We start from the raw sequence: 144,179 nt of genomic DNA on the forward strand, positions 1-144,179 counted from the left end.
TATTTTACATTTGGTAGTGTATATATGTCAGTGCTACTCTCTCACTTCGTCCCAGCTTACCCTTCCCCCTCCCCGTGTCCTCAAGTCCATTCTCTACGTCTGCATCTTTATTCCCGCCCTGCCACTAGGTTCATCAGTACCGCTTTTTTAGATTCCATACATATGCGTTAGCATACGGTATTTGTTCTTCTCTTTCTGACTTACTTCATTCTGTCTTATTCCCTTTAGAAAGAAGGAAAGGGAGCCACAGAGAGGCAGTTGAATCCCCACAACTGTGCTATGAGGCACAAAGATCCTCATTTTATAGAGGGGAACTGAGGTTCTGCAGAGTTAGGAAGTCTGCCCGGGGATCCCCACTGGGGACTGTGGGGTGGGTGAGAGGTCTGAGGGGCTCAAGGCCTGAGCCTCCACCCCCAACCCTCGCTGCGGCTCTGCCCTACCTGTCCCTCAAGTGCGGCTCTTTTCCAGCCCTGCTTCTGCATTTCTCACCCAACAGGCCCTTTCCAGGGAGCTCCTCCCTCCCCAAACAAGCACCAGGGGCTGACATCTTCTAAGCTGTGCTCGGAACAGTGCTGGGTGAAAATAAATTCCATATGCAGCAATGAGCTAAACAAACAAAAAACCAACATAGAATATTTGCAGAAAATATAGGAGAATATTTTTGTCATCATTCGGAGTGTGAGCCGTCCTCACCGAGTCACAAAACCCAGATGCTACCAAGGAAAAGACTGACATACTTGACTACAGAAAACCAAAAATTGTTCAGATTGACGAAGGCACAATAGAGTGAAGTGCAGACCAGAAAAAACTTTTTCTTCATATCTGACAAAGAATTAATATTCAAAATATACCATGAGAAAAAGTCAAAGTGCCCAACTTAAAAAATGGGCAAAAGGGACCTCCCTGGCGGTCCAGTGGTTAGGACTCTGTGCTTTCACTGCCGAGGGCCCAGGTTCCATCCCTGGTCGGGGAACTAAGATCCCACAGGCTGCACGGTGCGACCAAAAAACAAACAAACAAACAAACAAAAAAACAAAATGGGCAAAGGATCTGGCTAAGACAATTCGCAGAAGACAGCTGTGACTAGCAGTCAACCTATAAAAATGGACTTGGCCACTTCCCTCATGGTCAGAGAAGGGCAAACTAAAACAAAGACACTTCATTAAAAACAGATGGACAATTTTTTAAAAATTGCTGCTATCAAGTGGTGTTGATTGAGGATTAGGAGAAAAGACATTTTCAGCCCAGGCTGGTCTTTGTCATTGCCTGTGTGTATTCACAAAGCGCTTTGTATTTTTGAGGACGTGAAGCTTTCCCACCAACCGTCAGGACCCATGCTGTTCCATACGGGAGCCACTCACCACCTGTGGCTATTGAGCCCTTGAGGTGTGGCTAGTCTCAACCGAAGCGTGCTGTAAGCGCAAAACACATACCGATATTAACGACCTAGTACGAAAAAGATAATGTAAAACAGCTCATTAGATATAGGGCGCTCCTGACAGCAGCCCTCCTGGCCTGACTCTTGACGAGTCAGATGGACAGATTTCTGGGACTTGGAAGGAGGCCACCTCACTGGTCAGCGGCCTCAGAGGGAGGGCTGCCAAGCAGAGCTGGATGAGGGTGAGGTCCAGGAAGCGAGGGCCCTGGCAGCCCAACTCCCACCCAAACCCCCAAGGCCATGTGGGTCCCATTTACCTGAGCCCATAGGGACAATGGGGCTTGAACCTCAGGAGAGCTAGAATGTTCTGAGCCAGTGAGAGGAGGGAGAGCAGGTCCAGTGGGCCTAGAACGTGTTGTGGTGCGGAGTCACCATGGCCAGATTCCTGCTCCCCCCTTTCACGGTGGCTGCCCCCTCATAAATAGGTGCTTCTCCTTCCAGTGACAAACTTTGAGTGAATCAAACCTTTGGGGCTACCCACTGCCAGTGCTGAGATGGCCATATTCCTCATTTCATGACTTAGAAATAGTACTCAACTCTGAGCAGAGACAAGCCTCCCCACACCCCACCCCTCCCGCCCTGCAATAAAAACCGCAGCTCAGACACATCACCTCAGGTGTTTTGTTTTCCCTCTCACATACAAGTCCAGAGGATGGTGTTTCAGGGCTGACGTGGGGCTCCACAGTGATCAGAGACAGGGGCTTCTTCTGTCTTTCTGCTCCACCCTTGTTAGGAGCAAGGATGAAAGCCTTGTTTGACTTTCATCCTCAAGTTTGCTTCTGCTCCAAAATGATTGTTGGAGCACCAGCCATCATGTCTATATTCCAGGCAGGGAGAAGAAGAAGAGGGAAGATGCACAAAAATGTGCATCCCAGCTTTCTGTTCTCCTCAGCTATCATACCCAGTAATCTCTGCTTATATTTCATTGACCAGAATTTAGTCACTCAGGTGCAGGTGAGGCTGGGAAATGTAGTTTTCTAGCTGGACACATTGCCACTTTGAACTAAACAAGAGTTCTGTTTCTAAGGAAGAACAGGAGAATGAATACCGGTAGACAACTAGAAATTTCTGCCTCACTTAGCATGGCAGTCAAGGCCTTGAATGAACTTCCAGAACTTTCTTCTCCTGCACTGCAGGCCTGGCTCATGGTTGGGAGGACACGGAAAGTCGGTCATTCAGTTCTGTTAGGCTCGTCCGCCTGACTTGGATAATCAACACGTGACCAAGCCCGAACATTCTGCCTTCCCGCTCAGCTTTTCTGCCGCTTCCAAGGTAGCATCTGGAACCCCACCTGAAGGGCAGAGCTGCTAAGGGCTCCTATTCTGTTCCCCAACGAGTAGGGCAGTTTCCGTTCAGCTAGCCTGGAGTTGCCCGCTGAGAAGACACTGCTGCTGTAGGGCCATGGGCTGGAGCCTACTGCGTGTTTGCACGCGTGCACACCCCACGCACGCATTCCCCCAACTCTCTGTCTTCACAATCACTTACATTTCTCCTAGCTTTCTCTCCCTTGCTTCTACACGTACACCCCAAGGAAAGAAACCTCTTCTAGTGTTAGTATCTTTCCACCTGGAGCAGGTTACAGGGCTCCCACATGTGAGCAGATCTTTGAAAGACTTGAGTGCAGTGGAGGGGTGATGGTGACGGCAGCCTATGGTCCAGAGTCCCTCAGGTCCCCCATGGCAGGCTGCGGGTGCCTTTGTGATTCATCCTTTCAGCTGGGCAACCTCACAAATCAAATATCGGGTCTAATTGTTAAAGCTGTTTTCATGACAGTGGTTTTCCATTCAACCCCCCAGAGCTAACAACATGTAATCAGTTTTCCTTAACAAATGACCTCCTTTAACTTCATTAGTTCATAATTAATTTGCTAGCATGTAGCAAGATAATTAACACTCCTGATTAGAGACAGGCAAAAGAAGGAACCTCTTTTTTTCATGGCCAAGGCAAATATTGATTAAAATCCGAGCTGTTTTCTAATTTTCCTTCCAATTTAATTCATTGAAGGTGGTGGTTGGTGATTTGTGAGTTTTGTTTAAAAAATTAAAATGGAGGTGAGATGAATGAGTCTTGCTACAGAGCACTTTATTACCAACTCATGTTTTGGATACTTTTGCTGTCTTTTCCTCGGATATAGAAACGTGAAACCAGAGAATCAAGGGGCAGTTGAATATGTTTAACAGAGGCTTTAAGTAACTGGAGAGACTTTCAGCTCATTAGGAGGGGAACTGAGGGGTGGGCTGGGGTGAGGAGAATGGAGAAATCCTCCCAGAACGTAATACTAACCATCCTGATGGTGAGCATCGTCTTTTGAGTGGTCTGGTCCATCTACTTTACAAAGCCCTTTCACTCCCTTATCTCACTTGGTTCCCACACAGCTCTGGGATGGGGATGGTGGGGAGGGACCCACCGTGGGAGCCTCAGCATCTCTGATGTGTAAACAGCCCAGAGATGTGAGGAGAGTTGAGGAAGTGGAGCCAAACCGGGAACTGCGCCCTCTGCAGGCTGGACCCTGCGTCTTCCTACCCTTTGTGAAGACCAACGCAAATGGCTGATTCCGGGCTTTTTGTGTCTCTCAGCTTCACCTGCGCATTATCAGTGAGGTAAGCCAGGTGCCAGGCCACGAGATTTAAGGTGCCCTCACTCTCGGGCCCCTGCGCTCTGTGCCCTCGCTACCTCGCTTGTTCCACTCCAGCCCAGGCCCTGCATCCAGGCCCTGTGCTACTTCTTCATGTTTCATGCACTATTTAATCCTCACGACCTGGTGAAATGGGTGTTTTGGGTATCTCCATTTTTACTGACGAGGATAACGGGGCTTAGAGAGGGAGTAACTTGTCCAAAGTCATGAGGCTGGAAAGGCGGAACTTGTTTGGAGTCCTGGCTGGCAGGCTCCAGGGCCTTTGCTCTTGAGGCAGAATCCCAGATTTCCCAGGAGGAGAAATGCTTGGACCTGGGCATCATCTACCCACAGGCTGCTTGCTTGGCCTGCCCTGGCTGGGGGTTCCTCGGAGAGGGGCCGGGGAAGGGAGAGAAAGCCCAGTGCAGGTGGGTCTTGGGAACGTGGCTGGGATGTGTGTGTGTGGAGTGGGGAGGGCGAGTGACCACAGGAAGGAAGTGAGGAATCTTGCTCAGTCCCCTCAGGTGGGCAGACCGTGCTGATGAAAACAGGGCTGCTCTCACCTTGGCCTCTTGCAGCCTCCCAATCTTAAACACAAAATTCCCTCAGGGCATTGGGCTCCTCTCCCAGGTCTCTGGAGATGGAGCCTTTCCCGGGGGATGGAGGATGGAGTGGGCATGCTCACAGGGGCTGGGGTTTGGGGCTCAGGCTGTGGCCCTCCGATGGGTGCGCAGCTTTCTGGGAGTCCTTCCAGGGCATCCCCTCACCCCCAGCCCAAGGAGCATAGCAAATGCTTGGGGGAAGGAAAGCTAGGGGCAGGAGGTAGGCAGTGCAGGGGTAACAAGACCCCCCCTCCAGGGCCATGAACAGCACTCTGAGGGGACCCCCCCAGACCTCTGTCCACAAGGGGGTGAGAACCAGAATAGTGGCTGATCCAAAAGACTGTGATCTATAATTTATCCCCAACTCCTTCCAGAAGAGACTGGCGGCTGCCTGCCAGGGGATTTGTAATGGAGGATTTTGCTTTGATGAAGCTAAGGGGATTTCAGGTGGTCCCTCGGGTTAGGTGCTACTGAATTAAGACCATCTGTGAAGCGGATTCCTATGTATTGACTTCTCTGTGCTCACGGCACTGCTGCAGTCAGGATGATTATCTCTGTGTGACAGATGGGGAAACTGAGGCTCAGGGGGTGAAGTAACTTGCCCAAGGTCCCATACCTAGGGAAGGCAGGATTACAATTCAGGTCCATTTAACTTGGGCAACATCGAGGACTCTTCCCTGGAAGCAGATGGTGATACAATTTAAAATCTGACTGAAATCTCTTTGCTGCCTACAGCCATTTGAGGCATGACCCAGGTTACCTAGATGGCTCTAGCCACCCACTGAGCACTGGCCTGTATTTCCCTGGGACCATTTCCACCCAAAACATGGGTGTTGGCTAGTCCTGAATGGATTGTCTTTTGTTATGCAGAATAGGAGGGAAGGGGGTGAGATTTGGCAATCTGTATACTTTGTACACACAGGCCCAGTCATAAGGAGATCCACTACCCACCTCTCCAATCAGAGTCAACTTGTAGATGGCGAGGTTCTTATGGACATGGTCCTGAAGTCAGATTGACTGGTTCCAGTGATGGCTCTGCCATCGGGAGATGTGTCAGCTTGGGCTGCCATTACAAAATACCACAGTCTGAGTGGCTTAAACAACAGAAATGTATTCTCTCACGATTCTGGAGGCTGGATGTCCAAGATCAAGCGTTAGCAGGATTAGTTTCTTCTGAGGCCCCTCTACTTGGCTTGCAGATGGCCGCCTTCTCCGTGTCCTCACGTGGTCTTTTCTGTGTGTGAATGCCTCCTGTCCCTTCCTCTTCTTATAAGGAAACCTATCCTATTGGATTAGGGCTCCACCCATATGACCTCATGCAACCTTGTTTACCCCTATAAAGGTCCTATCTCCAAATACAGTCACATTGGGGGTAGGGCTTCAACATATGAATTTTGGAGGGATACAATTCCGTCCATAATAGGTGAACATAGGCGTGTGCCTCCCTAAGCCTCAGTTTCCTCATCTGTTACATGAGGTTAATAAAAGTAACTATTGCATAGAGTTTTTGAGGGAATTCAATGAGGTATTACATGAGGACAGTGATGGCATACAGCAAGTGCTCAGTGTGCTAGGTACCATCACCATCACTTTTATCATCCCCATCACCACTGCATCATCTCCATCAGTCTAGACATCTGCTGGTTTCAGACCTCTGGGTCCTGCTTGTCATTTGTGGTTCAAGGTTGCAGTTAGTGAGGATCAGAGCTGCAAGGATCTTGACCTTTAACACCAAAGGCTGATTTTACAAATGAGGAAACTGAGGCCGAGCTAGTGGTCATCTGGAATCAGAATGCTGGTAACCCGTCCCCTGGCCTGGTGATCTTGAACCATTTCAGTGTCTAGGAGGGGCCAGGAGAAGGCTCCCTTCCCTGTTGGGACCACCCATGGAGTATTTGGACAATTCAGTTAGTTTTATCCCCTTAATATTTTATGGACTGTTTCCCTCATGTCTTAATGGAGTGCCTGTCACATAGTGAATGAATAAAAGCCATTCATTACCAAATCCCTACACATGGGTCCTCAGCCCAGCCCCTCTCCATAAACCCAGAGTCCCAGCTCCTGGTGTGATGACATCACACCCTTCCAAGGGCAGCCTAACATTTCCTTGCTTCATCCCATCTAGACATATGTGTCTCCCTGGGAATTTGGATGGCAGTATTAATAAGCCACCAGGCTTCAGTCAGAAGGGCATGGTGACTCACTTGTTTTGACAGTATAATATCTCTAGTTAAAAATAATGCAGAAGCTAAAAAACAAAAATCCCAACAAGCCCTGGCAGTTCGGTTGGTTTCCAACCGAATGTCCACTCCCACCATCTTCCTTCCAGCAGAATCCCAGCTGTGCTCAGGATGGGGTGCAGCGTGCTCAGTGGGGGTCAGCCTGGAGCCCGGCTCTCGCCTGTTCGCCAACGATTGCTTTGGGACTGGACATGTGACCCAGTTCTGGCCAATGGGACTTAAGGGAAATCTCCTGAGGACTTGATTTGGTTGAGAAGCCTCCGCCCCCCAACTTCGGGTCTTGGGACGCAGTTGTTTGGGGAAATGACGCCTGCAGCAGCTGCCTTGCAACCAGGCAGGTGAGGCCGACAACACAGACTCTCAGAGGATGTGACCTGGAGCCCAGACGTTATAGAGCTGTGAACCCACCCTGGAACCTCCTACCTCCAGGTTTCTCATTACATACTGTTTAGGCCTGGTTCACTCAGGTGCTACCTGCAGCCAAAGCCAGGCCAGCTGAAGCTGGGCTGGTGGTGCCGCCCTTGGCCAGGCGCGGGTGAGGGAAAGCGTGTGTTCCCACTCAGGGATGGAGGTGGTTGTGACGACACTGGATGCAGCTCTCAGTCTTGATACCTTACCTGGTGACTGTGGTCAGGTGATCCTCCCACTTCCTGGCTCCCCGCCCCCCTCCCCCACCTTTGTGCGCTGCACCACCAGGCACCGCCCTGAGGAATGAAGTGGGGTCGTTCTGAGCTCAGCCTTGCTTGTGCTCCCTCCTCATCGGCCTCAGGTCAGCTGCACTCTGCCTTCCCAGGGCTCTTTCTCCACCGGCATCTCCACAGCTCATCCTATTTCTGGACCTCAATTTTATATGCAGATCCAATAAGCAGCTGCTGAAGACTACACATGTTCCAGGTCATAGACGCCCTATGCTGGGCCCCTCCTCCTCCAGTGAGTGTCTGATTTATGGGCACCTGAGCTGGGCACGGCGATCACTGCATTTCACAGATGGGAAGCTGTGGCTGAGTGGCTGGCTCCCAGGTCCTGCGGCCAGGGCTCTGACCCAGGCTGTCTGGTGCCACCCCCAGGCCTCTTTCTGCTAGTTTTTCCCTGTAAGATGGGGTGGAGTGGGCAATATAATCTAGGAGGCCAGGGTCCGAGCATGAGGCTAAGTAGATTCAGATGCGGCTGGGCTTGGGCACTGGAGCTACCAGAAGTGTGTTTGTCTGATGGACTAAGGAGTTTGCTGGGAGAGAAGTCACCTAAGGGAGAGGGAATCAGGAAGACAGTCTTAGCCCGTCACCGAACGTGGCACAGGGGAGGGGGGGCATCACGACCACAGCAGCCTGGGCACAGCTGGGGGCCTTGGCAGTCCCTGAGGTAGGGCAGCATTGCTGGTAAGGACCAGGAGGTGTCAGGACGGTCACGCTGCAGCTCGGGGGCCCTGTGGGACTAAGTGGGGCCCTGGGTGGGGAGAGAGGCCACAGCATGGCACAGGTGGCAGGCCAGGGCTGGGGAGGGAAGAGACCGACACACACACAGTCTGTCCCCAGCTAAGGTAGCCATGCACAGGGGCTGTGGAGCTTGGCTAGCCCCAGACCTTCATGGCTCTGCCTTGGAGGAAAGCTGTAGGTGGCCTCTCGTGCTGGATCCCTTGCCCAGGATCCCTTGTCCAGGGGTTGGCAAGTCTGGCCCACGGCCTGGTTTTGTATGGCTTGTGAACTAAGAATCGTTTTTACATTTTTAAGTGGTTACATTTTAAATATTTATGCAAGTACCTACACAGTATACTCAAATTTTGCCTCTTGGGTCATAAAGCCTGAACTATTTACTACCTAGGCCTTTACAAAGTTTGTTGGCCCCTGGGGTGGTCGGTCTTTAGAGTCCAACCTTGGGGGCCACAGGTTGCTGGTGGAGACACCTGGCCTTGCCTGCGTCTTGGCCCTGGGGGTGCGGGATGCCGGACCTCCTTGGCCTCAGGCTCAGTGTACGCACATGCCCTCCACGTTTTCTTAAGGCCCCCCCCAAGCACAGAGGGGTAGGTCTGGGAGAGGGTACCAAGCCCCAAGAGCAAGCCCATGGCTCCAGCCTTCCCACCAAAGTCTTCCCAGAGCCATCGGTGCTTCTGGAGGCTGCCCTTGCTGGGGGCAGGTGTGTTCCCGCCAACGGAGCAGCATCTTGCTGATAAAACCCGATGAGCTGCAGTTAACAACACGGCCCTGCCATGTGGCTTCCTCCCAGGGCTGCCCATCTGTTGGCCCTGGGGGACCACTCTCGGTGCAGCTGAATCCCCCCACCCCGCATCACCATCGAATCAGGAGAGAGCCCAGGTCCCCGGGGCCAGGCCCAGCACACAGGCCAGGAAATCTCTGTGCTTAGCCTGTGCCAGCTCCTGGCCACCCTCCAGGCTCTCAATGACACCTCCAGATGGTGGCTAACGGAGGGTGAAAACCTCCTGGGAAGGTCTGGGCACAGAGCAGTAGAGGGAGGCCAGCCAAAGGCACCCTGACCATGGCCGTGGGGAGGGCTCCAGGTGTGGCCTGCCTTTGCTCGGGCCAACGTGCTTTTATTCCTGACCCCTTACCAGCCGTCCTTCTTCTCCTCTCCTTGTCACTAAACCCAGGGACCTGCCAGCTGGGCACTTATCCCCTGCACAGGACAAGCAAAGGCAAGGTGTGGGTAGACGTGTGCAGTCCATAGGCCCGGGCCAGGGTATTCCGGGAGGGAACTGCTCATTGGCCTCGTACCTGCAGATATCCTAGCAGCCCAGCCTTCCTTTTTTCCAGGAGTGAAAGAGTGGGGCCATCACACATCCGGGAACTCTTCAGCTCATCCTGAGCCACAGACTGGGCTGTTCAGGTGAAATGGTTTGACCTAACCTGTCAGGGCTGTGATTGACGTTCACTTCATCCTCTGATGGCGTCAAGCATCGTGCTAGAGAGGCCAGTTCACAAACACATCCAGTGCCCCCTGGGCCAGTGTCTTCTTCCTCCAGACCCACCCCCCAGTCCCTTTGGGCTGGAGGACCAGATAGGTCAGGCCAGATGAGAGAACAGGGCTGGATGAGGGCAGATCCAGCTCCACAGGATGGAAAAAATATCATCATAAAAAAAATCCAAGCCAACGCTAGGATGCCTGTCTTCCTAGGGGGAGCGAGGGGCATCCTTCCCAGTTGCTTGAGGAAGCGGATGTGCATCTGTATCACGTGGGACAGGAGAAAGGCAGAGGTCGCCTGGACGGTGTACTGCTCCGAGGACATGCTGTGGTGGACACACAAAGGGTTTCTGGGGCTGTTCGGAGCTGGAGAAAGCTGGGCTCCTCTGCACTGTAAAGTGGGGGGGGATTTTTTTGCAGTTGCAGGGGAGCCAGCCATGAGAGGAGCCTGAGCAGCCTGGAGGGCGCTGCCAGCTGTCCAAAGGGCTGTCCTTTGTTCTGATTGCGTTTTGTAATTCTCAAGGCGAGCATCAAAACCTCTCCCACTGGGGCTGGGGAAGTTCTCTGGGAGAAGGTGCTTTTTGAGGACAGATGACAAGAAGGGCAGCAGGACTGGAGCAGTGTGGAGGGGGGGCCGGTGGTGGCAGAAGTTTAAGTGGTAGCAGTGAGCAGATCAAACAGAGCCTTGAATCCATGGATGTGGCTTTTTCCCCCAAGTGAGAGGGGAAGCCCTTGGTGAGTTTTGAGCAGAGGAGGGCACAATTTGACTTCAGATCAAGGGCTGGCCCTCACTGCCTCGTGGAGAACAGGCAGTGAGTGAGGGGCAAACAAGGAAACCGGCCAAGAGGCTACGGTCGCAGTAGGGAGGGTAGGATGGGTTGGGCGTGAGGTGTGAGAGAGAGAGGGGTCTGGAACCAAGATTTGGCCTGACTCACTGGAAGAATGGACTTGGCCATTATGAGATGGGGGGAACCATAGAGAAGGGAGCCTGGGGTGGGGGCCCCTTACCTTCTCAGGACTCCATCCCTCCCTGTGGGTACTCTTTGGGGCCGTACTCAGCTGAACTCCCGCCGCTGAGGCTCTGGAAGCCTCCCTGGAGCTCTGCAAGCTCCTGGAAGGTAGGGCTGTGTCTATGTTTATCTTTGGAGTAACTGCTCGTGGAATGGGTGCATGAATGAAGGGATTCAGGAGAGTCCCATCATTCAGGTAGAAGTGATGCTTGGCTCAGCTAAGTATGAGGTGATAGCATTTTCTGGGCTTCCTGACTTCTGCTGGTGGGAGTGGGATGTGGAAAGTGAATTCTCACAGAGGGGCTGGTCTGACCAGATTCTATGCTGCCTTTTCTTTTCTCTTCACTCTATCGTCACTTGATCCAAATCTCCTGGAGGAAGAAAACAGGGAGATATGGGCTGCCACTGCGAAGGGGAAAGAGGGAGCTCTGGGCTTCTCCCCAGCCCCTGGGTTCACTCTGTGAGCAGCCTGCCCCACACAATGAGGAGAAAGAGATCTGAGTCATCCCTGGAGAGCAGATTCCCATCTGATCAGGCTCCGAGTCTCCACGGTGCCCGTTGCCATGGCAAACAGCCATTTACTGAGAGTCAAGCAGATCATTCCAGAACCCGTGCCCCACTGGTTACCCTGTGACCGAGCACAGTGAATAGGCTACGCTTTGAAGATGCCAAGTCCCTAACCCGCCTCTGAGCTCAGCGTGTGACCTCCTCTTTGATAGGCACTGCTCACGCTTCTGCTTTGTACCTGGAAAAAGCTTTCTCTCCACCTGCTGTTCTGGGGGAAGGAAGTGTGATGTTCAGATGCTCACAGCCCTTCGGCCTTAGAAAAGAGCATTACTCTCTGTGCTGATGAGGCTGAATCCCCGGATCTGAGTTGTCACTGAAGGCCAATCCTGAGCTGGTTTTCCTTCTGGGCCTTGCATGTCCCCACATCAAACACTCAAGGGCAACTCACTGGTCAATGACTAAGGTTGGATTATTGTTTTGTTGGGTCAACCAGAATGTCTCCCTTTTTTGGGCTCCTTGGTGGATAGAATGGGGTATATTATACCAAGGGTTCGGCACAGGGCCCCGCCCCAGGGAGGGGCAAGATGCATGCTTGTCCCTGTTTATTATCCTTATTCCCTTCCTCGCCTCCCCCTCCATCCCCTACACTCTCCTCTGCCCTTTCTTTCCCCGCAAAGTACTCCAGAAACTTGAAAGAGAGCCTAGAGGGCTTCCTGGAGGTGGTGTTCCTATAACCAAAGCTGGTTGTATGTATTTTCCAATAAAATAACGGCCCCTATTTCTAGAGTGTCTCCTGTACGCCATGCATGGGCTATATGCTTCTCACTTGATTCTTATTGCAACCCTTTAAGGTTTTATCATCCTTATTTTTCAGATGAGGAAATTCGGATGAGACTCAGAGAAATTAAGTAACTTACCCAAGATCACATAGGTTATTTGGACCTGGGAAGTCTTATTCCAGAGCTTGGGCATTTACCCCACATGCAGTCCTTTTTTGTTGTCATATTTGTGTTGGCATTTGCTTTGGGCCTCTTCCCAGCTCCCCTTCACACCCCTCTTCCTGGTTCCCCTGAGTAGCGGTGCCTGCCCTCCTCAGGGACATGGGGCACTTCACGCCTCTGCTCCCTTTTGGCTCCTCTCTGCCCTCAGTAAGGCAGTGGCCACTTGACCAGCCACTGGACCACACCTTCCACTCCACTGAATGAATATGGAAAGAGAAGGGAAAGAAAGGAAACAAGCCCAAGTGTGAGACCGACTGGGGCCGCAGCCATGTGGTCGACAGGCTCACGAGAAGGGAGAAGGCCCCAGGACCAAGGGGAATGGGGCAGGTGTGGTCCTGGCAAGGCCAGCTGTCCAGGGTCCAATGGCAAGCTCTGGGCAGTCTGGGAAGCAAGCACCAGCCTCTAGGGAAGGGCTGGAAAAACTCAAGCAGAGTGTTAGGTCCCCACCTCAGCAGACTAAGGGGAATTCGAGCTGGGCTTGAGGTCTGTAGGGCAACAGAGTGCTGGGTAGGGAAATTGAGTTAGGAATCTTGTCCTCCGTGCTGGGTCAACTCTTGGGTCCCCATGCAGGCTTCTGACTCCCAGGGTGACCTGGCTATACAAGCCTTAGGCCCATGGGCAATAGAATTTTACCCCAGCCCCAGGGGCTGGCATTACTCAGGCTGCCAAGACACTTGCTGCCCGTCAGAATGGTCTCAGACCTGGGTAGTGCTGAATCTGCATGGGCATTTCAGCTTGGGGAGCAGGGAGGAAAAATTGGGTGAGAAGAGATGAAGACGGCACCTCTCGGCACCCTATCTCTCCCACCACAGGATCCTGGCTACACAGAGCTCCCCCTCCCCAACATATTATCCAGAGCTCCCAGGCCCCCAAAACCTACTATTCAAGAACACGTAGGGATGGTGTCACCTAGGGCTTTGGAGGGAAGAACCTGATAACTTGATTGTAGGACTTCATACTAAAGTGTCAAGGACTACTTGTTTTTTTAAAAAAGGGTCTAAGAACCTCAAAGAAGCCCCTCCTTGGTATGATGTGGGGCTGGGGGTGTTGATGAAGCTGGGGGATGCTATACACACCCTGATCACTTCGTGGGCACTTGTCCCGTAGTTCTGGCCTATTATGAATTTACACATTGTGACGTGGCTCTCCCAGACTGAGAGGCCGGCTACAGAAAAAGCCACAGGGAGAGATGAGGGAGGCCACGCCTCAGGGGCTCTTTGCTGTCTGGCTCCCATGGGTGATGTTCATTATCCCTAAACCCACAGCGCTGGAAGTCAGCCACGCCGGCCTCTGCCTGCAGCCGTGGACGCCTGTCTCTGCTCCACCAGCTTCTTTCCACCTGATGACCGCTGCCACCTGCACAGGAAGATGGATGGCTGCTGTCATCCAGGCAGGTGTGTGATGCAGAGGCACAGACCAGGAGTGACAAGGGGCAAAGGTGGCCAATGCAGACAGGCTGGAGCTGGTATGGGGCTCTTGGGAGGACGGATGCCCCAGCCCAGCCCAGCCCTCTCCTGGAATGCAGTTGCCACTCTAACCTCCTTGCCTTTTCCTCTTCACCTCGTTTCTGGAAGCCTCTTCCCTTGGGACCAGCAGGCTGGTGGTACATGGGCACCATGGGCTGTCCTGCAGCTGCCCTGCTCCCCCACTCCCTGCCCCCCGTGGGTGGCTCCACAGTCTCTGGTGACCCGTGTGCTGGCTCTGCCTGCTGTCTTTAGCCTGATGCTATCATTATGATTTCCACCCTCGTTGTTACCGGGGAGAAAGAGGAGGAGAAGGAAGTGCAGGACGAGCAGAAGGGGGGGGGGGGGTCATTGAATCCCAGGGGACACTCCCTCCCATTGAGCTGTGCAACTAGTGACCAACCACTTCAATTTTCCTGGGACCAAGGAGGTTCCCAGGAAGTGGGGCTTTGAGTTTTAAAACTGAGAAAGTCCCTGGCAAGCTGGGACGAGTTGGTCAGCCTGTGTGGAAAGCCGGGGCTGGGTGGGGCTGGAAGCAGCGGCTTGCTGCTCTGGAAGAACACAGCCTGTCTCTCCTGCTCCCCTGCGCCTCTCCAGGAATGCAGCTTTGTGGTCGCCTGGCCGTGTGAATCTGGCTGTGGCTCCTGGGGGATGAAGTCTTCATTTGCCTCTGCACTCAGAGTCCCTCTGGTGAAGGTCCCAAGAACTGGTGTGCTTGGAACCTCGGCAATGCCCTGAGAATGAGATGGCCCCATGTCACTGGCACCATCCCATCCCTTGGATGGGGGACCGGAGCCTGTCCCCGAGAGCTTAAGGTCCAAACCAGAGAAGCAGAGGCATTGTCAAGTCCAAGGGTGGGGTAGGAAGTGAAGAGGTCAAGGACTTCTAAAAGCCTGAGACAAAGCCAGGTCAGGAGTTGAGAAGATCCAGAAGGAAGACTGCTGAGTTGACCATGTGGACCATGAGAGGGTGGGCTTTGTTATGGGACAAGAATGGCCAGGCAGACAGCCCTGACCAGCCATCACAAGTCACGCCTTCACATGGTGGGACTTACGGAAGGCTCACAGTCTAATAGACAATGGAGAATGTCGACTGTGTGCCAGCCCTGTGCTTGACAATGCGTGGCATGCAGAAGTGAATTTCACGAACGCAAGCTTCATGAAGCAGAGACTCTGCTCATCTTTTACATTCCTAACTTTCCGAGCACCAAATAGTATTAGCTAACACTTATTTAGTACTTAATATGTGTTAGGCATTGTTCTAAGACATTTTAAAAACAGCTTTAGTGAGATATAATTCACATACCATACAATTCACCAATTTAAAGTAAACAATTCAGTGGCTTTTAGTATATTCACAGAGTTGTGCAACCATTACCACAATCAGTTTTAGAACATTTTCATCACCCCAAAAGGAAACCCTGCACCCACTAGCAGTCACTCCTCATTCTCCCCTCCCCCTGCCCAGGCAACTACTAATCTACTTTCTGTCTCTCTAGATTTCCCTGTTCTGGACATTTCATACAAATGGAATCATATAATACATGATCCTTCATGACTGGCTTCTTTCACTTAGCATAATGTTCTCAAGGCTTATCCTTATTGTATTTGTACTTCATTCCTTTTTATTTCAGGATAATCTTCTATTGTATAGATGTACCACATTTTATTTACCCATTCTTCAGACGGACATTTGGGTTGTTTCTACTTTTTGTCTGTTACGAACATCTGTGTACGAGTTTTGTGTGGATATATGTTCGCATTCCTTGTTCTCAGAAACTTATATATATACCATATGATCCTTAAAACCCCATGAGGTAGGTAATATTACTATCCCTAAGGCTCAGAGAAGTTAATTAACTTGCCCAAGGTCACGCAGCTTGTAAGTGATGGAGCTGAGGCAGGAACTAGGCAGTCTGACCCCAGAGTCTGTGCCCAGAGCCACTCTGCTCTATTACCTGGAAGAATGCCTGGCACATCCAATAAGTATTTATGGAACAAGTGGCTGAATTAGACAGGGGCCCTGCTCTCCAGAGACTCATAATGTAGTTGCCTTCTTGCAGACAGCTTCTCTCTAATTAATCTCTGCAATACTCTCGGGGTTGGAAACAGGAAGAGGAGGTGGTTGGCTGGAATCAGCTGTTAAAAAGCTGAATGTAGTTGACGCCGATTGCATAAAGGGACCCTTTCAGCCGCGCTGAGGCTGCAGGTTCCTAAGAGAGAGAAGAGCCAGCATAAGGGCTGAAATTTTTGAGAAGTTACAGAAAACGTCTGCTTCAGAGTGGCAAACAGGAAATCTGCTTTTTTGGTTGTTTTTTCAAGTGAGTGATGTTGAAGTTCATTTGTGTGCCTGGTAACATCTCTGCCTGAGGTCCTGGACTGCCTGTTCCATGTTACCTGTCACCGGATGACCAGGAGAGCTTATTCTGGGGTGGGCGGCTGAGCCGAATATTCTAGAGCAGCAACTGGTAGGGAAGTGCAGAGGTTCAAAGCCAGAGAGGCGGAAATCCTCATCCTACTCCAGGTGAGCAGGGAGACAAAGACCCCAGCAGACCATGTTCCCCAGAGCCCAGTCCTGCTGCCCTGCTGCATCCCCTGCAAAGCCAGCACTCCCTTTGTACCAGCACCCACTCCATAGGCACTCCGATGTTTCTGGGAGGTGACACTGACTTTTACGAATCAGGCAGTCATCAACATGAATCTTAAAAAAATTTTTTTGTTCATTGAAGTACAGTTGATTTACAATGTTGTGTTAGTTTCAGGGGTACAGCAAAGTGATTGAGTTTTATATATATATATATATATATATATATATATATATATATATATATACACACATACATATATACATAAAATATTTATTCTCTTTCAGATTCTTTTCCATTATAGTTTATTACAAGGCATTGAATATCGTTCCCTGTGCTGTACAATAGGTCCTTGTTGGTTATCTATTTTATATAGAGTAGTGTGTATCTGTTAATCCCAAACTCCTAATTTATCCTCCACCCCCCCCACCCCCCTGCCACTTTCCCCTTTGGTAACCATAAGTTTGTTTTCTATGACTATGAGTCTATTTCTGTTTTGTAAATAAGTTCATTTATCAACGTGAGTCTTAAACACAGCTCTGACCCTTTTACCCTGGACTCAAAAAGCTTCACTGTCCAGAGAATTAAGTACAAATCTCTACGCCTCACCCTCAGCACTCTCAGGGCCAGCCCCCGTCTCCACTGTCAGCTCTGACCTCTTGGCTCTCCTGCCCACCTCTCCCTCCACCCACCCCCTCCACCGTAGCATTCTGGGTCCCAGCCTCTCCTCTCTCCCTGCACAACCCCACTTTTCTTTTGCTTCCCAATCTTTGCTCAAGTTGTTTGTCTTGTCTGGAATGGCGCCTCTGGACTGTTCAATTCCCCAGATCAATTCCCGCCTCCTCCAGGAAGCTTTCCCAGTCCCTCTGGCCATAGAGAATCTCTCCCTTCCTCGGGGACCATGTTACTCCCACCTCTTTTCTTTTAAAAAATAAATAAATTTATTGATTTATTTATTTTTGGCTGCGTTGAGTCTTCGTTGCTGCGCACGGACTTTCTCTAGTTGCAGTGAGTGGGGCTACTCTTCGTTGTGGTGCGTGGGCTTCTCATTGCGGTGGCTTCTCTTATAGCGGAGCCCGGGCTCTAGGCACGTGAGCTTCAGTAGTTGTGGCACGCAGGCTCAGTAGTTGTGGCTCACGGGCTCTAGAGTGCAGGCTCAGTAGTTGTGGCTCACGGGCTCTAGAGTGCAGGCTCAGTAGTTGTGGTGCACAGGCTTAGTGGCTCCGCGGCATGTGGGATCTTCCCGGACCAGGTCTCGAACCCGTGTCCCCTGCATTAGCGGTGGATTCTTAACCACTGCACCTCTAGGGAAGCCTACTCCCACCTCTTTTAGCACTTCCCCCTGGTCTACAGTTGTGAGAATTATTTATGTTTATCTTGTTCCTGGGGAGAAGAGACAAAATTGCACTTTGTGTCTGCTCTTTCCCCAGGCCTGGCATAGTGTCAGCACATAGTAGGTGTTCAGTTTCTGGACTGTTCAGCCTCTAGCAAAGAGTTTGTCTTCATGTGGCCTGAGTCCACAGACAACCAGGTGTCCTAATGCCCTTTGTGTCTCATTCTGGCACAAGAACATATGCCCCCATGGGGAAGGTGGTTTACTATAGACTCAATGGTAAAGGAAAAGAACATCATGAATGAAAATGCTATAAATATTTGATTGGAATTTTAAAATATTTTTTAACCTCTCAGAATCAGGGCCACTTCTAGCCAACATGGTGTCTTGTGCGAATCAGAAAAAAGGACTCCTTTTTTTCCTGGATAAATACAACCCTGCACCAGGGCACATAGTTGGATTTCAGTCCTCACTTACCCCCTTGGCCAGGTGCCCTTGCACAGTGCACAACCTACCCAACCTTACAGTGCCATTTGGGATGAAACAACTACTTATAATGTGTAAGTCTTTTGCTCCACTTGTATACAGTTACTTTCATACATATTTTTATATTTATGAAAGCAGAGGACTGCCTATATACAGTATTTCCTGTTCATTTACTCTTTAAATTAGACAAGTTGTCCCATATTCAAGACATACCTAGGAGAGTTGAGAAAGCTGGGCCATGAAACTATGAAAATTGCCTGAAGGGTGGTGCTCTGCTTCTAAGACCAGAGTTCGTGTTCCCTTCCTTCAGCAATTCTCCTGCCCCTTTAGCGCAGGAGCCACCCTTCATCTTGTTTCCTAGTTATCTGTATCATTTCTTCTTCCTTCTACTAGATTGTCAACTCTCCAAAGACAAGCGCCAGCAAACAGCACAGAGACCTGAGGGAGTTTGCTGGCTGTGCTTTGATAGAAAATGAGAAGAATTGATATATTTTCTTCAGGTACTTACGTCTCTGGACTCTCGTAGCCTTTTGGGCATAAGCAACCCTTGGCATACCGATTTGCTTCCATTTCTTCTTCCTCACAGCAGCTGATGGGAAAACCTTTGCTGACACCAACAGAGCTTGTGGATGATGGAAGATTGGTAACTGTCAGATCTTCCTTAGGATTGAGTCATGCCTTCCCAAAAGGATTGCATTCAGGGACTGGTAGATTCCAGCACTTTCTGTGAACAGGGGCTCTGTATGTTTTCTGTAGTTGGTTCCTTCCCAGTTGTGCAGAGGAGCTCTGGGCTGAGCCAAAGGAGAGAAAAGTTCAGCTGTGGGAAAAAAGAAGTGGAACCCACCATGCCAGGCAGCCTTCTAGATCTTGCTGGGCTAGGAACATCCCCTCTCAGACCTCATCTTCCTCTTCTCTAAAGCAAGCAGGAACTCAATGTCATGTACAGCCATGCTCGTCAAAGTGTGGTTCTGGGACCAGCAGCATCTGCAATGCTTGTAAGAAATGCACACAAATCTCAGGCACCGCCCCAGAACTGCTGCATCAGAGCCTGTGTTTTGACAGGATCCCCAGGTGATTCGCTGTACATCGAAGGTTGAGAAGAGCTATTCTGAAGCCCCTTCTGGCTATAAAGCTTTACGATTCTGTAGGAAGGTATCCAGTAACAACAGCCAAAACATATTGAGCCTTTACTCTGTGCCAGGGCCTCTCCCGTGAGCTCTGCTCATTCCCGGCACAAGCCAGAGGCAGGGGCAATCAGGATACGTATCTTACAAGGAGAGGAAGCTAAGACGTGGCTCAGAAAAGCTGGGCTCCTTGGCTGAGGTCACCTAGCTAATTGGGGACAGAAGTGAATCCACAATCAGCTGGGCCTGACTTCACGCCTTGTGCAGCATTGTCTCAAGGGTCCAGGCAAAGCTTCAGAGAGGAATTGATGTTCGAATTTTGCATTGCCAGATGCTGAGGAGTTTGCCAGGCAGTGAGTGGGAGAGAGATATTCCAGGGGAGAAAAAGAGCGAGGGCAGTGGCCCCAGGGCAGGAGGAAGTACGGCAAGTCCAGAGAGTGGCCTGAAGTTTTGTTCTAATAAAATGAATGATAATTTGGCATGAGCTGGTTTCTGCTGAGCACAGCATGGGAAGAGGGGGAGATAATCAAGTTACCCAAATTATCAGCAAGTTTAAATAAAATCTAATGACATTTTAATGTGTTTTCTGAAGGTGCCGTCTACTGCAGTGAGATGTACCATGCTGAGCAGATGTATCACGTGCTCGTTGTGCTAGAGAAAGAGCATGCTTGTGGATTGAATTTGCTCTTTATAATTTAGCTACCACTACTTTAAAAGGGTCAATTTCACCCCTGGGAGTCTCTCTTAGGAAGGAGGAACCATCACCAAAGAACCTTATGCTTGTTGAAATTCTTCCTGCACTTACCTGTCAGCCCAAGCTTCTGAAGTTGTCCTCAGGGGGTCCTCACATCAGTGGGCAAAGCAGCACAGACTCATGTGGTGAGGTCAGAAGTCCTTTTATAACATACTGTAGCCATGGTGACACCCCTTAAAGTCAAATTTCGGAGGCATCTATTGGAGCAAACATTTTGTAAGCTTATCTTTAAAGATTTTGTGAGAGGCCTTGCCCCAGTGATGAATCACTTGATAAAAACATACGAAAGAAAAGAAAACCAACACATCCCTCTCTTTAACTTGGATTTTCCTTTTCTGGGGAAGCATCTGAATCAGGAAGGTTTGAGTTGTAAGGGACAGAAACTGTAAGGAAACGAGGCCTAAATAACAAGTAGCCCAGAGTTAGAGCAGTGCCAAAGACTCACTATGGGATGGCTACTCAGTAACATCTGGGACACAGGCTTTTCCCAATCTGTCCTCTTCAAAATGTTGGTTTGTCCTGTTGTCAGCTCCCCTCATGGTCCCAAGATGGCGGCAGCAGTTCTAAGAGTCTTGTGGCATAAAAAAAGAAGGCATCATCTCATGAGTTTCTTATAAAGAGGAGAGAAGCCATTTCAGAAAGCCCCTAGCAGCCTCTTCACATTTCACTGGCCATAACTGTGTTATATGCTCTCTCCTAAACCAATCGCCAGCAAACTATAGTTGGCTTAGACGAATGGAGATTTGCCCCTTGAGGTTGAAGAGGATACCTTCTCTGAGCACTTGTCTGGGCTGGGCATAGGGTGAACTCCTGAAAATAAAATCAAGGCTCTACCAGCGGGAAAGAATGGCAAGGGACATGGATCTGGGTAGACAACCATTAGAATTTGCCATTAATAATCATATATTCATGGTAATGAAAAATTTCTTGAAATTCTGAGATCAAAGGGTGGGACAGTCAACTGTTGGTACAAAAGTGCTGCATAACAAACAATCACAAAATTTCAGAGGAGCTGAAAAATAATTAACTCATTGGTCTGTGGATCAGCTGGTGGTTGTCTAATCTAGACTGTTTGGCTGGGGCGGCTCAGCTCCACCTGACTCTCATCCTCTTCCTGTGACCAGCATGTTCTTCTTATGGAGGTGGCAGAGGGGCAGGAGCCCAAGCCCCAGAGACCAAGCCTGTTTCAAACCTCTGCTTGCATGGTATCTGCTAATATCCCATTGGCCAAAACAGGTCACATGACCAAATTCAACATCACGAGGCTCCACCCATTTAGTGGGAGGTGCTGCAGAGTCAAAGGGCTGAGGGCCTGGATGCAGGGAAGGGTGACAAATTGATGCAGTCTACCACAAGGGGAAACAAAATGTTGTCAAAAAGAAAATTAAGGGCAACTTTAACAATACTCTTGTTTTTAAACTGCACTTTAAAGATACAAAGCCTTTCTTTAGAATATAAAAGAACTTGGGGATGTTCAGGTGAATATAAACATTAAAAATATGTGTGTGTGTGTATAGGTTGCAAAGGGTCTCAAAAAGCAGATTTTTCTAGCTCTGAATAACCCACTATGTGTGGTTATATTAACACCACATATCAGGGTATCAGTTTCCGCAGAGCTAACTGTTCCCATTGCCCCCTCTCCCTCTTCTACAAAGCAATACCTGTGGTCTGTACTGTGGAAATAAATGAAGACAACACTTAAATGAGAATAAACAAGCTGTTTATTTAGAGCAGAAACTCAAAGGCAAGTTGGGGAGAGGAAAGCTTTTCAAAGGCTGCAGGTTTGCCCTGGTTGGAGGTTGTCCTGAGGAAGCTGGAAGCAGGTAACTAGAAATAGGGCATTTTACGTGATTGGTCCTGAATTGGAAGCAGGGACAAAAAATTGGGAAGCTGGGAGGCGTTGACCGAGTCCTGACCTTTCTGGCCAGATTGCTGCAGAGGCTGTGATTTGTATTACCCCGCAGGTTGCTGCAGAGGTTGTGGTCTGAGTTCTAGGTCACCTATGATCTGAACTTTGTCCATTTGTGTGTTCGGTCTCTCAGGACCCATCTGAGAAAGCCCCAACTTCTCAGCATGGGGTAAAGACCCCTTCACTCTCCAAACAACACTTCTGGTCCCCACTCCTGACATCAGTGGTGCCAACAATCCACCCACCCGTTTCTCTCCCAGACACACACAGCTCCCACCTCAGCAACCCGGCCTCAGCGGGACCTCCGCTGCACGCTCCCAGAGCCGACATGTCCTCCTCAGGTCATGCCTTCCGTTGCTTTACACCTGTCCATGGAGTCAGCTCAAGAGCCCCCGCCCCTGTGCCTTCTCTCGAGCTTTTCTTCCACCTCAACTGGCTCTTCCCCATACAGAATTGCTGCTGCTTCTGTGTCCCCCAAATCATTTGCATAAATATTTATTAGAACAGGGATGGATCTCATTGATGCAGAAGACACCTGTTACTGTTTGTCTCCTCCCCTAGGCTGTGAATACCTTGAAGGCAAGCATTATGCTTTATTTTTGCCTACTATAGGAGAGTAGGCTTTTTGGAAGGAAGGAAGGGAGGAAAGAAGGAAGGGAGGGAGGGAAGGGAGAGAGGGAAGGTCACAGGTAGGGTTGACAGATAAAATGCAAGATACTCAGTTGAATTTAAATTTCAGATAAACAATTTTTTAAAACATAAGTATGTTCCAAATATTGCATATTAAGTAGATTTTTAAATAAGCATGAGAAACAAGTATACTAAAAATACTAAAAAACTACTCATTGTCTATCCAAAATACAAATTCAGCTGGGTATCTTGCATTCTTATTTGCTAAATATAGCAACCTTGATCATAGGGCAAACACCTAGTTGAACTTGAAAGCGGTTAGACTCTGAGGCCAAGACGCAATGTCCCTAGTCCACTCTTCCCTTCCCTGTTGGCCAGAGCTCTGCCCTGGGGCTGGCCAGGCTTCGTTGCTGTTGTGCCCAATAAAACCCCAATGATAAAACCCCAATAGCTGTCTCCTTCCTTGGAAATCAGAAACCAGGCTGGTAGTTTCTGAGAGAATGCTTTGAAGAGTCCTAGAGGAGAAGAAATGCATGGAAATGGTAGTGGAAAGACAGGAGGAAGGAGGAAGGAGCCTTAATGGCCCTTAAAGGGCAAGAAATTGCATTTCTAAGCCTCAGGCATTTCCTTCACTTGGGAAGACATGAGTTAATTATGAACGACAGGCAGGAAGGGCTTCTTTGCCAGGGGAAGCGTTCTGTAGAGAAGAACTGTGTTCAGAGAAGCTCTGCAGGTCCATGAGGGAGGGAGAGACAGAAGCTGGTCCACACTGTGCCCCGACTCCCCTTCTGGGCCCCACTGCATCCATTAAAATTGTGGGAAGGATGTGTGCATTGGGTTGAATGGTGACCCTCAAAACCTGCAAATGGGAGCTTATTTGGAAATGGGGGCTTTGCAGATGTAATTAAGGGTTGTGAGATGAGGAGATCATCCTGAATTATCTGGGTAGGCCCTATATCCAATGACGAATGTCCTGGTAAAGGGCGCACAGAGGAGAAGACAAACACACGGGGGAAAAGTCAATGTGAAGACATTGAGGGGTGATGCAAGCCAAGGAATGCTGACAACACTGGAAGCCGGAGTCTAGGAAGGATTCTCCCTGGAGGCACCAGAGGGAGCAGGGCCCTGCCCACTCCTTGGTTTCAGATCCCCAGCCTCCAGAATTGTGAGAGAATAAATTTCTGTTCTTTTAAGCCACCAAGTTTGGGCATAAGGCATCATTTTAAATCTTAGTATCGGACTTCCCTGGTGGCGCAGTGGTTAAGAATCTGCCTGCCAATGCAGGGGACACGGGTCCGAGCCCTGGTCCGGGAAGATCCCACATGCCGCGGAGCAACTAAACCCTTGCGCCTCAACTACTGACCCTATGCTCTACAGCCCGTGCTCCGCAACAAGAGAAGCCACCGCAATGGGAAACCCGTGCACCATAACGAAGAGTAGTCCCTGCTCATCGCAACTAGAGAAAGCCCGCACGCAGCAATGAAGACCCAATGCAGCCAAAAATAAATAAATAAATTTAAATCTTAGTATCATGTGTGAAACCTCATATTCGTCTTTACAAAACAAATCATTGGTCTCCTAGTGGGGTGATCAACACAATCGGGTTGTGGGGAAAAAGTGAAACTTTGGGGCAAAAAAAAAAAAAACCACAATTATACTTTCCTAATCTTTTGAAGTTCAGATCAGCACTAGTAGCTTCCTTCAGTGGGAATGTCAAAGGGTCCAATGTCACCCATGGCACAGGTAGGCCTTTCAAGGGCTCCACAGTGAGGGGCTGATGGAAGTAACCTCACATATGCATTACCTCCCAGGGGAATTTGAGGTATTGTGCTAGACATGTGCTTGGGTAAGTGGATTTACAAATTATGCAATCTAGCTTTAGCTAAACTAATCCCTCTAAAATGGAAAAATGGTTTTAATAGATTATTGTAGAGAGACTGAGGATTGAAGACAATACTAATAGTACAAGACCTGGTAAAAACCAAAAACATTAGCTGATGTGGTAGTATGAACTCTGTATTAGCACATCACGAGGTAAAAATGCGATCAGACAAGAAGTCAGTCCCCTTGCCCCCCAATTTAAAATTATCAAGAAGGTTACTTGAAAGATGGATTTACAGGCAGTGTCGTTAATGATGAAACTCACCCTTAGTGTATATTGTGCCTTGGAATATTAGTAATTAATAGTATAGAGTCATCAAAATTAACACTTAAAATATTACTTTTTACCTTTAACTCATCTGCTTAAATTTTCTATTTAATAGAGTATGTATAGAATGTATACGTAAATATGCATATATTAGAGATGCAAAATTTTAAAAAATTAGGGACTGCTATGGACTAAATTGCCCTAGCCCCCATCATGACTGGATTTGGAATTAGGGCTTTTAGAAGGTAATCAAGGTTAAATGAGGTCATGAGGATGGAGTCCTAATCTAATAGATTGGTGGCCTTATAGGAAGAGGAGGAGAGAGCTCTCTCTCTCTCCATGCACACACACACAGAGGAAAGGCCATGTGAGCTCACATCGAGCAGGTGGTCATCTGCAAGCCAGGACAAGAGATCTCAGCAGAACCCAATCGTGATGGCACCCTGATCTCAGACTTCCAGTCTCCAGAAGTGTGAGAAGAAAATTTGTGTCCTTTAAGCCCCTCACCCCACCCCCGAGTCTGTGGTATTCTGTTATGGCAGCTGGAGCTGACTAATACAGGGATAAGTGATCATAAGCATTTGGGGATCACTGCAGTACATAATACGTGGTTGCCATGTATTCCTTCTCTGATTCTTTATCATCAAATTCTTTTTCCTCTGGAAAGTGGAAATGGCTCACAGTAGTTGACTGTAGCTATGACAGCCCCCATTTGTTCGTGCTTCCCTCATTCCGTGCCCTTGGGCGGTCCCCTCCCATACAGACCCTGGCCTTGGCCTTGTGACTTGCTTTGGCCAATGGAACAATAGCTAATGTGTCACAGGCAGAGGCTGGGAAAGTGCTGGTGAGTTGGAGCTTGCCTCCTCTCTTACTGTGGGGCCTTCTGGCACCTAGTGAACGAGCCCACCAATAGCTTCCTGGAGGCTCTGAGACCACGGGGAGAACAGCTGCACACGTCCCAGCTGAGGCCCAGGACCTGTACGTGGAGCCGACTTGGCCCACCCAGCTCTGGCCAGACTGGCCCAGACCAGAAGAACTGCCTAGGTATCCCACAGAGTCATGAGAAAGTAGAAACGTTTATTGCTGGAAGTCACCGAGTTTTGGAACGGTTTGTTACCCGGCATAAGCTAAGTGATAGCTAGTGGGGTAGGTAGATCATAGGGCCTTTCGCCCAGTTTAGATGCATGGCAGTCTAAAAACGGATGGTCACCAGATGAGATGACTTTCAACAGTCCTTCCAGCTTTGTTATTTGTCTTTGCATTTCCCGAGTCTAGAACAGAGCCTCACACATATTAGATGCTCAGAAACATTTGTGGAGTGAAGCAGATGGGTCAAAGAAAACACACATTTCCTAAAAGTGGATTCTTTTACTTACTCCTCCCCCCTCCCCCAATTTGGGGTCGGTATTGTGATTACCATGCTCATTTTAAGATGGGGCAACCAAGGCTTAGGGAGGTTAAGTACCTTGCCCAAGACCAGGCACCTGGAAACAGCTGAGGAAGATTCCCACAGGTCTGCTTTCATAGTACCTGCTTAGGTTCTATGCAGTCCCTCCAATTCTGGACTGCCTATCTTTCTGTACTGCCTGAAATTCTAAGGGAGGAAAGCCAGAAAGGGAATTTTCAGAGTCCCTCTGTTGCTTAAGTTGTCCACAGCGCACACACCTAGCGCCTCCAGGCACATAGTGGTGGATGGGGTCTGATCACTTAGCTCTGAGAACCAGGTTTCTTATGATAATGACAGCTGTGGGCCTGGTGGGTCCTGCCTGATGGAAGAGAGGTCACCAATGGAGGCTGTTAGGAGTAAACGACACACAGCCCAGGAGCTGGCGGTTCCCGATGCCACTAACCGGGAGGGGATCCAGGGTGCTGCTCCAGCTTGGGCTCAATGAGAACTAATTGATGCTAGTTGCCGTCCCTGGGACCCAGGTGGTGCCCATTAGGCACAGGGACAAAGCCAGCTTGGTGGCGGGTCTGTGCCACGTAGGGTCTGCAGCCAATAGCTTTCCCTGCTGGCAGTCTGTGTGAGCCCTCTGTCTAGCCTCCGTCTCTCCATCCTCAGATGGACAGAAAAAGCACAGATTGGATTACCCTGGTAGAAGCTGTGCACAAGCTACATGGGGTATGGGGCTGGCCTTTGGCTTTGTTAATACTCCCCATGAGGGAAGCAGGTGTGGAAGATTCCAGGTAAGGGCTATAATAGTAGCTAGTGCGTGTGCTCAGAGCTTTACGTGAGGTTCGTCTTTTATCCCTCAAAGGGGAGGATTTCCCAGTTCCCAGGGCTCCCACACTCTGTTGTTCTCCGTTACGGTAAACTGGTTACTGTGATTATTTTGTTTGCTTATTTATTTGCTTCCTTTATCATCTCTCCCTCACTGGACTTCAAGCCCTTTGTTTTTTTCTCCATGGTATCTCCAGCTTAATGTCATGCAGAAAGTGGATGTTCAATAAAAATTTGTTAGGTGAACTCTTCAAGACAGACTTTATTATTCTTATTGAATAGAACAGGGAACTAAAGTTCAGAAATGTTGGGTAACCTGCCCAAGGTTACACAGCTGGGGAAATCTTAGAAACCAAATTCTAACCTGGGTTAGACTGGGCTGACTTTGGAATCTGTGAGGTTATTCTAAAGCATGAGGCAGGTACCGCCCATGGCAGGAGAGATAACGTTAAGTAGCACACAAACATGTTTAAAGAATATCAAATCATAATGCAAAAGTCATTTCCTTTGCATTTATCTTTTAATCCTGGTTATCTCAAGAAAATAATTTTTCCAATAAAGAGAGACTTCAAGCTTAGAGCCAGACTATCTGCATGAGTTTTGGCTGTAAGAGAAAGAAAGTTTGAAAAGATTGGTTGAATATAATAAGGCATATTTCTCTCTTATGTAAGTAGACCCAAATAGCCCAGGGTTGGAAAGGCAGTTCCATGATTATGAAGAAGCCATACTCTTTCTACTCTGTGGCTCTGGCATCGTTATCATGTAGAGTCTACTTTATAGCCCAAGATAGTTGCTGTAGCTCCAGCCATCATGTCCATCAGGTCCACCTTCTAGCCATCAGGAAGTAAGGAAGATCCTGTTCCTTTCTTTAAGGGTCACTTCTTAAAAGTCAGTTTATATTCCTTCCGCCCCTGGAGAACTGAAAAAAGACGGAGGGGAGGGAGGAACCAATAATTTTATTCCTATGGCTCTGTTAGGAGCCTGGCTTTTACAAGATTCATGAACTCATTGCACTTGGCAGGGCCTCCAAACCTGGAAGCTTTGATCAGAAGATCAAGAAGTGCTTGGTTGTTGGACAGGCTGTAAATTGGGACTTGTCCTGTGGCTCTGGGCCCAAGACTGATGAGGACACAGAGTCACCGTATTGGGCTGTGTGAGGGGGTGTCACAAGGGGCAGCTTCCTTTCCTCCCCAAGGTATGATGGGGGGAGGGCGGTTGCTCCTTTGTGTTTCTACCCTCATTGTGCAATCAAGGGTTGCAGAAGAATCCCTTATGGGGACTGGGGGGCCACTCCATCCCGATCGGATAGTGCTCAGTCCCTGGACGTGCCGATCTCCAGATAAGCCCCACTGAGCAGGGGAGAAGAGGGCTGGAGAGAAACGGCAGGGCTAGGGCAGGTGCCTGTCTACGCATGTGTGCCCGGAACACCCACGTGTGTGAGTTTCTCCGGCATCCAGGGGACACAGTGGGAGGTGGCTGCCTCCAGACAAAAGGACCCCAGTAGCAAGAGGCTGTGAGTATAACTGCCAGTGGGGGCAGCTTAGGTGTGGTGGAGTAGAACTGGATTGCTCACTCGGGAACATCCAGGGGAACCCATGCCTGCAGCAACCCAAGGCAGTGGCATCTAGAAGCTGCTCCCAGCGAGGGTCAGCCAGACCAGTGACACCTACTAACCCAGAGAGGACTGCAAAGCACCAGCTACACTAGGAGATGTGCCCCCCCACCCCTTTCCCTTGAATCACTGACTACCAGCCCCCAACCCCTGACAACCTGAGGGAGGGGAGGGTTATCTCCAAGTCACACCAGGCTCCCCTTCACTCTCAGGTGTGGTGGGGGGGGGAGGAGGTGTAAAGCAGGCTGCCTGTCCCCTTTCAAGTCCCCAGAGCCCCAAGTCCAATCATGATGGGGAATGGGTGACCTTGGAATCAGATAAGAGATTAGAGCTCTAAACCAGACTGGGCTGGGTTTTAATAAGGAAAGGGACCTGAAAGCTCTGAGATCTGCCCCACACCTTGTTAAGGGATGGGAACGGGAGATTCAATAAGGGCTGGTTCATTCTCTTCTTCACCATATGTGCTAGTCACCGCCACATGCCTCAAGGGGTCGGGGAGACAGATGATGAACAATAAACACACACTCCAGGTCGGGTAGTGAAAAGTGCTACGAAGGACAAGGAAGGGGATGGAGGGAGACAGCTACCCCTCCAAGGAAGGGATCTTGAGCAAGGGCTTGAATGAGGGAGGAGGAAGTCTTGTGGCTGCAGGGGGATGACTACGTTAGGCCGAGATTGGCCTTTTCTCCCTACTTCCTCGCCAGCCCGGTGGGGTCTCCCCTAGGGTGCCGAACCTGGGTGATTATTAGAATCTTAGATTCCTAAGCCCAACCCTGGGATTCTGATCCAGATGCATGGGGGAGAGGGCAGGAACCTTTCCCAAAGCTCCTCATCTGATTCTGCTCATCTGAAAGTCTGAGGACCAGACTGATTCAATGATCACATCTGCTACTCCCCAAGCACTGCAAGGCTGAGGAGGGAGATGGAACCGTAGAAACTGAGAGCTCTCACTGTGTATCAGGAACGCTACTAAGCACTTTGCCTGCATTACCTTTTAAAATATGTATATATATATATATAATATTTGCAAGAACTCTGAGGTAGGTACAATTATTCTACCCATTTTGTAGATGAAAAAATCGAGGCCCTGAAATACTATATAATTTGCCTGCAATCACAAAATAACATGTGGGGGTGCCAGGTTCTGACCCAGGCATGAAACTCTGGCACCATATTCTCCCTGCAGAGATGAGATAAACACTCACTAGAAAGGGAACCAGCCACACAAGGTGATAATTCTAGGTGACAGATGGAGTGGGCCCTGTGGCACTTAAGATTTCAGAGTCAACGAAGAAGCCAGTGAGGTCTGGATATTCAGGAATTAGTTAAGATAATGCCAGCTGCTGGGACAGGTAAACCTAGAAACCTTAGTGGTTTAACACAATACATGTTTACTTCTTGTTTACACCATGGTGTGTGGGTGTTCCTGGTCAGGCAGCCTTCATCGAGGGACCCAGATTCCTCCGTCTTATGGTTCCTCCCTCCTGTACAACTTTGGAGTCCACTGAGTAGGCTGAGACTGGGGGGAAGTACTCCTGCCCAGATGTGACGAAGATCCCTTCCACCCACTTGCCATTGTAGAGACTAAGTTGTCAGTCACACAATCCCACCAAAATGCAAGAGGGCTGACGCTGTGGAAAACAATATGGCGGTTCCTCAAAAAGTAACAGAGTTACCACCTGACCCAGCAATTTCACTCCAAGGTGTATACCCAAAAGAACTGACAATAGATGTTCAAACAAATTCTTGTACACGAATGTTCATTGCAGCATTATTCACAATAGCCAAAAGGTGGAAACAGCCCAAATGCCCATCAACCGATGAATGGATAAACAACTTGTGGTAGAAATAGTCACAGATGTAGAAAGCAAACTTATGGTTACCAGGGGATAAGGGGGGGGAGGGATAAATTGGGAGACTGGGACTGACATATACACACTACTCTATGTAAAATAGATAACTAATAAGAACCTGCTGTATAGCACAGGGAACTCTATTCAATATTCTGTAATGGCCTATATGGGAAAAGAATCTAAAAAAAAAAAAAAGAGTGGATATATGTATACATGTAACTGATTCACTTTGCTGTACACCTGAAACTAACACAACATTGTTAAATCAACTACACTTCAATAAAAATTAAAAACAACACAAAAACAACAACAACAACAAAAAGCAACTTGTGGTAAATCCATACAATAGAATACTATTCAGTCATAAAAAGGAATGAAGTACTGACACAGGCTACAACACAGATGAACATGGAAAACATTATGCAAAGTGAAAGAAGCCAAACACAAAAGACCACATATTGAATGATTCCTCTTATAAGAAATATCCAGAATACGTAAATCCATAGAGACAGAAAGCAGATTGGTGGTTGCCAGGAGCTGGAAAGACGAGGGAATGGGGTGTAATTGTTTAATAGGTACAGAGTTTTCTTTGGGGATGATGAAAATATTTTGGAACTTGATATAGAGTGTGGCTGCACAACATTGTGAATGGACTAAATGCCATTGAATGGTACATTTTAAAACAGTTAATTGTATGTTATGTGAATTTCGTGTCAATTAAACAAAAAATGCAAGGGGCTGGGAAACGTCATCAGGGCAGCTGCTGCTCCCCAGTGACAACTCCACAGTCCAGGAGGGGGTCACGTGTCATTGGTGACCAGCTAACATCTTTGTGCACTTTTCTTCCTCCTTCCCCCAGAGCACACTCGTCTCCTCCCCAAAGAAGATAATCCGAAGACCTCTCAGGTCATTGCACCCAGCTCAGAGCTGCGGATGTGCGGTCCTCCCTTGAGTTTGGATGTGGCTTCTTTTGCTTTAGTGACATATAAACTAAAAGGCAAGTTATCTGAATCCCCCCACCTCCATACCCAATACACAGAGGTAGAGCAGAAACAGCATGACTGCAGTACCAACTTGTATTCAGAAAGGGGAAGGCTGGCTTACGGAGCAGCTCCTGGCCCCTGGCAATTATGAGCTCCTGCCGGGCAGGCACTGAGAAGGTGGGCCCATGGGTGGAGAAGTTCCTTCATTACGCCCTATTCTGATTTCTGGGAGGAGCTCCCTGGTCCATTGTTCTTTATGGCTGACTCCACCCTCTGGGAGATTTCTCCTTGATTATTATCTCCTGGGCCACATCTAAAGTGAATGTTGGGCCTCCCTGGTGGCGCAGTGGTTAAGAATCCGCCTGCCAATGCAGGGGGCACGGGTTTGAGCCCTGATCCAGGAAGATCCCACATGCCGCGGAGCAACTAAGCCCATGTGCCACAACTACTGAGCCTGTGCTCTAGAGCCTGCGAGCCACAAGCCCACGCACCGCAACTACTGAAGCCCACACGCCTAGAGCCCGTGCTCCACAACAAGAGAAGCCACCGCAATGAGAAGCCTGCACATCGCAACGAAGAGTAGCCCCTACTCGCCGCAACCAGAGAAAGCCTGCGGGCAGCAACAAAGACCCAACGCAGCCAAAAATAAATAAATTAAATAAATAAATTTAAAAAAAAATAAAGTGTATGTTGGGGGAGTTTGCCCTACTTAGAGGCTGTACAGCTTGCACAAGCCAACTTCCTGCCTGTGCAATCTCGGGGGCCTGAGGGTGGTTTAATGCTTGAACAGTCAAAATCTTTGCTAGTTTGGGCTCGTTATTTCTTCGGCAATAAAATACCCCGCAAAATTGTAGTAGGTTTCTAACCAGACACACAAAAAAGTGCATCGCCTGTGATTTTAGTTACATGATGCTCAAGAACAGGTAACATGAATCACTGACGACCCTTTGTGTTTGATTGGAATCCTACAAACAAGAAGACTCAGAGGGGCTAAGGGGCTCACCTAAAGTCACACAGCCAGTTTGAGCAGAAGCAGGATTAGAACCCAGGTTTCCAAATTTACAGCTCGGGGAGCTTCCTTTCACACTTGGTCCTCATAGGGAATGAAGAGACACAGCAGTTTCCAAATGGAGCTTTTTCTTTTGGTGCTTTTAATTAGCAAATATGAAATACACTGCCAATCTAATTTAATTATAATTAGTTAACCAGAAGGCTGATTATGTTGTAAATTTAGATTAAAGAGCTGCTGTTTTCAATTAGATTTGATTGTAAAGTGCTTTGACACTTTTCCCGGCCTCAAGGAAAGTTCATTATATAATTTCCCACTTGTTCACTTGCATTTTACCCACAGGTCTAGGGTGGTGGTAATGGGACTAAATTCCCAGGGCACCCCCAGCCTGGTGCAGATTTGGACGTGGTACCCCATCGACGACAAGGGCCACCAGATGTTACTGAGCTGTTGTAGCAGGGTGATTTCAGCTCCATGTAATAGAGGATCCAACCAAAAAAGGCTCGAACCTCAAGGGGACTTAAAGTCTCACGTGATAAGAAGTATGGAGGTAAGGCAGTTCCAGGGTTAGTTAATTTACTTTCGAAACACCCAGGCTCATTCCATCTTCCTGCTCTACTAACTTCAGCATGTTGGCTTCTAACCTCAAATTTGTGGTTGTGTGACCGTTGCTGCATCTCCAAGCTTTCCCATGTCCCTAGAAGAGGACAGGCCTTCCTTGCATCCCTTGAGTCTCCAGTAGATTAATCATGACTCCTTGGCAGGACTGCCACCCAGGCCCATTCCTAAGTCAACCACTGTTCCTAAGGAATCACCATGATTGGCTTGGGCAAGTCAAGACTCATTTTGTAGAGCCCATGGTTGCCTGATACCTGCCAGCCACTTAGTAGACCTGTGGGGAGAGGGAGTAGCTGTCGGTTAGGCTACCAACTGTCCTTGCCTGGAGCCAGTGTGCCCACGGAAGATCTGGCTGGACCCAGCCTGGGTCTGCAATATTGTGATCAAGGGAATCCAGCTGCAAATCATTGCTTCTTGACTTTCCATCTGTTGTCTGCTATCTCTGTATTCCTAAGGGCTAAGCTTTAGTTTTGCTTGTAGGTGGTGTTGGCAATATAAGGCACAGCAAGGCAGGGAAAAAGGTTGGAAAAGAGCGGTTAAAGAGGGACTTCCCTGGTGGCACAGTGGTTAAGAATCTGCCTGCCAGTGCAGGGGACATGGGTTCGAGCCCTGGTCTGGGAAGATCCCACATGCCGTGGAGCAACTAAGCCCGTGCGCCACAACTACTGAGCCTGCGCTCTAGAACCCTCGGGCCACAACTACTGAGCCCACGTGCTGCAACTACTGAAGCCCGCGCGCCTAGAGCCCGTGCTCCACAACAAGAGAAGCCACCGCAGTGAGAAGCCCGCACACCAGGACAAAGAGCAGCCCCCGCTTGACGCAACTAGAGAAAGCCTGCGTGTACGAACGAAGACCCAACGCAGCCAAAAATAAATTTAAAAAAAAAGAGTGGTTAAAGAGAGGACTGTTTAGAAGATGACGGAGGAGGCAAGCTGACTGGAGGATGAGAGAGACGTGCGTATGGCTCTGAGGGTGGCCAAGCTGACCCCGTTGCCTCTGGGGAATATCGAGAGATCTGCCTTGGGAAGAGGGTATCAGAGAGAATGGGACTGGCCCTCAGCACCTCAGGAAATGCTCCCTCTAAGGTGGTATTATCTTTCTGACCCAAACTCTGCTGTTCTGCCATACCAGGCTGCCTGTCTCTCCTGTCAAGCCTCCAGAATGATGCTTAAGCGATCACCTTGGAGACACTGTGCTCCAGGAGAGAGGTTTCCATTTTGAATCTCTGCTGACAGCCCAGGCAGCCTCCGCTTCCCTACAAAACGTGTTCTTCAAGATGCTGGGACAACTGTATGCATGAAGTTGAACATTGGACCCACAAAGTTATAAAAGGCTGTTCCATTCTCAGAAAGCTAAAAATACCATAAAATCCTCAATCACGATTGTCCTTTTTAACACTCCTTGATGATATTCTGTTGCCTTTTGAATTTCATTTTGTTCTTTTATTTTGCAATTAAACACGTGAGTAACTGGCTGAAGTCCAGTGACTGACCAGTAGAGATTAGACTTCTTGCGGCACTCCTAATTGTTTCCATCTGTGTCTAAATGGGATTAACTTTACAGCTTTCTAAAAATCACTAGTATCAGTTCATCCAGTTTTCCATTTTCCACTCATTTTTACAAAACAATACGGCAAAAACATGCAATTCTCATAAACATATACTGTTGACCAGATAATGAAAGGAAGCTGCCCCAACTGACCAGTTGGCTGACAGGAGGCACAACTGTGCCAAACCTGGAAATGTTTGGGTTTAGAATATGAAAGGCAATTTGGGGTATAATGTATGAAAGTGCCAATTGTGTGCAAAACAGATGGAGTTGAGGCCCATTTATGTCTGTCCCTTCTTAAACATGACAAGATGGATGTCGGCTGCTACCAGATGATCAGTGTCGCCTTTAAAAGGCTCTGGGCCCTGCCCAGGGCTAATCCATTGAGTATTGGCCCCAAGATCATGACGCATCTTGGTCCAACCACCTGGAGTGCAGATGAGAATTGCTTGGATTGATTGGCCATGAAGAACCAGGTGTTTTGTGCTCACCACTGCCAACCATGTTTATGTCCATGGCACCTGCTGGTGCTGGCTGATGGCGGAGGGCCAGTCCTGAATTTCAATCCCAGGAAGGCCCTTACTTCCAGGCCACAGCTGAACTATGTTAGGACCAGGTGTTCTCTTCCCCTAAGACTCCATCGGGCTTGGATGCACTGGACCTTTCAATGCCATTTTATCACTCTAGGTGCAAGCGATAACTTTTAATAAACTTCTAATTCTCATATCCAAACTTCTCTGTAATCTCCCCTGACACAATCCTTCACCCCTTTCCTCCTTCATAATCCCTTTCACTGTGCCTTCTAGAATACTTGTTCCATGATCAGCACATTCTTTCATGTATTTTTCCTTCAAATATTCCCTCCACGTCATTGCCTTAACCCAGACTTAGCTCTCCCCTGAGCTCAGCTTCCCTGTGACCTCCCAAAGGGACACATTTCTTGTTGCCTGTGTTCCTCTGACGGGGAGGTGGCCTTGGTGTCCTCCTTGTTCCATTCCATTCCTTCCTGTGCCCCTCGTGAGCTCCACTGAGGCTCACACCATTGGAGTTTTCTACCCCACCTCCTCATAGTGACCACCTCCTGGTCATTAGCACTCCCGTCACTTTCGTTTCCAGATTCCCGTTATCTCCACGTCAGCCCCTGCCATCATTCCCATGAGGGAAACACCAGCTTCTGTGCGAACAGCCCTTCCAGCCCTCTAGCTTTGTATGTCGCTGGCCTCCTCACGAGGCCCATTTCTAATATTCGCTGCAAGAGTACAGATGAAGACTCATCTCTGTGTCCAAATATTGACATGTTATCCATCCAGCTAACAGAATATTAAATAACACATACACTATCCCCTTTTCTTGACAAATATACCTTTATATGATGACAAGATTAAAAAATGTATAAAGTGATGGTAAAATTTCAAAGATGACCGAAGTTAACTATTTTTTGTGTGTGGCTGGGTGTTCTTTCCATGAGCTTATTATTTGGATAAGTAATAAAATGAACTCATACAAAATTCATAAATTATATTTACTCCATGAAAGTTAATCTTCTTGCCTTCATTTAAGTAAATTATTAATTATGCTGTTATAATCAAGACTTTCACATAATTTGTGTTCTATTGACAGTAATGATGACTTAGACAAACTTTTGGGGACGTTGTGGTTCTTAGGGTGTTTTTCATTAATTTCAAAATGAAGAAACTATGTTTGGCTGAGGTTGGAACAACTGGAATTGTCAATTAAATTCTTAAAGCAATACTTAGATTGGAAATGAACTGTGAGTCTAATATATGTTCATATGATCATGATTTATCATGAGTTTAAAACATCATGTTTAATATATAACATTTTGATGGGGTTAGGTTGTATATGATTAATTATTGGTACAGAAAATAGCACAAAATATTTTAATTTCGTTATGAAAGTTTCTTTCACCAATATCATGAGTTTCACTCTCTCTTAAAAGCAAGATCATACATTATCTTTTTTTTTTTTTACCAGAACATCATGTAAGTTTATTTCAGGTGTAACAGCCATGTTAAAATCAACAAGTTTAAATCTTAACTGCACTAAGTAAACTCAGCTATTTAAGTGTTTTTAAAGTTATTCCCTCCAAAAAACTGAGGGAGCTTTTCTTTTCCACCCCATATGTCATGGTTTCCCAATAGTTCTTTTTTTGGAGGACTTTCAGTTGATGAGTAAACTACTTTGTGGCTATTTCAGAATTCTTCCTGCAAATGAAAACTAACCTGGACAAACTACATATTGCATAGATTTCTCTGCAGATTCTTTTCTTTAGAACCTAAATGCAATTACCATACAATATCATTTTTACCTATTTGCCCCACAGAAAAAACTATCTGCCCTGAAAAATATGGCGGATATATCCTGTGATCTTCCAGTTAATAGAATTGTTTTACCTCAATGATAATTTTTATCATATTTCAAAATAACCGACTCAACATGGGACATTATTTCAATCTTTACTGACTCACAGGCACATGAACTAGCGCCCAGCTTGTACGTCTTCTACATCCTCCTCCTCCGTAAGTGGATGGAATTATTTCATGTAAGTTTGATATAGGACAATTCACCCTTTACAAACACTTACACGTTAGGTTAAAGTCAGTGACTAATGTGGAAAAAGAAACACTAAAATGACGGGGAGCCTACACACTCAATTCAAAATTTAATATTTTTTCCTCCATAAGTAATATGTACTTAATTGTCATGAGGCAGCTATTCGGTTTTCATTAACCACATTTAGGGATATATTCATAGGACTGATTAGATAGTCCAGGTGAAATGGTTATAGAAATAGAGGCAGTGTCATCTCACAAAAGTCATTTATATATCAAAATCTATTTTGATATGTGAAGTTTACAAAAAGGCTGAATTTTCAAACTAATTATGCCTTCTGTAACTCAAGCACTCTTCTCTTGGCAAGAGCAAGCTGAAGCTTATGCATGAAGGTAAAGGTGCTTAATGCTAAACTTTTCTTCTAAGCTTAGATTTGGACTGGTTAAGAAACTGATACCCAAGAAACCAGCATGGTCTTTCTACATTTTTACTATCTTAAGATTATAACCCTATAAACTCATTTATCAGCTGTCTTCCTTTTCTATATTATTCTTGGCACTCAGCTAAGACTGTTGAAGTCTATTGTACCTTGTATTTTTACATTCTCAAATAAGAACTTAAGATTATAAAATGCGCATAAACATTGTGTAAAATAATTTTGCCATTCCACATATTTGAAGAGATGAAACTTTTATGCCACAATTTACATAAGAGGATAAATATTATGAAGCAACCTTCCTTTTAAAGTCAAATGACAGAAAATTCAAGCTCTGTGCATTATTATTTTTTTTTAATGATATTCTTGTCTGCTTACATTCTTTTTATGTATGTATGTATGTATGGCTGTGTTGGGTCTTCGTTTCTGTGCGAGGGCTTTCTCTAGTTGTGGCAAGCGGAGGCCACTCTTCATCGCGGTGCATGGGCCTCTCACTATCGCGGCCTCTCGTTGCCGAGCACAGGCTCCAGACGCGCAGGCTCAGTAATTGTGGCTCACGGGCTGAGTTGCTCCACGGCATGTGGGATCTTCCCAGACCAGGGCTCGAACCGGCGTCCCCTGCATTGGCAGGCAGATTCTCAACCACTGCGCCACCAGGGAAGCCCTGTGCATTGTTTTAAAGTCTAATGAAAACATTTCTTGGTCCACCAGTATTGGCAATGTAGAAAAGTTTAAATATTGGAGATGGGATTATGGAGGAAAATATGAAAATTTCAGATGTCTTCTATCTTACAAAAAGTTATCGACCCGTCAAAGCCACTCCCTATGTGCCAGAAAACGATCTGGCATAAACCAGTCCTGTCACTAGAGGAGGTCACAGTGACATTTGCGTTATTAACACTTCTAGACTTCTACTTTTTCCAAGAATAGAAGAAATATGTTTAATAATTCCCCTACCCCCAAATCCTTAAACTCAATATCACAAGCACAGAGTGTAACCAAATCTAGGATGTTCTTCAACAGATAAGCAATAGCACAGCTATGTTATTCTCAAAAATACTGTCTAGATATTCTTTCCTCTAAAATCAAATGCTCAGTGGCCACACTTCTAACAGTCTGCATTAGCTGACATTAAATGCATTTGTTGTGCCACAAGTCCATCTAAGCTTCCTTTTAGCTATTTTTTAATATGTCCAAGAGACAGCACCTGCTTCAGGTTTATTTAGGGGCACTGACCTATAAGGACATCAACTCCATTTTTAAGGTTTGACTAACTATTGTGGGTTTACTGAAGAAAAAGGACAGGAGAGAAAATAGCAAATCACCACAAACCTCTTTAGGTCAGTTAAAGGCCATATCTCTAGCTAGGATATTAAAAAAAATTAATCTCACCAGCCCACACTCTAAAAGTTAATGCCACTTCTAACAATCAACAGCAGGAAAAATAAACCTGCTAACAACCAGACCACTCATTAGCAAAAAGCAGCTCAACTCAAATGCTGAGACCAAAGTATAATACTACCTACTCAGACTGTCCCACCTATCCTCAGCCACCAGCGAGGAAGGAAGAAATAACTGCTTAACAGAACAAAATAAGCTTAGGATTTCTTACCGGGATAACAGTGGTCCAACTCCTGAGCTAATACTCAGAAGGACAAAAGGTGGAGTGGAGGCAATGTATAGGGATTAGTATCCCACAAAATCTTGAAAAACCCGAAGTACCACAAACACACTAAACTTGTCTATGAGTTAGAGAACAGGATATTGCTGCTGCTTCTTGGCCTTTGAAATATACGGTATTTTGTTGGCTCTGCCCTTCAATGTGAAAGCAGGACATTAAAAAAAAAAAAATTGAAATTGACACTCAAGTTTTGGGGACCATATATCTTAACTGTGAAACTAAACAGAGCTATACCTTCTCCTTCCTACAATCAAACCACCTCAAAAAATAAGAAAACTAAAACAATCCAAACACGATTAATAAGTCCTTAAAAGTTTAAAACTTTTAGAGGAAAGGGAAGGAAGTTTTGAAAGGAAGAAACACAAGAACAAGGAAGGGGGAAAGCTTTAAAAGAAAAAAAGGGAGGGGGGGAGGAATCAGTGGGCCTCTCTTTTGTTTGGTGACCAGCAAGTGCAAGAAAGTTCATCTGTAATTTGTTCAGTTGTCTGTCTTTTGCACATCTGCATTCTGGCCAGAAGGGACTTTGAGGTTTTTCTGCAGCACATGAGCATCAGCGGGCTCTATCCTCTAACAGTAGTTCTTCTTTGTCTCAATAATGTCAAAGCCAAGCTTTCTGTAGAAGTCAACTGCAGACTCACTGCTGATCTGGACATGCAGATAGTTGTTGTCAAAAGTGCCATCTTTTTCACAGATGTTTAAGACATGATTTAACATTTTAGTTCCTACTCCTAGCCTTCCGTATGGTGCCAGACATCCTAGTGTCATGATGTAAAGTCTCTTCTGATTCTGTGAATGATCCACCCTACAGCATACTGCACCTACTGCAACATCATTGAAATAGGCAAGTTTTGCTAGCTCGCCAACCTCCAGCGCCTACTGCAACATCATTGAAATAGGCAAGTTTTGCTAGCTCGCCAACCTCCAGCGCCTACTGCAACATCATTGAAATAGGCAAGTTTTGCTAGCTCGCCAACCTCCAGCGCATCCTTATAGAACTTGTCATTGTAGCTGACTGGAAAGATGACCTGGTTTAATCTCTTCGGCCGATTAATATGGTGTGGTGTCACATCTCCCAGCTCGATCCGGCCTTTCATCTTCCCCGCCTGCTGAGGACGTTGTTACCCCCGATATCAACGCCGTTGTCGTCGCCGCCCTGAGCTCTCCGCGCCCTCAGCTCGGGCTACTCAACCCGGCAAGCCGGCCTCCTCGCCTAGGGCAGGGAGGGAGCTGAGCCGGGTGACCGAGGCCGCGAGAGTGGAGCGCGGCCCTGCGTCTCCGGAGGGGGCGGGGGTACCTCCCGCCGCCACGCTGGTGCAGCCTCTTCTCCACACGTGCACACGGCGCACTCGCCTCCCGCTGGCCACGCCGCCGCGCTGTCCATACATTATCTTAAAGTATCTTCCTTTCAAATTCCCCAATGCTGAGATAGAATAAGAAAATTGACGATGGCAGCGTGTTATTTGTTAAAATCTTTCTTCAGATTGCATTTTGATCTATAATGGCCAAAAATAGTCTCCAAAAAACTAGCTTGGGGAAATTTCGTCCAAGGCTTTCTGCAGTCGTGCAAACATTTTTGTTTCCCTTAAATTTTTCTTTAAAAATAAAAATATTAATGCTTTAAAAAGTGAAATACACAAACAACTGTGTATGGTTTTCTTTTGTAAGCAGCAGTTCACACCAAACACCTGCAGACAGTGCAAATACAAATACATAAAAAATAATTTTATTTTCCACTAAAAACTACAGTTCACTCATACTTGAGGATCTTCTGTTGTTTCACTTAACTTTTCAAGTGTATCTCATCTATCTTGTCTCAACTAAATCAAATGGCTTTAACATAGGGAGTAGCTCCAAGACTATGAATTAGAACACGAAAATGGACACTTGTCACAACTGGGAGATGATACTTTGTTATGCAAGAATCCATCACATTAATGCCAAGCGGAAAGGATTTCAGCAGTTATAACTTGTCTTCTCTTTCAGTTAAGCGCTTCTGTTGCTCAGATCCTCCTTGCACTCTGATATGTCACTGTCTTGTGTGTAGGTGGTAGACCCCACCCAGAAACCTTCATGGCATCCAGAAGCTGTTGCTTGTTGTTTTGAGGATGTGGGGTGGGGAGAAGCAATACTGACTTGCTAATTCAAACATTCTACCCTTTGGTTATCATCTATCCTGCTGGTTTCTTAAGGACAGACATCCTTGCAGTAGCTCTTCAACATCATGGAGCCCTCTCATCCATAAACAACTCTCCCTTCTCTCTAGCCATCTGCCCCATCTGTCTTTATTTTCTTATCCAGCTTGCAGTCCATGGCTGATTCATCTTTTTCATAACTAATCCAACTCCCCTTCCATTGCACGCATCTGACAAAACCCCAGCTTTAGAGAAACATGATCGTCTATATCAGAGCAGCTGCGTCATCCTTGAAACCTTTGTTTCCCTCACCTTCAAACTTTAACCCATCAAGTCCTGTCCATTCAAATGCCAAAAGAGGGACTTCCCTGGTGGTCCAGTGGTTAAGAATCTGCTTTCCAATGCAGGGGACGTGGGTTTGATCCCTTATTGGGGAACTAAGATCCCACATGCCGCGGGGCCGGTAAGCCCGCTCACCACAGCAAGAGAGAAGCCTGCGCGCCGCAACGAAAGGTCCCGCCGCAACGAAAGGTCCCGCCGCAACGAAAGGTCCCGCCGCAACGAAAGGTCCCGCCGCAACGAAAGGTCCCTCATGCCTGAACTAAGACCCGACGCAGCCAAAAACAAATAAATAGATATTTTTTTTAAATGCCCAAAGAAACCTGCAGTCTACCACATCTTTCTATGACCATTACCATCCCCATAGTCCAAGCCACCATCATCTCTTTCCTGAAGTATTGTTTTAACTCCCTAATTGGTCTCTCTTTCCACTCTTTCCTTCCCTATAGGCCACTCCCCTCAGGGCAGTGAGATGCTCCTATAAAATGTAAGTTACATCTTACAGCACTTCCTTACCTCTTTTCCGTTCAAACAGAAACACAGAATCCTCAACAGGACTTACAAGAGTACCCATAACGTGGCTATTTCCTACCTTTCCTCCATATGCCATATCCCTCTCTCTCCTTCACGCCACTAGAGTCTCATTACCTTTCTTTCAGTTCCTAGATGATGTCAAACGCTTTCTGCCTGGAAAGTTCTCTCCCTAACTTGTTGACTAACTTCTACCCATCCTTTTATCTTGGCAGAAATACTTTTTTCAGGACGATTCTCCTTGGTCACCCAAAGTAAAATAACTTTCTCTGTTATGCCCTCTCATAGCACCTGGTATCAATATCTTCCTTTATTGTGCTTGTCAGGCTTTGGTTCCTGTGGTTAATTGTTAAATCTGGACACTTCAGAGGACTGGAAACTCCATGAGGGGCAGAAACCCTTTTTGTCTGTTTACTCTTGTAGCCCCAGCACATTGCCTGAACACAGAAATATTTGTGAATGACTGAGTGAAAGGAATAGGCCAGCAACAGGGTGCTGGTAGGGAAAGCTTTTATCCTACAGCCTCCTTCAGCCTGACGTCCTTTCCTTCAGCTCCTAGATTCATCAGGTTTACAGAAAGAATCTGCATCATTATCTTTGTTCCCCTGCTAGGATGGAATTTGGATTCAGATGCTAAGATATAAAAGGAAGGAACAAAATCTAACATGGAAAGAAATATCGAATAGAGAATACTCCCCCGAGTGGCTACACATCCTCACTGTAAGCAGTGATCTCAGTGTGCAGCTATTGAGGCTTGAGTTATTTACATATCTCTAATCCTCTTACCTTCTAACTGAGATCATTCCAATAGCTTTGCCTTTAGACTTCCAATTGCCTTATGCATTCACAAGTCATTTCTTTGTCAAATGCTGTTTTGTAATCTCCTAGGGAGAGTATAAAAAAAGTATTCATTCTTCTTTATCCTAATATAGTTTATCTATCTCCATTGAAGTTGTGTTTTAAATTTTTCTGTGCTAATGCCTTCATGAAATTAATAGTAAATTTAAAGTGAAATAGAAATTAAAATAATTAAAACTAAAACATCATCTATAGGTCTGTATGTTGTCTACCACAGCTTGTCTGATTCAATGAGTTCAGACTTGACTACTTAGAAGAAGCATGTATGGTCTGTGGATTTTTTCATATAATTTTTCATCTCTTCTTTCCTCTTCCTGCTCACCTCTGAGCAATTTCATTTCTTTCTAACAATGCAAGAATTAGGATGAAAAGATCTAAAAATGGCAATAATAAGTTTGCTTTCTCTTAGGAAAAATGTATCTCTCATCATACAGATGATGTTTTAAGAGTTGACTAAAGAAAAAAGGACTATTGATATAAAATAAGATTTCAAGTAGATTTAAGGTAGTCATGCATTTATTCATTCAAAAATGTTGAACAACTGTAATGAAATATTCTGTGGGAAAGGCGACATAAAGGTATTTAAAGCCATAATAAACAAAGACTAATTCTTAGTGACAAAATCTCTGTGCCACGACCTCCACCCCCATTTTAACTATTTTAGATAATTAGCTACATATTTATTTTGTAATTGTCTTTCTTGATTCTAATCAGAACATACACAATTTTGCATACATATATTTATTAGGGAGATATTTATGATGGGGAGGGAGTCGAGTGGTTGGGATGAGGTAATGTAATGGATAGGCTTTGGGGCTTAGGTACTTGGGCCTATAATGGGCATTGCACCCATTTCAACCTCCCTATTTGACCCCAGATTTTATTCTTGCGTCCCACTCTGAGTACCAGGGGTGGGCCTCATTTTCCAGGAATCCATACCCTTTCCAGTAAATGGCTTTGGAATTCAGGCGTAAATGCCATGTAGATTGGTTCAGGAATGAGTCAATGAGACATTGGAACAGAAGTATGCTGAGGACTTCTGTGAAAGAACTTGCTTGCTCACAATAGATGTCTACCAGAAGTCATGGGTCCTCTTCTTCTGGACATTGTTGTCCAAATATATGAGGTCTGGGGCTGTGGCAGCCATTTTGTTGGCAGCCTAAGGATGAAGCTTGCAAAAGAGGAGATCAGGTCAAATAACAAGGCAGAGAACAGAGCTGGAGACCTGACTGAACCACGCCTCACCTTTGCCCTTCCTAGACCCTATCAGTATGTTAGCCAATGAATAGCCTTGACTTTTAAGCAATTTTTTAGTTGAGATTTCTGTTTCTGGAAGCCAAAATAAATATTTTAATGTACAGAATCCCAATTTATACATTCTTAATATTGTTTTTATTTTTTAAACTTTAAGGTTAAGAATGTTTTTCTGATTATAAAAATAATATGTGCTCACTGTAGAGAATATAGAAAAGATCGAAAGATACGAAGAGGATAAAAACCATCTATAAGCCTATTAGCCCTAGATAATTGCTATTGATGTTTTGAATTAGTCTTCTCTTTACATAAACAAACTTACATATACATTTTACATATATATGTATTCTGCTAAATATAGATTTTTTAATAATGGTGTGTTTAACCAATTACAGTTTAAGTAAATGTCTTATATTGATTATTTTGGCAGTATACATGTAAAGGGTTCAGTGTTCACCAGTATGCTGGGTAAAACCCCCTGGAGTAGGGCCTTACTAGATGGAAGTTATATTGCTGTGATAGTACCAATCCCTTCAGTTCTAAATGTCTTCTAGTTTCCATCATGATTTTCTGACCCATATGTTGACTGGAAGACTAGAAATACTAGCTGTCTGTTGGTTATTGATTTCTAACTTAACTACACAGTGGGCAGAGAATGTGGTTGCTATGATACCAGTCCTTAGACATGTTGAGAAACTTGCTTTATGACCCAGTATGTTCAATTTTTGTAATGTTTCACATATTCTTGAAAGAAAAGTATATTTTGCAGTTGTTGAGTGCGATGTTCTATACGTACTCATTAAATCAAGCTTGGTAATTGTGTTGTTCAAAGCCTCTAGTCCCTTAAAGATTTTCTGGTCCCTTTGATCTGTGTGTTAGTTTCCTGTGGCTGCTGTTAACAAATTAGCACAAATGGATGGCTTTAAACAACAGAAAGGTATTCTCTCCCAGTTCCAGAAGCTAGAAGTCTGAAATCAAGGCACTGGCAGGGCTGCCTTCCCTCTGAAGGCTCTAGGGGAGAATTCATTCTTTGCCTCCTCTGGCTTTGGGTGGCTGTAGGCATGTGGTGTGGGAGTGTAGCTGCATCACTCCAACCTCTGCCTCTGTGGTCACACTGCCTTCTCCTCTTCTGTTTCTATCTCAGATCTACTCCTCCTTTCTCTAAAGAGGACACTTGTCATTGGTTTTATGTTCCGCCTGGATAATCCAGGAAGCTCTCCTCATCGCAAGATCTTTAATTACATCTACAAAGACCTTATTTTCAAATAAAGTAACACATAGGTTCCAGGGATTAAGACACTGGAGATATCTTTTTTGGGAGCTACTATTCAACCCACTGCAATCTGATACAGAGATATGTAAAAATCACCTACTCTGATGATAGATTTCTCTTTCTTTTTCTACTTCCGTCAACTTTTGCTTCATATATTTTGTGACCATATTATTAGAGACACATTTATGACTCTCATATCTTGTGTATTGAGTGTTATCTAGTCACACCCACCCACCCACCTCAGAAGTCTATTGATGACAAACTGTCAGCAGTTGTTTGTCTGAAAAAGACTATAATTTGTCTTTCCTCTTACATTCTTTACTTGCAGGTCATAGACTTCTAAGGTTACCATTTTTTCCTCCTCAGCATTTCACTCAGGTGTCTTTTACTTGAAAAAAATTTATTTACATATTCCCAAAATGTCCCAGGGCCAGAAAATTAGTACGGTTCCAGGCCCAGAGAATCAAAACCGTGTGCTGATTCAAAAAATATATGCCATTAATTAATATGAGGGAGCATTGTCTGAAATTAAATCATTCTAAGTGATTGGTCAGAACATTTCATTTAGTGCAGAATATATTGGGAAAATAGGTGTAGAGAAGATGAAACAAATGTGGACACTGAAGTATATCAGAGACAATTTCTCAGTGACTGAAGTGATTCTTCACTTCACACTAATTGCATATCTGTGGAAATAAAGATTCATTGTTCTCATATAATATACTGCTATTGCAGAGGAATCAAATAAATTATAATAGAGTTACATAATCTTTCTTCCTTGCCCCTCAAGACTCTCATACATAATCTCAAATTTGTAGTTAGATTTGTGAAACAGCATACGGAGACAGGCATTTTTAAGTTTAAAATTTCTGGCCTCAGTGTACGGAGGAGTTAAGGAACTTTTAAAAAGTTCTTGAATAGCTCAAACACATTTATTTTTTAAGCCACTCTGCTGTCTCGGTTGTTTTCCTCGATTTTGAGGGTTTGGGTCGTGTGGGCTGAAGCTCAAGAGCAATCCTGCCAAGGGCCGCCCTGGGCAGTCCCACCCGTTTATAATGTGCGACGCGGAGCTTCTACTGGCCCCCTAGCTCCGTGGTCAAGCAAAAGTTGGGGCTGCAAGGCCCTCTGCAGTGCGAAACCCTGTAAATCGGGCGAGCAGAAGAAAAACACCGCCGAGACGGGGAGCCTGGAGCACACCGACCGAGGGCCAGGCTTTGAGCGCGTCTTCATCCCCCCGCTCATCTCCCCGTAGTCCTGGTAACCAAACTCTGAACGCGCGTGCGCAGCCGAACTCCCTTATCACGTGAGGCCGGGCCGGGGGCGGAGCCGACGAATGCTCCTCAGGACTAGTTGCCCAGTTCCTCTCTGCATGGGACCAGCCGAGGCGGGGCGAACCTCCGCTGTACTGCGTTGGGGTGGCTCACAGCTCCCGCCCCTTTTCGCTTAGCTTTCTCGCGGCTGGTTCCTCGCACCACGTGCCCTCCTGGCCGCTCCCGCAGCTGCTCTTTCCAACTGCCTGTTGGAAGCTGCTGTAAAATGTCGTGAGGGGCGCTGCTGCTTTACGGCTGCCTCTCCCAGACTGGAGCCCGGGAGCGCCCACCGCCGTCAGCCCTGTCTCTACGAGTCGGCCCGGCGGAGATTGAGAGACCCGGCGCGCCGCTGCCCTCCCCGCCGCGCCCGTTCCGGCCCTCGGCGATGTGAGCTCGAGGAGGCTGCGGTGCCCCCCGGCCCGGGGTTGAGACGGGCGGCAGGTGCCTGTGAGGCGGGCGGGTGCTGGGGGCCTGCAGGATGGAGGAAAGTATGGAAGAGGAGGAGGGGAGCAGCTACGAGGCGATGATGGACGACCAGAACCACAACAACTGGGAGGCCGCCGTGGACGGCTTCCGGCAGCCCCCCCCACCCCCTCCGCCCCCCTCTTCGATCCCAGCCCCTGCCCGAGAGCCTCCGGGGGGTCAGCTGCTGGCGATGCCTGCGGTCTCCGTGGACAGGAAAGGCCCCAAGGAGGGGCTCCCGATGGGGCCGCCGCCACCGCCGGAGCCGAATGGGGTGATCATGATGTTGAAGAGCTGCGACGCGGCTGCCGCCGTGGCCAAGGCGGCCCCCGCCGCCACCCCCACCTCCAGCATCAACATCAACACCTCCACCTCCAAGTTCTGTGAGTCCAGCCTTTCGTCAGAAGCCTTGGCTTTTCTCCTCCCCACCCGGACGCCGAATCCTTCCCTCTCGGCCGTCCCGCTTCCTTTGTTTCAGGCCTGGGTCTCTCCTCCCCTCCCCGCCTCCCTCCCCCCCTCGTTCGGTGTCCGCGGCTGGCGCCGGAGCGGCCCTGGCTTCTTGTATTACCTGGCCTAAAAGAGCAGCCTGGTTACGCACACAGCCCCAAGTTCTCCTACAAACGCGATTCGTATCACGACTGGCTATCTCTCAGCATCAGGAAGCTCTTTTCTTCTCCGTTCCCCCTTAAGTTTCACCCTCAAACGTGAAGGGAAAATAAGGCTGTCCGAGTTTCGTTAGGGAGAGGCCTTCAGTGTTTTTTTTTGCAACCAGGGGAAAAAGAAATCTGGCCACTTGTGTTTCTGTGCTTTTAGCCAGTCTGCGTTAAACAAGTCAGGAATTAGAAAGTTGACCTATATCTACACTTCGTTCTTTCCCTTCTCCAGTGCACGCCTTCTGCATCCCGATAGGGAAATGTATGAGTTGCTTCTTGAGTAACAGCAGCGCAGTGGGAGCTGCGGCATCCGTTTTGAAGCTAATAATGTATAAAATTACTTTTTCACAGCCTGCACTCATAAGAATAAGCCATTCGGTATGTGTCCAAATCTAAGATTCTGTTCAATATTGAACTTTTATGTTAGTGATCTGCCTTAACGCTCAACTGCAGGCGGAAAGATTTACGACCAAAATCTGTTTTGTAACCGAAACTATCTCCAACCGAGGATGTATGCTTCCACAGCTAGGAAGAAAAGTGCGTTTGCTTTAAGTGGTGTTTTTGGGGGCTGGTGATGGTGGAAATTGACCGTCACAGCCAGATTTTTCTCTCCTATTAATAACTGCAAGTTTTGAATGGCATCTGGTAAAGCAACTGGAGATTTCATTTCTAGTTGCTAATTTTATCAAGCTGTACCAGTAATTGTGCAATTAGCTGTGCAGAGAAAATATCTGCCTTGGTTCAGATGTATAGTCATAGCTTTACACATTTTTTTTTGGAACAAGCACATATTTGCCTTCAAGATACTGCTTTAGTCAGAGACGTTCATATGTAGGTATGGTTGGTAAGATTTGTCTACGATTTTTTCCGTATTATGTGTGAAAATAATGTTTATATTGTATAGTTTGTGTGTTGAAGTCTATGTAGTGAAACCAGACCTGGGACACAGTGGCAGGGTGACTTATCTAAATGCTGAAGGCAGCTTGCTTTAGTGTTTCAACCAAGTTCATTTTAAGAGTTCAAAAAACAGCATACAGCTAAGAGCAAAGATTAGTGAAATTAGGAACAAAAGAAAGATTTGCCAAACCAAAAGATTGCTTTTTGAAATTAATAAGCTAAACGGACCTCCGATTTTTTAAATGCAAATACAATAAGTGATAAATGGGAAAAAGGTACAAACATGAGGTGTTTAAAAGAAGAGTTTTATGAATTGCTATGGGTTTATAAATTTGAAAGCCTAGAGAAAATGTGTAAATTCTTAGAAAACTACAAACTATGAAAGTTGGTAACAGAAGTAGATAGCTTGAGCTGACTAATAAATATTTTTTTAATTTATTTTATTTAATTTATTTTTATCTTTGGCTGCGTTGGGTCTTTGTTGCTGCGTGTGGGCTTTTCTCTATTTGCGGCGAGCGGGGGCTACTCTTCGATGCGGTGCGTGGGCTTCTCATTGCGGTGGATTCTCTTGTTGCGGAGCTCAGGCTCTAGGCGTGCGGGCTTCAGTGCTTGTGGCACACGGGCTCAGTAGTTGTGCCTCGCGGGCTCTAGAGCGCAGGCTCAGTTGTTGTGGCGCATGGGCTTAGTTGCTCCACGGCATGTGGGATCTTCCCGGACCAGGGTTCGAACCTGTGTCCCCTGCATTGGCAGGCGGATTCTTAGCCACTGCACCTCCAGGGAAGCCCGAGCTGACTAATAAATATTTAAAAACTGAAATAGTAAAACGTCCCCTTTCAAAAACTCTGGATGAAGATAATCTTATAATTGAGGTGCAATGAGCTTTTAAATAACAATTCCTTTTAAAAAGTTGTTCTGGGAAATAGGAAAAAGAGAGAGAGAGAGATGCCAAGCTCATTTTATGAAGTTAGTGAAATCTTGATTCCAGAACTAGGTAAAGTTAATATGAGAAAGTTATACATCTGTTTTCAGTTATTAGCATAAATGTAAAAATGCTACACAAAATACTAGCTCTTCAAACCCAACAATGTGTTAAAAGAATCTTGATCCGTAGAGTTTGTTTTAGGAATGTAAGTGTGGTTCAACATCTATTTATCTGTTAATGTAATTTATCTTATTAATAGACTAAAGGAGAGTATGTGGGTTCATCATTCTCTCTACTTTTGTATATGTACTTGAAAATTCCCATATTAAAAAGTTAAAAAAAAATAGACTAAAGGAGAGGAGTCATCATTATTTCGATACCATAAAATTATTTGATAAGATCCAGCACCCATATATGGTAAAAACTCTTGGCAAGCTTGGAGCGCAGGATAACTAAATGATGGTCATTACCAAAAACCTACAGCAAATAATAATACTTAACAGAGAAATTTTAGATACATTTACTTTAAGATCAGTAACAAGGGACTTCCCTGGTGGTCCAGTGGTTAAGACTCAGCGCTTCCACTGCAGTGGGCACGGGTTCAAACCCTGGTTGGGGAACTAATCCTGCACATGGCACAGCAAAAAATAAATAAAAAGATCAGTAACAAGATAAGGATGCCCTCTGTCATTGTTACTGTTTAACATCGTAAGAAAGGTCCTGACGAACACTACAGGGGGAAAAATTAAAAGTATAAGGATAAGAAGGGAAGCAATAAAACTCATTATTTGCAGATAATATCGCTTATCTAGAAGAACCATTAGAATCAAGAGAAGCTATTAGAACTGGTAAGAGTTTAGCAGGGTTACTGGACTTAAGATCACCCTACAAAAGTTAGCAGCATTTACTACACTAGCAATAACCAGTTAGTAAAGGTAATCAAAAGTAAATATTGTAGGGCTTCCCTGGTGGCACAGTGGTTAAGAATCCGCCTGCCAATGCAGGGGACACGGGTTCGAGCCCTGGTCTGGGGAGATCCCACATGCTGTGGAGTGACTAAGCCCATGGGCCACAACTACTGAGCCTGCGCTCTAGAGCCCACGAGGCACAACTACTGAGCCCATGCGCTGCAACTACTGAAGCCCGCACGCCTAGAGCCTGTGCTCCACAACAAGAGAAGCCACCGCAATGAGAAGCCCACGCACTGCAAGGAAGAGTAGCCCCCGCTCGCTGCAACTAGAGAAAGCCTGCGCACTGCAACAAAGACCCAACACAGCCAAAAATAAATAAATAAAATAAATAAAATTTTTTTTAAAGTAAATATTGTATACAATAATAGCAAGAAAACTATAGTCTCTAGGAATTACCCTAAGTACATAAGATGGAGAGAACTTTAATAAGGAGCTAGAAGAGGACCTAAATAAATGGGAAAACTTTCCATGCTCTTGGGATTAGATTACTTATTGTTGTAAGGAAGTCAGTTTTCTCCATTTTAATCTATAAATTTGATTAAATTGCCATCAAAATTCCAGTTGGTTTGTCTGACAAACTCAATAACCTGATCTAAAATTTATATGGCAGGTGGGATAAAGTCTGTGAATAGCTAAATCAGTCTTAAAGATTTGCTTTCGTGGGGGCTTGCCTTACCAGAGGTTAAGACACTGTTTCAAAACTATAGTAATAAAAACTAGTATAAGTGCAAGAACATAAAAAATACACTGGGGGAACAAATTGGAGAGCAGAGACTTACCTATATGTTCAGGAACTTAAGATAAAGGTAGTATCATAAATCATCAGAGAAAGGAGTCATGTTGCTAGGAAGAGTGGCTCACTTTATGGAGAAAAACCTAACACCACAGATGGGATGAACTATGGATAATTAAAGATCTAAATGTGAAAGAAAAAGTTATAAAATTAATAGAAGACAATGTTGAAGAAACTCTTTCCCTAGGGAAAGCTTTATCTCCTAAAACTTATAAAGGTGAAAAAGTAATGACTTTGATTATATAAAAATTAAAGGTTTTCATTCAGTGACAGACAGATGATAGAATTAGGGAAGATATTTGCAGTGCCCAAAATTACCAAGGGATTTAGCCTTGAATTTATTTAGCTTTTGTTTGTCCCCAAAAGCATTTTACCTTCATTTTCTAAGGATATTTTTGCTGGATATAGAATTCTAGATTGATAATCTTGTTTTGTTTTTGTTTTTCCTTTCAATACTTTAAAGATGTCTTTCCGTTGTCTTCTGGCCTGCATTATTTCTTTTAATAAATGTCTGAATATTCTTATCTTTGTTCCTCTCTAGTAATGTGTCCTTTTTTTCTGGCTGCTTTTAAGATTTTCACTTTATCTTTCACTAAATCAAATTTAATTTGATTGTGATATTCCTTGTGGTAGAGTTTTCTTTAGGTTTATTCTTGTTAGTGTTCTTTGAGCTTCTTGGATTTGTGGGGTTCTAGAATTTGTCAAATCTGGAACATTATCATTCATTTTATATTTTTTCAGAATTACTGCCCCATGCCCCTCAGTTGCATATATGTTATGCCACTTGTTATTGTACACTAAATCACTGAGGCTCTGTTCATTATCTTTTTCAGCTTTTTCACCCCCCTCTGCTTCAGTTCAGACAGTTTCTATTGCTGTGTTGTCTCTGGTGTCTAATCTGTTGTTAATTCACTCTTAATCAGCAAGAGTTCCAACTGTTTTTAACATAGACTGTCATTGAGTCCGGGTTTCAGTCAGTTAACTGAGCAAATTGTTATAACCATATCTAGTTTCTTGAGATACTGCAGTGAATAAAGAATCTTCAGTAAGTGTATTCCTTTTGATAACTTAAGTCTCACCTAAAGTTATGTTTCAGTCTTTAGAATTCTTAAAGTCTTCCGAAAGTCCACAGTGGTGTACCTCAGAGATACTATGGGTTCTGTTCTAGACCACCACAGTAAAGTGAATATCACAATAAAGTGAATCACACAAATTTTTTCATTTCCCAGTGCGTATAAAAGTATGTTTACAGTATAGTGTAGTCTGTTAAGTGTGCAATAGCATTATGCCTAAAAAAAAATTGAACATATCTTAATTGAAAAATACTTTATTGCTAAAAAATGCTAAATATCATCTGAGCCTTTAGCAAATCATTATCTTTTCGCTGGTAGAGGGTTTGAAATATTGCGAGAATTACCAAAATGTGACAGAGATGCAAAGTGAGCAAATGCTGTTGGAAAAATGGCACTGATAGACTTGCTAGACTCAGAGTTGCCACAAAACTTCAATTTGTAAAAAGTGCAGTATCTGCAAAGTACAATAAAACGAGGTATGCCTGTAGTTCTTTTGGAATGAAGGCTGGCTCCTGTTTGTTTAGATTTGGTGCTTCTCCCCCTGGGAAATTGGATTTATAATAGTTGGAGGTTTAGAGGCGGTGAGAGCTGCTTGGAGGTAAGGCATGAGGAGAATCTGCATTCCCTTGCAAGGCTGCAGGTAATATTACAGCAGGGGAGCAGGGGCTTCAGTCAAGGAAAGATTAGCCTCATATTGGGTGGGAGGGGTGCTTCTCAGGTATGGAAGGCTCAGTGAGTTTTGTGAGGTCAGGTTTCTCAGGTTGATCAAACTCCACCAAACTGACCCCATTTCAGGCCTCAGGGTCTTATCATTTCACAATCAGTGCCCTAACTTTTACTTAAGAGATCTGTCTAGGCTTTGAATTATTTTTATATGGTAATTCTGTAATTTGCAGAATCACTCTGTTTGATTTTTGGCTATATCAACCCTGTGCCTGTAAGAATTAAGAGGTTCTTTTATGCATTCATGGATGCTCTTTGGTCCTCTGTTTATTGAATTAATCATTTTCTTAAAGCTTTCACCTGTCCTCAGAATCAGCCCACTCCACAGTCCTTGTCTTTCTTGTTTCCATCATAATGCACTTAGCAGTCTGCCATGCTGTTTTCTTCAAGAAGAACTTTATTCCAGGTATCTACAGGTGATAAGTAATTCTTTGCTGCTACATGCCATGTACTATTAGTATTATGTTATCTAATGGTGGCAATGTCATCATTGCCTTTAAATCCAACTAGATTGGAAAACCAAAGCCAGGTTCCTAGCTTTCAAGAGTCTGTGTCCTGTAACTACGCTGGTACCAAATACTTTATCAGTCACAGCTCAGCGCAAGAAAACACTCTAGGTATCTAAAGCAACAGGAGATTTAATAGCAGAAATTGGGTCCATTGTAAATTGTTGGAAAGGTCAGAGGTATGAAGTCAGTGAGGCTGCTCGACTAAAGCTGCATTCCAGAGGGCAGGCTGCTGCTGCCACTACCGCCGTTCTTACATCGTCACACTTGCCTCCCTCATCCTTGACGTTGGTGACCAGACACTGGAACTTGGAGTTCGGCTGCCACGAATTCTGATGTCTCTAACCTTACTTGCCAGAACCACCAGCAGCAATAATCTGTCCTTTGCCTCCCTTTGGCCTTGCAAATCGCATTCAAATGTATCTCATTGATGGAATGTAATTTGGGAAGTAATTATTTAGTTTAGTTTTTCATTGCACATTAGTCAGCTTGATAATTACCTCCAAATTTCAGGAGCTTATGGACCAACAAAGGCTTATTTCTTGCTCATGTTATGTTAGTGGCTGACAGTTGGTTGTGGCTTTTCACATATCATCTCATTCTGAAGCGTAGCTCTTTTCTGGGTCCTGTCACTCTTGGCAGAGACAAAAAGAAGAGAGTGGACAGCAACACACAATGGCTTTTAAAGCCTCTGCTCAGATGTAGCATATGTCACATCTGTTTATATTCCAGATATATTAAACAGGCTAGAATGGTTCCCTGTCTGAATGTGTTGGGGCAGGTGGGACTGGAGCGTGAGGATAAAAGGCACTGAATGGCTGCATGGAAGGAGGGAGGGGGGTGGGTGGGGTCTTGCCTTGACTGATGGTACTGTGCCATGATCTCAGGATAATTATGAATCCAGTGCACCAAAAGCTTCTCCAGATGAATAAAAGCTTCACAGTATTTTTTAATTGAACTCAATGAAATTATTCTTTTTTTTAAATTAATGACTCAGAAGTATGTTAAAATTGACTTTTGAATTTAGTGAAAGTGTTAACTGATTTTAGTAAATCCTAAATAAAGTTGCTCTACTTGATCAGGTCCTATCTGCCAGTTTCCAGATTGGTCGATTCTTTTACAAGTGGATCAGTTAATGTATTCAGGCCTTAAAATATGCACTGTTTGCGGCATCCGTGGTGGTTGTTTGGTATCTTGTCTTCCAGCTTAGTGGGGTGGTGCTGCAGCAAGCATCACTATGGTATCGATCGATTGTCCAAATTTCAGGATCTCATTGGGGATCTTGTCTTGCTGTTTTTTGACATGAATTGCACAAAGTGACGGTGATGAAACTGTAAGAGAAAGCCATTGTAATGTTTATGTAAGGCCCAGTCCCAAATCCCTAAAGAAAATGAATGCTGTTTACTTTCTCTTTAAACTGTAACTCTGTAAGCCGCAGACCATATATAATCACGTTGTGAACTGTTAAATGCTATATAAAAAATGATTGTGGATATTCTTTTATAATATGCCTTGGCAGAGCAAACTGGCCTTCCATTTTTCTTCCTACTTTTGTAGTTGTTTGGCTATTAACCTCTGTAGTTAAGAGTATAGATAAGTAATTTGTAGTTGCAGGTGTGCTGACTAGAATGGCATTTTATCTAAACAGATACTTATTTATCATCTTCTGTATGCCAAGGTAATATTTTAGCCTCTGGTGATGAAAGAGACAGAGTTTAGTGTGGTGGTTGATGGACAGATGATTGTGATACATTATAATTAAATGCTGTGGTAAAGTTATGTATGTACATGGTAGCATAGAGGGAAAAAGAATCTTTGAAAATGAATAAAAGTTTGTTAGGAGGACTGAGGTGGCAGGGTTGGACTTGAAGAGACTTCCTTTGCAGAGGGAGAAGCCTGTGTGGAAGACCCAGAGTTGAAATTATTGTAGGAACATAGGGTGTGAGGAGGGAGTGGCACAAATTAAACCTAGATCGATAGAAAGGTCTAGATGCGAGGGGCATGCCAGGTTAGAGGTGGGATTTTCTTCTGCAGGAATAGGGGCCACTGAAGTATATTAAGGGAGTCAACTTGGTAAAATTTGTCTTAGCATATTAATATAGATTAGAAAGGAGAGAGAATGGAGGCATAGAGACTGGTTAGGGGGTTTAATTATCGTAGTCTAGGCAAGAGATGACAGCCTGAACAAATAAAGCATTGGAAGAGAGGTGGTTTCCGACTTTGGAAACATTTGGGGACTACAGTCTGTAAAATTTGGGTGGGAAGAAGGGAGGATAAGGATTTGGTAGGCGTATAGGTAGGGGTGTGTGTGTGTCTTTTTTAAGTTATCTGTGGAACATTTGGGTGGAGAGGTCCAGTAGGTAGTGGGTAAACTGAGCTTTCTCATTTCATGTGCCTTCGAATATTGGAAGTACTGAAACAAAAATCTAGTTTCACCAGATTAGTTTTTCCCTTTCTGAGGATTTGAGTTTCACCAAACTCTTTGGCCTTAGAACAAAACAACACAGAACTTTGCTTTTATATAGGCTTATACTTTAAAAACTTAAACTGTATGAAAAGATATATAATGAAAATCAGTGATTCCTTCCCTTGTTCCTTCCCATTCCTGGACCTGTGACCCAGAGTCAATTATTTTTAATTCATTTAGTTGTCTCTTCTGGTATTTATCCACACATTTCAATGTGTTAATGTTGTTATTGATTAATTAGTTTTATATTACCTGTTGACCTGTTATTTCCACGACTTTTTAGTTCTCTTATACCTCTACACACCTTACCTCTTTAATTCTTTAAATACCACAATTTTTGGTTCAAAATAAACCATATTTACATTACAACTAAATATCCACTGAAGGGCCAGGAGTGTACTCAGATTACATTTTCTTTCACATAGAACTCTGCTATTAAGTTGCCTTGTTTATACTTGCATAGTTTTTGAAAAACTGATTCTTAAAGTTTTTCAGCATCTTTATCACATCCACCATATACCTGTCACTGGTGTTTTTGAAATGCTCAGTTAATCAGTATTTTCTTTTTGTCTGCTTGTGGAGCTGTTAATCTTCTTGTTCCTGTTTATTTCTTAGGGCCCACAGTTGCCACTCATGGACTTCCCAACAGGTGGAATGATTGTTACTTGATGTCTTCCTTTTTATTTATTTGTTAAAAGTTGAAATATAGTTGATGTACAATATTATGTTAGCTTCAGGTGTACTGCATAGTGATTTGACATTTGCATACATCATGAAATGTTTACCACAATAAATCTAGTAACTGTCTCTCCCCATACAAAGTTATTACAATATTATTGACCACGTATCTTAAGCTGTATATATGGTACAACATATATACATATGTGATTGTTTTCAGTTGATGATCTCTTAAGTTTGAATGCCTTCTAACAATGATACATTTTTATTCCCCCCATCATGTTGAATGTTTTTGATGTATTGTCCATCTTTTTGTTTTGTATATCCCTTAACTATTTATTGTGGTTTTAGATGATTTTACTACTTTTGTCTTTTAACCTTCCTACTAACTTTATAAGTGGCTGATCTACTACCTTTACTATATGTTTGTCTTTACTAGTGAAATTTTTCCTTTCACAATTTTCATATTTTGAGTTGTGGCCTTTTCTGCTTAGAGAAGCCCTTTATCATTTCTTGTAAAGCTGGTTTAGTGGCGCTGAACTCTTAGCTTTTGCTTGTCTGTAAAACTCTTTATCTCGCCTTCAAATCTGAATGATACCCTTGTCAGGTAGAATATTTTTGGTTGTAAGTTTTTTCTTTCATCACTTTGCAAATATCATGCTATTCGCTTCTGGCCTGCAAAGTTTCTGCTGAGAAGTCAGCTGTGAGTCTTTATGGGAGTTCCCTTGTATGTAACTAGTTACTTTTCTCTTCTGCTTTTAAGATTCTCTCTTTATCTTTAACTTTGCAATTTTAATTATTATGTGTCTTAATGTGGACTTCTTTGAGTTCAACTTGTTTGGGAGTCTCTGTGCTTCTTGGAATTGGATGTCTGTTTCTTTCCCCAGGATAGGGAAGTTTTTAGCTATTATTTCTTCAAATAAGTTCTTTGCCCCTTTCTTCTCCTTCTGAGACCCCTGTAAAGTTAGTATGCTTGATGTTGTACCAGAGGTCTCTTAAACTATCCTCATTTTTAAAAATTATTTTTTCTCTTTTTCTGTTCAACTTGGGTGATTTCTACTACTGTCTTCCAGATCACAATCTGTTACTCTGTGTCATCTAATCTACTGTTGATTCCTTCTAGTGTAATTTTAATTTTAGTTAATTGTATTCTTCAGCTCTGTTTGGTTCTCAGTATTTTCCAACTATTTGTTGAAATTCTCACCATGTTCATCCATTCTTCTGAGCTAGGGAGCATCTTTATGATCATTACCTTGAACTCTTTGTTGAGTAGATTGCCTGTCTCCACTTCATTTAGTTCTTTTTCTGAGGTTTGTCTTGTTTCTTTGTTTGGGACATGTTCCTCTGTCTGCTCATTTTGCCCAGTTTTCTGTGTTAGGTTGGTTACATTTCCCAATTTTAGAGAAGTGGCCTCATGTAGGAGACATCCAATGGGTCCCAGTAGCACACTCCCTTCTGGTCACCAGAGCTATATGCTCAAGGGGTGCCCCCGTAGGGCTGCCTGTGCCCTTCTTTTATGGCAGGGCTGCTATGGTGGGTGTGCTGGTAGGCGGGGCTGGCCCCCAGCCTGGCTGTGAGGCTGTGCCTCATGCAGTGGCTGCAGGGCTGCTGGAGGGCGGGGTAGGCTTCCCAGCTGTCTGCCTGGCCCTAGGGCTGGGGCTGGCCTGCTGGTGGGCGGGTAAGCCCCCAGTGCTAATAATCTAGGGGGAGGATTCCAAAATGTCACTTGCCAGTGCTGTGTTATCTTGGTAGAACGAGCTCCCCAAAATGGCTACTGCCAGCATCTCCATCCCCAGGGAGAGTTCCAGTTGCCTCCTGCCTCCCCAGGAGGCTATCCAAGATCAGCAAATGGGTCTCACCCAGGCTCCTTTCAATTTACTGCCTCTGTGCTGAGATTTGAAGTGTGTGAGATTTAACGTATGCCCTTTAAGAGCAGAGTCTGTTTCCTACAGCTCTCTGGCTGTCCTGGACATAAGCCCTGCTGGTTTTCAAAGTCAGATGTTCTGGGGGCTCATCTTTCTGATGCAGGAACCCTGGGCAGGGGAGCCTGATGTGGGGCTCAGAAAGAATCCTCACTCCTTGGGGAGAACCTCTTTGATTGTGATATTCCTCCCATTTGTGGATCGCTGACCTGGAGTTGTGAGTCCTGACAATACCACGTCTCAACCCCTCCTACTCAGCTCGTTGTGGTTCCTTGTTTAGGTATGCAGTTGTGGAATATCTTTTCTGCTAGTTTTTAGGCCGTTGTCATAGATAGTTGCTCTGTAAGTAGCTGTAATTTTGGTGTATCCATGGGAGGAGGAGTGAGTTCAGGGTTTTCCTACTCTGCCGTCTTGGCCACTTCACTTCATGTCTTTCTTTGTACTGGTGTGTTCCCATGTATGTGTGTGTATGTACAGAACATATCTGCTGGCAGTCTGTTGGGAAAATGTGTATGGATAATAATATCAGGTCTTGACTATATAAAAATGCTCACTTGATTGACTGGGTATAGAATTCTTACCTAAATAATCTTTTTTTAAATTTTATTTATTTTTGGCTGCATTGGGTCTTCGTTGCTGCGCGTTGCAGCGAGTGGGGACCACTCTTCACTGCGGTGCGCGGGCCTCTCACTGCGTTGGCTTCTCTTGTTGTGGAGCACTGGCTGTAGGCACGCAGGCTTCAGTAGTTGTGGGACATGGGCTCAGTAGTTGTGGCTCGTGGGCTCCAGAGCACAGGCTCACTAGTTGCAGTGCACGGGCTTAGTTGCTCTGCAGCATGTGGAATCCTCCTGGACCAGGGCTCGAACCCGTGTCCCCTGCATTGGCAGGCGGATTCTCAGTTGCTGCGCCACCAGGGAAGCCCCCTAAATAATTTTCAAAGTGTTGCTTCATTGACTTTAAGCTTGCAGTGTTACAGTGGAGAATTCAGGTGCCGTTTTTATTCTTGTTATTTTGCATGTGATCTTTTTTTCCCTTTGGAAAATTATTGGGATGTTTTCTTAGGTGAATGAGTCAGTGTTTTTCTCCCTTTACATTTTCTCTCTTCTCCCTTTTCTCTGGAATTATTGGTAGTCAAATGTTGAATTTCCTGTTTTGATCTTCTAAGTCTGTTAACTATTTTTTAGTATATTCTATTTCTCTTAATGTTCTGGGAGAGTTTGTAGATGTTTACTTTTTTCTTTTGGATTTTTTTTTTATGATAAAGACATTTATGATGAGATAAATGCTTTTATTTATTCATTCATTCATTCATTCATTCATTTATGGCTGTGTTGGGTCTTCGTTGCTGCATGCGGGCTTTCTCTAGTTGCTGCGAGCGGGGGCTACTCTTCGTTGTGGTGCGCAGGCTTCTCATTGCGCTGGCTTCTTCCGCTTCAGAGCACGGGCTCTAGGATGCACGGACTTGAGTAGTTGTAGCTCATGGGTTTAGCTGCTCTGTGGCATGTGGGATCTTCCTGGACCAGGGCTCGAACCCGTGTCTCCTGCATTGGCAGGCAGATTCCCAACCACTGTGCCACCAGGGAAGCCCTTCTTTGGGATTTTTAACAATGGCTATATTTTTAATTTGAAGAGCATTTGGAATTCTCCTTTTTCATTACTGTTACTAATTTTTATCTTCTCAGCATAGTAATTATTGGGTTTTTTTAAAAGTTTTCTTTTGTTCTTTTAGTTATCTTTGCTTTTATCTTTGCAATTTTTGTTTGTTTTGATCTCTGATGTCTGAGACTTTGCAAATTTTGGTGATCCTTAGCTGTCTATTCGTATTTAAAAGTGAAAAAGGCTAATTGGTAGTTCTGTGTTTACAAGGGACCTTGCCAGGTGTAAGTGTTGGGCTTCACTTGGGGTTAATTGGATGCAAAGCTGCTATTTCTTGGGGAACTGCCAAATAGTATGTGAATGTCTTTTCTTTGGGACTGTTCCGTTTCTCTAGGGAAGGATCTTCTTCCTTTCTGGGAGAATGGTAGGGTTGGGTAGGTGGGGCAGGAAGTAAAGACACTTCTGGCCGATGGCATTCTAGAATTAAAGAAAAGGAGCAGGGTTAGATGTTTGAACGTTTCTTATTTTGACTTTTGACTTTACTTAAATCTGCCAGCCCTGTGCTTCCTACACACCCACCCACCCACCCACCATGTATCTGTCCTGGAGTCCCAAACTTTTACCTTTCAGTTTCTGTGCAGAATAACTCTTTTCTTTTTTACTGTTTAGTCTACAGACTTGCAACCAATCTTCACCCTTCCCACTCCAGCCACCAACTCTCTGCCTCTCAACCTCGCTCATTGTATCCTGTCCTTAGGTCCTGAACTTCTCAGGGTCCTGCAGGGCAAGATTAGCTCACCTATTGGTGTTTCCACCTCAGCACACACTGCCTTATGCTACTACTTCAGAGTTACTTTCCTGGTCTTAATGCCATGGAGAGTTTGACTTGTTTAAATCTTGCAAGAAAAACAGAATTTTAAAACTATGGCAGATGTGCAGTTAGCATGGTTTGCACATATGTAATCACAATTGAGCAGATACTTTCTATTTGAATATTATGAGATTTTGGATTAGTTGGAGTTGGAGCCATATTGGATGTTTTGATAGCACTTGACCTTTTCATATATGTACTTTCATAACATGTTCATAGTGAGAACTGTGTCACGGGCTCAAGTGTGATGTTGTAATTGTAGAATAATGTTGTGCAGTAACTATTCTAAAGTAATGTATTGATAGATTTCAATCTTGCTGGTAGGCCACTGCAGCTACTTTCTGTTTTTAAGATAGTAGTGATGAAGGAAGTTTCTACTGTTCTGTTTTTTCCTCAATTTGAGAAATGTGTCTATTTCTAAGCAGTAAAACAACAATGGAGTGTGTTTTCTATACAAGTTTTTCAGTGTTTGGGGGAAAGAAACATGTCATTTGAAACAAGGCAAAGCAGGTTATATGGTTTCATATAGTTAGTATGTTATAAGCCTTATCTGGACCAAAATGTTATCTAGTTATTTGTTTATATAAATATAACCCTAAACCCCAAACCCTATAACTTAGAAACTTCCCAAACACATGCAATTTAGAACTTAAAACTTAGAAACTCCCCATAGAGCATATAACTTTTAAAAGTTTTTAGCTTACTTCAGAAACAGTTGCTTCATTAGGACTTAACATTAGCTATCATCTTTTACTGGCGAATCAAAATATACCCGAGTAGCTGGCACAGCTTTTGTTTTTTTCCTCCTAATATGGAAAAGGATCTTTAAAGGATTTGGTCACTTCTATTACTTTTTTTTTTCCCAACTTGGCAGTTCTCTTAGGAGCAGCTAAGTATTACTCTTTCCTTTGCCAGGATCAAATTATTTTCCTTTTGAGAGAAATAAGTAACTGGGATTTTGTTGTTTTTTAATAAAGAGTAAAACTCCATTTATTTGTTAGACTACACAACCTTGTTCTGATTCTGATTCTCTTCCACTCTGACTGATCTTTTTCTTTATTCCCAAAGGCTTCTCCCCATTCTGCAGGCCTTGTTCTTGGCCTTCAGCTTCTCTCTGTCCATTACTTGAAAGATTTCAGACATCCCCTTGTGCTGGAGGGAGAATAATATTCTACCAGGTGGTAATGTTTTGGACCACACAGATTTACAAGACTGTTATTGATAGATGGGCTTGCTGTGACAACAAGAAGTCGTAATTTTTCTCTTAGATCACATACCCTAGCCAGAGTTAAAAGCAAAGCCCAGAGCTTTTTTCTCCTAGTCCATTTGTCAGATTATCTAATTGCAATTAGTTACAATTAATCTAAAAGGTCACTATGTTTGAGACACAATTTAGCCTGTTTAATTTGGCTTAATCATTTATTTCATAATTGCCAATGCTGTATTCTTCTTAAGGAGCCAGTTCTTAATGAAAGTGGCCTTTTTGGTGGGGAGAAGGGACATGGAAGAGTAGAACTTTAATGCTTTTTTGACATAAAACAGTTCCTAGCTGCCCTTTAAATTTTTTTCTGTGCTACATTTACACCTTTATTTGACTCTCCAATTCGAGTTGTTTGGAACCAACAACCATGTGCTAGCGATTGAGAACAGAGGAGCACTGTGACCCTTGGCTGTCCTGAGCTTGAATAGGAGCGTTAGGCAGTGGTTCTCAAAGTAGCAGGCATAAGAGTCACCTGGAGGGCTCAAATGGATTTCTGTATCATGTGTTACACGCTCCCCACTTTTCTGACGCCATGAGTCTGGGTTGGGGCCTGGCAGGTTGCATTTACATTAAGTTAACAAGTTTCCAGGTGATGCTGATGCTGCTCTGGTATCAGATTTGGAGAGCCACTGATAGAAGGTAGTGGCCAGTCTTTGCAGTAGACCAAGGATGAATTAATAATACCTGCTATAGTTTCTGAATATATCCTCCCCTTACAAACAAGTAACAAGAAAAAAACTCAAAAGGAATATCTGGTAGGGCTTATTACCTGGTTTGCTTTAGCCCGTGTGAAACCAAATGCACTTCAATTTTTAATTCCAGAGCTACTAATAAGTAGTATGCCTTGGACTGTTTTTATATTAAACATTTATTTTGACTTCCATTAAATTAATTTACTTCACATACATTATTGAATACGAAATCATATGATAGTTTGGAGTTGGGGCTCTAGTGCTGAATTCCTTCTCCAAGGGGCTTATGTCTAGTTTGAGGAAGATTGATAATAAACACATAATATGTCAAGTGTTGATAAGTTACTTGGATAACAAAGTATGAGAGTTGAACATATTTATTCCTGCCTGGTATGAATTACATATCCCTAATAGTTTCTCATTTATCAGCAACCTGATAGTATTTCCTGAACCTTAGATTCCAGCTATTCCATGTGTTTTAGATTTTATTTCACTTTATTTTAGTAAAGGTCAGTTGTAGTACTTTCTCAATAGAACTGAAGCTATGTGAGCTTGTTATTTTATGAGTTTCAAGGTTTAAGCCTTGTGGCGTGATGTTTTGAGGGCAACTTGAGGGTTTTTACATTTTGTGAGCTTGAATGTCTCTAGAGGGCATATGCATTCTCCAGCTCATTGAAATGCTCACTGCTCTTTTTTATTCTTATACCAGGCCTGTTTTACTCATTTATGTTAATGGCCTGGGCCTTGTAGGCATTTGAGTTTAGAATACCTTCTTTAAACAGTTTAAAAAATAGTGCATTTTTTTCAAGCTGGAAAATCTAACCTAGATAAAATTTAGTTATTTAATGGTAATTTCATTTTTGTTTAGGTTCCATGTTTCATATTTTTTTTGGTTAGTCTGAACTTTTTTGTGGGCAAAGTTGAAAGCGATTGATTACATTTCTCTAGCTAGAGGATCTAGTTTTAGAATTCAGGACTGCACGCACGCACACACACACACACACATACACACACACTTTGAGTCTGTGCGTGTCAAATGTTAGATAAACCAAACAGCTAATATATTTTGTTTGTTTTAAGTCAGAGATTGGGTTGAGATTAGCAAGGAATTCAATATCTTAAAATTTTCTGGATTGTCATTTTAAGTGTTGACCACAGATTGGTATGAAAAACCTTCCTAATCTTTGGCTAAGTGTATGAATACCAACTAGTGCTCATTCTTCAAACTCCCTGTAGCTCTGCAGATGCTTCTCTGTATTCTGCTTTCCTTTGCTACTATGGTGAAGATTGGGTGGCTCCTGAGAAGAAAGTCATGTTAGCCAGTGTCTTAGTCTGTTCATGCTGCTGTACCAGACTGTCATAGACTGGGTGGCTTATTTATCTCTCACACTTTTGGAGGATGAGAAGTCTAAGATCAAGGCGCTGGCAGATTCAGAGTCTGGTGAGAGAGGCTGCTTCCTGGTTCATAGAAGGCCATCTTCTCACTGGGTCCTCACATGGCAGAAGGGTGAGGGAGTTCTCTAGAGACTCTAAATCCATTCATGTGAGGGCTCCACCCCCATGACCTAAAAACCTCCCAAAGGCTCCACCTCCTAATGCCATCACATTGGGGGTTAGGATTTCAACACAGGAGTCTTGGGGGGACACAAACATTCACTCCGTAATAGCTAGCATGTAAGCGAATTGGTTTTCTGTTGTTTTTCAAGCAAAATATATGTGGAAATAGATATAGCTTCTTTTTAGATGTGGAAATAGGATTTAAGATTTTCTACTGTGACTTGTGCCTTTTTCGTTTTGGTTTGAAAGTGTTTTCAAAGATATTTAAAACCAGAGCAGTTTTGTTTTTGTTTTTGTTTTTTTAATGCCACATGAAAGACACCTGAGAGGCGTCAGAAATCATTGCTTCTGTGGAACTTCATTCTGTCCTTACAGCTGTGGGACTTCACACCTTAGGTTCTTTTTCCTCTCTCATATCTTTGACTTGGAGATTTGCCGAAGTGTGAAACGTGTGCTTGGAAAGAAGGTGTCTCCCCACCTTCAGCGCAGGGTGGAGTTAATTGAACCGAGCGGTCCAGGAGCCCATGGGGTTGGTGTGTTCATTCTTGGCTTTCAGTACTTGAAGTTTTCTTTCTGAGCTTGTCACTTACCTTCCTTAATTCCCAGCGTTTGGCGTAGAGCAGGTGTATGATGTGGTTTAGGTGATAAACACTTGATAGGAGGTTCAATAACCTAGAATCACATAGTGAGAAAGTTCTTTGTTTTTCAGTTACTTAAAAAAAATTTTTATTTTTTTTTTAAATCCTTCTGAAAGCAGAAAGGTGGTATTTTGGAGCTAGTGTGTAACACTTCTCAGCATCTGCCGATCTCCTTTATTCACAGGGAAAGCAAGCTTCACTCAGAACCTTTAAAGGCAGTAGGACCTAGCTAGAATTTAATAACACTGTGTTCATTTCTATATTGCAAATGACACTACTTTTCTATTTTTGATCAATTCTTATTTTAAGTGCGAGTAGTTTTATGCACAAGGGGGTGATTCTAGGAAGCACCTGCAGGAGTGTGGAGACAGAGACAGGGATGGTAAGGAAGCCGTAAAGAAGGCAGCACTGCGGCTACTGGAGTGGAATCCCAGTGGGGACTTGGGAGTCAGTGCATACTCACCCAGAGTAAAGGGATACGCTGGGTATTTACACTGAGTTCTCATTAGTCATTACTTGATGGTGGCTCCTGGGGGTGTTAATTCTCTAGAACTTCCAACCTGCCTCTCCTTCAGGCAGAGCAACCCCGGCAGCCAGAGAGAACACTGGCAAATAATGGTAGGTATTGACAGTGGCCTTTGTGGATCACTGTAAATGGGTGGGGTACCAACAGTTTCAGCTTCACTCCCAGACGTGCTAAGCTTCTCCTACATCCTCCTCATCTTAGTCAACGGCAACCCCATCCTTCGGTGCTGAAGGCTAAAAACTTTAGAGTCATCCTTGACCCTTCTCTCACATCTCACATCCAAACCATCAGCAAATCTTGTTGGCTCTACCTTAAAATATATTCAAAATCTGACCTCTCCTCTTGCCCTCACTGCTACCACCTGCTCCAATCCCCCATCATCTCACAGCCTTCTAACTTAGTTTATTGCTAGTACAGAAGCTGGAATGATGCATAGAAAATCAAAGTCAGATTACATCACTGTCTGCTCAAAACCTTCCACATGTCCTCATCTTAGAGTGAAAGGCAAGGTCTTTCCATTGCCCATAAGGCCCTCCAGCATCTGGCCTCCTTCTACCTTTTGTGTATGTGCCTGTGTGTGCACGTGCATGTACAGTTCTTTTTGTTTTTAGCCTTATATGTAGTCAAAACATTCCTTTCTTCTCCATTTTCTTCCCTAATTTTTTTTTTTTTTTTTTTTTTTTTAGTGTGGGTTATGTGATTCATTTGTAAATTAGATTCATTTGCCACAGTTTGCCATTCCATCTTTACCACTACATCCTGGGTGAAAAATTTTTTTTTTTTCATACAGTGAATGTACTTTTTATAGTGTATAGTTCTGTTGGTTTTGACAAATGCATGGAGTGGTGTATCCGCTACCGCGGTTCCATACAAAAGAGTCCATTGGGGCTTCCCTGGTGGCGCAGTGGTTGGGAACCTGCCTGCCAATGCAGGGGACACGGGTTCGTGCCCTGGTCTGGGAAGATCCCACATGCCGCGGAGCGACTAAGCCCGTGAGCCACAACTGAGCCTGCGCGTCTGGAGCCTGTGCTCCGCAACGGGAGAGGCCGCGACGGTGAGAGGCCCGCGCACCGCGATGAAGAGTGGCCCCATGAAGAGTGGCCCCCGCTCGCCGCAACTGGAGAAAGCCCTTGCACAGAAACGAAGACCCAACACAGCCAAAAAATAAATAAATAAATAAAATAAATATAAATAAATAAATTAATTTAAAAAAAAAAAAAAAGAGTCCATTGTCTTAAAAATTCCTTCCTGCTTCCCCTTTGCAGACAGTCCTCCTTTCCACCTTCCAGTCCCTGGCAACCACTGATCTGTCTTCCTCTCTATAGTTATGCCTTTATAAATAAGTGAGAGTCTTACCATATGTAGCCTTTTTGGTCTGATTCTTTGATTTAGCAGAATACATTTAAGATTATTCTGTGTTGTGTAAATCAATAGTTCACTACTCAAGTGTCCTTTAAGTATATTTAAGCAAAAAAAAAAAAAAAACAAGTGAACTGATTTAAAGAAAATATTGAACAAACATGATATAGGTGGCACATAGATACGAGAAACGTCTTGAACCTGAATGACTAAAATTTGGAAATGAGTAGTGTGATAGAAAGATGCTAGGTCAAGGCTTTGCTTTACCTGGTACCTCTGCCAGTGATTAGCTGTGTGCTCTTGGGGAAGTCAACCTTCTGCTCTTGAGTTTCTGATAAAAATAAACAGTAAAATGGCTGATCTAGTAGTTGTTAGCTCCTACCATGGTTCATAAGACACAGGGTATCTTAGGTGCTTTGGGTAGCTCTTTTTAACATTAGCATTTCATTGTTGTGAAGCACCCATCACCCCTGGATTTCACAGTTGTTAGGACAACCTGTTACAAATGCTTTATTAAACCTATCATGGAGGAATAAGAGCCAGCCATTAGGAATGAGGTACACCTTCAGTGTAAGGCTCCAGTTCATCCACGTTTTTTTTCTGTTGGGCTTATCTAAAGGGTAGGCTAGGGAGAGCCTGAGTCAAGAGCTGTAGTCATGTCCAGGAGGTACTGGTGGTGCCATAAATCTCTGTGAGTTTTTAGCACCGTAGCATTTGGAATTTAATTTCCATAGTCCTTTCCCTAGGTTGATTCCCCAGAGCTGTCTGTAAAGATTGATTGGAGGTCATAGTTTCCCAGAACTTTATCGTGGTTCATGAATAGGCCATCTTGTCACATCATTGGCAATGTGTATTTGAGGGTCAGTGCATGTTAAGAACTCTCCACTGATAACGAAACTGGGAAAGGGAACCAGAGATAATTGCTTGTTTTGTTTTTATTTTTAAAGATGAACAGATTCATAGTAATTCTTTTTTAAATCATAATTAATGGCTGCTTAAAATCCCTTGCCAGGTTGGGTTTTTTGAAATTGGAAATGGGATAATAATTGAGTTGTATTTAGGTGACAGAGTGTCAATGTAAAATCAGAGAGTAAGTGAGAGGAATTTGGGAATGCAAAATTGATTTGTGTTTATTTTACATGTGGCACATAGTAATATTAATTTTACTTTTTACTTTTAGTAATGAATGTTATAACTATTGAAGATTATAAGAGCACATACTGGCCAAAATTGGATGGTGCCATAGATCAGCTTTTAACTCAGAGTCCTGGTGACTATATCCCCATATCCTATGAACAGATATACAGGTAAGTCAAGATTTAATTTGCTTGGGTTTTAGAGGGTATATTGAAGTTCACAGCAACTTGAATTATGACAGTATGTATGCATATAATATATGATACCTACGTTAAGGCTCTGTAAGTTATTTATATGTTCCATACTTGTGGATTGGGGGTTTGATTTATACTTTTTGCTTCAGAATTGGTTTTCAAATGAAGATAGTGTTAATCCTACCTCAGCCCGCCACACCTGCCATACATAATGCAGAAATTATAGAGGTCAGTGAAAAAGGCAAAAATATGTAGTTTTAGTATCACAGGGAGATGTTAGCTTAATCTGTTGATGTTTGTGGCGCACAAGTTTAACCATCTTTGGTTATTTTGTTTCCCAGCTCCTGGTAAATGGAAGTAGCAAATTAGTGAGGACTGGGGTGGGTTGTGAGATCAGCCCAGTCACAAGAGGAGGAAGTGACAACTGTGCTGTTCTACACAAGTGATGCACAAAGAGGTTACATAGCAAACGTTTTTGTTACTTAGAAACCTTCTGCTGATTGCCACTCTCTCTTCCTTATTTTGACATTCATTAAAACGAGAGAGAAACTGGTTTATAAGTAGTTATCATGGTCAGACTCTCAGATTATCACCCAATATTAGATTATCTAATACTGATAAAAAATTTAATAGAATACTCAAAAAGATTATTTGTAGCTGGTGATAATGTCTCTTCCATATGAACACTGATTGGGGCAGGATAAATTTTTGTTTTAAGAGTTGCAATTGGTCACTTTTTGAGGCCTGAATTAATTGTTTGACCAGTGGTTACATATTGAGGGTATGCCTTAACCTTAGGTTGAATTAAGTGCTTCAACCTTAAAATCATTAACTTGGTTTTTCTGTCTCCCCTCCTCCCCACAGTTGTGTGTATAAATGTGTATGCCAGCAGCACTCGGAACAGATGTATAGTGATCTGATTAAAAAGATAACTAATCACTTAGAAAGAGTCTCAAAGGAGCTGCAGGTAAAGAACTTATGGTATTGATTTTAGCTTCTTTGGGATTTTCTGACTGGTTGGAATTAGCTTGTATAGTATACCTTTGGCGGCTTGTTCATTTGATTATGATATAAATTTATAAATATTTTATAGATGAATATTGATCAAATTGTCTTATCTTTGGAATAGATGAATTTGAAAATTTGACATAAACTGTGGACATTTTTGGATTAAATGTATTTCCGATTTTAATTCTGTTTATTACCATGCAGTATTTCTTTTATGTAAAACCTTATTCTGTTAACTTCAGTATTTGGTGACTTTTATATTATAAACGTGTATATTTTAATTTTTTTCTGGAACTTTTTTTTAAATTATTATCTTTAAAGTGTTATTTGCCTACCAGTTTCTAATATTTGCTAATAGAAACAACTGAAGTCAGCATTTTGTTGATAAACCCTCTACAGATGAACATCATCCCAGCTGTAAAATCTGGGGCAAGTTGCAGGAAATATGTTATTTAAGGAAGCACTTGGCTTCTTGATCCTACTCCGCCCCTCCCTGCCTCAGTAAAGTTTCCAGTGCTTGAAGGTCAGGTACTATCTTTATTCCAGGACCAGATCACATTTTAGTTGTGTAGAAGTTACAAGATGTGCAGAAAAGTCAGTCAGCAGTAGATCACCAGGGTCCACGCCACAATTAGGAAGTGCTCCAGCAATTTTGAAATATCCACAGTTTCTAGCAAGTGCTGGGTTGCTATTTGGATATTCTCCTCACTTACCTTGTGTTTTTTTTTTTTTTAAAGTATAGCCAGAGCTGTGTTTATCATAGCCAAATATATCTTTTTCCTGTTGTTAGTGTAAATTGTTTTCTTCATCTTTTTGCCATTAAATACAAAATCTTTATTCATTTAACAAATATATTTAGCGCTAGGCATTGTATGTAGACCATAGATGAAACCTAAGATCTGCGCATTGTAGCTTTGAATGATTTGCTTACTAATTCTTGACTACCCTCTCTCTGAATCCCCACGTTCGATTTACTGCTGAATCCTGTTTATGTTCTCTTTCTCTCTTGGCTCCTGTCCACTTGGCCACCACCCAGTCCAGGCCGCATCATCTCAAGTGTTTTACTAAAATGCTCATCTTAGTTGGTGCTCTGCCTCTAGTCTTAACACGTCTAACTAGAATCTTGCGTTTCAATCAGAGTGACTGTTTCTAAAGTACAGCTCTGATTATCATATTCCTATTAGAATAAAGTCTAAATTTCTTGATACGATTTAGGAAGCCTTTCACTTTCTGACTCCTGCCTGTTTCTGCGCCTGATGTCTTATCTTTCTGCTCCTGCATACTGAACTTATTTCAGTTCCTTGAACATTTTAGGTACTATCTCACATCTTGGCTTTTGCCATGTGAACTTTACTGCCTGAAACATTCTTCCTTTTCCTCTGCCCTCTTATTTTTTCAGTCAGTGTGAACTTACCATTTAGGCTGCCGCTTAGACATCATTTGTTTTGGGGAACATTCTCTGATACCTTGTTCCCCAAGTCAGGTTTGGGAGCCCCTCATCTGTGCTTCTGTAACACCCAGTACATCATGGTAGTTCATTGTGTAATTTCTGGTTTAGCTGTTCCCCTTCCCCACATTCCCCACCCCAGTATTGTGTCCTGAGAGGGCAGAGGAGCATGTCTGTTTTCATTATTGTGCTGTTAGTACCTTGCCCAGTATCTCATACATACTAAGCGTAACTTGCTGAATGAAATGTATAGCAAATGAATGTTTATAAATATTTACTCTCTGTTGGATAGTGAAAGCTTTTCTAGTAGAAATCCGAGTTTGATCTCGTTTTTTAACCTGAAGTCTAGGTGGTCTTTGGGGTGCAGGGTGTACCAGAGATTTCATTAGATCAACAAAGAACTCATCTCAAAAAGGATTGTTTTATGAATACTGTTTTGCTATTATTGAAATAATGTTAAATATTCTAAAACAGAAAGCGAACCATTTCAGTTCAAATTATAAGGATAAAATAATTACTTGTCCTGCTTATAAAAGTTATCTATGAAATGTGAATTGGAAATTTTATAATATGTTTTACACGTATGCTTTGCCATCACACGTGAGTCATTAATTTGACTGATAGAATTGTGATTTGCTAGTTATTTGTCATATTGCAGTTTCTGCTTGAGTAGAATTTTTTCTTGTACTTAATTTTGTAAGCACTATATGACTACATTTCATTCTTACAATTAGAATATTACTGTAAAATATTTTTTAAAGTTAGAGGGCACTATAGTACTGTGTTATCAAGCTCAATCTAATTGGGAGTTTTGGAAGGCCACTTGGCTACATTCTCTGGCATAAATTTGCTTGATCAATTGTCAGTAATACAAAGGTAACCTGTTACTTGCCCAGGATGGGCTGCACAGGGTACTAATATTTGAGAGTCACTGAGGTTCAGAGAGTAAGTTTCTGAGGTTTTGGAGAGTGATCCCTGTCAGCGTGTGTAGAGCTCCTTTATTCTTTATCAGGAATGCATAATAGTTCATTGTACCTTGCTTTATTGATGTACCTCAATTTATTTAACCACTTTTTAATCAATGAATATTTAGGTTGCTTCCAGTCTTTTGCTGTTGCTAACAGTGCTACAGTGAATAATCAGTCTTGTAAGTTTTATTGTGCTTCGCTTTATTGTACTTCACAGATATGGCATTTTTTACAAATTGAAGGTTTGAGGCAACCATGTGCTGAGCAAGTCTTTCGGCATCATTTTTCCAATGGCATTTGCTTGCTTCTTGTCTCTGTGTCACATTTTGGTAATTCTCGCAATATTTCAAACTTTTTCATTATTTCTGTATTTGTTATTGTGATTTGTGATCAGTGATCTTTGATATTACTGCTGTGACTTGGTGAAGGTTCAGATGACGTGTAGCATTTTTTAGCAATAAAGTATTTTAAAATTAAGGTATGTACATTGTTTTTTTTAGACATAATGCTATTGCACACTTAATAGACTACAGTATAGTGTAAATATAACGTCTGTATGCACTGGGAAACAAAAAATTCATGTGACTCGATTTATTGATATTTGCTTTTTTGCGGTGGTCTGCAGTTGAACGTGCAGTATCTCCGAGGTCCGCCTGTCATGTCATTTACTATGTCCATATTTTGTGGTTCACAAAAGTTGTACCAAGTTATATGCTCCCACTAGTTCTGTATGTTTCAGAGTGCCTGTTTTCTCCACCATTACTAATATAGCATATTAGGTAACCAAAGAATTTTTGCTTTATACTAATAATAGGAATAATTCTTATAAAAATAACATAGACAAGGGTGATAGCTCTTTTGATGCTATTATTTAAAACACCATATTGATAAATGTGAAGGTAATATACGATGTAAAACCAGGGAATTTAGCTTGTTTTTAGAATCAATACATGTCCTACTTTGAGTTCAGCAATATGGGACTATAAAAAAATCTTACTTTGAAATGATCTTTTTTGTAAAAGAGTGTAAACTCGAACCATTATTAAATAGCAGGGTAAAGTGGATAAAAACATGGGGACCTGTGCTCTGGTCTCAACTCTGCCACTCAGCAACTGTGTGCCTCTTGATTAAACATGCTAATATCATCTTGTGAATTTTCTCAACGTTGAAATGAAGTGGCTTTACTGAAACATCTGGTTGCTTTAAGCTCAGTTCTAAGATATTTTTTCTTTGCTTCCTGCTTGGCAAATGCTTCTTCATTCTTTTCTCAGGCTTAAACTCATTTGTGTCCACCTGTGTAAAATCTTCCTAGAACCCTCGCACTCCCCTCAAACAAACAAACAAAAAGGCCATTGGAACTTTTTCTTGTGTGTGTTCGTAGCGTCTTGGCAATAACAACTCTGTATTGTTTTTGCGTCCACCTGTGGCCACCTCACGGCCCTGTCCTCCTTTGAGGGCTTGTTTGTGTTTTTATCCTTAGTGCCTGGCACAGTTACAGCTCAGCAGAGGTTGAGTGAATGCTCAGCATCAAATTTGACCAGTGGGAAGAGTAGAATAATTAGCCTCGTATGACCACTAATCTTTGTGTCTCTAGATGCTTAGGCAATGAATTTATTCATTGTTCAGTTAATCCAGTACGTTAATTTATTCAGTGTTGGAAGTATGTGGCATAATCTTGGTGTAATCTCTACCTTATAGAGACCTTAAGGGCAGTTTTCACTGGGGACAGAACAAGAGTGTATGCCAGGCCCCATGAGCCAAAAAAGTTTTATTTGGGTGGAGTGTTTTGTTTGCAGTTGCAGCTCTGATTTTAGTAATGAAATATTCTTATTAGCTAAAACAGGAGTGTGGGATGAGTTGAATTTGGCAGATAATCAGAAATTTAGTGTTGGGGTTGATAAAAATCAATGAGTTGAACCTTTAGGGCATCAGCCTCTTATCTCTCAAGGACATCTTAAAATAGCTACTGGTGTGTGTGTAGTTTACATGGCCCAGAGTGACTTACTTATCTCTATCAAAAGCCATATCAGTGTTGGAGGGACTGAAGAGTGTATGAAATAATGTTTCCTATTCCGCAGTTATTGATTTAAAAGCTAGAGAATACTGGTTTTTAGAGACTGTAAAAGATTATTTTAATTTGTTGAACCTAAATGCTTTAATATAACAACATAATCTAACTTGCTTCCTCTTTTAAAAAAATAAATATTGTTTTCATTTTGGAAACAATGACTTTTCGACCACTTCGGTAACTTAAAAAATTTTTCTGTTAAACTACTTATATAGCTAAACCTACTTAGTATTCTGCTCACTCTTGTATTTTATTACGTGTATATCTATGCTGTTTACTTACTACTAGATTGTTTGAACTGTGACATATGTTTTGCCTTAGTTTTTTTTTTAAACCGTTCTCTCCGCTTGTGCTTCACTCCTCTGTTCTTTAAATGTGGTAATGAACATCTCTATTTTATTTTCCTTTTTCCATGTCTCCAAAGCCTCAAAATGTGAATTTCCAGTTCTGATTTTTTGATATACCAAAATTGGTTTATTAGTTCAGTGAACAATATTCTGGTTAGTTTTGGCAAATTCTGTTGAAACTTTTAGCAATCACTATACTTTTGGTGAGGGCTCAAACCAGCTTTTCCAAATGCCTATTGGACATTTCAACTTGGATTTCTTCTTACAGATACTTCATATTCATGTCTGAATCTAAATTCCTCTTCTCTCAAATCAGTCTTACTCTCAGACTTGAGATTTTATATTCACCTTTGACTCCTTTTTTCTCCCTTACCTGTTATTTCCAGGTGATAGTCAAGGTTGATAGAATACGGTAATTTCATTCCTTCTGTCCCCTTTCATTCCCATTGCTGTCATCTTTTTCCTTATTATTGGCTCATGCCTGCACTAGAGCAGTACTCTCCTAACTGGTCTGCCTTTCTGCAGTCTGTTCTTTTGACTGACTAATCCTCTAAAAATGCTAATTTTTGATGGGCATACTTTCTTGTTCCAAAACCTTAAAGACTCCCTGTTGCTTTTCTCGATCACAGTTGATTTCTTGGACAGTATAAAAACAACTGAGCTGGTTGATTGGTTACAGGGCTTCCTAGTGGGGAACCTAATATAGCTAGCTCTTTCCTATATAACTATGCAAGGTACTCTGTTAGGTACAGCCGTAGACATATGATTGATAAGGCTAGATAATTTTAGACCAACCCTCCTGCTGAGAACAATTTTTTAAATGGGCCAGGGAGCTAATAAAAAAATGAAGAATTGTAGGACCAAGACCTGGGAAAAGGAGGAAATCCAGAGACGGGAGACTAGCACTTGACCCATTTCTCTACTAGAGGCACCTATTTATTCTGGAAGAGGAGGCTAATAGGCTGAGAAATTTAATAGAGCTTTGATGGGTTTATGGGGATAGGGTAATAAAAATTGGAGTTTAGGTCCCACCAAACCTAAAGGATCACATCCCAGGTGTAGTAAGAATAATAAGTTACAGACTAGCTTGTTGTAGCTGGCACTTGATTCCTGATTGGATTAAGATGGTCTGGATTTGCTAGCTCCTCTAGTTGCTTACCAGAAGCGAAAAGTAAATTCTTCCTGGAGAAAGAACATTATCCTAGACATCAAATTGTTTCCATAATTTTTCATAAGCAGTGTCTGACGTTCAGTCAGAAATATGTAGTTATATTAGGAGGTGAGGTGATCATAAAACCAAGAGAAATGGAGAAATACATTTTTTAGACAAGAGTTGGGAGAATTCATCACCAGTAGTCTCTAACTTTAAAGAAATACTGGAATGTTCTTCAGATAGAAAGAATATGTCCCTAGATGAAAATTTGGAGAATCAGTAGGAATGAAGGAAAACAAAGATAAATATGCAAGTGTAGAATAATAATAGTGATAATGTCTTATAGGGTATAATATAAATAACCCAAACACATGACAGTTGCATGGAAGATGGAAGAAGGTAAAAGGATTTTAAATGTTCTAAGGCCCTTGCATTGTTGAGGAAGAAGGTAAAAGGATTTTAAATGTTCTAAGGCCCTTGCATTGTTGAGGAAGAGGTAAAAGTACTCATTTATTTCAGACTATGGTAAGACAAGGATGCAGTCTATAACCTTAGGGTAATCACTAAAAAAAAATAGTAAAAAGTGTAATTAACAAGATAATAGAGAAAATGGAATAATTTGAAAATAAAGGAGTCAAGAAAGGATAGAGAAAGGTACAGAGAACAGATGGGACAAATAGAAAAATAGTAAGATAATAAACTTCAGTGTATCAAGTACATGAAATGTCAAAGACAAAATGCTGCCTTAAAAAGGTAAATAATTATTGGATTGAATGACATTCTGCAGCCTTACTAAATGCTGCTAACATGAGACACATCTAAAATATAAGGAGACAGAAAGATTGCAAGCAAGTGATGAAAAAAGATACACCATACAAACATTAGCCAAAAAGAAAAACGATATAGCTACATTGATATCATAAAAAGTAGACTCAGAGCAAGAAGTATTATTGGATATAAAGAGAACCTTTTATTATGACAGAACGTTCAGTTACTAGGAAGATAATAATTCTAAATTTGTATCGACCCAAAATACCCAGAAAAATCAACAGATCCAAAAGGAGAAACAGACAACTCCACAATCATAGTGAGAAATTAACACATCAGTGGCTTTAGCGTTTATTCCAAGAAATTAGAAAAAGAACAACAAATGAAACCCAAAAAAAGAATTGTCACAATCTCTGCTAGTGTACCTTTGGAACAATAAGAAATATTCAGGGAACTATGGTACAAAGCAGAATAAAGAAAGTGCTGTGTCAGACTAAAGGTGAAATGATCACAGGCAGATGGAGGAATGAAGAGGAAGGCGGCATTAAAAATGTCATGAGGGCTTCTCTGGTGGCGCAGTGGTTGAGAATCTGCCTGCCAATGCAGGGGACACGGGTTCGAGCCCTGGTCTGGGAAGATCCCACATGCCGCGGAGCAACTGGGCCCGTGAGCCACAACTACTGAGCCTGCGCATCTGGAGCCTGTGCTCCGCAACAAGAGAGGCCGCGACAGTGAGAGGCCCGCGCACCGCGATGAGGAGTGGCCCCCGCTCGCCACAACTAAAGAAAGCCCTCGCACAGAAACGAAGACCCAACACAGCCAAAAATAAATAAATAAATAAATAAATAAATTTAAGAACAGTTTAAAAAAAAGTCATGAAAAATGATATTTGGGGAGGGGGTGTTTTGAGCTGAGAGAACTTCCATAAGTAAAGGCTTATGGGTAAGAGAGGTTTGGGTAACAAGGAGTGGTCCTATGCGGATAGAATGTGAGGTATTTGAGGGAGATTAGGAGGTGATAAGGATGAAAAAGACAGATTGGAGCCAAATTGTAGAAGCCCTTAAATGCCAGGAGTTACATTTTAGGAAGATCGATACAAGAAGGATTGGAGTAGGAAAGAATGAGATGTGATTACAGTAGACTAGGTGAATTACAGGTCCACAGTCCCTTATCTGTAATTCCAAAATAGAAAAAAAGCTTTGAAAATGGATTTGTTTCCCTCTAAGTTTGGTGCCAAAACTCATTTGGAGTAAACTTGATTTAAACTCATGTGAGGAAGGAACTTAGTTGGGAACATTCATGTATTTTCTCCCAGAAATATCACTGGGTTGATATTCCCAATCTCTACTGGGTATTTTACATAGTATATGGTATATGTACCATAATACCTTCTAAATCTGAAATCCTCTGAATTATGGCACATCTGGCCCTAGGAATCTTGGATAAGAAATTGTGAACCTGTTGGCAATGAAAAGGGAGAAAGAGATATCTGGGGCACATTGCAGAGATCAAAGAAACAGGATAGGGCTTCCCTGGTGGCGCAGTGGTTGAGAGTCTGCCTGCCATTGCAGGGGACACGGGTTCGAGCCCTGGTCTGGGAGGATCCCACATGCCGCGGAGCAACTGGGCCCGTGAGCCACAATTACTGAGCCTGCGCGTCTGGAGCCTGTGCTCCACAACAAGAGAGGCCGCGATAGTGAGAGGCCCGCGCACCGCGATGAAGAGTGGCCCCCGCTTGCCGCAATTGGAGAGGGCCCTCGCACAGAAACGAAGACCCAACACAGCCATAAAAAAATAATAATAATAATAAAAAAAAAATAACAAAGCATTATAAAAAAAAAAAAAAGAAGAAACAGGATAGATAAGACAATACTTAAGTTGGAAGAGAGGTGGGATGAGAGGATTTAAAGATCATTTTGGTTTCAGTGGAATTGTTAGAAGTTGGTAGTGGGGACTTGAGAGAGGGAAGGAGAATGATGATAGTGGTTTTAGAATGTTTAGTTCAGCTAACATTTAGTGTCCACGTGCCAGGCATTGTGCTAGATGCAAAGGGTACAGTGATAAATAAGATGGATTTATTCTTTGTACTGTTTAGGGGAAATGTGCAATGGTCATTTTAATATACTGAAATGTGATGAGTAGTAGGATAGAGATATGAAATGAGTCACAAGTCTTGCTGATTTTCTCCCTTGTAAAATGTCTCAAATTTATCCCCTGCTACTTCCCTAGTTTAGGTCCTTATTCGTACTTTCTTGAACAATAGAAAAAGATTTCTAGTTTGTATCTTGACCCTGCACCTTCCCTCAATGCATTTTGTTTATTTTTTAGACGTGTCATGTCATTCATTTTCTCAACCTTCTGCCTCTCGTTTTACCTAAAGAGCAAAGACCATACTCCTTAACAAGAATTTCAAGGCTCTTTACACCTGAACTCAGCAAGATAGTGTAACAATATTTTGCTTTTAAAATTTAAATGTGGGAGAGGATGTCTTTTTATCTTTGTGTATTTTCTTCGTTTCTTTTGCCACTATTTCTTTCCTCCCTTCCCTTTCTGCAGAGGGGGCGTTCTAGTTGTCTGTTAGGGTTTTCCCAGTTTTTAACTTCTTTATTCCCGGTAGGCTTAACTAATCACTTTCTCTTCTTTGCTGCTGTAGCACTTTATTTGTGTTGCTGCTAGAGTCCTTAGTTTAGCACTTGGCATACATTTAGTTACCAGCAGGATGTCACCTTTGCAACACTGGGAGCTGCTGCTTCTTTTTTTAATTTATGTATTTTATTTATTTTTGGCTGCGTTGGGTCTTTGTTGCTGCGCACGGGCTTTCTCTAGTTGCGGTGAGCGGGGGCTACTCATTGTTGCGGTGCGCGGGTCTCACTGCAGTGGCTTCTCTTGTTGTGGAGCAAGGGCTCTAGGCACGCGGGCTTCAGTAGTTGTAGCACGCAGGCTCGGTAGTTGTGGCTCGTGGGCTCTAGAGCGCAGGCTCAGTAGTTGTGGCGCACGGGCTTAGTTGCTCTGCGGCATGTGAGATCTTCCTGGACCAGGGCTCGAACCTGTGTCCCCTGCATTGGCAGGTGGATTCTTAACCACTGTGCCACCAGGGAAGCCCATGGGAGCTTCTTAAGGGCATGAATCCTGACTTACTTGTTTCTCTTGGCCTGTGTGGTATTGAACTAAGTGCTCGTTAGGTAAATATGCTGGTCTTAATGCTGTTAACCAAATGTTTCCAGTCAGGAGTGTACTTCTCTATCCCATTGAAGTTAGACTTGGTCAAGTGCTTTGGCCTGTGAATTGTAAGAGAAAGTGAAGTGTGTTTGGTGAGGTATATACCCAAAGATCTGAAGCCTTTAAGATCGGCAGTCCAATTTTCCATGTTTCCCTTTCTCTGCCAAGTGTTCTAGGTGGTAAAGGCTCCCTTAACCTGCGTCCCTGAGTGATTATAACATGAAGCAGACCCTCAAGATGGGCATGTAACATGGGAGAAAGAAAACTTTGCTATATTTTTTTTTCTTTTTAAACACATTAAAAAATTTTGTTATTTTTTTATTGAGATACAATTCACATACCCTAACATTCACCTTCTTAAAGTGTACAACTCAGTGGTTTTTAGTATAGTCATGAAGTTGTGCAGCCATCATCACTAATTTCAGAACATTTTAGTCACCCCAGAAAGAAGCCAGCGCTTATTAGCAGCCACTCACTAATCTCCCCTCCTCTCAGCCACTGGCAGTAACGAATCTACTTTGTGGATTTGCCTATTCTGGACACTTCATAGAAATGGAATTAGTCAATATATGACCTTTTGTATCTGGCTTAATTAACTTATTAGCATGTTTTCAAGGTTCTTTCATGTTTATAGTATGATACTTCATTATTCTTTTTGGCTGAAAAACATTCCATTGTTTGGTTATACCACATTTTGTTTATCTAAGCTCTGTTTTGTTAAGTCACTGAGATTTTGGGGGGGCGTTGACTGTTAAAATCAGTATTTGAATTGATAATACTTAGAAGATTCTGTTTTATCCCACTACCATTTGGATAATTGAACTTCATGGATATAACATCCTTTACTCTTAAAACTGTTTTAAATGAGACTTAGACAATTTGATTATTTTTGTGTACATCTGAATCTGGAATCCACTAGAGCAGTTGGGAGGCATTTTCTCCCCACGTAATGTTGATAAATTTATTGTATATGTTAATATACTTTATTAAATTGAGAGTATATTTTCACTTTGGCCAAATAAAAATATTCTGATATTTTGATCTAGTAACTTTATAGTCAGGAACCCACTAGCAAGTGTGTTTCTTCCAACAGTTTCTTTGTCAGTGGTTTGGAACTTACACTGTACATTACCACCAAGAAACAGTGTTTAAACAGAGATTTTGGTTCCCAGGCCAGGACAATAACATTGAAATGTTATTCGGAACAGCACTGATAATACTAACCTGAGTGCAGGGTCCTAAGGAGGAGAGACCACCAAGACAGAAGCAGAAAAGGAAAATGGTGCGATTTTTATTCTCAAATAAGGCAGGATTTAGAATAGTGTCAATGAGTATTTATTTGTCAACTGTTGTAAAGGAAGTTAACTAATTGCATTTAAACCATTCATTTAAATGAATTTAGAGTAATTTTAATGTCTTTTAAGCTAAATATATCTTGGTTGAGTTAAATATAATTTGACTCTCAAACCAATTAATAATGGAAATTAATAGAAACTAAATCATAATCAGTCAACATGATTTAACTTTGATTCAGTCTTCATAGACCCCAGATTACCTGTAAAAGCTTTATTGCCAAACTGCCAACAAATGAAACCAGGTTATTTTAGTGTTTAAAACGAGCCATGGATTGCTTTGCTATTTGTGTTTTGTCCAGTGGGTGGCAGCATAATTCAACTAGTTGTATGCAGTCATTTGAAAGCTTGTATATTTTTTAAAGGCTACAATTTCTGTATCTGTTGAGCTACAAAGTGTGTTTAAAAAATCTTTCATTCTCCCAAAATAATGCTGTTTACTCCTTGCTATAGTGAGGAAGATTTTTAGATAGTGAGAAGATTGTCTGTTATCCTTTTTACATAGATTTCAAGTAAGGTAAATATCATTGCCAACTGGTAACTATCTCTTCACAGAAAGTCTTTTTTTTTTTTAAATAAATTTATTTATTTTATTTATTTATTTTTGGCTGCGTTGGATCTTTGTTGCTGCGCGTGGTCTTTCTCTAGTTGCGGCGAGCAGGGGCTACTCTTCGTTGCAGTGCGTGGGCTTCTCACTGCGGTGGCTTCTCTTGTTGCGGAGCACGGGCTCTAGGTGCGCGGGCTTCAGTAGTTGTGTCACGCGGGCTCAGTAGTTGTGGCTCGCGGGCTCTAGAGCGCAGGCTCAGTAGTTGGGGCGCATGGGCTTAGTCGCTCCGCGGCATGTGGGATCTTCTCGGACCAGGGCTCAAACCCGTGTCCCCTGCATTGGCAGGCGGGTTCTTAACCACTGTGCCACCAGGGAAGTCCCCAGAAAGTCCTTCTGAATAAGTTATTTGGAGATCTATTTTTAAGTCCAAACTAGAACTTAAAGTAGTTGTTATAGCAGAGTTGTTCTTAGAGAATTTGCCAGTGAGACGCCTTAACCCTCTATCAGTCTATAGGCTTCCATTCAGACCATAATTCTAATAAGTTTACTACCATCCTTTGAAGGCAGGGTCTGTGTTTTCTTTTCATGTGTCCTTATAGAACTTAACATAGTGCCAGGCCCCAAAGAGATCCAGTAAAAGTACTTACTAGTTGACAAAAATAAAAACCATATGCTTGCCTTACAGCTGAGATTATTAGAACCATCTACTTATTCCAGTTAAAACAGCATCCTTAACTCAGGAAATGGAATTTATGATGAGCAGGAGAGTCAAATCACTCAAATAATGAATAATTATTTGCAGTTGTTTATTAGAGTGTAAAGAGTACATTTAGGAGTTGTATTCTTTTTTTTTTTTTAATTTATTTATTTATTTTATTATTTATGGCTGTGTTGGGTCTTCGTTACTGTGCGAGGGCTTTCTCTAGATGTGGCAAGTGGGGGCCACTCTTCATCGAGGCGCGCGGGCCTCTCACTATCGCGGCCTCTCTTGTTGCGGAGCACAGGCTCCAGACGCGCAGGCTCAGTAATTGTGGCTCACGGGCCCAGTTGCTCTGCGGCATGTGGGATCTTCCCAGACAGGGCTCGAACCCGTGTCCCCTGCATTGGCAGGCTGATTCTCAGCCACTGTGCCACCAGGGAAGCCCAGGAGTTGTATTCTTTTTAAAATAAACTTTTTATTTTGAGACAGAGTTATGTACTTAAATTGGAAGTTTTGCTCAGTGGTAAAAGAGATGAGGCGTATAGGAAATTGAGAAGTCATCCTAGTTCATCTGACTTTGGATATTTTCTCTTATGAAGTAATCTTGAACCTTCTGTAACTGTTCTTTGTTACCTAGCTTGTCTGTTAAAAAGCTGAGATTAGAACCTAGGTTTATCTCATTGTTATGTGGATAAGCTAAAGGAATCCAGGATCACAGAGGCTTGGCTTTAATTATGTTTAGTGTTCAAGTCCAAATAGTATTTGGAAAAGGAGGCAAGTCTTGTCTTAGAAATAAGCGGGGAAGAAATTTCCATGTAATTGTAATAGTAATGATAGTAGCAGTTAACTTTGAAAGTTAAGAGACCTAAGAGAGAAATGTCTTCTGCTGTCTTTTAGACTCACTTCGACTTTTTTATTGTTGCTTTTAATTAGAAAATCATCCTTACAACTTATATTAGGAGCATCTAATGTGTACATTATAGTTCTTACTAGCTCCCGAGATTCATTTACCGTCTATGTAACTTACGTTTTTTGGATACTTTACTGTGGAAACAATATCTGCACAGCAGGAATGGGAATAGATAAGAATATAATGCCAGATGTATGGATTTGTCTATTTGGAAAGAAATTCCAGTTTTATGTAGCATCTCCGTCAGCCTTAGGTGTAATTAGTATTGCTTCTGGAGCCTTGATAAATCTGTCTGTTGGCAGAGTGGTATTGCTCTGGAAAGTCATGGAATAAGTTGGTTAGACTAAAAGTATATTACACTCTATTCATTTTTGCTAAAGTTAGTCATGTAGAGGCAAATTTTTTTTAAAAAGTAATTTCCAGTTTGATATAGAAAACAATATTAAGAGAGCATTCAGGTCCATTTGTATCGTATCCAAAATGCCGAAGTCATACTTGGTAATATAGGAATAAATGTTAAAATGTTAAAAGATTATGAAGGAACTGTTTGAAAACTTTTAGCATTTCCGTTTGACTTAAAAAAAAAACCTTTTCATTTGTCTGCTGTAATTCCCCATCTTTTTATGCATGTTGCCCACCTCTTCTACTGGGTCATAACATACATTAATCATAGTTATGTTAAAGTCTCTGTATGATAGTTCCAACTTGTGGGCATCTCTGTGTCTGGGCCTGTTGACTGTTTAACTCTTGACAGTGGGTGTGTTTTCTTACTTTTTGGTGTTTCTAACTGAATGCTGGACATTGTATAAAAACATCAGTAGAGACTGACATAAATAATATTTATGCTTAGTAATGGGCCTGCCTCTCTTCTGTCGGGCTGTTGGTGTGAGGAGTTGAATCAGTCGTATTAGTGGTTGACTTGGGTTTGCGTTTTATCGTTTCAGTAAACAGTAAGGCCTAGGTTCTCTAGCAGTGGACGGTGACTGCTCTGTTCTTAGTGTGAATCAGGAGGGGTTTTTTTCAGTGCTCCTGCTCTAGCCTCAGCCCTTAGCAGGCCCTCCTTTGTGGCGGGGGCCTTTCTTTGCACTATTGCCCTCTCCCAGCAGTGAGTGGATGGCCGTTGCCTGTTACTTGGTGCAGGGCTTCGGGGTGGGGAGCAGGATTTTGGGTTTGGGTTTTTTTCCCTGGTTCTCTTGCTCCTGCCTCAGTCATAGGTAGTCCCCGTGCACCTGAACCCTCGGAAGTGGGGCTTTCTCAGTGTTCTCGTCTCCCTCTTCCTCACCCCATTTGCAGATAGCCTTGTCCTTCTCAGTTCAAGGTCTAGAACTGGGGTTGGTAAACTTTTGCTGCCAAGGACCAGGTAGTAGTTATCCTCACGGGCCTTGTGGTCTCTATTGCAGCATCTTTAACTCTGCTGTTGCAGCGTGGAAGCAGCTGTGGACAATCCATACACGAATGGACATGACTGTGTTCCGGTCAGACTTTATTTATAAAAACAGGTGGTGGGCCAGATTTGGCCTGCAGGCTCTGGTTTGCTGACCCCTGGTCTAGAGCTCCGGAGGGTTTCTTGCTTTCTCCCTACCCCTGCACCTCTTGTCCCCCACACCCTGTGGCAGCCAAATTTCGCCTTGTATCCATGGGGGGCTTTGGGAGTGAGCAGGTTTCCTGCACTTCCCTCAGCAGCAGGATGCTTCTGTTTTGTAGTAGTGCAGAAACCTGGGCGTGAATGCATTTTCTGCTCCCTCCCCGCTGATTGCTGACCTTTGCCTGTGACAGGAGGGCTAGAGGATTCCCTGTGCATCCCCCCATAGTAGACAGTTTTTGCCTCAGGTAAAAGAAGGGTCACCAGGGTGCAGGTGGATCTCTTACCCCTTCCCTTCAACAAATGGCTTTTGCTTTGTAGGCGAGTAGGGTCCAGCGCACAGGCAGTTTTCATTCATGTCTTCCATTGGCAGCTAATCAGCAGCTGTTTACTCGTGATGGGCCCGCAGTGTGCATGGGTTTCCTTAGGGACTCCTGCCCCACCCTCAAACCTTGACAGGCCTAGCACATCTGTGCCATAAAAGGTGGCTCTCTGATCTCTTTCAGTGCCCTCAGTTATTCGTCTCAAAGGCCCAGTGGAAACCCATGGAAAAGAGCTGGGGAGTAGGTATGGCCTGCCCTTGTGTTGAGGCTCCCAGGGATTCTATACTGCTAGTTCACACTGGGCCTTTAATGGTTTATTTCAGCTTCTGTTGTTCTTGTACCAGCTTTTATGGCTGCCATCACCAGAGAGAAGCAGTTCACGTGTCCTTTCTTTCCTTAGAAGAGCTTGTCACTCTTTGGAATTCAGTTCACTTGGTTGGACATGGCAGTTGTAAAATGTAGTGACCTCAGGTCTCTGATGAGCTCAGAGAATTGATTATGTAGGTTAACTAGCTTTTTCTTATCATCAGGGCAGGACTGATGTTCTCTGATGGCTTTCTGCATTCTAAGTGGAGTTAGAACTTCACCGTTGCACTTTAATAACTTCATAATCACTGAAGTTGATAATAATCAAGAAGCTGTTAAATTAAAAAGAACAATTCACCTATAGTCTTAACACTAATATTAAAATGTTAGTGTATCATATTTTTATTGATTTCAGTATAGTTTGCAGCTGCAGTGTCACTATTGTCATGCAATAAATGCCTTGTGTAGGGTGGGTAATTACTGCTCTGCCCTCTCTTGGATCCTCTAGACTTCCTTCCCATAGAGCACCTCTCTTTCCTTTGAAGTGGTCTAAGGTACAGGCTTCTAAATGCTTAACAGCTGCTGGGCCAGCTGTTTAAAGAATCCCCTGAAGTTCTCTTTAAAAATATACACTTCTGGAAAGTTTCTGAGTCTGGACTTTGTGGCAAAGGAATCTGCATCATTAACAAGCCCTTCAGGTGACTTGGAGAGCAGCATTCTTTGAAATTCACTGGCCTAGGCAAATGTGCCATAGTTCCCGAACCTGGTCTCTCTCAAGCAACGAGTGGTGTCATTTTTTGTTTAAATATAAGATTGTATTGTTGCTGAAGACACGCAACACATTTGCACCACTGAAGTGCTAATCTGGAGTAGAAGTACCACGCAAACCTGGGTAATGCAGACAGCAGAGCTTGGTTTTAAGTATCTAATGAAGAGGGACTGATGAAGTAGACAATGGTGGGGCCCGACAGTCATTATAATCACGTTGTTGAAATACATTTGGTCTGTGAGGTGTCGATGATATATATAGCTGAGTGATAATAGCAGATTACAGAATAATTGCGTATTTGTTATAAAACATACACACAGAAGAACAGAAGAAAATGTTGATGGTAGTTATCTACCATTCTTGGTAGTGGTTGTATTCCTATAATTGCATTTTTAATTTTAAAAATTTCAGTGAACATGTATTACTTCCACAAAGATATATGTTAGTGGCCTTGTTATGTTTATTAGATCCTTCCTTCCCGTCTTTTCTTCCTCCCTATTTCATTATAACATACGAAAGTCATTTCTTTATTTAAAGATAACTACAACGTTTTTGTGAACATAAAAGCATATATTCTTAAATTTTTTTCATGTTTCATTTTGGTGGGATGGGGGTAGGGCGTAGATAGAAGAGGAGGGATATAATTATGAAATTGTGGAACTGTGGACCTTATTTGTATTTTACATCTGCAGTGTCCAGTTTGGTTACCACTAGTCACATGTAACTTTAAAATTAAAATGACATAAAAATTCACTTTCTTAGTTGTATTAAATACATTGCAAGTGCTCAGTAGTCACACATGACTAGCAGCTGCCATATCGGACAGTGCAGATATAGGACATTTCCATCATCACAGGAAGTTCTGTTGGGCAGTACTGACCTAGACCATAGTATATTTGTCTGTTGGCTAGTAAAATTATTTGAACAAGTCATGCTGTTCTAAAAATTAATATATGTCTAATTAGAGTAACTGACCAAGCTTCCTTATCTAGCTTTCAAAATTAAAGATAATTAAGGAATATACCTAGTAAGCAAATATATATATATGTGTATATGTATATATATTTTTAAGGGATATTTAGCAGATTGGTTCTATAAAACTCTTAAGTACCAAAATTATTTCATTTTTATATGATGATACATGATTATCATCTAATTCTACTTTTTTTAAACTTAATTTTTCTTTAAAATTACTCTACAAAATAACATCTGTATGAAGTAATCCATTGCAACATCTTGTGGTAATAAAAGATTAGCAACAAGCTATCAAATGGGGGACTGGTTAAATAAATAGTACATTCAAACATTGTACTTAAAAGAATAGATTTCTTTAAAAAGTGGTTTGAGGACCTCTGAGGGTCCCTGAAATCTTTTCAGGGGGTCTGTAAAATCAAAACTGTTTTTCTAATACTACTAAGATCTTATTTTCCCTTTTCACTATGTGGATATTTGGTCTGATGGTGCAAAAGCAATGGTGGGTAAAACTGCTTGGTGCCTTAGCATGAATCTTCACTTCTACAAACTCACAGCAGAAAACAAAAGCATTTCACTTAAGAATGTCCTAGATGAAGCAGTGAAAAATATTAATTTTATTGAATTGTGACTTTGCGTATACTTAGAAAAATATTCTTTGTGAAGAAATGGGAAGCTGTATACTAAAGTAACAATGATTGTTTTGAGAAATAGCACTTCTGTGGTTATATGAGTTTTGAGCTAAACTAGCTATTAAGCTAGTGTTTTCCCCTATAAAACACTGCTTTTATTTGAAAGAATGACTGGCAAACTATGGTTATTTAGACTGGTGTTTAATAGACATTTTCTGAAAAATGAAAGAAGTGTGTCACTTCAAGGAAAACAACTGACGGTATTTGTTGCCAATGATAACATTTGAGCTTTGAAGTGAAAATTAGAATTTTGGAAAACCTGTATCTACAACGATGATCTTGATAACATCCCAATACTTAAAAAGACTTTTCTGATGAGATAGATGGTGATAATTTTTTTTTGATGTTGTATAGTGAAATGTGTCAACATTTAGATCTACATAACTCAGTGAGTCAGTATTTTTCAAATGACCGGTTTGTAATGCTATAAAATGTATCTGTAAAAGACCCATTCAAAGTAGAAGATAGAACAATGGGTTTTAATGTAATAGAGTATCAAGAATTCATTGATAGTTTCAGATTTCATATCCCAACTAACCTTTAAGAAACTACCACTTGTCAAGTTTCAGAGAAGAATATCTACAATTATTTGAAAAGGCTATTAAAATATGCCTTCCTTTTCTGACTACATATCTGTGTGAAGGTGGATTTTCTTCATTTACTTTAACCAAAACATCACATCACAACTGATTCATTACAGAAGCAGATACGAGAATCCAGCTGTCTTCTATTAAGCCACTCTCAAGAGACTTACAAAACTGTAAAAACAATACCACTCTTCTTACTAATTTTTTTGGGGGAAAATATAGTTATTTACATATAACTTAGTTTATAATATAAAATATCTAACTGTATTTTAACATTAAAATTGTTAAAATGTGATGAGCTTATTATTGTCATTTTAGAATATATTAATACATAGTTTTAAAACCCAGTTTTAGTTTCTAATATGGTAAATATTAATAGATACAACCTACATTATCAATAAAAGCTTTTTGGAATTTCCAATTATTTTTAAGAGTATAAAGGGTTCCTGATATCAAAATGTTTGAGAAACACTAGAATAAAACAGTCTCCAAGATACATTGTTAGGAAAAGTGCAGATCAGTATGATTGTAAGTTAGCATTTGTGAAAAAGGATATAAATGGGATTATTTTTTTGTGTATATGTAAAATTCTTCTGAAAGATTATAAAGGAATTAAGTGTTGGTTTGTTCAGTGCGGAAGGAATGAAAGGTAAATTCTTTACTCTAAACCCTTTTGAACTAATTTGAATTTTAAACCAGATGAATGAATTACTGATTTAAAAAAGAAGAAGAAGAAATAATGAAAACATTCCTACCAGCTATATTACAAATTTCAGGGAATCTAAGTCTGTTATGAGAAGTTGGAGCATGTTTGGAGTAATGGTTATTTTTCTGGCCAATTGCTTTTTCTTATTTTATTTGAGAAGAAAATGAAGCTTATTTTAGAGGTAAAAAATTTCATTTAATGTCCAATCCAAATACATTCATGGTGAAATTATGTAAATCAAATAGGTAGCAATTTCCCCAATGGGACCCAAAGTATACTGAACTTAAGTTTTAAGGAGGAACAATTCGATTAGTTTTTTTACTAACAGGTATTTCTAGGTTTCTAGTAAAGAGAATGGATTTATTTTAGAAGACTATTATAAATTGTAGTCTGTCATTTAAGAGGTTTTGAATAAGTGCTACATGTAATGTGGAAGTAAGAAAGCTAAGTAAATGTTCTGACATTTGATTCAGTACAAAAAGTACTTTTTAATACTCATAACCTTTGCGGCTTTGGGAAGTCTTGAAAAGAATAACTAAGGAATTCAATTTTATTTATTCTGTCTGCTATTAAGTGTGGCTTTTGATCAATGTTCATACTTTTAACTTTTGGATAGATACAGTATCCTTTTATGAAAAAGGAAAATTATTTTAATGCAAAAACTCTTCAGATTTTCTTTTTTCATATCATACTTCTAAAATTTATTTCTTTGAATATTGAAATATAATTTCCAGAGTTCTTCAAAGCAGTTTAGAGAAAGATATTACATATGATTCTGTTCATTAGTTATAGTGAAAAGTTTGCCCATAATGTGGAACTATTTTCCCCAATTTTTTTAGTTAACAAAGAATGCCTTTAATAATGTTAATAGGTTTTTCTGAAGTATTAAACAAATAGGTAGTTAATTCATAAAGGAGTTTACTCTTGCTACTTGCATGTGCATGTGTAATAGTTGACATTTTTCTAAGCACACATTATTTTCTTTGATTCTCAGCACATCTTGGAAATAGCACAATTAGTGTTTTTCTTATTTTTTATATGTATGGAAATTGAAATTCAGAGGGGTAAATGAATTGTCATATAGTCTTGTTAAATGATAAAATAGCAATTTAGATTTAAGCAAGGCTAGATTAGATTTACATTTAAACAAGTTTAGATTTAAGCAAGACTGTCCTAAGTGCAAAAAAAAAAAAAAAAGGCATTTATCTATACCTACTATGTTCGGGTTCTGTGGTCTGCACTAGAGATATAAAGATAAGACACAGATCTTGCCCTCTAGGGGCTGAAAGTTTAGTGACAGAGACTACCCAGTGGAGAAGTGAATAAGTGTGGTGGTGCCCTGTTGAAGGGCCATATATCTCAGTTTCGAGGAAGTGACACAGATCTTGAAGGATGAGTAGGAGAAGTTAGCCAGGGTGAGTCTGGTTGGGGGTGGTAATAAAAGGCGTCAGGTAGAAGATACAGTCAAGGAGGCCTAAGCAGCACACGGACATTGTTTGGGAACTGTTAGTAGTTCCATGTGATGACTGTGCTGGGCTACATGGGAGAAGGAGCAGGATGTGAAAGCAGAGAGGTAGATAGTGGCCTAAATTGGAAGTCTGAACTTTTTTCTGAAAGTTTCAGGGTGCTAAAAATTGATTATAAATAGTTGGAAGGACTGAGTTTGAACAAGGTTAGAGTCTTAATTCTTGGGCTTATTAGCTGTAGGACTGTAATCAGTTGACTAAATATTTCTGAGCCCCAGTTGCCTCAGTTGTTAAATGGAAATAACATTCAATTTATTGCAGTAGGAGGACTAAGAAAAATAAATGTTAAAAAAAAAAAAGCACCAAATGTGCACCAAACCTGTATGTAAGAACTCAGTAATGAAAGATGAATTAGAAGTAAGGACAGCTTGCTGCACATATCTAAGCTTCTAAGTAGAACTGAAAAAAATGAATTAAATTTTATTTTAAAATATTATTGGACTACTTGGACATTTCTAAAACAGCTTAGCTGAAATGGTTTTATAATTTCAGTGTTTAAATTTAATATTTAGGAGTCTTTCAACGTGGTGTTTCTTTGTATACTTGTTTGAAAGCTGGACTTTGTGTATATGATGTGGTTGTCAGATGAGGAGACTGTCATGCGTTAGCCCTTGTGTGGAATCAGTTTTGTTTGTGTGATGTTTTGTGCCATGCCCATTCCCCCAACTCCCTGGCCCAGGAATGAGTTCATAGCTGGAAGACCTGGATCTGTCATTCTAATTTTAGGCAAATTCTTGCCCATTTGTGTGTTTCTTCAACATTAGAATGGTACTTAATTAATTTAGCTTTAGAGAATAAAATGAAATAGTACATGGATACGTTTTTGTAAACCACAGTGTCTTAGTCTGCTTGGGCTGCCATAACAAAATACTACAGACTGAGTGGTTTAAGCAACGGAAATTTATTTCTCACCATTCTGGAGGCTGGGAAGTCCAAGATTAAGGTGCCAGCTGATTTGGTTCCTGATGAGAGCTCTCTTCCTGGCTTGTCGACAGCCATCCTCTTGCAGTGTGCTCACATGGCCTTTCCTCTGAGTGTGCTTTGGGGGAGGGGAGGGAGAGGCAGGGGAAAAGAATGAGCCCCTTGGTGTCTTTTCTCATAAGGACACTAATCCTGTAGGATAAGGGCTCTACTCCTATGACCTCATTTAGTATTAATTACTTCCTTACTCTAAATAGAGCTGCACTGGTTAGGGTTTTAACATATGGATTTGTGTGTGGGGACACACACATTCACATTCATTCCACGATGTGCAGTTAAATTGGAAGTGTTCTCTTTTGATGGCTTTATGACATGGTATTTGGTAACAGTGAGTTAAATGCCGGTCATGTATTATATTAGTTTAACTGCTCTCCAGAGCTGCAGATGTATATGGACCATTTTGAGTCCTGCTTTCTAGCCAATAGGTTTATAATTGGTTAGCTACAGGAGTGGTACAACCAAGTTAGTATCAACTTAGAATATTACTGTGCCTAAGGTAATTCTAACATATCAACAGCCATTCTCATAGTATATTAAGCCTATATCACTTCCTTGAATTTCCCCCCCTATTGCAAGCCCAAATATAGTTTGAGTCCCATAGTAAATGTCTACAGTTTAGTGGTGATTTAAAAAATCATATCATTTATCTTAAGTGTAAATTCACTTTTTTACTTGTTAACAGAGCAAGCCTTTTAACTGACATGGTAAGGCTACACACATTTTAAAGGCAGCTAAATCAAACCTCAGTTTTGCATAGCAGATATTGGAATAGAGCTAGAAATCTTAACTAAACTTCAGGATATAAGCCTCCTCTTTTTCTTTATTGTGAATTTCAGTGTGAACTTTGATTGAGTTCTAAGTCTGCATTTTAGATTGTGCCGGAAGATCTTCTGGTTTCCTGGAATGATCACATTTATGTTCTTTTTCACAGGCCAGCCCTCCAGATCTCTATATTGAAAGATTTAATATAGCTCTTGGACAGTATATGGGAGCATTGCAGAGCATTGTGCCTCTTTTCATATATATGGTAAGTTAGAGCTGTTTCCCCTTTCCAGATACCTCGGTTTATTGGTCTAAGTGCAGATAGATGCAGAAAGTTAAGCATATTCTATTTTTCTTTTACTATGTTTTATGTTAGAAATGGAAATTAATCTAATTCAGTAATGTTGATAGTGTTGGCATAGAAGACTTATTTAGCCTTTCACTGTTTTAAAATTTCATAAGTACCATTGCTGAAACAGACAATTAGGCATTAATAATCAGCAGTCACCCAATTAACATTTATTTTGTTTCTGCCATATGGAAGATGCTGTGCTTGGAAAATAAAGATATATCAGAAAGATTTCTTACCTTCAGAAAGTAGAGAGTTAAGACATGTATCTAAAAACATGATGTATAATAAATGCCAAGGAAGTAACTCCATAAAAAGTAGAACAGTAAAGTTTGCTTTCATTCTGATAATCTCTTTCGCTTGGAGAATTATGCCGTGAGTACGTCTTGTAGTCTGTTGACTTTGTTGAGGTGTCCCAGCCCTGTCCCCCACCCCCGCCTTTTAAATATATAAAGCTATAGGATCTTAATGTTAGTGTTCCTATTGAACGGAAGAGCCCTTAGAAACCATTGTCCCACTTTCTCTTTGTTGATTAGATTAGGGAATGGGTTGTTTAGGTTGATCCTACATTCTGTAGCCTAGAGATAAACTATGTGTATAATACCAATCTTCAAAATGATTTATTCTCCATAAGATATGCTTTACTGAAAAAAACAGAACATTGGGAGGAATCTGTGTTATCAGTGGGAGACTACTATTTAAATAATTTATGGAGGATATTTACAGTAGAAAAATACGTAGTTAAAAATAATGACATGTCTGTATGTTATTTTGGACAGAATCTTTTCAACATACAATGTTAGGTGAAAAAGCAAGATGTAAAGCAGTGTGTGTTATATTTCTTCATTAGCAAGTGTTTTCTTCTTCATTTTAGAGGGAAAAAAAGCATATCCAAAAAAATGTAAGAACATTTTAGAAAGAATATACAAAAGTTTTTGCAGTGTAGAATGGGACCTTTGGGAATGGGACAGAAAGTCTGCTGTGGGAGACTCCTTTTTATTGCATACCCTTTTGCATGGTTTTATTTTGTAATTATGTGCATGTTTTATAATTTTTTTTTTTTTGGCTGCATTGGGTCTTCATTGCTGCGCGTGGACTTTCTCTAGTTGCGGCGAGAGGGGGCTACTCTTCATTGTGGTGCGCGGGCTTCTCATTGCAGTGGCTTCTCTTGTTGTGGAGCACGGGCTCTAGGCACGCGGGCTTCAGTATTTGCAGCACGTGGGCTTCAGTATTTGCAGCACGTGGGCTCAGTAGTTGTGGTTCATGGGCTTAGTTGCTCTACGGCATGTGGAATCTTCGCAGACCAGGAAATGAACCTGTGTCCCCTGCATTGGCAGGCGGATTCTTAACCACTGCACCACCAGGGAAGTCCCTTATGATTTTTTTTAGAGAGAAAAAAACATGTTAAGAATTGAGAGAATCAGTGAGCAACTTATTGACATTCATTCCTCTTTGTATTTTCCACTCCTGTACATTGAGTTAACATTTAAACATGAACAAATTCGATCTTTTTGATTTGCCAATCATTCTAATTAGGATGCTTTTGGCTGCAAGAAACAGAAAACCTGATTCAAAGTGATTTGTAAATGAGAAAGGTATTATCTCTTGTAATAAAACTCCAGAAATACAGCAGTTTCCGGGTTGGTTGAATCCGTGGTTCAACAATGTTACCAAAGTCTCAGGGTTTTTTTGTCTCCTTGCTTTACACATCTGTTTCATCTTGTTCTCCTCATGGTTGTAAGATGATTTTTACTCAAGCCTAGGTTTCCCTTAGTCTGATTGGGTTACCTTGGATCACTTGTCTACCTTTGAACCAAAGACCATCCATCCCTAAGGAATGCCATAAGCTGAATGACTTAGACTAATCATTAAAGTGAAATGTAGGGGAGTCAACCAGTGCATGCCCACTGCATGCTTTCAGCCTAGATCATTGATAAATAGGGTACCTTTCACTAGTGTTTCCTGGTGTTGCCTTTAGATGATGATGTAGTCATTTAAAAGGGCATATTAAGTGCCTGTCATACAATATGGTCCATTGCGTCCCTGTCTAGTTAATGTTGAGTATCTTCCCATGTTCTTTTGTATGATTTATAGCATTTTATCTTGATGTGCTTTTAACCCCATACTAGGAAGACTATAACTAATAGTGGCAGGGCTTTTGTTTTCTGATGTTGGGTTTTTATGTTTTAATTGATGCCTTTATGAATTGTTTCCTAAAATTATTTTTTAGTGCTTCAGTTCATTAGACTAATCATTTCTCTCTAATTGATGCACTGAAAAATAGCTTATTTTCTTTTTCAGAATAAGTTTTACATCGAAACCAAGCTTAACAGAGACTTAAAAGATGACCTTATTAAGCTGTTTACGGAACATGTTGCAGAAAAGCACATTTACAGCCTAATGCGTAAGTAATTAAACTTATAGGGATGGCATAACACTAGCAGTGTTTCTGGGGTTTTTTTTTTGAATCGAAGAGCATTGGCATCTAAACCCCAATGTTGATGTCTTCTGAATCTTACAGCGATCATAAAGCCCAATTCTATAGAGAGAGACACTGAGGAATTGAAAGTGTGACTTGAAGATCACCCAGTGAGCTGGGAGCAGCCAGGTCATTGGACAGTGCCTTCATATCTGGCATGATACTTGCTGCCTTTTTTTTTTCTCTGACATTGGGGGAAATATTAAGGAGTTCACCCATAACTTTGTTACTGGTAATTCTAGAAGGAGTGTAATGTTAATATCTTTGAAATGGTAGCACAGTATCCTCTCAGTTTCCTTATTTGTACTAAAAAAAAAGGTAGATGACAATTAAGCTTGTGAGAAAGTAAATCCTAAATTAAATAAAGCGTATGAGAATTAAACATATGTAAAGTACCTAGCACCTGTTAAATGCTCAATAAGTATTTTCTTCCCTCTCTCAAGCTACTTCTCCCTCAAATTCCCATTTTCTTTTCCTTAAAAGGGGAGTTCAACTAGAAAATTTTACTTTTAAAGACTTTTCCTGCAACGAATTTTAAGTGGAGAGGATTTTAGTGAAATGTTATACCTTCTTAACCTTACCTTTTGTTACTGAATATGATTATTTTTCAGTTAATTCATCCCAAATTAATTTATATACATTTTATGTATAACTTAACCTGTGAATTTATCATTTCCTTATAGCTATCAAATTTGACATAGGTGGTTATAGTTATGTAGAAGTTGTTTGCAAATGTATATATTTGACCACATAATGAATGTGTGATTGAACATGAAGAGTTGGTGGAAACAACACTTACTGAAAACCAAACGATCGGTCAGAAAGTAGGAGGAAGATGGATTAATAGAGATAGACCCTGGGTTTGGGGTACATGTTGAAATTAGAGAGAACCTTGAGTAGAAGAGCCCCTAAGAACCTAAAATTTAGAATTTCAATTTTTAAACATGACATTTTAAATTTTTCTGCAATGCCTAGCATTGCAGATGTAACTCACATGGCATGTTTGAAACTACAGAAATCATTGTTGGCCAAGTGAGATGGTGTTTCCATTTTTAAAAAGCTGGGGATAGAAGAAAACAACTTATATAATTTTACAAGCTGGCTTAGATGAAAATTATGCCAAGTTTCATGGGTATTTGGTTAGTAAATTACAGGTCTGTGAGAGATGAATTAAAAATAAGCCGTTTTGAGTCAGTAGTATCTGTCATATTCATTAAATGATGGAGTTCGTTTGTATATGTTTTGTCTAGAGGAAGTATTTGTATCCATTTAACATATTTTAATAAGATTTTTGTGTGACCATAGATAACCTAAAAGAAAACTGACTCTGTTGTCATGTTTAGTCAGGGTCACATGGTTAGACAGTGTGATGTCTTGCCTTTACCTTTAGTAAGGAAAAGTACCTTCAGTTGTAACATTTGGGAAAGTGAGTTTCTGACTCTGATCTCAGTTACCAGAATTACTAATAACATGTCTTTCAGAAAAATTCCAAGAGCTTCATATATGGGTGATTTGGGGGAAAGGGAAATGATGGAGGGAGTTAGAGAATATTTCATTCCCCAAATGTAAATCTTTTGAATCGTGAACTTAATGGGAAGTATTTATAGCTCACTCACTAAGTACCATGAATACTGTTGCTTTTAGAAAGCTTTACTTATTTTCAGAACCTCCATCAATTGAATCATTTCCGTTAGTGGTTCAACAGATACGCACATATCTACTTGTTAAATTGAGCTCTACTGCACTGGATTAAAAAAAAAAATCTTTACAAATACTTGGTTTGCCCTCTTGGGTTGTTCTTTTCTTGCCCTTGTTTACCCTTCAGTCTTTGGGAGAAATAGTGATAGAAAGTGAAACCTTGACAATCAATAAAGTGTTGTATCATTTTTATAACCCATTTTCTCTCTATTTCAGCTTTACTTTTAGAAGCCCAGTCAACACCATTTCAGGTCACACCTTCAACTATGGCAAATATTGTGAAAGGCCTGTACACTCTCAGACCAGGTAAACATTCATCATTTCTTTAGGGGTTGGACTTGTTTGTTTGTTTATGGCACTTCCAGCCCTATCTGCGAGAGGATAGTGTTTCTTTGTGTTTTCTGAGGCCTAATGGTATTTGGATTTGTTATAGCAAAAAAATTGAGTAGATACTCATCATTGTGAAATGTAAACTCAGGACCTCACTTGGAAATCTTTCTACGCTAGTGAAAACCAACTAGTTTGGGGAATACAAGAAATAGTTTGTAGGAGACACTTTAGATAAAGTAGAATCTTATGTCTGGCTTTAATCTCTTTTTTTGTTGTGAGGTTCTTCTTCACTTCTGCCCCATACTGCAAATATGCACGGGCATATACATTCACAACTCCGTCTCGTTAGGCCTGTTATATAACTTACAAGGAATCTAGAAGTGCTGGTAAAGTTACAGTCATTTCATAAGGATAGTTTGAGGAGAAAGATAGTCAGAATAGCAGAACCAAAAATCAAAGATCACTGTATTCAAAGGCATGGTTTGTAAATTATCTTAATGTATCTGTCTTATAATAAAAACATTGTGGGACTTCCCTGGTGGCGCAATGGTTGGGAATCCGCCTGCCAATGCAGGGGACACGGGTTCAAGCCCTGGTCCGGGAAGATCCCACATGCCGCAGAGCAACTGGGCCCTTGTGCCACAACTACTGAGCCTGCGTTCTAGAGCCCGCGAGCCACAACTACTGAGCCCTCATGCCACAACTACTGAAGCCCACGCACCTAGAGCCTGTGCTCCGCAACAAGAGAAGCCACCGCAATGAGAAGCCCACGCACCGCAATGAAGAGTAGCCCCCGCTCGACGCAACTAGAGAAAAGCCCGCGCACAGCAGTGAAGACCCAAGGCAGCCAAAAATAAATAAATAAATAAATAAATTTTAAAAAAACATTGTGAATTTAAAGGACTCTCAAGATGCTTTTGTATGTTTCTTTCTGTTTTTAACCCAGACCCGCAAACTTATCATACAGTTGTCTAGCCAATTAAAAAATGTCCATAGGAGAGAGATTGCAGAAGTTCAGGGTAGAAAATCGTTTTTCAATGTAGAAACTTAAGGTTTGCTTTTTTGACAGCAATTATCTTTTTATGAAATTCTTTTGTCATTTGGAGATTGAATGAAATAAAACGTGATCTAAAGAGCTTAACATAGTACCTGATAATGTAATGAGCATGCTAATATTAACTGTTGTTACTACTATTCATTTGGGTCCAGTGGTTATTTTATTTTAATTAATTGATGTCTGGATAGTTTACTTACTTAATTTAAAAGATGTATCAGAATTTAGCTTGCTAAAATGGAAACCAATTAAAAACTGATACTAGGGGTAGACTGTGATGCCCAGAAGCACCATCTTTCTCAGGCTACTTTCAGCAGTTAGTGACTTCTAGAGTAGTCAAATGTAATGTTACTTAAATTTGGATCAGTTCTTGCTCTATTCGTCATAATTTTTAGACAAATTATTCCTATAAAGTAATTATATAAAGTAGCAAAAATATTGCATGTGTCCAATAAACTGATATATTTCTTTTTCCAGTTTCTTAGAATTTTGAATTTCATTTTACTAAATGTGATGAAAATAGCTCATGAGTTTTTCTTTTAGTGCTGGGCTATGAATGATTTTTTTCTTTTTCTTTTGGAAGACATCCAAATACAATATGACAGATTTCTAAATTCTCCCTCCCAAGTGGGCAGCTTTATCAGCTCTGGCTTTTATCATAAGTAACAAAATTGCAGAATAAAACCAGTCACTAAGGGTAGAAAAACTTATAGATACTTCTTTATCTAAATGCTATTTTTATCCAGGTTTGAGCTCTTGTAATAGGTTTCATACTACTTGTGAGGAGAATTCTGTATTTGAGAACTGTCCTTTTGAAAAGGTGAATTTTATCACAGACTAACCTTTTGCTGTCCTAGCTATTTTCTAAGATACTGTCAAACATATTTTGACGTTTACTTGTCTTGCCCGTACCCATTGTGTTCCTAGTTTGTTAAAGCAGATTTATTCACCTGACAGATTAAGGTTCAAATATTTTAAAAGTTGAATTTTAAATGTAAAAGTTTCTTTCGTTGCAGTAGTTCTTAAGTGCTGATTTTTATATAATGAATGCATCTGAATCACCCAAAAAAGTTTGTTAAACGGTAGATTCCTGGGCCCTAATCCTTGGAGATTCTGATAACATCTCTTATTTAGATGTGTTTCTACCTAGTCTTTAGAAGCTCAGGCTAGGAATAGTTCCCATCATCCCATCCTGCACTTCTTCATTTAATACACACACTTTTCATTGTTTCTTTATCTTTATTTTAATGATTGCCTGGAGTTCCACAAAATGTCAGACTGGTTTGACTCCTTGCCAACTCTGACTGATGGGTTAGTGGTTCCCCAGGGCACTGAATTGAGACTCTTTCTAAAGCCATATTTGAACTGAGCTTGAAGGAGGGACACTATTGAGAACATTTTGACATGAGTTTGTACAGAGGGTGAGTGGATTGGCCTTGGTGGTGTTTGTGGTATTGGTTTTTTTGTTTTGTTTTGTTTTTTCGCCCATCTTTAATTTAGCTATTCTTTTGGGCTTTTTTTTTTTTTTTAACTTGCCAATGACCCAGCATTGCATAGCATTAAATGTGTTTTTTTCAGATTTAGAATTATTTACTTAGATTACAGTTTTTAAAATGAGCATGCTGGATTACATAGAGCATTGACATTTTATGGGTTTTGAGATATATATATATATATATATATATATATATATATATATATATATACACACACACACAGCCAAGATGTTTTCCAAAAGGGAAAATTTGAAAGGGCTCGATTAAAAGAATCCAAAGGGCATAGAGATAGGCAGTATTTATATTTAGTGTTCACTGAGTAGGGGAAGAGTATCTGATCTGTTAAAACGCTTTATAATAAAGATACTAATTTATCTTTGTCATGTCTGATGCAGATATTTTCCTTAGACTTCTCTTTGTCTTTTTATTTTGATGAATGAATGTTTATTTTTCTGTAGATTATTCTGTTGATCTTTTATCTTTTCCTTAATTTGATAACCATTTAATTCTGTTTTCTTTCACTGTTATATATAATTTGCTATAATTTAATATGAGTCAAAGTAGGTTTATATTTTAAAAGTACTTACCAGTTATCTCTCCCATCTCCCTCCGCATTTTTGTGGTACTTTTTTTATATGTCTGCTTACTACCACATGTACTATTCTATTCCTAGGCCAGTGTATTGTTTTAATTAATGCTTTATAGGGCTAAGTATTTCCACCAAATCCCTTCCCTCCAAGTTCCCTCCTGCTCAGAATTCTTTGGTTATTTCATTCATGTTTTCTTCCATATTTAGAATTTTTGATAAGGTTCCTTCAAAAATTCTCTAGGGATTTTTGTTAATGTTGTTAAATCATAAAAAATATAAAAATATCCACTTTCTGTAAATTCTATTTAGAAAGGAAACTTAACCTCTTTATCAGAAGGGGTTGCACTAGTTTTTATCCCCATTTTAAGTTTGGTTTAATACATAATCTTGTTCTTTGGGAAGAAAACTTTCCCTTTCCTATTTAATTTAATTTGTCTATACGGTCTCCTTAATGAATCTTTTCCTTCCCTCACAGAGTGGGTTCAGATGGCTCCGACTCTATTTTCTAAATTTATTCCAAACATTCTCCCTCGTGCGGTGGAGTCTGAACTTTCTGAATATGCTGCTCAAGATCAGAAACTTCAAAGAGAACTTATACAGAATGGTTTTGCAAGGCAAGTTTTCTTTTCCTTTTGTGACAAAATATGTCCATTTCCTTTGGCTTGGCAGGGGAGGGATGCCAGCATTCTTAGAATGGGAGACGGCTGTGCGAGAGTCAAGGTGGTGTTGCTGGGAGAGGTGGTGAGCTCCCTTCTGTGGAAGTGCTGAAGCTGGGTTTTGACTTTATGGGAGCTGGTCTTCACTTAAATGGAGTTTGAAGAAGGGATTTCTCATTGGGCGGGCAGTTAGGCTGGGCAGCCTCCAAAGAGCTCTTCCAACTTTGATCCACTTACACTAGTTTTGAATATTTGGAAAAACCTTGTAGAAATTTTATGATCGGTTATAATGTACATTTATGACTAAACTAGCAAATGATTTTATGACTAAACTAACAAATGATATTGTAACTAAACTGGTAAAGAGCCTTCAGATTCTGTTTTTCATATTTCCATTTTTCCCCTAAATTCTAGCTGTTTCTTCTTAAAAAGTAGGTTATCACTTACATGTGTCCACAAAATTTGCCTCCCTTGATTTTTTTTTTTTTTTTTAATTTTCTCCTGTTTATTTTTTATTTTTTTATTTTTGGCTGCGTTGGGTCTTCGTTGCTGCGTGCGGGCTTTCTCTAGTTGTAGCAAGCGGGGACTACTCTTTGTTGCAGAGTGCAGGCTTCTCATTGCAGTGGCTTCTCTTGTTGTGGAGTACGGGCTCTAAGCGCGCAGGCTTCAGTAGTTGTGGCGCACGGGCTTAGTTGCTCCGCGGCATGTGGGATCTTCCCGGACCAGGGATCGAACCCATGTCCCCTGCATTGTCAGGCGAATTCTTAACCACTGTGCCACCAGGGAAGTCCACCCTCCCTTGATTTTGATATAAACACTTTGCTAATTTTTCTAAAATTTGCAATTCAGTATCATGGCTTTATCCCAGAAAATCTTTCAAAGTGCATATTTTCAACCAAAATTATGTAAAAATTTTGTGATTCCCTATGGGAAAGCACCCTGTTCTGTCACCAAATCATTAAAGGGTACAGTAGTACTTTTGTTTGTTTGTTTGTTTTTGTTTTTGTTTTTTTGTTTTTTTAATATCTTTATTGGAATAAGTAGTACTTTATATTTTCATAATCCTGGCCCTCTACTTAGCACTTTTACTTATCTTCTCTTATTTGAATCCCTCGCATTAAAGGAAGAAAGTTGTGGAAAGGAAGACACCTGGGTTCCTCACTGAGGCATAGTTGTCACCACAAGGAGTGGGTTGGGTATTGACTCACTTATCTGGCTGGGGCAGAGGATGGACACTGTCTTTCATAGACTCTGAGGCCATGCTCAATCTCAGAATACCAGCCTTGATCAAGATCACTGTTCCTAAGTTTCTGATTTCAGCACAGGTTAGGAAAGAAAGCAGATAATTTGTTCTCTGTTGGCCCATGGATTGGCATTTATTCCCTTTTTGTCCTGGTGGCATCTTTATTCATGTGGTAGAGGGGGCACTGAGTAATCCATGGGTGATTACCCCCCTCACTGGCAGCTCACACTGGAAAGGCTCAGTCAGCCCTCATAGGGAAGCTGTGTAGACAGGCCTGCTAACCCTGCCTTTCCTATGGCAAGGAAAGGCCAGTGGGAGATTCTGCATGTAAACAGCTGACTTCTCTCCCCGATGTCCGGTGGTCAGGGGTCTCCTGACATCAATTGTAGTATTTCTAACAATTATTTTCATACACCGAATGAGGCCATTTAATGTTATAGTAATTTTACTTGTTCATTTTTGAAGAGCTGATATATTTATTTATAGGGTTTTTTCCAAAAGGTATAAAAAGTACATACTGAGAAGTTTTATTCCCACCTGTCTCCTTGTCTGCTCCCAGCCTTTAGGCAACTGTTTTTATTAGTGACTTATGATTCCCTCCAGTGCTTATTTTATATACAGATATAAGCGAACGCAGTATATATTCTTATTTTTATTCCTTTCTTACACATTCCATTGTGTAGATGTACTATAACTTATTTAACCCGTCCCCCGTAGACGGCAACCTGAATTATTTCCAGTCTTCTGCTGTTACAGAGAGTGCTGCATGCGTAACTTTGTACCTGTTGTCAGTATGTTTGGAGAGTAACTCCCTTAAGTTAGATTGCTGGGTCAAGAGTAAATGCAGCGGTAATTTTGATTAAATTGCCAAATTGCCCTCCATAGGGGATTGTGCCATTTTGCATATCCACTAGCAAAGTTTAAAAGTGCCTGTTCTTCATGGCCTTGCCTATGGAGTATGTTGTTACACTTTGAATTTTTGCCAATCTGGCAGGTGAAAAATAATTAGTCAGAGTTGGTTTCGTTTGCATTTCTCTTATTATATGAGTGTGGCTGAGCATATTTTCGTATGTTTGTATTTCTTTTCCAGTAAACTGTTCTGGTTTTCTCATTTTTCTATTTGATTGTTAGTCTTCTTTTCTTGGTTTCTAGGAGCTCTTTCTATAGTGAGGAGATTGATTGTTTGCCCAAGATAAGAATTATTTTTCTCAGTTTCTTTTGACTTCACTTATGGTGGTTTTTTGTTTTATTTGAAGTCATGCAGAAGTTTTTTACTTTATGTAGCTAACTTTATCAGGTTTTTTTCTGTATGGCTTATGTATTTTGAATTATAGTTAAAAGTTTTTCCTTAAATGTTTTTAAATAAATGCAGAATAAACTGAGTATACCTCTTATGTTTTTTCCTAGGCTCACCATAATTTTGAAGTCTTTTATGCTTTTTTTCATGTTTTATTTGAATGTTTGCTTTTAATTTTAGAGATGAGCTTACTGATGCCTTTAACAAATAAACAGCCTTCTGAAAACTTTTATTTCTGTGAAGCAGTGTAGGAAGATAGCTCTTGTAGATTTCTCTGAACACCTTGAATTCACCTTCCAGAAGCGTGTGTGGAACTATTTAAACATATCCAGAGATATTTTTGTAATCCTAATTTTGGAACTGGAATAAGAGAACAGGGTTGCAGGGCTGTTTGGTGTGTAGTTGCTTGGGATGACTGACTCCATAAATAGTCTCATTTAACATTGCCTTTGAAGGACTAGCCTAGCACTCTTCTGACAAGGCCAAGTTGGTCATATTCAGGGAAATGCCTTGGATTTTTGGTGTAAATGTGAATTTTTGTTTCTCTTAGTGGAATTCTTTCATATGAAATTTAAATGCTAGTATTCCAAAACTTGATAAAATTAAAATGTTTTATTTTACAAACTGAATTGAGCCATTTCTAGAATTAAGCTAACAAATTATTATACATTTACTGTGAGGATTAAAGGCTGCCTCATGACTTATTCTGATGGGTGCTTTGCATAGAGTAGGCCCCGCTTTACCTGACATTCTGGACTCATGCTGGGCTAGCTCAGACTGGTCAGAAAGGGTGTGCCTGCACCATATACTTAGCAGCTGAAGACATTTTGCCTGTGCTTCCAGCACTTGTGTATGGACCTTCCATATTCTGCCCTGCCAGACTTGATGCTGCCTTTGATCATTATTTGGCTAGGATTGTTTTGGAAGAAATGATGTCCACTGATGCAAAAATATAGTCTAAGCTATCTAACAAAAATTCTGTTACTGGCTATCCTGATATGAGCAGTCATTTTATGGTTTGTGTCTAGCCAATCACATGATTCCTGTTCAGCTTTGTAAACTATTTTTTTATTTGAGGCTGTGTTCCATTTATGTGATGTAGGGAGTAGGCAGCACACAGCTTTAATGTGGATGGCACAGAGAAAGTCTTTGAAATGTTTTGAAATAATATGTGAATATTGTCAAATATATCCTCTTTTGCAGTTAATGGACAGATTCTTGTTTGGGCTGGAGTTGATGTGAAACATCTTTAGGTTCGTGGAAATATAGCGTGGAGTTATTTCAAAGCTAGAAGTAACATACAAGCTAAGAGCAATATTTTCTTTTTATGTGTTACCTGCATAATTGAATTGCTTATTGGGGGAAGGACAGGTTGGTGTTTGTTGTCAAAGATTACATTATGGAAGATAAGCTCATTTGGGAACTTCTAGCATGCAGGCCCTCAGATGGAGCATCCTCATTCAAACCAGCCTATGGGCCTCTTCAAAGGATATACCAAATAGCTTTTAAAGGCAAGTAAAATGTTCTTGCTGAGTGATTGTCACCTGGATTTCTGGAACAAAATAGAACCTTGTTAGGAGTATTATTGGTCTTTTAGCTGAGAGAGTCACTGCAGGATTGGGACTTTTTCATTTAGTGGCAGGGGTCTGGTTTTGAGGGCAGCTTATAGCTTTCTAGACTTGTGGCATTATTAGGTAATATCTCTGGCAGCCTCTCGCATGCATACACCACATTTACATTCTTTGTGCCTCCTGTTGTTTTCACATCTGCATTTTTCTCCTGTTAATTTTGCATGTTCCATTTAAAAAAAAATTTTGGGGGGTGGGAATGAAGGCTGTCTGTAGAAGTTGAGGTTCCAGATACAAGATCCATCCTGTATCTTCCTTTTTAGCTCGGCATTAGCTTACTTGTTTCAGGATATTTGGTGAATGCTACTGTGATGATACTAGTGTAAGACTCTCAGCGGGCTTTGGCCAGATACTGTGTTAACAATAGAGGTGTTTAAAAGCAGTATTAAGGTGGATCTGTTTAGGGCTCTTTAGGCTGTTTAAAGCTAGTTTGTGCTAAGTTTTTCTCTAAATGCTCAGCCTAGAGAAAAACCCTGCAGAGACCCTTCGGTGTGTCCTCTTCCTGCCGGTCCTTAAGACTCCTCACCCAGCTCAGCAAGAGGTTTCTGTCCTGGTCTTGAGTGTAACCAGAGAAAGAAAGTGGGAAGCTTTGGTAACTGGAGGATTACACAAAAGTATGAAATAATTACTTGGGCTGCATTTTAATCCGTCTGTAGAGGCTATTTATGAATTATTTACTTACTTGTTAATTCAGCAAATATTTTGTATTTTCTACTATGTGCTAGACGCTGCTCTAGGTACTGGGTGAACAAGACAGGCAGAGTTCCTGTTTTTGTGGAGCTTATGCTCTGCTGTTGGGAGATAAGTAACAAACATGTAAACAGATTATTTCAAGTAATAATAAGTGCTAGGCAGAAAATGAAACAGAGTATGGGATAGAGAGTGAGTGACCAAGGCATGCACGAGGGGCTGTCCCAGCTAACTTGGTGATGTAATGCCCCTGAGGAGGAGAATTCCAGCTAAACGGTAAGGCGATAGCCATGTGGCTAACTCGGGGGAAGAGTGTTGCAGGCAGAGAAAGTAGTAAGTGCAGAAGTGCTAACATGTCCAAGGGACAGAAAGAGAGCCAGAGTGGCTGAAGTATAATGAACAGGGGTAGAAAATGAGCTTGGAGAGGTAGGCAGGAGCCATATCTCACAGGACTGGGAAAATGAATTTTTTATATATATATATATAAATTTATTTATTTTATTTATTTATTTTTGGCTGCATTGGGTCTTCGTTGCTGCGCGTGGGCTTTCTCTAGTTCCGGCGAGCGGGGGCTACTCTTCCCTGAGGTGCGCGGGCTTCTCATTGCAGTGGCTTCTCTTGTTGCGGAGCATGGGCTCTAGGTACGCGGGCTTCAGTAGTTGTGGCTCACAGGCTCTAGAGCACAGGCTCAGTAGTTGTGGCGCACAGGCTTAGTTGCTCCGCGGCATGTGGGGTCTTCCCGGACCAGGGCTCGAACTCATGTCCCCTGCATTGGCAGGCGGATTCTTAACCACTGCACCACCAGGGAAGCCCTGGGAAAATGAATTTGCATTGATTTTTTTTAACTATGATGGAAAGCCACTGAAGGGCTTTAATCAGAGGCATGAAATAATCTTATGTATGCTTTTACATAAGATTGCTCTGGCTCTTGTCTGGACTAATACTAAGACTCTTGCAGTGGTGTAGGGGAGAGATGATAGTGGTTTGGATTGGGATTGTAGCCGTGGGGCTGAGGAGTGGTTGGTTTTGGATTATGTGCTGGGACAGAATGCTCCAGAGTGAGGGAAAGAGAGGAATCAAGGATAAGCTAGGATTTTGGCCTGAGTAATTGGACGGGTGGTGGTGTGATTTATTGAGGAAGTCTGAGGAAGGAGTGGGGATGGAGTGCATTCTGGCCATGGTAAACGTGCAGTACATGCAAGTCATCCAAGTGACAGTGGCTGTGAGGCAGTTGGACCTACAGGTCCGAAGTGTCAGGAGGAAGTCAGAGCTGGAGATAGAAATCTGGGAGCCATTGGCATATGGATCATATTTCAAGTCACAGGACTGGTATGACTGCTGTCCTAGACGAAGGAGAATTTTACATGGAGAAGAAAAAGTGGCCAAGGACAGAGTGTTGGGCAGAGCTTGGAGTGTTTCAGGAAGGAAGAGGTCAACTGTGTAAATGTTGCTAAGAGACCAGGGAAGAAAAAGCTAGTGGATTGGTTATTATTACTCTTTATTTAAGCATTTTAGTCATTTGTCTGAGAAGCTGGAGAGACAAAAATAGGATTTACAGACAGCATAGGACTTAATCATACCTGTATTTTATTATCTTTAAAGTAGAACTAGAACTTCTGTGGGTGTTCAAGAAGAACTGGTTATTCTCTGTAAAGGTTCACGTTCTTCTGTCTGCAAGAAGGGTATTCATGTCCATTAAGATTCTGAGATTTTTCAAAGCTTTAAGCAGCTTTTGGTCCCGTAATACGGCTTTTAGTGGAAGATTTTGAATCTTTCTATTCCATATTTGAAATTTGCCCTGTTATATGCAGGTCACCAGGGATGTCGATAGTAGAGCCAGATTTGTCTTCAAAGATGTTTTAGTCAATCGATTTCTAGGACCCAGGGTAAACCATCTTTAGAGATAGTCCTTCCTTCATTTAATAGCTTTCTATATTTAAAAGATAGCGCCTTTTAGCTAAGAATAGTCATTATAAATGACTCAGCTACTGCTTAAGTTTAATGTCTGTTTTAAAATAAGTTGTTAGAATTGAAATAACCTGCTCTACTTCCATTGTCAATTACGCCAATTCATTTCTCCTACTTTGTTGTGTGAAGCTGTCAGTCAGTTCTGTTGACTCCCTCTTCTTTTTTTTAATCCCCAGAGGTGACCAGTCCCGGAAGAGAGCTGGGGATGAGTTGGCTTATAGTAAGTAATGATGTTCCTTACCATCCTTGATGGTTTTGTGATGTAAGGCAGCCACTGGCTGTAATGATATCCAGTGTTCTTGGTTGTGGTCTCCAAGGGCACTGTGTGCGGTCAGGGTCAGACTGTTCTGTAAGCTGTGGCAGCTCTGAAGCCCAGTTGCTGGTGGCAGTTTTCAGGCAGCTGTCAAGAGGCTGCCAGTTCTTTAGTCTCCACTAGAATGAGATAAGGGCCCAGACTCAGCTCCTGATGATTTGGTCCCCTTTCACTTGATTCAAAACCACATGGTTTTGAGGTTTTCTCTGATCTCCTTTTGGGGGATTGGGAGAGGGGTGAGAAATATGTGTCAAATAAACAGATTCCTACCATTATCAAATGCTGTCTGCTGTTGATACTTTAACAATGTTTTTTTCAGACAGCTCATCAGCATGTGCAAGTTCCAGAGGGTACAGATAGTGAATGTATTGAATGTACTTTCCTTCCTGAAAAGAGGACACACTGGAGCTGCAGAGACTGTATTCAGAGCACAGCGGGGTCCTGCAGACACTCAGGAGCTCTGTCACCAAGCTGTTCTTGGAAGAGGATGTTGGAGTTCTTACCTTGGTTTGTAATTTTAAAAAACAAAAAACTAACAAACAAAAACAAAACAGTTGCTGCTAGACTTGGGGATGATTTTGAAATGGGACAATCTTCTAATGACTTTATCTACAGATTCCGTGAGGAACAAGCGTCATGAAGAGTGACCCTTGCTAAGTGAGATCCAACAGCCAAAGTCAGCAGCTTCCTCCAAAAATATAAGAGCAGAAGAATCTTTTTTATTTTTATTTTTAAAGCACTTGTTTTGTTCATTTGCGGACTTGGCACTTTGGCATATTGGTTTCACACAGCAAGATATCTTTTGCTTTAAAATCAAGCAGATCATTACAATACAGTATTTTTCACCCCTAACCAAAACAAACCCCTTTAAAAGAGTTGGTCTTTGTTTAGCATTAGAAAGTCTTCTTACAGGAAGATGCTAACTCTGCTTCCAGTGTAACTTCTCCCCCCACCCCCCGCCCGCACCATCAGTTCACAACTCTTTTCTACTCTGTGCCTTGAGCTTTGTGCACTTTGCAGCTCTGTGACCAAGTTGTCAAACTCACAAATGCTTCCTGAAAAAGTTGATGGTATTACAGACTAACTTGCCAAGATGTCAGGTGTGACTTCATAGCAGGATGCTAAATAAGTGGGAAAATAGAAACATGTTGCACGTTGGTCAGATTTCCTCCTGCCTCACCGTGGCTTGTTCATGTTAATGTTGGGGACCAAGTCTCGTAGACCATTTCCATTCCCTCCGTCACTTAACATGCTCTCAGCGGCTGCTGGAGTGTTGGCATTACGCTAGTTTAGGGCTGGCCGGTACTTTAGCACTAACGCTCCCTTTTTAATATTGTTGAGAATTACCCAGTGGTAAAAGCTGATTCCTGTGATGCTCTAGGAAGCAGATATGGTAATTAAATTCAAACATAGTCAATGGTGTGGGATTCCTGATTGATTTCATTTTTATGGGTGAGATAAGTACTTAAAAAAAGTTTGCAGTCTGCATCTTTTAAAACATCATATTCGAGTATAATAGAGAAAAAGTAGCACTGCTGTTTTAAGGCCCCCTTCCCCTGTGGCCAAGCTATATTTTCTGTTTCCATACACCCACAGTGCTACTTAGTTCCTTGTAAAAGACTCTGAAGCTTATTCTAAGTTGTTTTTGAAAGGCAGAGTAAAATAGAAAGATGCGGTAAGGGAAAAACATTTTTCTTCTCAGTTTTGCTTAAATCTAAATTGAGCATGTGCTTGACTCTCTTTGGCTGTGTCAGCTATGTTAGACTAATATTTACCTCTTCAGAGGACTAGGGGCAAAAAAAGAAGACACATCAGGGGTACCGACCATCACGCTTCTGATTTGCAGGTTGTTCATAGAGTTGTCTCTGCCAATTCACTTGGTCCTTTTTTGGGGGAGCAGGCTGGGGGGCGAGTTTGAAGTGTTAGGAGCAAGTCAGTCATGTTATAGAAGAAGTCCTTTGTAACGTGAGTATTCAGAGAAGTAAAAGTAAGGTCATCAGATTTATTTTTTTAAGTACTTATCAACCAGGGTTGGTGGATTTTGAGGAGGACTTTGAATTGGGCTCATTTCACTCTGTGAGCATCTTGGGTTATATTGAGAAACACTGAATTACTGTAAGAATATATACAGGCTCTCACTGTGCCCTGTACAGTTTGACTTGCTACACCAGTAACATTCTGATATCAAGGAAGAATTCAATTTTATCAAGAAGTTCAATTTTACTTAATGGAATGCTTGCTGCAGGCTTATAAATAACACCTGCAACTGAACTCTTGAGCAGTTTTAATAATGTTTCTGAAAGGAATGAAATTGGAATGTTTCTTTAAATGTGGGTGAATTCTTCAGTATCCTAGTAATATACCCAAATGCTTTTTCTGGGAAGGGAGTATTCTTTGGCCAACAACGGAACTTTCCCTCTAAAAGCATTGTATTAGGATGTGGATAGGCATTAAAATTTTTGGATACTTTTTGCATTATTAAGTTAATGGAGAGATATTTTATATTGTCTTCTTTTTATTATTACGTATGTGTTAACAAAGTGGGCAGAGTAAAGTTTGCAGAAGTTAGTTTCTCTGTACATTTTTGCACAGTGGCTGCAGCTTGCTGTGGGTGAGGGCTTAGTGGCACAAAGCTGTGATTGGAAGGCACTGTAGAAAGAATATACACATTCTCCCAGTGCATTCGACCTGCTTCTTACTCATTTTGGCCCCTTGAGGTACATTGCAGTATGAAGAAACTATTCCTTTAAATCGTTGTTGACCTTGCTTATTAAATTGGGATTCTTAACAAAATTCTTAGTTTGCAACATGAGGGGAATAAGATTTGCCTCCATTTTGTATTGACTAAGCACTGTTTGCCTAAAAGTATTTTCTTCTCGTGTTTACTTGTATTCTTCTTGCCAGTCCAGTATGTAGTTTCTGCACTCCAGTTAAACACTGGCTTTTTGTGGGGTCCAAACCATCGAAGGCAGAACATTGTAAAGCAGGTTGATTGTCTCATGAGTCAACACATGCAGTTGGTTTGGCCATACTGACTAGAGTGTGTGTGCAGCCTGAAACCAGACCCTCCAAAGAAAGCCAGTTCACTCACCTTGGAATGATGACACGTAACGTCAGTAGATGATTGTCGTTTTGAGAGACGGTGCTTATTTTCAAGGTTGGCCTTAAGCTTCAGTAACAGTGTCATCTCATATCCTCTGTTGTCACAGCTGCACCCTAACCCGACTGCTTTGTTTTCTGTGGGGCAGAGAGCAAAACCTGGTGTCGTGATTCTTAATCTACTAGTTCTTAGGTAGAGTTAGTGAGAAGAAACAAAAACCTGGGTGCATGAGTTGTGCATTATTAAATTTTGTGGAAAAGTTACTTTTTTTTCCTGTCCCTTTTGCAAGTTTGAGGAGGTTCCCCTCCCTTTCTTTGGGGGCATGGGATGAAAGCCAATTTGTGAGTAAGTGAGATTGTGGAAGACTGGATGCCCAGTGGTTGTGAACACCGCACGTGCATCTCCAGCACTACAGCCCCATAAAGCTGTCACTCCCCGTGCTACATGCCGTGCTTTCTGTCAGGTTGCAAATTTGCACACATAAAGAATTCCTCAGGAAGAGTTTGCACATGCATCACCTCGCAATATTCTGTACTGACCGAACAAGGGATTTGAAAGTTTTTCAGCACAAAAGGAGAACTTCAGAGTGGTGGTCTGTGCCCATGTACTAGCAAAGGTAACGGTGATCTGACAAACACGATTGGTTTCTGGAGTTAAAAAGTGAACAGGAGCACTTGTATCATAGTATTTAAATAAGCCTGTTTAATCTCCCAGGGTAACCCTTCCAGATTTTGTCATCTTCTCATTGAGACTAGCTCTATTTTCTTCTATGTTTCTTCTGTTTTATTGCAGTTTATTATTTCCATGATTATTATGCAAGAGGCATTGCCCTTGAGCTAAAATTCAGTTGTCTAATAAAGCAGCTATTATTAGATAACATTGTTTTATGAATATACACTAATCTGAGATATTAAAAAAACTTTACAATTAAAAAGCAAAACAGAACCCCTACATGAGCTATCCAGTCATTGTTTCGATGTTTTGGGTTTCTTTCTTTTTCTTTTTCTTTTTTTTTTTTTTTTTTTTTTATGGTGTCTCTTTGAGCTTCAGAGTATTATGTTTACTTTAAACCAGGTTTAGGCCTCTTAAGGGGACTTGAAAATTTAAGATCAGAGTATGAATCCCTTGACTGACACCTAGAAGAGGTTTATAAGGACCTTTTTGGTTGTGATTACTGTTTTCAATAAGATTGCATAAGTTGAAGCTCATGTTTATCAGAAGTTAAAATAGAGGTCATAGGAGTTTGTGGAGAAATGGCTTTCCTATTATTTTCATTACCTTGTTGAAATTTGCCCCAGTTTCTGGCCACCAAGATATATGAAAGGACCCTTGTTCTTTCCAAAAGAAATGATTCCTCTTCTGTCCCCACTGTTTATTAACTAAGTCATTGACACTTTGCCACCTCCACTGGCCAAGACCCTATTTTGAACCTCTTTCCAGAGCCAAGTGGCACAAGTACATATACTGTTTCTACTTATGTTGGTGGAGTGGCTGTGGGAGAATTAAAGAAAATGCTAATCAGAGGTACATTCTTCTAGGACCCTAGTATATATTGTACCCCTGCTGATTGGAAGTTATCTTCATTTCTGGTTGGATTGCATTGTTTAGAAATGCAATGTTAATGGCTTACAATTCTGGGAAATTTATGGTGTGGCTCTGGGGTGAATTCTGTGGTTTGAAAAAAAAATAAATATTTTGTATTGATTCTCACATGTCATTTCAATGTTGTGACTATGTACTAAATGCAGTAAGACTGGATATTCTCTTAGAAGGGTATGTTTTGTTAAACAGATGGCAATTGAATTGCTCTCATTAGTCCTGTTTGTCAATGTTACAGCCATGCAATTCAGACGTGATGTTGTGGGGAGCTGTGGCTGGAGACAGGAATGCTTAAGAATAAACGGGAGGCCAAATGCAGACAAGAGGCTTTTGCCACCCACCAGCGTAGCCAGAGCAAGGATGAAGCAATGAAGTCTAGTCCCTGGTGGTCCTTGTTTGTTGGAAAGCATAGTGGAGCTTAGAACAGGGTGTTCTGTACGTCAACTCTTTTATTAATCCAAGAAAAACAAAATGGTGGATGAAACTCTTATTGACCGGGGATTCAAAGCCACTGACTTTGGCTCTGACCTTTAACTCTTGATGGATTTTGAATCACTCCTTCTGTATTAGGGTGCATACCATCACTCTAAAACATTGTGGTTAATGAAATAAATCTTGTACAGATGTCCTTGGCCTTGTTATGTTGATACCTGGTTTATTAGAACTTTATTTTAATATAGAATATATGGTTTTGCTTACAGTACATTCATGATGCCTCATAAATGATAGCGACACTCAGTATTCTACCACGGTCAGTTAGCCCTCAGGATGAGTGTCCATCTTCACCTCTGTACCAGTGATTAAAAAAAACTCTGTGTGTGTGTGTGTGTGTGTGTGTGTGTGGTGATGATGATGATCAATGATGACCAAATTGGATTTATCTCAGGAATGCAGATTTGTTAATGTTAGGAAATCAATTAATGTGACTCATCTATTAACAGATTAATGTTGTATGATCAGATTATCTGTGAAAATCCAAAATATCTACAAGGCAAATTAGAAGACTTATGAGTTTATCAAGGTTGCTGGAACAAAATCAATATCCAAATGTTAATTACATTTTCATGCAGCAGCCACAAGCAGTAATGGCTTTAAATTTTTTTAATGTTATTAAATAGAATTTACAGTAGGAATGAAAAAGTCATAAAGTACCTAAAAATCTTAATAAAAGGTATATAAGCCTTTTAATGAGAAAATGATAATTTTAAAAAAGCACCTTTGTTGACCTAAATAAATGGAGAGACTGTGATGGGTAAGAAGATCATCTAGGTCTCAACTCTTTCTCCAAATTTGTTAATAGATTAAAGTAATTCCAGCAAAAAATCCCAATGGTACTTAACAAGCTGATCCTAACATATAAATGGAAGAGCAAAGGACCAAGGATATCCACGATATTCCTAAAAAAGGTGAAGTGTGAGGGGAGCTAGCACTACCAGAGTATAAAACTTACTGTAAAATACTGTGAGTGATTAAAACACTGTGGAGTTGGCGCAGAGGTTATAAGTAGATGAATGGACAGGAATAAAGAGCTCGGAAACTGACCCACTCACGTGCAAGAACCTAATTTTTTTAAAGGTAGTCATTGCAGAGCAGTGGGGAGGAGGATGGATTATTTAATAAATGGGGCTTCAGTAATTCTTCACAAAGGAAAGAAATGAATTGGACTTCAGCCTTGCACCAGGCACAGAAGTCAGTCCCAAGTGGATTAAAGATTTACTGGATTAAAGTTAAAACTATAAAACTTAGAAGATGATACAGAAGAATATTTTTATGACTTTGGGGAAGGGAGGATAGAAAGTGCAAACCATGAGTTAAAAGATAAATAATTTAGCTGCATTGATAGTAAGTACTTTTGTTTACCAAACATGCCACAGAGTGAAAAAATAAGCCCAAACTGGAATAAGATACAGATAATCACGATGTATACATAACTGTTAAAAAGCACCAGAATGCATATCAGTAACAAAGCAAGAACTCAGGAGAGAAATAGGCAAAAAAAAAAAACACAAGTAGGCATATCACAGAAGAAGAAACAGAAATGGCCCATAAACATGAAAAGATGTCCAACCTTATTAGTAAACAGGAAACGCACATTGAAACCATAAATATAATACCATTTCCTAGTCACCAAATTGGCAACAGTTAAAAAGTCAGAAAAGTAGGGAGGGATAAACTAGGAGTTTGGGATTAGCAGATACAAACTACTATATATAAAATAGATAAACAACAAGGTCCTAGTGTGTAGCACAGGGAACTATATTCATTATCCTATAATAAACCATAATGGAAAAGAACATGAACAAGTATATATATATAATATATATATTATATATATATATCTGAATCACTTTGCTGTACATCAGAAGTAATGCAACATTGAAAATTAACTACAATAAAAAAATAAACGGGGGAAAAAAGTCAGAAAATACCAAAAATTGGAGAGATTATGACAACAGGAGCTTTCATCTGCTACTCTTGGTGTAAGTCAGTACTACCACTTTGGAAAACAGCATTGTCTAGTGAAGTTGAACAGGTGTATCTTATAGCCCAAGATTTCTGCTTTTAGAGAAACTCATGTCAGGTGTATATACCCAGGAAACATGCCCAGGAATGGTCACAACAGCATTATTTGCAATAACCAAAAAGGAGGGAAAGAGAGAGCCAGCTGTCCATCTACAGTAAAATGAATAGATGAAGTATATGTGTGCAGTGGGATTCTGTGGAACCCTAAGTGCAGCGTAGAGCTTTGTGCATCAACGTGGCTGAGTCTCAGAAATCATGTTGAGTTAAAAAGAAGCAAGTCGGAAGAGTCCAGTCAGCCTATATTGTTTAGGGATTCATAAGTAGTAAAACTGTAGAGAAAAGAAAGAGAATTATTAACATTCAAGATCGTGGTTTCCTTGGGGGTGGGGTAGAGGGGAGTGAGAATGGAGAGGAACATGGGCTTATAAGCATTTGAGAATAGGAACATTTTGACCATGGTAAACATGTCAGTTCTTGAGTTAATATCTAAATTCAGCACAAAGCCAATCCAAATGCCAAAAGTATTTTAAATATAAATTAAAAATTCATATGGAAGTATAAGCTGATGAGAAAATAAAGTCTTCATCGAAAGGGGGGGAAAGAAGAGGAACTTGCTGTACCAAGAAAACATTTTTTTAATTACAATTAAATTTTTACACTGGTATAAAAATAGACAAATTAATAGAAGATCATTTAAAATAGAAAGACTCAAATGCTTTTAAGAATTTTTAGTACGTTAAAGGTGGCTTTTTGAAATGATTCTGATCATGATGGATTATTCAGTAAAAGGTGCTGATATAACTGGAGAAAATTCAGTCACACTATTTGCCAAAAAGAAATTCCAGATGGACTAAAAATGGAAAAATGTTATAAAAACTAGAAGATGATGCAGTTTATATTTTCCTGAGGTGGGAGAAGTTTGTTCTAAGAATGTAAGCAATGGTCTGAAAACAGAACCCTGTGTAAACCAGTCACCTGACTGCACTATGTAGAACACCACCCCCAGTATTTGTATATACATATATATTTTTAAATTAGTGTCTGTGCACTATACTAATACATGTAAGACAAAAAATAGAAAAGAAAAAAGATGAGGTGAAAATGTTTTAAAATATTTTTTGTGTGTATTGTGGTAAAAAAACAACCTTTTACTTTTTTTGAAAAGTTTAGTGAGAGCCATATGATTAAAAATGCTTCATTATTTTTGAAACTCCTAGTTTTAACCCTTAATGATAAAAACAACTTAATGTCTGATTCTAAGGTAAGTTTATTTTAATGCGAGTTTTTAATGGCTATTGTAGCTGAAAAAGCCACTTCATTAAGATCTGTGGATCCAGATGACTCTGCTTTCTGAAAAGCAGTACTCAGTTTTCAGTTCCATCTACTAGTCTTAAAAAAAGTGTTTGTTGAAATCCTTATAATAAATTTCCATCTTTCTCACTGTCACTAACTTGTTCTGGCTCAATAATTGCGTGTGTGGTATTTTTATTGTTAACAAATGGGTTCAAAACCTTCTGAAACTCACTTTTGAATTTTAGTTCCCAAGTTCGTGTGTGCACTTACGAGAGTTTTTATAGGTGACGGTTTTTGGCAACACATTTTCATAAAGCTGGAAACATGTCTAGCCATTTTCAAGATGCTCTTAACATGAATTTCTTTAGGAAAAATAGCCGCTTTCTTACTCATAGTTAGTATATCATCTTTACCTTGAAGGGTCGGATAAAGTCTTTTTTTGTTTGTTTTTTAAAGTCTGGTTTTCTTTTTCATAAATTTATTTTATTTATTTATTTTTGGCCGTGTTGGGTCTTCGTTGTTGTGCACAGGCCTTCTCTAGTTGCAGGGCGGTGGCTTCTATTGTTGCAGAGCACGGGCTCTAGGCGCGCGGGCTCAGTAGTTGTGGCTCGCGGGCTCTAGAGCGCAGGCTCAGTAGTTGTGGCGCACAGGCTTAGTTGCTCTGCGGCATGTGGGATCTTCCCAGACCAGGGATGGAACCCGTGTCCCCTGCGTTGGCAGGCGGATTCTTGACCACTGCGCCACCAGGGAAGCCCTTTTGTTTGTTTTTTTAAATACCTTCTTGATTGCATATTACTGACAGGGACTTGTCACCGCAAGAAAGGTTGGCAAATTGCAGACGTTTGTGTTTTTATCAATAAAAAAATATAACATATTTAATATTGACAATACTTTTAAAAATGTTGCTATAACCAACAAACCTCTTTTGGGATTTAAATTTCTCCATCTCATAAAATGTTGTAAAGACACTCTTATGTGAGATAATAAAATCTAAGTCCGGTTGCCTTGTGGGAGCACACAGACTACAATTTTCTGGAAGAGAATGACATCATTGTCAGTCCTCCGCATTGTGGAGTCCCACCGCTCCTTTCAGGATACCTTGCTTTTTTTTTTTTTTTAAACCAACCATGGGGAAATGGGGGAATAGAATAGAATGGGGGAAATAGAAAATCCTTTAGAAAACCGCAGTAATAATTGCTATAGATAAGATCTGCTGATGGATGCTAAATTAGTGGATGGACGTTGTTTACGGAGAAATAGGATAGTTGCATAAATTCAAAGTTATCCCAGCCCCCAAATATTTATTAGTTACATTTTAACACATGTATACAAATTATTTGATATTCCTGCCTTCAGGAGATGGAGCTTAATTACCCTTCCCCTGGGTGTGGGCTGGACTCAGTGACTGGCTTCTGAGTATGGAAAAGAGAAAATACTAACATCATCACAGAGACACCTGGGGGCAGCCCCTTAACCAAGTGGTCACGGTTCACATCCCAGCAATGAGTCATGTTGGTATCCTACCCCCTGATATGATGCCCTGAGAAGGACACTTCACCTCTGTGGTATTTTCTCCCAAATCTGTAACCTCAGTCTACACATGAGAGAAGTCAGACAAATCCAAATGGGGGACTTTCTCCAGGACACCTGACTGCTCCTCTTCAAAGGTGTCAAGGTCATGAAAAACCAGGGAAGACCAAAAAGCTGTCACAGGTGAAGGTAACTACAGAGTCATAGTGACTAAACACCATGTGGGATCCTGGGATCAAAGAAGGATGTGAGTGGAGAAACTGGAGAAATTCAGATAAAATCTGTGGCTTGGTTAATGGCGTTGCACCGATGATGATTTCTCAGTTTTGATAAGTGTACCTTGGTTATGTGAGGTTTGAACCTTAGGGGAAGCTGGGGGAAGGATTTATAGAAATGCTGTACTGTCTTTGCAACTCTTGCATATGTAAATCTAAAACTGTTTCCCCAGGAGAGTTGTTGTTTTTGGTTTTTTTTTTTTAATCCCATGGGTTTCTCAGAGAATTATAAGGGGGCATGAAATAATAGTTCTTGCAGGAATCTGAGCTTCTAATTCCTCTTTTAGAAGCCGTACAGGGAGCCACAGTAATTTCAATGGGCACGTGGCTATTGGGGCTGGTGGCTCATTTCTAAGCTCTGTCATCAAAAGTCTGTTCTGAGATGAGTTAAAGTGTTCATCTTCAAATTGAAAGGTCTGAGCTTCACAAGCTGTCGTGTGAATCACTTGCGTTTTGTTCATAGCATCCTCTTGCTGTCGTTGATGGTAAATGTTGGCTTCCAATCAGGGTTAGAGAATTGGATTGACATTGGTATCACTGGCTCGACTTTGGAGAAAATGTCATTGCAACCCATCAGAGGAAGTTTTGATGGAGGGGCAGTTGGCATCCTGGGCGCCCGGTCTCCAAGCTGGAGGTCGTCCCCGGACACTAAAGGGGCCCCCTCTCTTCTGGGTTCCTCACACTCTCCGCTCTCAGGCTTTCCGAGGATAACCTGGTTAGAGTCAGACCCTCCCAAGTTCCCACAGACCTGGAGTTCTCGAGTCTACCGAAAATCATGCTAAATCAAGTGTGAAGTGGGGAATTGCTTCAGAACTACAAGTACAGCAAGAAGATTAAAGGCACCAGACCCATCTGCTAATATAGGCAAGGAGATCAAAGAGAAGAAAGCAGGCGTTGAAAGGGCTTTCCAATATGGGGTGCCATCTTATCGGGGGTGCGAGGGGGCCTTGGAACGAGAAATGGGAAAATTCAGGTGCAAGGCAGGTGCTCTGGGGAGGGTTGATGTAAAAGTATTTTTAGGGCCCAAGACTGCCAGTCGCATTAGGCCATCTCGGGCCCGGGCCCAGGGTGAGCTCTCGTGGGCAAGAGACATGGGGGACCTGGAGACACAGACTGGCTAGAGGTCAAGTGCAGACATGGACCAGGACTTCTGAGAGGCCGTGTGGTGCAGTAGAGATGACATAAGCTCTGGACTCAGATGCGTTTGGGGTCAGTAGCTCCCCGTCCTTCGTGTTGTGTGTCCCCATGCAGGTCACTTCAGCCCTCTGAGCCTCAGTTTCCTCTACTGTAAAACCAAAGTGCTCTCACCTTCACCTCTTCCATGGCTTCGATGTTTCTCATCCTCAGGTCTCAGAATAACAACTTCCACTACTGTTACTGCTTCCACTGTTACACTGACCCAGTCTTCACTGCATGCCTGGCACTGTGGGAAGCACTCTATTCCTCTATCTCAATTGACACCCGTGACAGCTCCGTTTTCCAGTGAGAAAGCTGGACCTCACAGGCGTGAAGTGACCTGTCCAAGGCCAGCCAGCTGTCACAAAGCAGCTGGTCCTTAATGATCACACACTAGCAGGAGTTGATGTAAGGGCTTCAAGACGTAACCCTAACACAGGGCCTGGTACAGAGTGGGCGCCCAGCAGGTGCTCCTCTCCTCCTGTGGGAGCTGCCTAGATGGCATGGGTGTCCAAGGGGTGTGAACTCAGCCACCTCGAGACCGGACAGCATCGTCGTCATGGGTGCTGAGCCCTCAGCGTGCAGGCCGTCTCCGTGTCAGCAGCGTTCTCTGCCCCTAAGCTCCGAGTGGCCTCTGGGCCTGCAGACAGAGCCCCGGCCTAGTGCCCCAGCGTTCGGGAAGAGGGGACATTTGGGGCACATGGAACGAAAGGTGCCCGACAGGTCTGTCAAGAGTGGGCGCTCTCAGCAGGGCCAGAGGCACTCCCCTAGCTAAAACGACTGTCCTGCCAGCACAATCAGAAAACACGATTGAGTGGCTAATCATTGCTGTTTGGAGGGAGAGAGATGTAGGCCAAGGTCAAAGGTACTCAGGGAGGCTGAACCCTGGTGTAGGGAAACCTCTTCCCAGAATCTGGATCCAGCTGGGAATTTTGGCTCCACCATTCATTCACCAGGCAAGTCACTGAACCACTCTGACCTCCAGGCTCATCTGTAAAACAAAGAAATTGGCTCACGGTGGGCCACCGTTGTTTGGGTTTGCTCGGCCTCCATTCCCCTTCTGCTGTAATTTACTTCAGAGAATTGCTCCTCCGCATTCAGCACAGTGTTTGGACAGGGCACGTGAAGGTGTCCCGCCTTCCTCGGCCTTTGGATGGGCATGTTGCCTGAGCCAATCAGCTTTCTCCCCTGAAGATGGAATTGTGAATAGAGCCATTTGAGGCCTGAAGGGGCAGGAGCTGGCCCTTCCCAAGGGTGGAGACCCCAGGGACCAGGCTGGCGTCGGGCTGGTGAGTTCCTGGAGGCTGCTGGGCTCTTGTCCTCCTGAAGGCTGGCCCTGCCTTCCACTGGGTGACCACCCTTCCTTCACCGTAAGGGGTGAAGGTCAGTGTTTGCTGCTTGCAGCCCAAGTGCCCTAAGGCCTCCAGAAGATCTCTCGGGAGCTCTTGCTTCTGTGTGATCACTTTCCTGTAAATGGGGTCTTTGTTACCCACTTTGGAGCTTTTCTGAAACAAAGTGGCGAACAAATAAATTAATACATTTAAAAGATGGAGATGATTTCTTCCTCCTCTGCATTTCCTCTCTGGAGGGAAATGGGAGATGTCTCAGTTGATCCCAAATCCAAGGTTCCCAGGGTGGAGTAACCAGGCACACAGTCCCTAAGAGGCCCCATCCTTGGTCACCCACCCGCAGAGAAACCCCGGTGTAGGCTCACCCAGACACTCACTGCATGTCTCATAGCGCTGGTCAGCACTGTTTAATAAACTGCAAAACACTTCCAGCCCGCGCTCTTCTCCGGCTGACCGTTTGTAAATTGCTTTTGCCCTGGTGCCTGACAGAGTGAAAAACGCATTTTCAATCTCCAGGCAGCGGTAGGTGTATTTCTTTTTCTTTTTTTTTTTTCTGAATTTTATTTATTTTTATATAGCATGTTCCTATTAGTTATCTATTTTATACATATTAGTGTATGTATTTCTATCACAGCATTTCTGAGCTCACAGGGACAACCTGACATCCTGGGCTGGGTCCCGGGCGCTGGGTCCCCTGGGCTTCAGAGTACAGGTGATGTTCTGGGAGAGTGGGAGCCAGGTCGGCGGGGGATGGAGAGGGCCGGTGACAGGCATAGTTTGTTGACCGTTGTCCCCATACACAGCGGGCTCTAATGGCGCTCATTCTCTGCCAGGCGAGATCTGGAAGGAGACCCCACTGGCCCCGGGCCTCAGTGTGTCCTGAGCAGGACGCTGAATTGAAGGCCTTGGTGTCTGTTCTCGAAATGAGGCCAATTGAGGAATAAAGCCCCCTTTAGCGAGCCCTTGCTTTGTGCCAAGCACTGTGCCAGGCGCTTTGCACACTTTGTGTCACGTGTCCTCACTCTGCTACTATTACTACCCCTGTTGTCCACGTGAGGCTCAGACCTGGGTCCCGACTGGGGCTGTCTGGCTCCGCAGCGGCTTCCATCAGGTGGTGGCCCTGGGGAGCCAGCTGGCGATAAATCCAAGTGCCCGCACTTTCCCACAGGGCCATCACCTGCTGACGCTGCCACATCCACGCACCTGGACACTGCCGGCGCCTGCTGTGGCGGTATCATGGTGTCCACTCACTTAGCAAGTGCTGTTGGAGGGCTGCTTTGGGCTGCATCCCTCTGTCCCCTTCCCCAGGGGAGACACAGAGGTGTGAGAACTGGTGCTGTGCCAGCTGCCATTGGGTTTTCCTCCTGACGTTCAGTGCACAGTGCTTGTTAGGAAGGAGCATGGTTCCAGGAAGGCAGATACGTTTCAGCTCTGCCACTTAGAGCTGTGACTCTGCTCCACGTTTCCCCACCTGTAGATACACTGGGCTTGTACTAGAAGTGGGCCTAGTAATTGTCCTGGGGAAAATGAAAGTAGCTACAATTATAGTGAATGTAAGTGACTTTTTTTCTTTAAGGGAAAGCAGTTATTACATAGTAAGTGCTGGAAACCGCCACAGTTACTATCATGCTGTTTGGCCAGAGCCCATTACTCAAGTTGCCATTTAACTTTCTCTTCTTTGGGCTAAAATTAGATTCCTGTTTTCTTTTAACTCAGTAAACAGCCACTGAGCAGCCTCTACAGATTAGATTAGACGATCTCCATGGTAATCCGAAGTGGCTCCATCTTAGTACCTCCATACCTAGGCATCCAAGGCTTCGGGAGCCGGAAGGAAGGCCTTGGGTAGAAACAGTAGCTTTCAATTATTGATTGAGCTTGATTGTCGTCAGGCAGTGGGTGAAGCACGTTACATACACTGTGGCATTTAATCCCCAAGGCGGTCCAGGAGGGAGCTACGAACATTTTCAGCCCCATTTTACAGATGGGGTAAATGGGGTTCAGAGAAATTCAGTAACTTATTCAAAGTCCCTCAGCTACTAGGGGACAGAGCTATGGTCCAACCTGGGTCTGTCCCCAAAGGCTGTGCTCTCCGTCCTGGGCCACACTGCAGACCCCAGTTTGGGAATGAGGCTCTGAGCTGCCTCAGCATTTTAGGACCCTCACTAGAAACCAATCATTTACCCCCAAAATGCTGCCCAGATTGGCTCATTTGTCAGCTGGGACGCTATTAACTGCAATGGCCATCTTGGCAGTCTCACTGTGGTCTAACTGATCCTGATGGGCAGTTAAAGATGTGATTAATAAAACAGCGCAGGAGTTAGCACTTAACTGCAGGGTGGGCAGCCTCTTCCCAAGGAAGGAGTCTGGTGGGGGCCAGGAACCGGGAAGGAAGTGATGGGGCTCTGCCCCCAGGCGGGAGGTTTGGGAGGCTTAGGGCTGGGAGCAGAGTTGGAGCTCCCGTCTGCCCCTCCTCCCCTTTGTCTGCTCAGAAACAGGGAGAGATGAGGGTGGGCATCGGGGAACCAGCAAGGACCTGAGAGCAAACGCAACTGAACAGCTGCTTCATCTCTCGCCCCTCCCCGCCCCCGCCCTCAGCTTCCCCAGGGAGCAGGAACCCCGGCTAGTCCCAATTTTTGGATGAGGAGCTGAGACTCAGAGAAGTACCCAGGGTCACACAGCTGTTGGGTGGCAGAGCCAAGGTGGTCAGACCCAAAGCAGAGCCCCACCTGAGCCACTCCCTGCACTGTCAACTCCGCTGCGCGGTGGCCGCCCCATGGCAGCAGAGCCCAGCCCAGTGGATGTGCTCCTTCCCGAAGACCCCGTGGGCTGAGACTCCACCTGCCAGGCTGAAAGAGCTGCCAAAGCCCGAGTCCCCTTAGGTCCAGAACCTTCCATCTACCTGCCTCCCGAAGAATCAAGGCCTGGCCACCACCCATCTCCCCGCTCAGCAATGGCAGCGTTTCTCAGAGCTGTTCCCCAGGCCTCCTCCTGACGTTACTTTACTGGGGGCCCCTGGCCAACTGGCAGCCCCTCTTCTTCTCACTGGTGAGAAGAGGGTGTTCCTGAACTTCGGCGAGCAGAGCTATCGCCCAGGGGGATTGTTACCCGCTACCCGCCACCCCGGAGGTTCTGATTCTGTAGGTCTGGAGCAGGGCCCAGAAACCTGCATTTCAGCCTCACGCTCCAGGTGACTCGGATGCACTTGAGGCCCAGCCCACGCAGGGACACAGGCTAGACCAAGTCTAAGGTTCTGACTTCTGTGAAGTCTTCTAATTGAAGACTAATTCTTAAGTCATCTTTCAACTTTTCTCATCTAGGGCTAAAATTAGAATCCCAGATTTAGTTGATCTTTTTATTCAGTTCTGTCACTGTGCCCTGGGCACCCACGCTGGTGCCAGGACCTGGGGTGGGGGGCTGATGGGGCACCTTGTGTTGTAGGTTTACACACAGAGCCCTTGGTGGCAGCTGGGAGGAGCTGAGCATTTCAGTGAGGGCCCAGCATGCAGGGTACATTTTCTGGAATTCGTGATGGTTTTCTCCCTGCGCGTTCTCAGCCTCCCCAGATTGGGATCCCCCTCTCCAGCAAGCCCTGTGAGCTTTGCTGCTGCTCAGCCCCAGGGTACCCCGTTGTCTACTGGCCCAGTTAGGGTGGAGTGATTACCCCAGCTAGCTGGGGATGGATGGGACAGGACGGGAGGAAGCTTTGGTTTGGACCCCCTCCTCCAGAGCCCTCTGCCGTCAAAGGCTTTATTAATATAGATTAATGGGCATAAACAGGATTCTTGATTTCCTCAAATAAATGGATTTTGAACGGTTGCTCTGGCAACCAGGCCTGGCTGCATTCGTTATCCAGGGGAAGGAGTGAGCTTGGTAGGATCTGTGTTCTTGCCCTTGTATTTTGCAATCTGTGAGTCTGGGGTGGGCAGAGCATTCAGTCCAGGCTGGATGAGGTAATACAGAATCTTGCAACCACTAATTTTGTTAAGGTCAATGCGTTCTCTACGCAATGCCTGAAACAGCAAGGAGACTGCTTCCTTCCCCGCCGGAGGCGAAGAACTTAACCTCTTGCATATGGCAGACCCAAAGCCATTAACCAAGAGATGTTTAAACTCTCATCCCTGGATGTTACTCACGCGGCCTTGGTGAATAAATTCTGGGATGGCGAGAGGAGGGTTGTTATTCAAGGGGGTCCATTGGCCTCTTGGTATGAGGGGAAATAAGGCAGGTCTGGTGTGGACTCGAGGACCTCCGAGTTCTGGGCTAGTGGGCTAGGGCCCTTGAATACCAGCAGCAGTTGTTCTGACATTTGAAGACAACAGGGGGATTGTCTCTGGAGCACTGACCCCGAGAGGATTTGAGGCCACCTGGCAGAGGGGAGGGCCCTGGCCGGGAGTCAGGATGCCCGGGCAGAGTCTCCCTCTGTGCTACCCCACCCTGGGGGCTCCCTGTAGTGAGGCTCTTGAGAGGCACGTAGAGCAGGAGCTGGGGAGTGTAGACGGCATCTACGCACCAGCCAGGCAGGACCCTGGGAGCACTGGGAAGGGGACCTTTGGCAAGCAGAGCCCAGGTAGGTGTCAAGCCACCGCACCAGCTGCTAGAATTCTCTCTGTAGACACACTGCTGACCCAGCATGGATGATAAGACCAGGCCGAAGTCAAAGGCCCGTCAGGTGGAAACCAATCTTCCAGGGGCAGGTGGACTTTCACCCTTATCACAGCTGCCGCCATTTCTTGAGCGCCATGTTACACACGCTCTCTCTTTGCCTGCGTGTTCTTGGCTCATCCTCGCCGTAGCTCTGTGAGGCTCAGAGAGGTTAGGCACTGGTCCAAGGAGGCACAGCCAGCAAGCGTGGTACAATCTCAGGTGGCCTGGCTCCAGAATCTGCACCCATCAAGGTAGTTGTTCATTCAGCAATTCTTTGTTGAGTGTCTTATTTTTTGCCGGGTACTGTCCTCGAAACCCATGGGAGTCCCAGAGCCTCTGAGCGTACGTCTGGGACTCTAGCGTCAGTCCCATCCCACCCTTCTCATCCCATTCCCTGGAGAGGTTGGCAGTGTCCCTCTGCCGGCGGCATCACTCATGCGCCACACAGAGTGGTAAATGGCCCTACTGCGGTTTATGGAACACGGCAGATGAATGGTCTTCAAAGGCCTCCTGTCAGGCTCAGACGGGGAAATTGCTAGGGAAGACCTAATTGCCACCCCCAGCTGCCCTCTGAGCCAGGCTGCCAGACAGGCAGAAAACCAGCAGAGGCAGGTCTGGTGCCTGCAGAGGCCGGTGGATGGGCTTCTCATCTGTTCTGGTGGAGATTCTAAGTCTCCCCCACGCAGTATTTGGGCTCTTGCTTGTGGGGCTGTTGAGGACTCTCATTGTCTTAGCCTGACTCTTGCTTAACCCTGCCCAGAACAGCCTCCCACTCGCCTAGCTCAGGAAGAGACACAGCAATGCCTGATCTGTGTCAGGAGACAGACGACCCCCAGAGCAGACTGCACAACTTGTGCCCCTCCCTCCCTCTGTCCTTTCCTCCCCCCCACCCCTCCTTTTTCTCTTTTTATTTAGAAAAAAAAATACAGGAAAGTACAGAGAATAATTAGATCAAGGTTCTAGAGCAGCGCTGTCCAATAGAACTTTATGTGAAGGTGGGACGATTCTAGATTTGCACTATCCAATATGGTAGCCACTGGTCATGTGTAGCTATTGAGCCTTTGAAATGTGGTTAGTGCAAATGAAGAACTGAATTTTTAATTTTATTTAATTTTAGTGAATTGAAAGTCAAATGTTAGTAGCCAAATGTGGCTGGCGGCTACTGTATTGTGCAGCATGGCTCTAGAAGCAAGGAAAGTACTGATAACTGGAGGACCCCATGTTCTAGGAGATTCTGAGCCATTCTCAGTATTTTAAGACCCTGTTGGACACAACTTGTTTGTACCCAGTAAGTCTTCACAGGCTGAGGTCACATCAGTTCAGTGCCTTTGAACAGATGGTAGGAGGGCAAGGCAGTCAGTAGCCAGGGTTCAAACACAGGCCCCACTACTTCCTAGCTGTGTGAACTTGGACTTATTACTTGGCCTCTCTGAGCAGATTTCCTCATCTGTAAATTGAGGATGGGGGTGGGGGCGGGTATTACTAGCATCTGTTCCTAAGTGTTGTTTTGAAGATTAAAAGAAATAATTTGGAAAAGTACACTTGAACACTGGAAGGGGCCAGGCTCACAGGAGGTGTAGACATACTTCTCCAGAGTCGTCCTGGCCACAGCTCAGGCAAGGAGTGCTAAGAGGACACTCAGTGCTCCAGGTACCTTGCAGGTATTCCTCCTCTTACTCCGCCCCACAGCCCTAAGGCATAGCTACTGTCTTCAGCTCCACTTGGCAGATAGGCACAAAGACAAATAGGCACAGAGAGGTTAAGTTACTTGTCCTAGGTCACACAGCTGGGACGTGGTGGAGCTGGGCTTCCAGCCCAGGTTTGGTTGACCCCTGAGACTGCTCCACTAACCGTTATGCCAAGCAGTCTGTGATGGAGGGGCTGCTTCCAAGTAGATTCTCAGGGGCGGTGGTTCTCCGAGCGTGCTCCCTGGAGTAGCAGCTTCAGCATCAGTTCAGAATGTGTTTCCAATGCAAACTCGTGGGCTTTACCCTAGAGCAACAGAGTCAGATCTGTGTCAGGAGACAGACGACCTGGGGGTCGTCTGGGGGTGTGGCCAGCAGCTGGCATTTTAAGAAGCCCTCCAGGTGAGGCTGGGGTACTAGAGCTTGAAAAAAGTAGACGCTCTCGAGGGGCCTTCAAAATCCTGGCTTTGAACTCTGCCGGAGCTCGCAGCTCTGGCTCTCTCCCCTGGTCCCACGTGACTCCCTCTCCCAGCCCGGCAGCCTCCCTCTGGCCCTGGCTGCTCCCTGATCTATGTCCTTTCCAGACCTACTCATGGGCCTGAGAGCAGGCCAGGAAGTAAGTGGTCAGTGAGTGCTGGCCCTGCCTCTGTCCCCGCTGCTGCTGGCGCAGCTCCTGGTTGGGTCTCGTTGATCTGCAATCTGCAGGGGTTGCTTCTTGGACTGTTATCCTGCCAGTAATTAGTCCCATGGAAAGTGGTGTGGACAGACATGCGACTCGTGGGTTGTTTTGAAAGGGGCGCATCTCCGTGGCCGACGGCTTATTGTGACTGACTGTCAGCTTCAGATGATAGAAATCAGGTCCCCGTGAGAGCATCTACCACGGCTTGGAGCTCCCAGGTCCCCAGGAGGACAAGAGGGGAGGGAGAAGATGGAGAAATATAGGCCCCAGACAGCTGTGGAGCTGGAAAACAGGGAACCCAGACCTCACCCCCAGCCAATGAAATCAGACCCTCTGGGGCTGGCACCTGGGCACTGACAGTTTTTAAAAGCTCCTCAGATGATTCTTTTTTTTTCCCCTTAGCTTTATCTAGATATAATTGACATACGACATTGTGTAAGTTTAAGGTGTACAGTGGGATGGTCTGATGCATGTACATATTACAAAGTGAGTACCACAATAAGGGTAGTTAACGAGTCCATCACTTCACATGCTATTTTTTGTTGTGGTGGCGAGAACATTTAAGACCTACTCTCTCAGCAACATTCAAGTGTACAGTACAGTATTGTTAACTATAGTCACCATGCTGTACACTAGATTCCCAGAACGTATCCATCTTATAACTGGAAGTTTGTACCCTTTGACCGACATCTCCTTTCCCCCATCTCTCGGCCCCTGGCATCCACCAATCTATACTCAGTTTCAGTTTTTAGATTCCACATATAAGTATCATACAGTATTCATTCGCTGACTTATCTGACTTACTTCACTTAGCATAATGCCCTCAAGGCCCATCAATGTTCTCGCAAATGGCAGAATGTCCTGCTTTTTTTATGGCTGAATATATTGTATATATTATATATTATATATTATAGTACAGTATAGTATATAGATATACATATATATCTCACATTTTCTTTATCCATTCATCTGTCAATGATGGATACTTAGGTTGTTTCCACGTCTTGGCTATTGTGATTAATGCTGCAGTGAACATGGGGGTGCAGATATCTCTTCAAGATCATGATTTCATGATTCTAATGTGTAACCAAGGCTGAAAATCATTGCTCTAAATTAGCATTTCTCAAACTTGAAGACAAGTCGGACTATCCCGGAGACCTTGTTTAAAAATGCAGACCCTGATTCAGTGAGTCTGGAGTGGGGCCCAAGAATCTGCATTCTGAGAAAACTCACCAATCAATTTGCCAAATGACCGATTTGTCTACATCATCAGATTTCCTGTTTGATTTGGTAAAGGCAATATTTAGTAGCTTATTACAGGAGAGTTTGCTTTTGCTTAAGATATTTCATCAGCAGAAAGACTATCACCAGCATTGCGTTTGAGATTTTTAGCATTTATGCTAATTTTTCATGTAAGATATTTTCAATTCCTTCGGATGATTTGGTATTTGGCAAAATGATTCTTGGTGAATGGGCTGCTTTTAGTGTCCATGAAAGAGTCTCTCAGCCAGCCTTGGGGCGAGGAACCACAAAAATAGGTCTTTGGCTGAGCCCCCGATTGTTCTAAAACCCCCCAGATTTATCAGCCTCTGCCTTCACTTCTTATACATTGGAGGGCTGTGCTGCTAAAAGTGTTTGAAAACGGAATCTTTTTAATCTAAATGCTGCATTTGACAGTTGAGAAGCATGAGGCTCAGAGAAGTTAAGCAACTTGCCCAAGGTTGCACAGCCAGGCCATCAGACCAGAGAGATGCTGCAGGCCCTACATTATCAACTCAGGGGCAAAGCCTGGCCCCGTGGCTAAGCAGGCAGACTGCCCAGACCGAGGGTGGGGCCTGGGAGGAGTTTCGACGCAGCACCCTCACTCCCCCTACTCCCCTAGTGGCATTGACTGTCTGCCTCTGAGGGTTTCCTTCTCCATCTCCCTCCGCAGCAGTGGCAAGAAAGGGGGATCAAAGGCTTTTTCTTAAACTTGAACACATCATGGCCTTTGGAGGTCAGAGAACAGAGGCCTGCGTCCGCTGCTCCTCTGCTGCCTGTTCCCTAAAGGAGAAGATCCTCCTGCAGTGATGAAGGACCATGTGCTGGACTGAAGGCGGCAAGGACACGTCAAAGCAGCAGTGAAGGCAGCGCCCAGGAGCCCAAGGGTGAGCCTCTCACCTGGAGGAGAAGCACTCCCTCCTGTGGGGCTGGGCTGCCCCACCTCATCATGGGGGAGCCTCCTTAGCTTGGGAGGGGCTGCTGAAACTCCACCCCAGGGCCAGCGTCACAGACTGGCCAGACAAGCCCCACCCTGGAAATCAGGAGAAGGATTAGATCCTGCAGCCTCCTCTGTGCACCTGAAGATCTCCAATGCTACTTGTGACCTGGGAGGGAGGGTACCAGGCCCCTGGATCAGCCCATCAGACAGTTGGGGAGCAGGACATACCTTCGGGAGTTCCTGTGGTCCAGGCCTCTGCCTCCAGGTGGGTCAGTAACTTTCATGTCCATCGCATAGATGAGGCAGCTGAACCCCAGAGCTGATCAGGATTGGAGGGAGACAGACCCAAACCTGGTCTCCTGCCCTCTGATTCGGGGATGGAGGGCTGGGGCTGGACTAGTGTCTCCTGGTGTCTTTCACATCTCGTCATCCCTTCCCCCTCCCTGGTTGCCACTGGATAGCAGAGTGAAGATCAGGCTGGGGACCTCTCCAGTGGATGCTCCATCTGGGCACGAGAACTCAAAGGGGTGTATAAAGACCCACACCAGGCAAGTCTGCCCAATGCCCTGTGCCCTCCGAGAGCTGACAAGGAGCGTGGGGACCCCCCTCAGGCCACCACGGCCTGATCAAAGTGTCAGACATGGGTTATGTAGAGCAGCGTTGGGGCGTGGCGACAGTGGCTGCTCATTCCCACCCCAGGGAGACGCCCTCGCCCACCCTCAGGACCTCCTCCACCGCACCCACCCGGCCAGGCTCTACTGCACCATGCTTGAGAGCGGGTGCGCTGGGCTCAAAGCCACCAATGCCACCACCTCCTCGCTGGGCAATTTCCCCAAGCTCTCTGCATCTCCTTTCCCTCATTGAGGAGGAGGACAGCATTAGGACCTGCCACACAGAGATAAGCTGAGCATTAAGTGAGAAAGGCTCAGGATGATGCCTGGGCACAGTAGCTGTTCAGGGAGTGGTTCTTTGTCCTCGCGCTGTCTTTGGGAACAGGGGGGAAGGAGAGATCTTAGAGGCAGCCCCGGGGGAGGGAAGGGAGTAGGGCTGCCGGCTCAGCTACATCGCAAGGACTGAGGGACTCAGCTAGAGGAGGGAGGCCTGCATCCCATGTTTCCTGGCCTGCTCTTCTTCCCCCCACCTTCCCCCCACCGGGCATGCCCTCTGGAGGCTGCAGGGTCCCTGTTCCCAGCTGGGCCAGGCGTAGGCACCAGGGCTTTGAGAGCAGGTGGCCTGGGAGCTCAGCGGACCTGCCTCGGCATCGGGCAGATTCTTGTCAACAGCACTAGTGGATGGGGCTGGGCCTCTCATGCCCTCTGACTGGAGGGGGGACTTGTGCCTGGAGGAGGAGGGGAGGGTTGGGTGCTGCAAGCAGCCAGCCTGGGTGGTGGTGAGAACGCTCTCCTAGCCCTAATTTGAAAAATTGAGCTGAAAAAGAGTCAGACCTCTTGTGTGACTCAGCACCATTATCCCTATCACACTGAGAATGTACCAACCTCTGCCTGGCGAGTTCCCAAGGCAGCAACTTGAGAGTGACGGCGTGTTGAGGGAGGGGAGAAGGGAGTCCGCAGGGCAACTGGACAGGGAGCCCCTCCCTGGCTGCTGGAAGGAGGCGCTGTGACGGGGGTCTTATCCAGGTGGTGCCTTCACTTCTGTGCCCGAGGCTGGTCCTGGCCCTTCCTGGGTCTCACTTCAGCCAGGCTCAGGATCCTGACCTCAGGGAGCCCCTGCCCCAAGACAGAAAGAAGGTGTTGCTTTGACACATCAATAGCCTCGATTTCAGAAACACTTAGTAGAAGCTGAACGTAGGCATTAAAAATGACAAGGTAGCCCTTACGGGGAAGGACCCCACCAGCTGTCCACTCTACACTGTTAAGTGAAAAAAGCAGTTTATAAAATGGTGTGTGGTATATCTTAGTCTGCTCAGGAACCACAGGCTGGGTGGCTTATACAACAGATAGTTACGTTCTCACAGTTCTGGAGGCTGGAAGTCCAAGATCAAGGTGCTGGCAGATTTGGTTGCTTTGAGGACTCTCTTCCTGGCTTGCAGTTGGCTGTCTTGTCACATGATCCTCACACGGTCATGCACGTTTGGGGCTGGGGGGAGGGGGAGAGAGAGAGAGGCAGTCCTCTCTGGTGTCTCTTCCTATAAGGGCACTAATCCTATCAGAGCAGGCTCCCCTCCATGACTTCATATAACCTTAATTAGGGCTTTAGAGGCTTCACCTCCGAACACAGCCACACTGGGGGCTAGGGTTGCAGCATGCGAACTTGGCGGGTGGGGGGACCCAAACATCCAGCGCATAACAAGGAGCAAACCCTGGGCTCCAACCAGCTCCTCTGTTGGCATGTGGGGTCACTTGGGTGTAGTGACGTGAGCTCTTTGAGGTCCTCAGTTTCCCCTCCTGTACTCTGAGGGAGATTGTGCCTTTGCCTCTCACTTTCTGGGACTGTTACAAAGATGAAGAAGATGACCTCGAGTCTGTGAGAGAGCCTTGGGAATGGTGAGGTGCCTTGGAATAAGAGGTAAGGAGAGCTGGGAGTGGTATTAGGGAACCCCTAACGCTCAGGACCACCTCAGGTCGGGAGGAGGTGATTTCCAGAGACGCCCAGAGCTCCAGGTCTCAGCTGCAGCACCTGCACCGACCAGGAGCGCGTCCGCAAATGCGTGTAGGCTGACCTGGTGCCTGTCACTCAGGGGAGTGGAAGTGAGTGTGGGCAGGAGGGAGGGTTGCCATGGTGACAAGGCACCTGGAGCCCCTGCTCCCCACCCTGCTCCAGCCCGGAAAGTCGGCTTTTTTCTCGCTTTTTGAATTCTCAGGATGAGATGGAAATTTGACTTGTTCTGCCAGTAGGTAGCTGATTAAAAGCATTAAACACTAGCAAACTGAACAAAACAGGCCCAATTTGGCCCACAATTCAGCAATTTCTGACCTAGGTTATCAGAGTTGCTGGTGGGACTGGGCGTAGGAAGGATAAGGGAGCTGGAGAGAGGCAGGGGTGGGGAGCTACTTGTATGTAGTGGGTAGAGGCCCAAGATGTAGCCAGACATCCTCCAACGCACAGAACAGCCCCTGGCCACGCACAGCAAATAATTAACCAGTCCCAAATGTCATAGTGCCAAGGTGGAGAAACCCTGTTGTGTATTGGGCTGGATGATTCTTGTTCGGGGCTGTCCTGTGCGTTGTAAGACATACACACACACACACACGCACGCACACACACACACGCATGTACACACGAGTTAGGGAGCCAGGCAGAAGAGGACTGTCCCTTAACATTTAGCCTGATGCCACCTCTTCATCTGAAACACATTCAGGCCAGTTCCAAGCTGCCCACTCCGTGTTCAGAAGGCAGTTCTCTGATGGAAGATGTTTGTATAAGTGTAGCCATCCCTGCTTTTTCCCAGTGTCTCTGGGAGAAGAGCACAGCCTAAATACTGGTTATTATCATGTTGACAAGATTGTATCTGAAATGTTTTACCCCGGGTATGATCAACTGGGCTCTTCAAGAGAGAAACAAGCTCATTTCATTTATGCCTAAAGCTTCCCATTCGGAACTCAGTTTCCTTCCCCTCCCCGCTCCCCACCAGGAGGGCGGTGCCTCCTCATTGGGAGAGGGGCGGGCAGAAGGGCAGGCGCACAGGCCCGGCTGGCTCAGCTGTCTTGGGCTCTGAGTCCCTAACAGCTTCCAGGGCTACTTCTCCATGAACCTGAGCTTTTGGAGCGTGTCTGCCATTTATTATTTGATTAGTCTCTCCAAGGGCATCTTAATTTGTCCTTCCCAGTCACGTACTCCAGCCAGATGGTTTGAGAAATTACACCCCTGGGCCTGCTATAATAAGACAATTATTCCAGCAACGTGCTGCATCACAGCAATAAGTCCTGAGCTTGGTCATGGCCTTAATTCCCTTCTGGGGTGAGAATGCACGGACATTCTGAGAAGCTGTAGCTTTCAGACGACCGGTGTATGGCGGTGAAATTCAGGCAGGGCCTTGACTCTGGGGGCGATGCTTGTTCCCTTCGACTTGCTGTGGTCTCTGGAGTCACGGGAACAGTGTGGGGAGTCATGGCCTTTGGAGCCCACAGAATGGAGCTGGAATCATAGTCTGCACTAAGCGCGTGACCCTGGGAAAGTGATTTAATCTCCCTGGGCCTCAGTCTACTCATCTGTGAAATGCATGTGGTTATAACAGTCCTAAAAATGAGCTGTTTATTGGCTGCTCAACATCTCTTTCCCCTTCTTTGGTAACAGCCCCTTGATTTACTTTTGGGGAATTACCTCCCCACCATGTGAAATCTCCGAGGGACGTAAGTCAAGGTGTCCTGCACTCCCCCGGCCATGGCGATCACGTGACCAAACCGGGCCGAAGTGACTCCAGATGGGGACACCCTCAGGATGACCGGTGCTCCTCATCCTGGCAGCCAAGCCCTGACAAGACCCCTGCGAGAGCTGCTTCCTAGACCCCTGGATCTGCCTGGGTTCCACGTCCTCTTTTGATCCCATGTCTCCAGCCTTCTTGTCACTTCCATGAGCTAACCAATCTCCTTCCAATAGACTCCTTTTTGCTTCTATTCTTCAGGGTTAATTTCTCTTGCTTGTAACCAGAGAACCTTGTCACCCACAGGCTTGTTGGGAGATGAGAGAGCCAGTCTCTCACATAACTAAGTGCCTGCCTCAGAGCCTGGCATTGGTGGGTACTCAGCCAGGGGACACTTAGTCTCTGCCCAGGAGAGCAGAGTTTCTGGAAGTGGAGGAGACAGCCTGAGACGTGAGGTGGGGAGCACCCCATGGGTGAGGCTTCGTCTGCTGCGAGGCTGTTTCCCTGCCTTGATTCTCCTGCTTTCCTTAGATCCTTTTCTGACTCCCTCTGACTCCTTAGGGTGAGGGGAAAGCTCAGGGGAGGGTTTGAAGAGGAACCACGGATCCGGAGGTGTCCCTCCCTCCTGCTCTGGAGGGGGCAGTGGGCTCCAGGGGCTGGGGTTCCCGTCTGCCTCCCCCCAGGCTGCTGAGCCTACGCGGGATGGGGAGCTGAGCCTACGCGCGGTGGGGAGAGACGCACCGCCAGGAGCAGAAGCTGTGATGATTTTAAACTGCATCTTCATATGCGGAGATAAGTTGCCTGAAGCCCCATCAATTTGCCTAAACCTCGGAGAAGCAGGATTTGCTGGGCCCCACTGGACAGCAATCACCGGATCCAGACATGTCAGCGAGAAACAAATGTTCACTGAGTTGCATTAAATGTGCAAAACCACTTCAGCATCACCCACCTCCTTTTCTTAAAAAAAAAAAAAATCTATTTTGTGAGAAATTTAAATTGCACAGAAAAGTAAGTACAAAAAGAATATACCAACGACCATATTGTCACCACTTTAATAGCTGTCAACATCTTATCCTATTTTCTTCCATGCTTTTTAAAAAAATAGCGAACATTAGCAGTGACGCCATCTTGTCGGGTCCCATCTCTCCCATTTTTCACTCCTCCACGCCCCGGTTATGTCGAGCGAGATTGCTGTGGACCCTTCTGCACTGCAGTGAGCATACACTTGTGTGTCCATAAGCAGGGTCAGTGCTTTTTGTGTGTGCATTTTAAAAAATGAAATAAGTGGTATTGTTCTGTACATGTCGTTTGTCTTCTTGCTTCTCTCACCCAACATTTTGTTTTTGAAATCTGTACTGGTGTGTGTGACAGGTAACACACATGCTCCCTTTTCATTTCTGTAAAGTATTCACTGTATAGATAGAGTGCTTTGTGCGGCTCTCACGCTGTAATTTCCCCTAATTCTGTGTCCCCGTGCCTGTACTTGTCTCTCTGAGCGTGTGTGTGTTTCCCCCAGAAGCGTTCAGGGTGTGCTTCTCCAGCTTTATGAGATCCTGCCACATGGCCACCGTTGTTTTATTCCCTCCCTCCCAGCTCTCCCCTGCTGCTCCCTCCTCCAATCTCACAGGAGCTTCTTGGGGTCAAATCCAAGGGCCACTGACCAGCCTCCCCTTCTCTGATGATCACCGACCACGCCCACCTTCCTGGCTTCTCTCGCCCTCACGCCCACTCTTGCTTTTCCTGCTTCCTTGGGTGGCTTCTCCTCCCCCCCTCCCTGTCCCAGGCTCTGCCCAGCCTCTCCAATCTGTGTTTCTGCCAGGACTCTCATGCTTGCAGAGAGAGGCAGGTGTGGCTGAGATGTGTCTTGTCTGGCCAGCATGATTTTCTTGAAAAGTTTAGAATCTGAACCCCCAGACTTCTGTTCCAACCTCCATCTAGGATAACTTCCTCCACAGCAGAGACTGGAAAGCTAAGACCTGAATTTCCCAAACTCCCTGTGGGTATGGTTCCAGAAGCGATTCCGATTGACTGTCAGATGCACTTGCTGACACTTGGATTCAAAACTGCATTAAGCATCTGTTTGCTTTAGCGGATTCCAGCAGGCACGGTGCAGCTCTGCAGCCAGCAGTGCTGGGGGCCGCTTCTGGCCCCTGACCACCGGTGGTGTAGACCTCCAGCCAGCAACTGCTTCTTGCAGCTCCAGCTTCCGGACTGTAGCAGAAGTAGCAATTCCCTTCCTTTGGTGGACCAGTTCTGTGCATTTTGGGGAATCTCTTCTCAGACTAGAGATCATTTTTTCTTTCATCCGTTCCGATGACTCTGTAAGCACTCGATTCCTGGCATTAAATTCATTGCTGCTTCAACTAGCTATAATGCTTACTGTTATCTGCAACTGAACCCTGACTAATAGAACCCTAAAGAAGCGGGGGTTTGACCCCTGACTTATCCTTTACTTTCCCTGAGAGCACATTCTGACTTCAGTTTCATTCATTTATTTATTGAATCACCCAAAAAGATGTATTAAGCATCTACCAGGTACTTGTCACTGTGCTGACCATGGAAGACACAAAACTGAAATAGTACGGTACCAACCAGCACCTGTTCCAGTCTTTGGGAACACCATTCCCCTGTCTTTTAAACTAGAAACTATGCATATAGCTGTGACTTCTCTTTTTACTCCCCTCATATCCCTGTGGTCCCTCTGTAAGATCTGGCTTTGTGGTGCCCTTCCTTAAACTGTTGATTTTATTCCACATGACCTGAAGCCCTGCCCCATCCAGGCATATCCCTGTGCATATGAAATGATAGACAAGCCACCGAGAAGGAGTTTGTTAGCTGAGAAGGTCACCTATGTTCTTGAGGTTTTCAAAGAGCAGAATTAGCATCTGCCCCCCCAAAGCCCAGGGATTTAAGTCCAAGAGAGATGATAAATTGCTGCTTTTTCCCAAGACAAAGGGCCTTATCAGCCCATCTGACATAAACAGCTGCTTCCCCTGCAACTGAATTGGAATTACATCTGGGAAGGTTTAAATCAAACAGACCATTTCTTTTTGTATAAATGGATGCTCTAAATGTTGAGATCTGTCAGGCTCCAAGAGACGGAGTGGAAGAAACACAGACTATCTTTGACTTTAAATAAGTCAGGGCTGCTGCAGAGTCATACATGCTTTCTTGTCTTTTTCCTTTTCCGAGTTGGAAGGGAGCTTATGAATTATTTAACCTAGACTTCAAGATAAAGAATATTGCCAGAGATAAAGAGGGGCCCTTCATAATGATGCAAAGATCAATTCTGAGAAGACATAGTCCTAAATGTACCCAATAACAGAGCTTCAAAATACAAGAAGTAAACCTGACAGAACTAAAAGGAGAAACAAATGAATCTACTATTCTAGTTGGAAATTTTATTACCCCCTTCTCAGTAACTGATAGAGCAAATAGACAAAGGATATGGAAGATCTGAACAAACCTATCAACCAACTTGACCTAGTCGGTATTTGTAGAACTCCCTACCCAACAAGCAGAACATACATTCTTTTCTCCTGCAAATGGAACATTCACCAAGTTAGACCATATACTGGACTACAAAACAAGTCTCAATAAATTTTAAAAGGATAAAATCATATAAAGAATGCTAACTATCCAAAATGAAATTACACTCGAAATAAAAAAACAAGGTATCTAGAAAATCTCCAAATATTGGGAAATGAAGCGACACATCTTTAAAAAATCCATTGATCAAAGAAGAAATCATAAGGAAAACCAGAAAGTATCACAAATTGAATGAATGGTCACATTCATTTTCATTTTCAAAAGTAGAATGACCAACTGTCCTGTGTCCTGAGAAACTCCTAGTCCCAGGCAAACCAAGACAGTTGGTCATCCACTGAAATGTTTGGGTTCAGACTATAAGTTACGTGTCACCCTAGATATAGGGCTTTTCTCTCTCTGTCTTTTTTTCTCAGCATTATTGAGGTATAATTGGCAAATAAAAATTTTATATATTTAAGGTGTATGAATTGAGGCTTTGATAATGTATACAGTGTGAAATAATTACCACGATCAAGCTAATTAACATACCCATCGCCTTACATAGTTACCTCTTTTGGTGGGGTGGTGAGAACTCAAGATTTCTCTCTCAGCAGATTTTAGGTATACAGTACAGTATTGTTACCTATAGTCACATTGCTGTACATTAGATAGCCGGACTTATTCATCTTATAACTGAAAGCTGGTATTCTTTGACCAACATCTCCCCATTTCTTCTACTCCCACCCCCAACCCTTGGCAACCATCATTCTACTCTCAGCTTCTATGACTCTGACTCTTTTATATTCTACATATAAGTGAAAGCACCACGCAGCGTTTGCATTTCTGCATCTGGCTTATTTCAATGAGCATAATGTCTTCCAGGTTTATCCATGTTGTCATAAATGGCAAGATTTCCTTCTTTTTTTTAGGCTAAATAATAGTCCATATAATATATAATATTCCATACTCTATCTCTATATCTCCCATTTTCTTCATCCATTCATCTGCTGGTGAACATTGAGGTTATTTCCATATCTTGGCTATCATGAATAATGCTGCAATGAATATGGGAGTGCAGAATCTCTTTGAGATCCTGATTTCATTTCCTTTGGCTATTTACCCAGAAGTGGGATTGCTAGATCATAAGGTAGTTCTATTTTCAATTTTTCGAGGAACCTCCGTACTGTTTTACATAATGGCTGTGCCAATTTAATTCCTGCCAACAGTGCACAAGGATTCCCTTTTCTCCTCATCCTCCCCAACACTTATCTTTTGCCTTTTTGATAATAGGCATTCTAACAGGTATAGAGTGATATCTCACTGTGATTTTTTTTTAAGATTTATTTATTTTTAAATTTTATTTTTGGCTGCATCGGGGCTTAGTTGCGGCACGCAGGATCTTGGTTGAAGCATGCGGGATCTTTCGTTGCGGCATGCAGGCTCTTCCTTGCGGCACAGGCTTCTCTCTAGTTGTGACATGCAGGCTCCAGAGCGCGTGGGCTCTGTAGTTTGCCGCATGCAGTCTCTCTAGTTGAGGCGCGAGAGCTCAGTTGTTGTGGTGTGCGGGCTTAGCTGACCTGCGGCATGTAGGATCTTAGTTCCCTGACCCGGGATCAAACCAGCCTCCCCTGCATTGTAAGGCGGATTCTTTACCACTGGACCACCAGGGAAGTCCCTATCTCACTGTGATTTTGATTTGCATTTCCTTGATGATTAGTTATGCTGAGCACCTTTTCATATACCTGTTGGCCGTTTGGCCGTCTGTATGACTTCTTTTGAGAAATGTGTATTCATATCTTTTGCCTATTTTTTATTTGGATTATTTTTTAAAATGTTTTGCTATGGAATTGTATGGATTCCGTATATATTTTGGATATTAACCTCTTATTAGATATATGGTTTGCTAGTATCTCCTCCCATTCCACAGGATGCCTGTTATTCTACTGAATATTTTCTTTGCTGTGCAGAAACTTTTTGGCTTGACACAATCCCATTGGTCTATTTTTGCTTTTGTTACCTCTTCTTTTGGTGTCATATCCAAAAAAATCATTGCCCAGACCAGTATCAAGAAGCTTTTCCTCTATGCTTTCTTTTAGTAATTTTATAATTTCAGGTCTTATGTTTAAGGCTTTAATCCATTTTGAGTTGATTTTTGTATATGGTGTGAGATAAGGGTCCAATTTCATTCTTTTGCATGTGACATCCAGTTTTCCCAACACCATTTATTGAAGAGATAATCTTTTCCCCATTGTGTATTCTTGGCACCCTTGTTGAAGATCTGTTGACTACTGATGCCTGGATTTATTTCTGAGCTTTCTATTCTGTTCCATTAGTCTATGTGTCTTTTGCCAGTACCACACCGTTTTGATAAGTCTTCTCTCTTTTTACAGAGGTGGCTTCAGCGGTATAATGAAAAGATTCGGTTTCCAATCCAAGCTCCCCCATTTGTTAACTGTGTAACCTTGGGCAAATTACTTCACCTCACTGGCCCTCAATTTTGTCATCTTCCAAATAGTGGCTAATATTACCTACTTTGCACGGTGTTTTTGAGAAGTAAATGAAATACTGTGACTCCAGTGCCCAGCACACAGGAGTTTAGTAAACAGTGTCTATGATTACTATTACATCAGCTTCCTAAATACAGATGTTTTGCTTGTTCGGCTATAAGGCAGGAAGGGGCCTTAGAGATGAGTCATTCATCCAAATTTGACATTATCATTATCATCATCATCATCAAAATAGCTAATATTCATGGAGCATTTGCTACGAGCCTCTCACTGTGCTAATTGCCTTTTATGTGTCTTGTGAGGAAAGTTAAGTCCCAGAGAAGGGCAGTGATTTCCCACGGTCACACAGCAAGTCAGAAGTAGATGTGGTGTCAGCTCCCCAGTTTCTTTAGTGCAGGGAATCTTTCTACACTATCTTGGAGGGTCTCCTAGCTTTGGGGAGCATCAGAAAGCAGAGGGCTGACGGGGCCGTGCAGGTTCCTGAAGCCCTTGTGTGGGCCCCATCCCTTTCTGATCTTCTCCTGCTGCATGTTCAGAAATGACTGTCTCTTTGGGCCGCCATTTCTACCACACCCAGCCAAAGCCTGGGGATGCTCAGGAGTGAGAGGGAGTGCATTGGTCCTGGGAGTTGCTGTCACCACAGGAGATTCTTTTCTGCTCCCCGATTCAGTGCAGCTGATTTGTAAGCCAGCTCTGAGACCCCTGCTCCCCTCTGAGCAATGGCCGTGTTGCTCAGAGCTTCCTTCTCGCTATAGGGAGGGCACAGACCCCACTGACCTGCAGCTGGCTCTGTTGTGACCTCCCTGTTTCCTCCCATCCGAGGCTTGTCACAGAGTTTCCATGCTGGCCGTGTGAAGGCAATTATGTTTCCATCCTTACCTGGAGGGGAAAAAAGAGCCTGAGTGAGGCCACTCTGACTCAGCAAGGGGGAGCTGGGGCCTGTGATTTTCTGCTTGTATTTCCTCCCTGAAAGGGTAGCAGGGTGAGATGCAGAGCTTGTTTCCCTGGTAAAAACGTGCTGACCACCCTCATGCTTTGCTGGATGGCAAAATGCTTCTTCTTTTCCTTTTTTGCCCAGAATTGGCTGATCCCCACGACTCAGATGCTCCAATCGCTCCCAGGGTACAGAAGCCCCTATAACAGCATGGCTGGCAGAGGGTCCACACCCATGGCTTTATCTTGCATCTGCACAGGAGAGGGCCCAGCAAACCTATTCATAAACCCATGCGAATCTTCGCCTGGTTGGATGACACCACCTCAAACACAGCATGTCCCAAAGTGAAACAATCATCTTCCCCTAAGTGCACTTCTCTTTCCATCACGCAAGCCAGATCCCCTGGAATCTGCCTGCTATCCTTTGCCTCCCCTCGGCCATCATCTATTTTCTCAATAGGATTGAGTACCTATCATGTATGTGATGTGTATTGGGTACATATCTAGTACACGATTGTGATATTGTGACATAACTGTTGATCAGGAAGATATCCATTATATAGCATGATCGAAAGGCATCAACATTACCTAGTAGAAATAGGAGCTCAATTGATAAATTCAGGAGAAGCTCTGTGGTCCAGCCAGATCTTGAGGAGAGTAGGATTTGGAGGAGAAAGAAAAGAGAAAGGGTGTGTGTTGGGCGGTGGGGTGGGGAGGAGGGAGTCGGCAAGCAAAAAGCAGGCTGGGCCTCAGCCCCAAGATGCATTCGAATCTAACACATTTGAGTTTCTGGGAATGTTTGGGTGGGAGCTGAGACAAAGTCCGGCAGTTAAGAACAAACTGTTCAGCTGCCAGGTGTCAAGATGGTCAATTAGGAAAATGAACCAAACTGAAAGTACCAATCAACGTTCATTCGCTAACTGTGATGACAGCACAAGCCAGAAAGGTGCTGGGTGAGTGCAGACTGGGGGGTGAGGGAGACGTCTTACCACTGAGCAGCCTTGAACAAAAGGACCAGGGGAGCTGGATGGAGAGAATGTGTCAGCTGAAAGCCCTCCCCTCCCAATAAGGAGGCCTCTGAATGGAGGTACATTATGAGTATGCACATAACGTGTATTAATTCATGCTAAAATTTAGGTATTTGCACCAAAACTTCCTGTGGTTGTGACTTGTTGAATTTTGTTTTATTTTATTTTTTAGTATGGCTCACCAAACTCCTGGGGATGGGAGAAAAAATATGGTAATTATTTGTAATGATACTTGGAAATATCTAAATGTAAGGTCACTATGGCCTTGAAACTGAAACATAATAATCAAATTGTTTCTTTGCCTTTTACGGGTTGATTCTTGATTTGCATAGTATAAGTCAATATGGTGGAAGGCATATCAGATATGGAGGTTGTTTTGTAAACTTTCTGGGTGGAAGTTTTAAAATTATTTTACTAGGCAAATGGGGTAGACTGATACCAAAACCCCCCTCAATCTCAATGGCTTAATACAGTAAAATTTCACTTCTTGCTCATGTCAGTACAGTGAGGTCTCGTACTGGTTATTGGGAAGTGGGCAGCTGGGCTTAGTCTGTTCTATTCTGTTATTTAGGGACCCAGGTTTCTTCCATGATGTGGGTCTTAAATCTTCTAAGGTCTTGTCCTCTTTACATTCAGCTGGCAGAAAGGAAATGAAAGCTCAAGAAGGAGGAATTTTAGAGCTCAGACCTGGAAGTGGTGTTCAACAATTCTTCCCGCATTCCATTGGCCAGCACTTAGTATATTTATTTTGGTCTTCCTCCAGGGTTCCTGGTACATAACCCCTAAAACCCTTGTAATTTCCTAAGTGATAAGAGCTATAGGGGCATCTTTTGTTACAGTGTTTCATTTTTGTTCCCAGTTCCTGAAATAGCTCCAGAGCAATGAAGGTAAAATGGGTGTCTTTTATTATTCATAACAATTCTCTTTCAATCATACTTGAGTTCATATTAATGAGATGACTTTTGGAAAAGCCCTAAAGATGAGGGCTGGTTGCCAGGGGAATGAACTATGTGATTAGAGGGCTGAAACTTTCAGCCCCACCTCCTGGGAGGAAAAAGGAGCTGGAGATCAACTTAATCACCAGTAGTCAATGATTTAATCAACCACTTGTTCATAATGAAGTCTCCGTAAAAATCCCCGGTTGGTGGATATGTGGAGGTGCTGGGGGTGGGCTGGGGGTGTCCCTGGAGAGGGCATGGAAGCACGAAGCCTTTCCCCCCATGCCTTGCCATATTCATGTCTCCCGCCTGGCTGTTCCTGAGTTATAATAGACCTGTATAATGTTCCTTTCATAACAGACCTGTAATCTAGTAAGTAAACTGTTTCCCTGAGTTCTGTGAGCTGCTCTAGCAAATTATCAAACCCAAGGTGGGGATGGTGGGAACCTCTGACTTATAGCCAGTCAGTCCGAAGCACAGGTGATAACCTGGACTTATGAT

The 144,179-nt window shown here is 43.1% G+C and overlaps 2 protein-coding genes across 4 annotated transcripts; one reads left to right on the plus strand and one right to left on the minus strand.

The window, feature by feature from the left end:
• Nucleotides 1–39,859: 39,859 nt before the first annotated feature.
• On the minus strand, nt 39,860–40,432 carry LOC133093053 (N-alpha-acetyltransferase 50-like). Its single transcript, XM_061192777.1, has 2 exons — nt 40,267–40,432; nt 39,860–40,156 (listed from the first exon to the last, which is right to left on the minus strand). Exons 1-2 carry the CDS (start codon nt 40,384–40,386, stop codon nt 39,860–39,862), a joined length of 417 nt encoding a protein of 138 aa, XP_061048760.1. The 5' UTR covers nt 40,387–40,432.
• A 6,798-nt stretch (nt 40,433–47,230) lies between these two features.
• Nucleotides 47,231–113,930, plus strand: CACUL1 (CDK2 associated cullin domain 1). Of its 3 annotated transcripts, XM_061190699.1 has the most exons (9): nt 47,231–47,834; nt 68,737–68,863; nt 69,752–69,854; nt 92,750–92,845; nt 95,231–95,333; nt 97,323–97,412; nt 101,051–101,189; nt 108,234–108,277; nt 108,690–108,813. In XM_061190699.1, the coding sequence occupies exons 1-9, from the start codon at nt 47,468–47,470 to the stop codon at nt 108,728–108,730; spliced, it is 1,110 nt and encodes a 369-aa protein (XP_061046682.1). In that variant the 5' UTR covers nt 47,231–47,467; the 3' UTR covers nt 108,731–108,813. The 3 variants fall into 3 exon arrangements, with proteins under 3 accessions (XP_061046682.1, XP_061046595.1, XP_061046771.1); XM_061190612.1 differs by lacking the exon at nt 101,051–101,189 and having other exon boundaries at nt 108,690–113,930; XM_061190788.1 differs by lacking the exons at nt 101,051–101,189; nt 108,234–108,277; nt 108,690–108,813 and adding an exon at nt 98,102–98,346.
• Nucleotides 113,931–144,179: the final 30,249 nt, after the last annotated feature.

This window comes from Eubalaena glacialis, chromosome 1 (genome assembly GCF_028564815.1).
Source record: "Eubalaena glacialis isolate mEubGla1 chromosome 1, mEubGla1.1.hap2.+ XY, whole genome shotgun sequence".
NCBI lineage: Eukaryota > Metazoa > Chordata > Mammalia > Artiodactyla > Balaenidae > Eubalaena > Eubalaena glacialis.

Excerpts from the sequence above, each read along its gene's own strand:
- CACUL1 (XM_061190612.1), top strand. The coding sequence starts at position 47,468 with ATGGAGGAAAGTATGGAAGAGGAGGAGGGGAGCAGCTACGAGGCGATG. Across the intron at positions 92,846-95,230 it reads TGCCTCTTTTCATATATATG|AATAAGTTTTACATCGAAAC; the intron begins GTAAGTTAGAGC and ends TTTCTTTTTCAG. Across the intron at positions 95,334-97,322 it reads GCACATTTACAGCCTAATGC|CTTTACTTTTAGAAGCCCAG; the intron begins GTAAGTAATTAA and ends TCTCTATTTCAG.
- LOC133093053 (XM_061192777.1), bottom strand. The coding sequence starts at position 40,386 with ATGAAAGGCCGGATCGAGCTGGGAGATGTGACACCACACCATATTAAT. Across the intron at positions 40,157-40,266 it reads TCTATAAGGATGCGCTGGAG|GTTGGCGAGCTAGCAAAACT; the intron begins GTTGGCGAGCTA and ends TAGGCGCTGGAG.